The sequence below is a fragment of the Brassica napus genome, chromosome C7 (genome assembly GCF_020379485.1).
Source record: "Brassica napus cultivar Da-Ae chromosome C7, Da-Ae, whole genome shotgun sequence".
NCBI lineage: Eukaryota > Viridiplantae > Streptophyta > Magnoliopsida > Brassicales > Brassicaceae > Brassica > Brassica napus.
Window position 1 is genome coordinate 4421000 of NC_063450.1, and position 144179 is coordinate 4565178.

Consider the following 144179-nt stretch of genomic DNA (forward strand, 5'->3'; position numbering starts at 1 on the left):
CATTAATACTGTCACAGAGATTCCAGGCAAAACAGGAAGCAGTTCCCGAACCACTTGATAATGAACACACACACAGAAGTTCAGAGCTCTGGTAATACAAGAAATTGGAACCTACGACTAAGAACTTGACTAGCGATGCTAAATAGGATGAGAAACCTGAGAAAGCATATACGAGCAGTCTAAATACTTCTTATTACACTTCGACAAAGATTGACAGTTCCAAGCTGAAAAACAGAAATAAGGGACACAGTTTTAAGTAAATGGTTGGATCATATTACAAGTAACACAGTGTTAACAATTTATCATAAATTTCAGGGTTTTTTACATCCTCAGAAATCTTGCAAGTTAAGGAGGATTCAATCCTATCCAGTAGACACATGAACTCAATTTTATCAGACGGTTTCAAGCTCTAATACAAAAAATTTATACGCATTAAACTCATACACATACAGAGTGTTTCATTACCATAGACAGTTTCAAGCTCTAAATTCAAATTGGCAAGCAGGAGGATAACACTGACCTAAAAGCTAGAAACTTTACCAACAGAGAGATCAAGCTTCTATCCCAGGAACTCATTCATAAGCCCTAAATTCAAGATTCAGCTACTCATTGAGGTCTCAAATTAGATCATATTCTAAGCATCGTGGATTGGATTGAAATTGAACCTAAAAGCCACAAACTTTACCCAAAAAAAAACATAGTCCTACTGTTTCCAAGTTGCTAACTTTACAACAATGGGTCTCGATCAAACATAAAATTTTAACCAGATCAGAGAATTTTTAAGCACTTGGAAGGACGATGAGTGCGTCCACGAGTGAGACGACAAAGCATAGATGAGAGAGTCTTCGGCATATTGTCTTTTATTACTAAAACAAACAAGGTCACCTATGCTAAGCAAGCTCTTTTCTCGGAAACATATGTAAGGACTGCACCAGGGCCAGGGGTTTAAGATATCACTAGAAGTGATAGGGCTGTTCAATATGACAAAACCGAACCGTACCGAACCGAACCGAACCGAAATAGATAATATGGTTTGGATTTGGTATATACCATACAAACCGAATGGATATGATTTTAAAAAAACCGTAGGATTTGGATATGGTTCGGTATATAACCGATAAAACCGAATAAACCGAATAAAACCGATCAAAAGATAGAAACATGTAAATATGTATATATTTTATAACAACGTATGAAAATCATAAGTTAATTTTTTTGCTAATAACTATTACCATTTTTTTACAGTAATAAAATAGTCCTGATTTATAAAACACTTGAACTATAATTAAATAACAATTCATCGCAAACATGCTTCTTATGTTCTTAGTCTTCTTTTGATCTTTTTGCTTTAATTTAGCATTGACTAAATTGAAATAAAGATTATAAATTTGATGATAATAATTAGTGAAAATTCTTCACAATTTTTTTATCTATAAACGAATAAAGTTTCGTGTTTAATAGAAGAAACATGATTTTAATGAACGCTAAATATGAAAGAATATAATAACTTATTTTTTGTGCTTCGTTCTTCTGTTTTATTTTTTGTTTTTTATTTTTATTATCAAAATTTTGGGCTTTGATTTTAATTATAGATTTGATTATTTTATTAGATGATAGAAACATTTTTTATTTTTGTTCTTTTATTTAAACTTATAATATTTTTTAATAAATGAATGTGTTGACAACAAGACTCTAAAATTCATATAATATGATCCCAAAATAAAGAATTATGTTTTTTGGTATAAAACCGAATAAACCGAAAACTGACGGTATATAAACCGAACCGAACCGAAGTAAATATGGATTTAGAATGGTAGATATATTTACTAGATTTGGCAATGCAAAGTTGTATATATATAATCCATTTATACACAATAGATGTTAAATTTGTTTACACACTCACTCTCGCCAACCTTTATTTTCCTTTTATCTCTGTTTATTATAATCATCATCTAAGGTACGATTTCTCTGTTTTTTTTTTTTTATAACTCTGGTATCTGGACAGCAACATTCCCAACTATCCCTCCGAAAGGGGTCTAGTGCCCCAACGGAAGGGATGTTAAATCCGTTGTGGCCAAGGTTCGAACCCGGGTGGCGGACAATATAGCTGTACCTCCTTTACCACCAAGCTACGAGCGCTTGGTTTCGATTTCTCTGTTCTTATTTTCAAATCGTTTATTGATGCTTTCAGTTATGTTTCACATCGTTTATATCTCTGTTTATATTTGGAAGAAGAAAAAACATAGAAAAAAATAGAAAAAAACATAGAAAAAACAAAGAAAAAAAATTGGTCAAGTGTAAATGTGTGTGTGTGCGCCTCAAAGCTAATAAGGCAATTATTACATAAACAGCATAGCCTAATGCTTGATATGACTATTTGTTGAATTCTAATTTTTTATGGTTATACATGCTAATTTCTCTTATTTATGAACGGGAAAATTACATATTTACCACTTTCATGCTACCACTTTTCATTTTTACCACCACTAAATGGACATTTTCAAAAATACATTTTTCACTAAGTGGCAAGACTCTTATGCCCATGTTCTTTATATATATAATAAATAAAGATTTAAATAAAAAATAATAAAAAATAATTTTTTTAATTTTTTTCTGAATTATACTATTTCGAAATTGAAATCCTAAACCCTGAACCATCAATCCTAAACCCTATTTTTTTTTTAAATACGAACCCTAAACCCTAAACCATCAATCCTAAACCCTATTTTTTTTTGAAATAAACTCTAAACCCAGAAACATCAACTCTAAACCCTAAACCCCGAAACATCAACTCTAAACCCTAAACCCTAAACCTTCAACTCTAAACCCTGAAACATTAACTCTAAACCCTAAACCCTAAACCCTAAACTTCAACTCTAAACCCTAAACCATCAACACTAAACCCTAAACTATCAACACTAAACTCTAAACCCTAAACCCTAAAAACTAAACTCGAAACCCTAAACCCTAAAAAATTAACCCTAAACCCTAAAACATCAACTCTAAACCCTAAACCCTAAACCTTCAACTCTAAATCCTAAACCCTAAATCCTAAACCCTAAAACCCTAGAGTTGATGTTTTAGGGTTTAGATTTGAAGGTTTAGGGTTTTAGGGTTTAGGGTTCGAATTTCAGAAAAATATAAGGTTTAGGGTTTAGGGTTTACGTTTAGGGTTTAGAGTTGATGTTTTAGGGTTTTGATTTGAAGGTTTAGAGTTTAGGGTTTAGAGTTGATGTTTCGGGGTTTAGGGTTTAGAGTTGATGTTTCATGGTTTAGGGTTTAGAGTTGATGATTGAGGGTTTAAAGTTGATGTTTTAAGTTTAGATTTAGGGTTTAGAGTTTACGTTTAGGGTTTAAAGTTGATGTTTTAGGGTTTAGGGTTTAAAGTTGATGTTTCGGAGTTTAGGGTTTAGAGTTGATGTTTCATGGTTTAGGGTTTAGAGTTGATGATTTAGGGTTTAGAGTTGATGTTTTTACCATATGATTTTTTTTTGTCAAATGTAATCAAAAGGTTATAAATGTCTTTTAGCCTTCATTAAAAGTGAGGGTAAAAATGATTAGTGTAAACATGAAAAATGGTAATTTAAAAATAGTATTTTTGGCAATTTCCCTATTTATGTAGCTTCTTGAATAAGTTTTTGATCCTTGAGGATGAGAAACCGGCTAGTAAGTATTCACTTTTTGTACATGATTATTTACTAGATATATTTACTATATTTGGCAGCACAAAGCTGTATATATATAATAATCTATTTATGCACAATAGATGTGTATTACACATAGAGTTCGGAATTTGGGTCATTACTCGCGGGTCCCGCCCCGTTTGATCCGCCGCGGGGCGGGTGCGGGTCGATCGATTTACAAATTTCAGCATGTGTGTGCGGGTGCGGGTTGAGTCGATTTTTAGCGGGGCGGGTGCGGGTCAACCAAATTTGAGTCGCGGGTATCCGCCGACCCGCAAAATAAAAAAAATATTATTTTTTTCTAATTTTTTTTAAAATAAATAAAAATAAAAATAAAAATATGTAAAAAATATATAAATTAATGAAAATTATATAATTTATAATATAAATGTATAATTTTTATTATAAAAAGTAATTAATTGATAAAAAAATAATTATTTATTAAATTTAATATTATCTGCGGGCCCCGCGGGTTACCCGCAATCTTAGCGGGGCGGGTGCGGGTTTACGATTTTTCTTTCGCGGGTTATGCGGGTCGGAATTTTGAGTTTAAAAAATAGAGTCGATCCACGGGTTGGCGGGTCATGCGGGGCGGGTTGACCCGCGAACCCAGCCCTAATTACACACTCTCTCGCCAACCTTTATTTCCTTTTATCTGTGTTTTTATAATCACCCTTCAAAGGTTACGATTTCTCTGTTCCTATTTTCGAATCGTTTATTGATGCTTTCAATTCTGTTTCACATCGTTTATATCTCTGTTTCTTTGTTTATACTTGTCTGCTTCTTTTTATTGTAATCATACTTTAATGTTACGTTTCATATATTCATGGTTTCAATTCGTTTATTTGATGCTTTAGACTTTGTTTCAAATCGGTTATAATTCTGTTTTTGTTTATTATAATTGTTTATTATCTAAAGTTTGGTACTTAACTTTAGCTATGAAAGTCTTAAATTTTTATTTTGGTTTCATTTAAAATCAGATAAATATAAATATATTAATTCGTTTGGTTAGTTCGGTTTATTGGTTTGATAGGTATTATCTGGGCGATCTATTGCTTCTATCTAATCACCTAGATCTACTCGATTCTTGTTCGATTGACTTGAGTAACTAAACAAGAAAGTACACAAGAGCTTGTTACCCAGGTTCACCGTACCTTCTCAATGTGAGAAGGCCGCTATATCTCCTGGGGCTGATCTATGATCAGCAATCCACTACTCTACTCGATCTTGAGCTAGGATTACAATCGTAACCGCCAGTCTCTCTACTCTTTCGCTTTCTTCTCACTTATCACTCTGTATCAGCTCGAGCTAGAGTTGAGATAGAACGACTTATATATCATCGATGTACAACTCTCAACTCACGTGATAATACACGTGACCCTTAGCTAACCAAAACCGGTTAAGCTAACCTATTGAGAGACTGACGGTTTAGATACTCATATACATACTGATACATGGACACATATCTTCAAATCTCCTCCTTGTCCAAGTATCACGTATGTACTGACTTCACTCGTTGATTCTTGAAATCAACTCCTCCTGAAACCAAGAAACTTCAAATCTTCTCTTCTTCTCCTGTTAACTCTTCTTGTCAACTCCTCCTGAGCAAGCTCGCTCAACTTCTTATCTCCCTGATAAACCCACCAGGCTTTATAACTTAAACCAATGCAGCTCAGTTTTCTGTAATTCTGAGAAACTTCAAAGCTTCTCGCATTTTCCCAACTGGTAGCACTTTTGTGAAAATTATCTGCAGGGTTATACTGTGTTGCAATCTTCACAACGTCGATGATCTTCTCACTGACAAGCTCACAAACAAAGTTGTACTTCACATCTACATGTTTTGTTTTCTCGTGATGAACCGGATTCCTAGAAAGTGCTATTGCACTTTGAGAATCACAAAATACTTCCACCAAGTCTTGTTCAAACCCCAACTCGTTGATGAATCCTCTTAACCACATGGCTTCTCTTGACGCTTCTTCTAATGCGATCCACTCTGCTTCTGTAGTTGATAGCGCAATCGACTTTTGAAGACTCGATCTCCAACTCACAACATTTCCACCAACTGTAAATACCATCCCAGTAACAGATCTCCGTTTATCCAGGTCTGCTCCATAGTCAGCATCACAGTAGCCCTTGACCACGAACTTTCCTTCATTCGTATATACTAGCTTCACCTTTGTAGAACCTCTCAAATACCTAAGAATCTATTTAACTGCCTGCCAATGGATCTTTATGGGACTGCTCATGAATCTACACACCACCCCAATAGCAAAAGCCAAGTCGGGTCTTGTTCCCACAATCAAGTACATCAATGAACCCACATCACTCTGATAAGGAACGTCTCTCATGTAAGACTCCTGCTCCTTCAATTCCTTCTCAGTAGCTAAGCTTAAACGAAAATGCGCTCCTAGTGGTGTTGACACACTTTTCGATTTCTCCATGCTGAAATTTCCCAACACCTTCCAAGCATAATCTTCCCGAGACGCTGTTAAAGTGCCTCTCTCTCTATCACGCGTAATCTCCATGCCCAATATCTTCTTAGCATCCCCAAGATCCTTCATCTCAAACTCTGAACTGAGTATCTTCTTCAGCTCAGTGACTTGAACCTTACTTTTAGACGTAAGAAGAAAGTCATCTACATATAACAGTAGATAAACATAGCTATCCTCCTCATACTCCTTGTAGTACACGCAGATGTCATACTCGCTCCTCACAAAACCTTGTCCCACAATGAACTCGTCAAACCTTGTATTCCACTGGCGAGGAGATTGTCTCAACCCATAAAGAGACCTCTTTAGAAGACACACCTTCTCCGGATGATCCTTATCCTCTGGCTGTTCCATATAGATGTCTTCATCAAGATATCCGTGTAAAAACGCAGTCTTCACGTCCATTTGTTGAAGCTCCATATTAAAATGAACCACCATAGACAACAAGAACCTGATTGACACATGTTTGGCCATGGGTGAGAATATTTCTTGAAAGTCTACTCCTACTATCTATGCATATCCCTTGGCCACCAAACGAGCCTTGAACCTAGGATCCTCAACGCCTGCAATGCCTGCCTTTCGTTTGTAGACCCACTTGCATCCTATCGGCTTCTGACCTTTAACTCTGTCAACTAGAATCCATGTTGCATTCTTCTTCAAAGAAGTCATCTCTTCTTGTTCTGCTCCGGTCCACAACTCACTGTCAGGATCCTCTAAAGCTTCCTGATGACTACTAGGTTCAGGTCTCCCAGCATCCTCCATTATTAAATATGCGAACCCGGCAATCACCTCATCCCCTTCATACATCTGATAGTCTTTAAACTTTGAAGGTTGTCTTATCTGCCTCTTCTCCCTCTCTGACCAACTGGTAACTGCTCACATCTTGTTGACTTTCAGACGTCTCAGTTGCTTCAGTCTGAACCGTAGCTGTACCTTCACTAGTTGAACTTGAAACTTCTTCTTGAGTGATGACATGTTCTTCTTGATTACCTGCAAGATCAAGACTCGAACTTTTATTAGTTAAATCATATGGAACAAGGATAGAGTTACCTGAGGATTCTGTCTTGTTGATGTCTTTGTACATCAAGTCTTCTCGAAATATGACGTTTCTACTGATGACACACCGTTCATCATCCAACAACCAAACTCTGAATCCCTTTACCCCCTCTGGATAACCAGTGAACACTCCTCTTTTTGATCTTGGATTCAATTTCCCTTCGTCTGTGTGAACATACACCACGCACCCAAATCTCCTTAGGCCTGACAAGTATGGTAATGCAGTAGTCCACCTCTGTGCAGGGATCTCAAAGTCTATAGCTGACGAGGGAAGCCGGTTGATGACATAGACTGAAGTAGAAGCCGCTTCTGCCCATAACTTCAACTCCAAGCCACTCTCACTTAGAACACTTCGGACCTTGTTCATTATACTTCGGTTCAGTCTCTCAGCAACTCCGTTTTGCTAGGGAGTATAGGTACACGTCCTTTGCCTCACTACTCCCTCCTCTTTACAAAACTTGTCGAACCTCAGGTTGCAGTACTCGAAACCATTATCAGCTCTCAGCTTCTTCACTTTCCTCTCAGACTGTATTTCAACCATTTTCTTCCACTCCACAAACTTCTCAAATGCTTCGTCCTTTGTCCTGAGAAAGTATATCCAAACTTTTCTCGACCAATCATCAATGAAGGATATAAACAAATGACAACTGCTGAGACTATCTGGTACATTTGGTGATCCCCACAAATCTGAGTGAACATAGTCAAGTTTCTCCTTAGTAACATGCTTCGGTTTACCAAAGCTTACTTTGTGAGCCTTCCCAATTACACAGTCTTCGCAGAAGTCGAGACTTGTGCTACTTGATTTGTCAATGCAACCTTCCTTGGCCAGCACTGCTAACCCTTTCTGGCCTACATGGCCTAGTCTGCTATGCCAAAGTCTTGTTGCAACCATCTTAGCTTCTTCAGAAGACGTTTGACTAGATGCTGTAGCAGAACAAGCCTCTGCCTTTAGTGCATTGCCTTGTAGAATGTGCAATGCATCATTCCCTTTGCGCTCTCCTTTCATTATCACAACACACCTTAACAATCTTCACAACTCCTCCAGATCCCCTGAATTTGCAGCCTTTCCGTTCAAGAGTGCCTAGAGAAATGAGATTCCTTGCAATTCCCGGCATGTACCTCACCTCGTGAAGTAAGAAAGTAGTACCGTCCTGATTCCTGAACCGAACCGAGCCAATGCCCTTGACTTCGGTGTGACTGTTGTTAGCCATTCTGACCTTACCTGATGCTTTCTCCTGCAGATTGATAAACAACTCCTTCCTTGCCGTCATGTGAAACGAACATCCTGTATCTAGCACCCATTCTTCTAGGTCATTCTGACTCTGAGACGGGTTCACCTCGCATGCTGTTAAACCCACCAAATCTTGAGCATCATCTCTAGCCAACGATGACTCAGGCTGGTTCTTTGATTGAGACTTCCCTTTGTTTCTCTCAAGCCACTTGTAGCACTGCTTCTTGAAATGGCCTTCCTTGCCACAGATCCAGCAAATCTTCTTTCCTTCAGCAGACTTTGATCTTGATCCCCCATACTTCTTTCCTTTGCTAGAAGACCAGTTACGATTCTCTGATCTCCCCCTTACATAGTGACCTTCTGAACTAGTCCGAGACCCTGAAGTATTCTTCATTTCTTTCTCCTTCGACTTAGCAGAGCTTGTAACATCTTCCACTTTGATCACATTCCTGCTATACTTCAAAGTCTCCTTCAGCTGATCATACTTTGACGGCAAAGCGTTAAGCAACAGTACTGCTTGCACTTCCTCTGGAACCTCAATACTCAGATGACTCAATTCTCCAACTATCTTGAGGAAATCATCTATGTTCTCATCGATTGATCTTCCGTCTTGCATCTTGAATCCATAGAGTTCGAGCTGCGCATGAACTCTGTTAGGGAGAGATTTTGGCTGATAAAGTGTCTCCAGTAACGACCATGTCTCCGCCGCCGTTGTACACCTTTCGATCTTCCTCAGAACGTGATCTCCTACATTCAAGAAGAACATATTCATCGCTTTCTCGCAACGCTCCGATCTAGCGTCAAGCGCCGCTTGCTTCTCTTTCTTCGTATCGAGATCCCCCTCATCCGATACTTCGTCTTTAACCTCTGAGCTTGAGTCCTTCACTACTAGAGCGTCTTTCAATCCAGATACGCTTAGATAAGCGTACATCCTTCTCTTCCACAGAGAGAAGTCTCCGTCTCCATCGAACCTTTCGATCTCGATCTTGGATCCAGAATCTTGGATCCAGTCATCGGTAACTACATGGATCTTCTTCAAGAACGCCTCGAATCTTCAATCGCGATCTCCTCGAAGCTTAACACAGGCTCTGATACCAATTTGTGCGATCTGTTGCTTCTAATCACCTAGATCTACTCGATTCTTGTTCGATTGACTTGAGTAACTAAACAAGAAAGTACACAAGAGCTTGTTACCCAGGTTCACCGCACCTTCTCAATGTGAGAAGGCCGCTATATCTCCTGGGGCTGATCTATGATCAGCAATCCACTACTCAGCTCGATCTTGAGCAAGGATTACAATCGTAACCGCCAGTCTCCCTACTCTCTCGCTTTCTTCTCACTTATCACTCTGTATCAGCTCGAGCTAGAGTTGAGATAGAACGACTTATATATCATCGCTGTACAACTCTCAACTCACGTGATAATACACGTGACCCTTAGCTAACCAAAACCGGTTAAGCTAACCTATTGAGAGACTGACGGTTTAGATATTCATATACATACTTATATATGGAAACATATCTTCATTATCGTTGAAGAAAGTAATCATCTGATCATTCTTTCCCAAAAGAAACGAGAGAATCTTGAATCATTCGTGTCCACGTTGAATCTATGGCCAATTTCAATCTGCAAATTGCCATTGTGGGAGACGAGATGGCTGTGATTTTCAATGATCCACTGAAGGATGGTTGATTTATGATGATGTCGCTGCCATATACCAAAGACATTTTCTACGCGCTTATAGAACTCGAACTTATGAATGTGAAACTCGAACTTTGTGAATTGAACTAGACCAAGTATAAAGAATAACTCTCTTTATTAATGCTCAAGAAAATAACTCAAAAGTTAAGTTCTCTTAATCTCTCAACCAGTGCCGTGCCTAGGTGTTGAGGGGCCTAAGGCAAAAATAATTTTCCCCATAATTTAGTAATAAACATTTATCACATAAAACTCTACAAAACCATATATTTAATATTTATAAATATATATATGAAGAACCCAACATAAAATTTCTTAAAAATTATATAAGCTATTCAGTTTTCTAAACAAAAAGTAAAAACATATATATAAATATTCAAAATTATCTAACACGATTAGTAATATTTAATTAAATATATGTTGATTTAGATAGGCTAAAAGGCAACTTAAAAATGTATTATTGAAAATAAAACTACCTGATCAAAAAAAAATTCTGTTACAAAAAATATTTTAGGAATACATATGAAATTTTAAAATATTAAATTCTATAATAGCATAATAAGAAATATGTTGGGGTCGAAAACGGTAACGACGAAGTTAATGTCCAAATCTCTGTAAAAATCAGCGTAAACATTTTTTACAGTAAAATCTTGTTCTAATCTCAATCAAACCACTAAATACCGATTGTCCGGAGGCAACATACATGTATCCAAATCGGCTACGGACAAGCTCAAGTATGACCATCGGACCAAGCACAAGCCAAGCTCGGTCGTTACGTAGCGACAGAGTACATACACGGCTCGGTCTCTACGTAGCGACCGAGCACGCACACGGCTTGGTCGCTACGTAGCGACTGAGCTCAAGCCAAGCTCGGTCGCTACGTAGCGACTGAACTTTCCCAAAACGTCGATACGACACGAATCCATGCATTATCGTCTACTCTTTAATGCTATCTCCCGTAGGCCATGGCTAAACCATTCTTTGTTTCTCATCACTCGAAGTCATCAGTCAAACTTTATGATAAAAACAGCGGGAAGTTTGTTTTTATCGAAGAAACCGTAATAAACGTTTCGAGTCAAAGACGGTCCAAAGAGACCTAAAACGCAAGTCGAAGCCCACTTACGATTTCTTAACCGAAAACCCATAAGCCTTATGACGGTTTATGCTTGGTTCGTAAGGCAAGATAAATGTCAAATTTCCGCGGATAAATGTGAAGTTTCCGAAGATAATCACGAAGATCGGGAAAATTGGAATATCTCTATTTTTGAGCTATGACGGCTTAAGGACAGAAGGGGAAAGGCGCAAATCGACCTAGGAGCAAGTATATAAGGAGTCCTAGGTGAGAGGCAAAGGAGGAATCGAGACACAGCAAATTTAGCACTTAGAACAATTTAGGCAATTTTCCGTTTTTGTTATTCGAGCTGCGACTCAATTAGGTTTAGCAGCTTTAGGGTTTTAGAACTAGGAATCTCGCCGACAGCCCTCGTAGCCCAGGCTCTGACCTTGTTGTAACACTCAAACGCGAATTCAGAATAAGATCTACTTTACTCTCTTTTCGATTTCTTATCTTTTTTCGTCTTTATTTCGTGTTCTGATTACTTGGCGTGTGGTATTAGCAGATATCCGGGACCTCTGGGAAATTAGGGTTCTCCTACTTTCCTTATTTAAACGGAAATCGACAGTGCGAATTTCGGTTCCCACAGTTTGGCGCTAAAAGGATAGGGAGTACGGATCAATCTAACTCTCAGCCACAACACGCTCGATCAGACATGACGATTGACGATGGAAAGAACATACGAGACTCGATGGATACAGACATCATCTCTTTTAAGTGCAGAGCAACGGTCAACCAGAACAAACCTCGCAACGACCTCCTTGTCATCGAGTTGACGATTCAGAACATCGACATCGCAAGAATCCTAATCGATACTGGAAGCTCGGCTAATATTATTTTCAAAAACACCCTAGAAAGGATGAAGATTGACCCATCCGAAATCGCGGAAAACCCTAGCCCGCTAGTAGGACTCTCAGGGGAGACCACTTTGTCTCTCGGGTCAATTAACCTCATAGTCAAAGCTGGAACTACGAAAAAATCACAGAGTTACTTGTTGTCGACAGACCTGCGTCATATAACGTAATCATGGGCACACCGTGGTTGAATCTTATGCAGGCAATTCTATCGACGTACCATCTTTGCCTCAAGTTCTCAACCGCTCGCGGAATCGAGACGATTTGGGGAAACTCGAGGGTATCACAAGTCTGCTTCGCCGCAGAACTAAAACGAAAAAAATCAGATTCCGAGACCACTCCTAGGAAAAAGTTGGCCTCCGACAAAAGAGCCCAAGAACAAGATTCGGCAGAACTCTTCTGGCAATTGCGGAAAGTCGAGATTCTAGAAGAAAAGCGCGATCCAACCTGCGAACCCGTAGTATCAGTATGTCTTGACGAAGCATTCCTCGAACGATGCATTGAGATCGGAGCCAACCTCCATGAACCTTTAAGGACTAAGCTCATAGCTTGTCTAAAAAAGAATCTCCACGCGTTCGCCTGGGCTGCGGAAGACATGCCAAGGATTGACATCAACATAACCTGCCACGAGCTGAATATCGATCCAACCTTCAAACCAGTTAAACAGAAAAGACGAAAGTAGGGACCAGAGCGCGCTACTGCGGTCAACGACGAAGTCAAAAAACTGCTTAAAGTCGGATCGATAACAGAAGTGAGGTACGCAAACTGGCTCGCCAACCCTGTAGTGGTCAAGAAGAAAAACAGAAAGTGGCGAGTCTGTGTTAACTTCACTGACCTTAACAAAGCCTGTCCAAAATACAGCTTCCCCTTGCCACACATCGATCGATTGGTCGAAGCAACAGCGGGAAATGAACTTTTATCCATCATGGATGCTTTCTTGGGTTACAATCAAACTATGATGAACCCTGACGATCGTGAAAAAACTGCATTTACAGATCGCGGAACTTACTGCTACAAGGTGATGCCCTTTGGCCTCATAAACGCCGGCGCAACTTATCAATGACTCGTGAACCGGATGTTCTCCGAACAACTCGGTAAAACTATGGAGGTCTATATCAACGACATGCTCGTCAAATCCCTCCATGCGGAAGATCAAGTTGATGAATGTTTTGCGCGACTGAACTTGCACAACATGAAGCTTAACCCGGCAAAATGTAGATTCGCCGTAGCATCAGGTGAATTCCTCGGTTATCTAGTCACGTACCGCGGTATCGAAGCTAATCCAAAACAGATTGATGCACTGATCGAGATGGCTTCGCCCAAAAACAAGCGGGAAGTACAGAGATTAACCGGGAGAGTCGCAGCACTTAACCGATTCATCTCACGATCAACAGACAAATGCTTACCTTTCTACGATATCCTACGGGGGAACAAACAATTCGAATGGTCAGAAGAGTGTGAAAACACTTTCCAACAGCTAAAACGCTACTTGGCCACTCCTGCGGTTCTAGCAAAACCCGTCGAAGGAGAACCCTTGTTCTTATATATCACAGTATCGGCAACGGCTGTAAGCGGCGTCCTGATCAGAGATGAGCGCGGTGAACAGAAACCCATCTTTTACGTAAGCAAAACTTTGCTAGATGCTGAGTCAGGGTATCCGCTAATGGAAAAATTAGCATACGCAGTTGTAACATCGGCACGAAAGCTCAGACCGTATTTCCAATCCCACATGATCGTCATCCTCACGACATTCCCTCTGCGGACGATTTTGCATAGTACGAGCCAGTCGGGCAGACTAGCCAAATGAGCAGTCGAATTAAGTGAGTACGATATAGAATACCGACCAAGAACGAGTGAAAAATCCCAAGTACTTGTAGATTTTCTGGTAGAGCTACCGACGGGAACCATGACTAACAGGGAACCAAATTCAACGTGGGTCCTTCGCATCAACGGATCTTCGCCTAAGCAAGGATCGGGCAACGGAATTAGCCTCACGTCACCGACCAATGAAATCCTAGAACAATCGCTTAGGCTAGAATTCCACGCGTCCAACAACGAGGCCGAATACGAAGCGCTCATTGCAGGGCTACGATTGGCTCACGGATTGAAGATACGCAACATCCACACCTACTGTTATTCACAACTAGTCGCAAGTCAATATAGCGGAGAATACAAAGCAAGGGATGAAAGAATGGATGCATATCTCAAACTGGTCTGAAACCTAGCTCAAGATTTTGACTGTTTCGCTCTCACACGAATCCCCTGCTCCGAAAATGTCCAAGCCGACGCTTCGCGGCCCTGGCGTCAAGTTTAGACCCAGGGCTTAAAAGAGTAATTCCGGTTGAATTCATCGAACACCCGAGTATCGGACCACCAGTCATTATCAACCTCATCGGGTATCAAGACGACGATGTAGAGGAGATCGCGGTACAGCCATAAGAGAGATCAGAACAATCCAACTACGGCTGTGATACGCCATGGCTAGAAACGATTTGAGCCTACATCATCAACGGAAAATTACCCCTCGGAAAATGGGAAGCCCGCAAAATCCGAACCCAAGCCGCGCGTTACGTGACGGTCGACCGGGAAGTTTACAAGTGGAAATTTTTTGGACCGCTCATGACGTGTTTGGAAGGAGAAAAGGCGAGAAAAGTCATGGAAGAAGTCCATTCTGGATCATGCGGAAACCATTCCGGTGGAAGGTCACTTGCAGTGAAAATCAAACGCCACGGATACTACTGGCCGACGATGATCGGATATTGTGACAAATTCGCACGAAAATGCGAAAAATGCCAAAGGCATGCTCCGACCATCCGACAACCAGCAGAAGTTCTTTCTTCCATCACATCGCCATTTCCCTTCATGCGCTGGGCTATGGACATCGTCGGACCCCTTCACAATTCAAAGTAAAAGCGTTTTCTCTTAGTCCCCACTGATTTCTTCTCAAAGTGCGTGGAGGCAGAATCATACGCAAGCATAAAAGATGTCCAGGTCAAAAATTTCGTATAGAAAAACATTATCTGTAGACATGGAGTTCCTTACGAGATCGTGACTGACAACGGATCACAGTTCATCTCCACCCGAATCGAAGCATTCTACGAAAAATGGAAGATACAATTAAACAAATCAAATCCCAGATATCCACAATGCAACGGTCAAGCCGAGACAATCAATACGACCGTTCTAGACGGAATTAAGAAACGCCTAGACGCTAAAAAAGGCAGGTGGGTGGAGGAACTTGAGGGAGTTCTCTGGCCCTTCTATACGGGACAGAATGCATGATTCCCGCGGAAGTTGAATTTCCCGGGGTTCGAAGAAGATTACTGCCTGAACGAGAAGAGCTCAACAACGCCATGCTCCTAGACAATCTCGACCTCATCAACGAAAATCGGGATCGAGTGCTCGTCCGAATTCAAAATTATCAACACGCATGTGCAAAATACTATAACTCCAACGTTCGAAATCGCCGATTCAACGAAGGAGACTTAGTTCTGCGCAAAGTCTTCCAAAACACCGCAGAACGAAACGTGGTAAAACTAGGAGCAAACTGGGAAGGACCCTACAAGATCATAAAAGTAGTTCGACCAGGTTCCTACGAGATAGCCAACATGCAAGGCGTAAAAATTCCAAGAACTTGGAATGCAATGCATCTCAAAAAATACTATCGCTAAACAAATCACTTCGCAAACCACTGAACTACGAGATGGGTTGATCTCCGAAAGGGGTACGTAGGCAGTTTGTCGAAAGACAAATTCAGCTGTCTCTCTCTCTAAAAAAGAGGGCGGGGGCGGGTAAGTATACTCGTATACTCCCAAGTTCAAAACATCTGACACAACACTCGATATTTTCGAAACTTTTCCAACGCAACAATACCACAAAACCGTACGATCATCTTTGATCCAAAAATTATATTTGAGTCCTAAAAAAACTCGCAAACCTACCAGTCACTAGGGAAAAATAAACCTTTGGCATTGTGAGACGTCGCAAAAAATGCCTAAGAAACTATTTCCCGCCAGACATCGCATATACGAAATCCTGGTCTCAAAAAGGGAACTATCATACGCATTAACATCTTCTCAAACAAATATTCTTCGCGAAGATCCAACCACCAAGTTCGGTGCTGATCACATCGAACTCCCAACGTCCTAAACAGACTAAGCCATCTCACAAAGATGACTCTTATACATCCGACACAAGGATAATAGCGCTATAAAAGAAATCCGAAATTTTGGTCAGCACTTCCAGGAGACTTAAAAATTGTCCTTGGAGAGATGCTCGATCCCAACCAGGCAAGTCATATAAGCCGAAAACCTATCGCGAACTTTAAATCGGTATGGAATAAAGTCAAAACTGTAACAAGATACGTAAGTCGAATTAGTCATCGCCCCCCTTAAAGCCAGAAGTAAACCTAGGTCTTGCCCTAAACCCAGCACATTGGTCTTTAACATCTCAAGGTATGATATCAAAAGATACGAGATCCTAAAGCATGCATCTATGCTTATATTCAACATCCTCAGAAATCCCACGAAGTTAGGACTTTGCGGCAAATTCTCGAAGCGGACCACGAATATAGCATTCCACTTGGGTGAAAGACATGAGATGACAACTCGTCAGCTTCCTTCTGCACCATCCACTTACTCACATAAACGGAAACTGAATTTCCATTCATAAAAAGCCGCAACGCGGGGGGGGGGGGGATTCAAAGCCACAAGCGGCCAGTCCCAAAACATAAACACGGCCATTCAAGGCCGGAGCAAGTACTAATTCATAACATAAAGAAAATCTCTCAACCGATATCGTAACTTTGATCGACATCTAGAATCTAAACCTCCCCTTCACCCATCTCTTCGTCCAAGCTCGGGACCGCACCGCCTCCGTTCTCCCCGACCACAGGATCTTGCCCCTCTGGGTCTTCTGAACAAGTCAGAAGGAAACACACGGACTTTAGGTCAGCCAAGATAAGGTCGAAACTCTCGTCCACGGTTGCCAGAACTCCCTTGCAAGCGGACAATCTGGCCTCCTCGGCCTGTAAGGACGAAGGGGTTTCACCCTGAAGGGCCTGAACCACAGCCATCCCACCATCGACGGTCGCCAGGGACATATCCCTTCTGCGAATGCACTCGAGGGAGCCTAGGAAATCGGAGATCTTCGACAAACGGGTCTGGAACTCTACGCGGAGCGCATCCATGGCCTCCTCGACTCCACGGTTCGTCGAACCTTCACCACTTTCGATCCGATGCTGAAGTCGACGTACCTCTGAAGACTTGGTTTTTCTGTCCTTTTTCTCCTTAAGGAAAGAACTCGCCGTGTTCCCAAGGTCCCTCTCAAGCTCCCCAATCTGAACCTCGAGCTTAGACACCTTCGCGGAATGAAAATCCTTGATAGCATTCAGCATGGCTTCAGATTCAGACAATTTGCCATCATCTCTGTCAAATCTTTCGCAAGACGACTGACCTCGAAACCGCATTCGCTGATCATCCGATCGATCAGCGACACAAACTGCGAGATGAGATAAAAAATTAGAGATGAGGAGCAAAATAGGGATAAACAAACCTCAGGCTCTAAGTGAAGAACGAACCTTTCCGCGGAATCCTGACGACAGATTCGAGCCTTCCTGCTGTGAAGATTCCCCGTCGTTGCCCCTGACGCACTTTCTCTTCCGGCCCTTTGGTTGAACAACCGGAGTAGCGCTTGGAGCACGCAATGCCAGGACGATTTCCTCCTTAGCTGGAGGAGGAGGCATCGACTCAGTGGCCTTTTCGTTGCTCTCAATGAGGATCGGAGTCGTAAACGATCCAGAAGGTTGAGCCAAAGCGTCTAGCACGAACGGAACGTCCGTTTCGACTTGCGCTCCCGTACCTTACGGGACCTGAACCTCGGGTTCGTGAGTCGGAGCGACGACCAGAACGGAAGAGGACGGAAGCTCGGCGTCGGCAGGGGCCGTTTCTATCTCAGCCTTACGACGAGCCATCTTCTCTCGGAAAGAGAGGAAGCCGGCGACACAGGTCGGAGCGTTGTCAGAAGGGGTTGACTCCGGCGCCTGGGAGGAGGCCTCTGCCATCTCAGCATCAGAACTCTTCTTGTCGTTTTGGAAGGAAGACATCTTGAGAGCTAAAAGTGAGGCAAGAAGCTAGAGAGAGTTTGGAAAGAAAGAAATGTGAGAAGGGAATGAAGATGGGGCTCACTACTTATAGAGGTATGAGTTTAGGATTTCGATTTATTATATATATATTTCTTCATCAATATTCTTCCGCGAAACTCTGGATATAAACTTCGTCCAACACGCCTATCTTGCCTAAATCGCCAAACCGCACGCTACAATCTCATCGTAATCTACGATTCTAACGGGCTGGGAGGCTAACTGTTGGGGTTGAAAATGGTTACGACGAAGTTAATTTCCAAATCTCCGTAAAAATCAGCGTAAACATTTTTCACAAAAGTTATTCTTCGTAAAAAGAATCTTCACAAAGAGCCTTGCGGTAAAATCTTGTTCTAATCTCAATCGAACCACTAAATACCGATTGTCCGGAGGCGACGGACATGTATCCAAATCTGCCACAAGCGGCCAGTCCCAAAACATAAACACAGCCATTCAAGGCCGGAGCAAGTACTAATTCATAACATAAAGAAAATCTCTCAACCGATATCGTAACTTTGATCGACATCTAGAATCTAAACCTCCCCTTCACCCATCTCTTCGTCCAAGCTCGGGACCGCACCGCCTCCGTTCTCCCCGACCACAGGATCTTGCCCCTCTGGGTCTTCTGAACAAGTCAGAAGGAAACACGCGGACTTTAGGTCAGCCAAGATAAGGTCGAAACTCTCGTCCACGGTTGCCAGAACTCCCTTGCAAGCGGACAATCTGGCCTCCTCGGCCTGTAAGGACGAAGGGGTTTCACCTTGAAGGGCCTGAACCACAGCCATCCCACCATCGACGGTCGCCAGGGACATATCCCTTCTGCGAATGCACTCGAGGGAGCCTAGGAAATCGGAGATCTTCGACAAACGGGTCTGGAACTCTACGCGGAGCGCATCCATGGCCTCCTCGACTCCATGGTTCGTCGAACCTTCACCACTTTCGATCCGATGCTGAAGTCGACGTACCTCTGAAGACTTGGTTTTTCTGTCCTTTTTCTCCTTAAGGAAAGAACTCGCCGTGTTCCCAAGGTCCCTCTCAAGCTCCCCAATCTGAACCTCGAGCTTAGACACCTTCGCGGAATGAAAATCCTTGATAGCATTCAGCATGGCTTCAGATTCAGACAATTTGCCATCATCTCTGTCAAATCTTTCGCAAGACGACTGACCTCGAAACCGCATTCGCTGATCATCCGATCGATCAGCGACACAAACTGCGAGATGAGATAAAAAATTAGAGATGAGGAGCAAAATAGGGATAAACAAACCTCAGGCTCTAAGTGAAGAACGAACCTTTCCGCGGAATCCTGACGACAGATTCGAGCCTTCCTGCTGTGAAGATTCCCCGTCGTTGCCCCTGACGCACTTTCTCTTCCGGCCCTTTGGTTGAACAACCGGAGTAGCGCTTGGAGCACGCAATGCCAGGACGATTTCCTCCTTAGCTGGAGGAGGAGGCATCGACTCAGTGGCCTTTTCGTTGCTCTCAATGAGGATCGGAGTCGTAAACGATCCAGAAGGTTGAGCCAAAGCGTCTAGCACGAACGGAACGTCCGTTTCGACTTGCGCTCCCGTACCTTACGGGACCTGAACCTCGGGTTCGTGAGTCGGAGCGACGACCAGAACGGAAGAGGACGGAAGCTCGGCGTCGGCAGGGGCCGTTTCTATCTCAGCCTTACGACGAGCCATCTTCTCTCGGAAAGAGAGGAAGCCGGCGACACAGGCCGGAGCGTTGTCAGAAGGGGTTGACTCCGGCGCCTGGGAGGAGGCCTCTGCCATCTCAGCATCAGAACTCTTCTTGTCGTTTTGGAAGGAAGACATCTTGAGAGCTAAAAGTGAGGCAAGAAGCTAGAGAGAGTTTGGAAAGAAAGAAATGTGAGAAGGGAATGAAGATGGGGCTCACTACTTATAGAGGTATGAGTTTAGGATTTCGATTTATTATATATATATTTCTTCATCAATATTCTTCCGCGAAACTCTGGATATAAACTTCGTCCAACACGCCTATCTTTCCTAAATCGCCAAACCGCACGCTACAATCTCATCGTAATCTACGATTCTAACGGGCTGGGAGGCTAACTGTTGGGGTTGAAAATGGTTACGACGAAGTTAATTTCCAAATCTCCGTAAAAATCAGCGTAAACATTTTTCACAAAAGTTATTCTTCGTAAAAAGAATCTTCACAAAGAGCCTTGCGGTAAAATCTTGTTCTAATCTCAATCGAACCACTAAATACCGATTTTCCGGAGGCGACGGACATGTATCCAAATCTGCCACAAGCGGCCAGTCCCAAAACATAAACACAGCCATTCAAGGCCGGAGCAAGTACTAATTCATAACATAAAGAAAATCTCTCAACCGATATCGTAACTTTGATCGACATCTAGAATCTAAACCTCCCCTTCACCCATCTCTTCGTCCAAGCTCGGGACCGCACCGCCTCCGTTCTCCCCGACCACAGGATCTTGCCCCTCTGGGTCTTCTGAACAAGTCAGAAGGAAACACGCGGACTTTAGGTCAGCCAAGATAAGGTCGAAACTCTCGTCCACGGTTGCCAGAACTCCCTTGCAAGCGGACAATCTGGCCTCCTCGGCCTGTAAGGACGAAGGGGTTTCACCCTGAAGGGCCTGAACCACAGCCATCCCACCATCGACGGTCGCCAGGGACATATCCCTTCTGCGAATGCACTCGAGGGAGCCTAGGAAATCGGAGATCTTCGACAAACGGGTCTGGAACTCTACGCGGAGCGCATCCATGGCCTCCTCGACTCCATGGTTCGTCGAACCTTCACCACTTTCGATCCGATGCTAAAGTCGACGTACCTCTGAAGACTTGGTTTTTCTGTCCTTTTTCTCCTTAAGCAAAGAACTCGCCGTGTTCCCAAGGTCCCTCTCAAGCTCCCCAATCTGAACCTCGAGCTTAGACACCTTCACGGAATGAAAATCCTTGATAGCATTCAGCATGGCTTCAGATTCAGACAATTTGCCATCATCTATGTCAAATCTTTCGCAAGACGACTGACCTCGAAACCGCATTCGCTGATCATCCGATTGATCAGCGACACAAACTGTGAGATGAGATAAAAAAATTAGAGATGAGGAGCAAAATAGGGATAAACAAACCTCAGGCTCTAAGTGAAGAACGAACCTTTCCGCGGAATCCTGACGACAGATTCGAGCCTTCCTGCTGCGAAGATTCCCCGTCGTTGCCCCTGACGCACTTTCTCTTCCGGCCCTTTGGCTGAACAACCGGAGTAGCGCTTGGAGCACGCAATGCCAGGACGATTTCCTCCTTAGCTGGAGGATGAGGCATCGACTCAGTGGCCTTTTCGTTGCTCTCAATGAGGATCGGAGTCGTAGACGATCCAGAAGGTTGAGCCAAAGCGTCTGGCACGAACGGAACGTCCGTTTCGACTTGCGCTCCCGTACCTTACGGGACCTGAACCTCGGGTTCGTGAGACTGAGCGACGACCAGAACGGAAGAGGATGGAAGCTCGGCGTCGGCAGGGGCCGTTTCTATCTCAGCCTTACGACGAGCCATCTTCTCTCGGAAAGAGAGGAAGCCGGCGACACAGGCCGGAGCGTTGTCAGAAGGGGTTGACTCCGGCGCCTGGGAGGAGGCCTCTGCCATCTCAGCATCAGAACTCTTCTTGTCATTTTGGAAGGAAGACATCTTGAGAGCTAAAAGTGAGGCAAGAAGCTAGAGAGAGTTTGGAAAGAAAGAAATGTGAGAAGGGAATGAAGATGGGGGCTCACTACTTATAGAGGTATGAGTTTAGGATTTCGATTTATTATATATATATTTCTTCATCAATATTCTTCCGCGAAACTCTGGATATAAACTTCGTCCAACACGCCTATCTTGCCTAAATCGCCAAACCGCACGCTACAATCTCATCGTAATCTACGATTCTAACGGGCTGGGAGGCTAACTGTTGGGGTCGAAAATGGTTACGACGAAGTTAATTTCCAAATCTCCGTAAAAATCAGCGTAAACATTTTTCACAAAAGTTATTCTTCGTAAAAAGAATCTTCACAAAGAGCCTTGCGGTAAAATCTTGTTCTAATCTCAATCGAACCACTAAATACCGATTGTCCGGAGGCGACGGACATGTATCCAAATCTGCCACGGACAAGCTCAAGTATGGCCATCGGACCACGCACAAGCCAAGCTCGGTCGCTACGTAGCGATCGAGTACGTACACGGCTCGGTCGCTACGTAGCGACCGAGCACACACACGGCTCAGTCGCTACGTAGAGACCGAGCATGCACACGACCAAGCTCAAGCCAAGCTTTGTCGCTACGTAGCGACCGAACTTTCCCAAAACGTCGATACGACACGAATCCATGCATTCTCGTCCGCTCTTCAATGCTATCTCCCGTAGGCCATGGCTAAACCATTCTTTGTTTCTCATCACTCGAAGTCATCAGTCAAACTTTATGATAAAAACCGCGGGAAGTTTGTTTTTATCGAAGAAACCGTAATAAACGTTTCGAGTCAAAGACGGTCCAAAGAGACCTAAAACGCAACTCGAAGCCCACTTACGATTTCTTAACCGAACCCATAAGCCTTATGACGGTTATGCTTGGTTCGTAAGGCAAGATAAATGTCAAGTTTCTGCGTATAAATGTGAATTTTCCGAAGATAATCACGAAGATCAGGAAAATTGGAATATCTCCATTTTTGAGCTATGACGGCTTAAGGGCAGAAGGGGAAAGGCGCAAACCGACCTAGGAGCAAGTATATAAGGAGTTCTAGGTGAGAGGCAAAGGAGGATTCGAGACACAGCAAATTTAGCACTTAGAGCAATTTAAGCAATTTTCCGTTTTTGTTATTCCAGCTGCGACTCAATTAGGTTTAGCAGCTTTATGGTTTTAGAACTAGGAATCTCGCCGATAGCTCTCGTAGCCCAGGCTCTGACCTTGTTGTAACGCTCAAACGCGAATTCGGAATAAGATCTACTTTACTCTCTTTTCGATTTCTTATCTTTTTTCGTCTTTATTTCGTGTTCTGATTGCTTGGCGTGTGGTATTAGCAGATATCCGGGACCTCTAGGAAATTAGGGTTCTCCTACTTTCCTTATTTAAACGGAAATCAACAGTACGAATTTTGGTTCCCACAAAATATATAGATAGTGCCCGTAAATAAATTTATAGCAACAAAAATATTGCATATATCAAAGCGAATTAGAAATTTTTATCTATAAAATTATAAAAATTTGATTGAAATATTAAAATAGGGGCCCCAAAATATAGGATGAAAGTTGGGGGCCTAAAGAAATTGCCTTTCTTGTAACATATTGAGCACGACTCTGCTCTCAACTCAAAAGCTATGCAACACACTTGCATCTTCGTATATAGAGATTATTAGCTCCTAATCCTAATAGGTAATACAGTAGAACCTCTATAAATTAATAATGTTGGGACTTTAAAATTTTATTAATTTATAGAGATATTAATTTACAAAAGTTTCCTTATTTAGATTTCTTATTTTAAAATATATTTATTCTAAGATAAAAAAAAATATTTGATTTTAGTGTATAGACATTAGTTGTTATTTTTTGAAATTTGACATTTATATTATTTTTGTTATATTATTTGATGTATACAATATATATTTTACATATAATATTACTAAATCTCATCAAAAATATATTAAGTGTTAAGGAAATATAAAGATAATTTCATTGTGAATATAAAAAAACAATATAATAATAGGTTCTTACTTATATAAAATATGTATACATATAAATTATTAATTTATAATTTTAATGGGACCATATATTTACATAGAATTTCCTAAAAAAAATATTATCTTATTATTTTATCGATTTGTATCAAATTTTGAACCGGCCCAAATTGGGACTGACAAAATGTATTAATTTAAAGAGATTATTAATTTATCGAGTATTAATTTATAGAGGTTCTACTGTATATCTAGATAACGCCTAAATATATTCCTAATTTCATAACTCGGTAGGATTAGGATAATGACTTATAACTCAAGTAATCTTCAAGCTTAATCCAACATTCTCCCCTTTAAGCTTGAAGTCATTCTTCTCTACATCTTGAACTCCTATGAGTTCTCTCATCTCCTTGAACTTGATTCTTGCAAGTGCCTTTGTTAGGATGTCAGCCTTTTGTTCTTGCCTGGGTATGTGCTCCACTTCAATTTGCTCTTTCTCTACACATTCCCTTATGAAATGAAACTGAGTACGAATATGTTTACTTCGACCATGAAACACTGGATTCTTAGTCAAAGCAATCGCTGATTGATTATCAATTCTGATTACCACTCGTTCACACTTATTTCCCATGATTTCAGCGAGCAAGTCTTGTAGCCAGATGGCTTGACGAGCTGCTTCAGTCCCTGCCATGAACTCTGCTTCACAAGAAGATAAGGCGACTGTCTCTTGTTTCTGCGAACACCAAGTAATAGGACTTTCACCAATGAAAAATATGTGCCCTGTAGTACTTCTTCAATCATCTTCATCAACATTATGACTGCTATCACTGTATCATATTAGCTTCATCGGTTTTGGACGTCCACGAGTGAATGTGATCCCATATGACGTAGTTCCCTGCAGGTACCTTAGGCATTGCTTCATAGCTACCACGTGTGATGCCCTCGGTGCTTGCATATATCTACTCAAGACCCCAACACAGTAAGATAGATCAGGTCGAGTATGAAGTAAATAACATAAACATCGGACATTCCTTTTGTAGCCAGTAGCATCGATCTCTTCTTCTTTCAACACTTTTGAAAGTTTCAGTCCTGCCTCCATTGGTATGTGACACGAGTTACAGTTCTTCATACCTGCTTCCTCTAGAATCCTGGATGCATAACGTCTTTGATCAAGAGTTATACCTTCTTCATGCTGATGAATTTCTATTCCGAGATAATAAGATAGCTTCCCGATATCACTCATCTCAAATTTACTTGATATCTCCTTTTTGAACTCCTTGATCATATCAGCACTTGTACCCGTGACAAATAAGTCATCTACGTAGACTGCAAGAAGTAGAAGGCCTCCGTTTACTTCCTTTCGATATACTGATGGTTCCTTCGAACACTTAGTGAACTGCAATTCTTTTAGAATCTGATTAAGCTTATTGTTCCAAACTCTAAGCGCTTGCCTAAGTCCATACAGAGCTTTCTTTAACTTATAGACTTTCTCTTCAGATCTTTTGATTATGAAACCTTCAGGCTGCGTGATGTACACGGTTTCTTTCAACTCTCCATGGAGAAACACCGTCTTGACGTCAAGATGGTGAATCTCCCATCCCCTTGAAGCCGCTAAACTGATGAGGAGAGGAATTGTTTCTATATGGGCCACAGGTGCAAAGACTTCATCGAAGTCTACACCGTATTCTTGTACATACCCCTTCGCCACGAGTCGAGCCTTATACTTATTGATGCTGCCATCTGCGTTTCTCTTAAGTTTAAATACCCACTTCAGGCCGATAGCTTTAGTACCTCTTGGGAGATCCACAAGTTCCCAAGTTCCATTCTTCACTATGGATTGTATCTCCTCTCCACAAGCTTTAATCCATTCCTCTACTTCTTGTGCCTCTTGAGAGTTTCTAGGCTCATGATTGATCAGGTTGAGAAGTAGCTCTTCTTCTTCGATAAGTAGGATGTAATCGTCAAGGTATTTTGGTGTAAATACCTGTCTCTGAGATCGTCTTAGCACTGGAGCGATCTCTTCTTCTTCTTCCTCAACGTCCTCATCGATCGTCAACTCTTTTTTGTTATCTTCACTGGTCTTCTCGCCATTTTCTTCCTTCTTAGTTCTCTCAGAGTCATCCTCTTCTATCCCATGATTACCAAACTCTCCAAATGTAATCTTAAAATCTCCTACTCTGGTTTCTTCATTGTAGTTTTGACTCCAGTTCCATCCTTTTGTCTCGTCAAAGACCACATCACGACTCACCACAATCTTTCGTGTCATAGGATCAAGCATTCGATATGCTTTTGAACCTGGTTCCGTACCGAAATGGACCAGTAACCTTGACCTGTCGTCAAGCTTCTCCAAGTGTGGTGTCACTACCTTTGTGTACCCGATGCAACCGAAAACACGCAGGTGACTTATGTTAGGCTTATTCCCTTTCAATGATTCATATGGAGTCAGTCTTTTAGTGATCTCGTACCAATTCTGTTTAAGAGATAGGTAGAATGTCGTGTCGCCTCTCCCCATAGGAAGTTCAGAATCCTCATGTTTTTCAAGATACTCCTAGTCATCTCCATTAACGTTATGTTGCGTCTCTCAACCACTCCGTTTTGTTGCGGAGTGTAAGGAGCCGTAAGGTGTCTCTTGATTCATGAATCTTCACAATAGGAGTTGAATTCTCGTGATAAACTTTCCGCCTCTATCGGTTCTGAAGGTTTGGATCTTTGCTTTTGAATCTCGTTCTACTATCTCTTTGAACCTTTTAAACTTTATAAAAGCATCACTCTTCTCTTTGAGCAATATTTACCACATGTACCTCGAATGATCATCCACGAGAACAAAGATATACAAGTTTCCAGCCGCTGTTTTTGGTGACATAGGACTGCACAAATCTCCATGTATAAGATCAAATATCTTTGTTTCTCGATATGATGTTGATTTAGGAAACGCCTGTCTTGCTTGTTTCCCAAGCATACATGATCCGCAGATTTCTTTTTCGAACTTCACTTGCGGTATGTCTTTTACAAGGTCACATTGAATCATATGCTTTTTTGTCTCCAGATTAACATGTCCGAGTCTCGAATGCCACATGTTACAGTCTCCCATTGACGATGAATATAAGCACAAGTCCTCCTTTAGACCCATACGAACCTTGTAGAGTCTATTTCTCGCTCTAAGTGCTTTAACAAGTAACTTTCCATCGCGATCGTGCATGGTTAAGTACTCACCATGTAATCTGACATCGCAACCTGACTCTGTGGCTTGACCAAGAGAGATGATATTACTATTCAAGTCGGGAATATAGTAAACTTCTGTCATCGTTCTTGATTCACCGTTTCGATCAATAAACTCTATGGACCCCTTTCCTTTGATATCTATCCGTGAGTCGTCTCCGAACTTGACCTTTCCGGTGATAGTATCATCTAATATCCTAAAGTACCTCTTATCACCTGTCATGTGATTACTAGCGCCGTTATCAAGATAGCAGACGTTGTCTCCAGTTAGGTTAGCATCGTATTTACTTGGCACAATCCCATCTTCATTGAGATAAACAATCTCATGCATCATTAGCTCATCTCCATCATGAGTTTCGCTTTTGTTTTCTTCGGTCTCTTGCCGCTTGAGCAATCGATCTGGACAATCTGATGCATAATTACCAAGTTTGTCACACCTATAACACATGACTCTCGATGTGTCTCTTTCTCCTCTACCGTGACCTCGTCCTCTATACCACGAACCACGTCCACCTCGACTTTTGTTTTGAAAATCATTGTACCCTCCGTTTGATTGGTTTGCTTGAGGCTCCATGTTTGTGTACATTAGTTGTTTTTGATCTTCTTGAGGATCCTCTTCGTCTTCGGCTATGCGTTCCTCGTAATCTTTAAGACGTCCCATGATGTCTTCAAAGCTTGTGGTATTTAGGTTTAGGACCTGCTCAAGAGATGCCACGATATGTATGTACTTCTTCCGAGGGAGACTTGATAAGAACTTCTTTACCAATTTAGGTTCTTCAATGGTTACTCCTAAAGCGGCTGATTTAGACGAGATTTCATATAATATACCACCGAACTCATCGATTGTTTCCTTATGTTTCATCTTTAGCCTATCAAATTTATTCATTAGGGTTTGCAAACGAGCTTCCTTAACCCTCTCTGCTCCTACATACCTAGATTTAATGGCTTCCCAAACTTTCTTTGCCGTATGTAGCTCACCAACCTGCAGGATAAGAGTCTCGGGTATCGATTGGAAAAGAAGCGCAATAGCCATATCATTCTTGTCTCCTTCGGTTAACTCATCCTCTATAGTGTCCCAGACCTTATGCACCTCGAGAGTTATCTTCATACGCATTGCCCAGACTGTATAATTCGTCGTCGTGAGCATATGGCACTTGATCGTAGAAGAACCCCCTCCTTTAGGTCTATCCGTAGCTGTCACGATATCTCCCATCTCTCTGTTTGGCTCTGATACCAAATATAGAACGTGAACTTATGAATGTGAAAATCGAACTTTGTGAATTGAACAAACCAAGTATAAAGAATAACTCTCTTTATTAATGCTCAAGAAAATAACTCAAAACTTAAGCTCTCTTAATCTCTTAACTCATAAGCTATGCAACACACTTTCATCTTCTTATATAGAGATTATTAGTTCCTAATCCTAATAGGTAATATATCTAGATAACTCCTAAATATATTCTTAATTCCATAACTCAGGGATTAGAATAATGACTTATAACTCAAGTAATCTTCAAGCTTAATCCAACAGCGCTATCTTCAATTTCACCGAGGTTTGATTCGGCCTTAGGCCACTTTTGTGCATCTTGAGAACTTTGATTTTATGTTGAATTTTTATTGTAAGCAAAGATGTCCATTTTTCTGCCCCCTTCTCACTTTCGAAACGGTTTCTTAATTACTGGTGGGTTTCTCTATTTTTACATTAAAATTTATTTTATCTAATTTTGTTTTGATCATGATGAGAAGTTTCATTCACAAAATCGCATATATGAGAAGAATAATCATATCATTTCTTCTTATCCCTTGTTTCCGCATTTCAATTGCCTTTTCTCAATGTTTTGAAAACCGAACACACCCATTCGGTATAGCTATTGGTTGACTGGTTGTATCGGTTCAACCGGTCGAAACGGGTTTTTTATTTTTTAAAAATTAAATATATATAATCATATATTTACATTATATAGACTTAAAAGTAATTCTACATATAATATATTTTCTTTCTCTTTTATTAACTAGAAAAATAGACAATAAACAGAAATCTAACTATATATACAAGCCTGGGCAAAAAAACCGGAACCGAACCAGAATACCCAAAACCAGAACTGGACTGAAACTCTCAAATATCCAAACAGTTCCTATATTTCTATATCCGGAATAACCGAAGTGAACCGGAACCGAACCGAAAACCGAACAGGTACCCAAATATATAAAAATATTAACTATATATACATATAAATTAAAATAGACATGAGAAAAGCATACGACAGGGTTGAATGGGCTTTTATCCAGACCCTACTACAAAGGATGGGATTTGATTCTCACTGGGTCAAATTGATGGTGGAAGCATTTCATCAGTCCATTATCGGGTATTGTTAAATGGGCAACCAAGAGGTCTCATAATACCACAAAGGGGTATATGCCACGGAGATCCTTTATCTCCTTACTTATTTATCATGTGTACTGAGGCCTTGATTGCAAATATTAAGAAGGCGGAGCGAGAAAAACAATTGACGGGAATGAATGTAGCTAGAGCTTGTCCCCCAATTTCTCATTTTCTCTTTGCAGATGATAGTCTCTTTTTTGTAAGGTTCAAAAAGACGAGTGTCAAACTATTCTCAGGATATTAAAGGAATACGAGGTGGTATCGGGTCAACTAATAAATTTCCAAAAATCCTCCATACAATTTGGACACAAGATTGAGGAGGATAGTAGACAAGAGTTGAGAGATATTTTGGGAATACAAAATTTAGGAGGAATGGGTTCGTATTTAGGCTTGCCTGAAAGTTTGGGTGGATCCAAAATACAAGTTTTTGGGTTTGTTCAGGAGCGTTTGAACAATAGGGTAAATGGCTGGACTTTTAAGTTCTTTACCAAAGAAGGAAAAGAGGTGATTATAAATTCAGTAGTTACAGCTTTGCTGAATCATGTAATGTATGTTTATCGGTTACCAAAAGCTACCGCGAAAAAATTGACGTGTACGGTAGAACAATTTTGGTGGAGTCCAGGAGGAAGTACAAAAGACATGCATTGGAAATCTTGGGACAAATTATGCATAAATAAAGAAGAGGGAGGGTTGGGTTTCAAGGATCTTACTGATTTTAATACGGCTATGCTTCCAAAACAATTATGGCGATTGATAGAAAAGCCAAATACTTTATTCTCTGGAGTTTTCAAAGGACGGTATTACAGGAATGCTTCACCCCTGGAACCGATCCGCTCATACTCTTCGTCATATGGCTGGAGGAGTATTGTATCTGCTAGATCTCTGGTTAGCAAATGACTAATTAAAAGGGTGGTAACAGGGTCATCCATATCCGTATGGAATGACTCATGGCTCCCAACCACTCCTCCGAGACCAGCAAAAAAAATTCAACAAAACAGTTACTCTGACCTTACAGTGGACGCCCTCATCAACTCAGATTCACGAACGTGGAATTCTCAGGTAATTAGAAGTTTGGTGGATCCACAAGATGCGAACATTATCGAAAGAATACCATTGAGTAGGACTCAAGTGGTGGATAGGAATGGATGGCATTTTACTAATAATGGAAAATACACGGTAAAGTCGGGATATCAAGTAGTAAGAGTTTATCCAGATAGGGAAAAACCATTAGTACTTTTTGGACCCAACGTGGATATATTGAAAGCGTTTTGTTGGAAGGTGCGATGTCCACCAAAAATGAAACATTTCTTACGGCAATTGCTCTCAGGATGTATAGCGGTAAAGAAAAATCTGAAGGCGAGAGGGATGCAAGGGGACATATCTTGCGATAGATGTGGAGCTCCAGAAGAATCAACAAATCATGTGTTTTTCTAATGTCCACCAGCGAGACAGGTTTGGGCACTCTCACAGATACCATCAAACCATGCGACCTTCCCCACTGGTTCTCTCTTTACAAATATGTATCATCTTTTTTGGAGAGTACTGCCACGAATGGATGATCATCATTTTGCATGGATTTTATGGTATATTTAGAAAGGGATTGTAATACCCCGTCTTTTAAAAAAAAAACAAAAACCCTAATTTCGGTATTATGGAATTTCCCGGGGAAGCCGAAGGCTCGGGAAATATTTATCCTCAAGGATAAAGTTAGTCTGGAGTTTATTAAAAATATTTAGCTCATCAGATTGGGAACGGAAAAATATTCGGGATTGATCACGGGCCAAAAATATGTCGAAAGGGTTGAAATCGCGCAAATCGAACGAGAAGCTCGAGGTGTCTCAACGCAAGGGATCAGAACGTGGTGTCAATCACTTAGCAAGCTATCTGTCTACAAAGCACAACGTGTCTCCACAGGAAGGAGTGTTTCATGCAGCTTGACAAGTAGAAGCACGAGGTGTCGCAGTATCTGCTAACAGCGCATGCGAGCTGACATCCAGTGGCCCGTGTGTCGCGACGCATGAACCCCAGACATGCTGAGAGCCATGTGGACGTGGTAGTGTCTCCTGGCATGTAAAGGAGGCATGCAACAGGGCATGTGGACTCCCGTGTGTCACCACGCATGCGGCCGGAAGCATGCAGGACGACACATAAGCAACTTCTATATATACCCAGCTACCCTGGTTCATTTTCACTCATTCAGACACACCAAGGACACTCCAAAACGTGGGTTAGAGAGAGAGAGAGAGAGAGAGAGAGAGAGAGAGAGAGAGAGAGAGAGAGAGAGAGAGAGAGAAAGGAGTGAGGTGCTTTAGAAGTATACACATTTTCGAAGATCGATAAACTGCTGGGAAGTACCGAAAGACTGTCCAGAAGTGAAAGAAGGTTCTTTCCAAGTTCTGATCAGTCCAAACCAGTCCATTCAAGACATTGACGTTGGGTTTTGGGATTTAACATCACGGTACCAAGACAAAGATTTGGAGGGGATAAAAGGGGTTTGGTCAACATCCGGAATCAAAGAGTCGAGCCACATCGCTTAATCACTGTGAGTCAGGGTTAATTTTTTGTTAACAATTTTTAATGCAGGTTCCTGACATCAGAGACGACTTCCGAGCTAGGAAAGCCGGACCGGTCTAGGTGTCAGTTTGTGGATCCGAGGCTTGAGACAATGTCTGGGCTAAGTGGATAGCAAGACTAGTCTAAGCACCCAGGTTATTGTGATTGTGTGATTATTATATATTGTTATGGTGTGTACCTCGTGTCGGTACTGTTGTGTCAGAACCTCGTGGTGGTTCTAGTAGTAGTTTGCAGGTCAATGCTTCCTCAAATGGTACCACTAAGCCGGTCGTGGTCCGGAAAGTGGTGGGCTCGGTTTAACTTGGCTTGATCACCAAGGCCGAGTGTCACACATGGATGTGACAGCCCCCGGCGAGTCCGATAGAGGACCGGTGCACGGCGATTCCGATTGAGGACCATGACCTGGCGATTCCCGAGCGCCTACGCCTGTGTGGTGTAATAGTGAAGGGATTGTTTGTGTCCCTTATATGGAGGAAGAATGATTCTGTTGGGCCCTGGGAGTATATATATATGGTTGATTGATGCGACACTCATAAAGAGTGTTTTGATTTATTATGGTTTAATGGTTTATTGCTTAAATCGGTCATGCTTTATGATCTTGAATATTGATTGTTGAACTACCCGTCTTGCTTGTGTTTGGGGTTGGGTTTAGAATGATGGGTAGTTGTATATGCTAGATAGGGAACCCTGGCTCACTGAGTGAAACTAGTTCACTCACTCCTCACTTCCTTTTGCAGGTGACAAGTAGAAAGGACCATAGCGCTCGTGGAACTGTAGGAGCTGGTGTAGATTGGACATCTTTTGCTGAAGACTCGTTTTCAAGATATATGAATGTATGTTTTACTTTCGGCTGCGTCCATGGACCATATGTATAATATTTTTGGGCTTGGGAACTTTATGTTTTACATATATGAAATAAAATATGTTTTATATTCTTGACGTGTTGAATCTGATATTAGGTTAGTCCAACCTAACACAACTCTATGACTCGGTACGGGTTGCAAAGCCTCAGGCCGAAGATTAGAGGAAACGAGTTTTGAATGGATATTTTGGGTTACAGAATTATGTTTGTGACTTGGAAAGTCTATTCTCAACCCGTCGTAACACTTCCGGACTTGGCAGAGGAAGGTCGTTCAGGCATGTTCTTGTTTGATTGTTGCTTGGCTAACTGACCGATGTCCAAAAACGGTTTGGGGGTGTTACAGAGATGGTATCAGAGCATGGTTTAGAACATGCGGTCAATCACGTACTTTTCATGGTTTATCGAGTCAAATGTGTCGCAAAAGATGTGTTAGGAAACCAGGAGAGTTCCATTTTAATTAGTATTCTTAATAGGAAATTCCATGTTCATGGATTGCAGATGGCAAGAAGGGGAAGGAGTGAAGGAGGACATGATTGGATGCTGGGTACAGAAAAAGTTTCCAGAAGAAGAGGACTGGGACATGAATCTGAGGGAAGGGTGCAAACACTAGCGCACACCAACCAAGGATCCAGTGAAGAAAATGTAGGAAGAAACAAAAATTTGTTTGGACATGATCAAGAGATACCACCAGAAGAAAACTTTCCATTAAACCGTACTGTAAGGAAAAGACCAGAAACAGATGATAGCAAGTCAAGTGTCCAAGGACCAAGACCAATAAGGCGGAACAACCCGATTGAACCAGAAGTTCATGATCAACCACAACAAGGAGTAGGAATGGAGCACACTTTGAAGATGCTTCATGACGTGATAGCGAGGTCACTACAACAACCTCAAGTGCAACCGCTACCAGTCATGCCACCACAACCTACAGTGGCTACACCAATGTTACCGTTGATAACTGCGATGAAGAATATGAAGACACCACATTTTGAAGGAGGGACAGATCCATTTGAAGCCGACCAGTGGCTTCGAACTATGGAGAAAAACTTTGAGACCCTGACGTGTTCTGAGGAGTCTAAAAAGAAGATGGCGGTGTATTACTTAGACAAAGACGCGGTAGAATGGTGGGAAAGTGGGGATCGCCAAGTAGGACATCTGGTCACCACTTGGGCGGCATTCAAAAAAGAATATGAACGCAAGTATTTCACCCCGGAGTCCAAGCGAAGGCTTCAACGTCAGTTTGCTAACCTAGTACAAGGAGACAAGACAGTTAGAGAATATGAATCTGAGTTCATGCGACTGCGACGACACGTGCTGCGAGGACAAGATGATGAAGAAACCATGATATATAACTTTATGTTTGGTCTAAAACCAGAGTTAGAAAATAGACTGGCAGTCGGGAACTACGAGAGTCTCACCGAGCTAGTGGAAAAGGTTGTGAATGTGGAGATCGGATTGGAAGCTGAGAAGGCGGAAAGTAAGAAATCCAAGCAGCATCAAGAAGGAAAGTATGGTGGAAACCAAAGATCATTTAAGGGTAAAGATAAGGAAAAGGAATCGGGAGGGACAAGTCGACGATCTCTGTTCACATGAAAATGTTTTAACTGTGGCAAGATAGGCCATAAGTCAAGTGAATGCTTCGGGAAGAAACATGGATCCTTTCAGTCAAACTCATACAATCCTACATGCTACACGTGTGGAAAGAAAGGACACATCTCTACCCAGTGCAGCGTCAATCGTCCTATCTTAGCTACGCCAATCACTATTCATCCTCTTCCAGCTCCACCTGCAATCGCACCAGCGCCAAAAAGGCAAGCTATAGGAGGTAGATTTTACGCTTTAGAACTAGAGGATACTAAGCCTCCAGGCCCATCTAAGGGCCCCATCACAGGTATTTGGATTCTTTAACATTACTAGATTGATTTTGTGTTGTGTGATTGCTTGTGATGGATTGGTTAATTTCTATTGGATAATTTTTATGTTGTTGATATATATTGATGTTGTGGCAGGAACTTTACATGTTGCGGGGCGTCCCACACATGTATTGTTCGACTCGGGGGCAACACATAGCTTTGTGGCCCCAGAGGTATCTGCCGAGTTTGTGGGTTCATTTGTGATTGACAGGATGGATGTGGCTGTGATGACTCCTGAAGACCAAACCCTCCAAGCAAAAGAATGCCTCAGAAGAGTTCCGTTAGTCATTTACGAGAAGATGTTCTTGGCAGATTTGTTGGTGGTGCCCTTAAAAGGATATGAAGTTATCTTGGGCATGGATTGGTTATCAGGCTATCGGGCACAATTAGATTGTGGAAAAGGTCTTATTTTGTTCAAGGAGAACGGGCAACGACAAATAGTGTTTTACGGGATCAGTCCAAGCAAGTTTGTGTCTTTAGTAGCTGCCTTGGGAGTGGAAGATTTGCTTAAGGATGGAGAAGTGTATCTGGTAACAGTAACTGCTAGTGAAGAACCCACTAGCAATGGAGTTGAAATTACGGATATTGCGGTAGTACAAGAGTTCTAGGATGTGTTTGCAGCGTTGAAAGAGTTACCTCCACCTCGGAGTAACCCTTTCACAATTAACTTGGAACCTGAAGCGAAGCCGATAGCAAAGTCTCCTTACCGCATGGCACCTGCAGTGTTAGCAGATTTGAAGAAACAACTTGAAGATTTAATGGAGAAAGGTTTCATCAAACCTAGTTCATCCCCGTGGGGAGATCCGGTCTTATTTGCAGTGGTAGCATGCGGCTTTGCATTGATTATCGAGGAATCAACAATATCACCATCATAGATAAGTATCCTCTTCCGAGGATAGATGAGTTGTTGGATCAGCTAAGGGGAGCAAGTTGGTTTTCAACGATCGACTTGGCGTCGGGCTATCATCAGATTCCAATTTCAGAAGGTGATGTCATGAAGACTGCGTTTAGAACTCGTTATGGACAATACAAGTTCGTCATAATGCTTTGTGGCCTTTCTAACGCACCGGCGGCCTTCATGAGATTGATGAATGAAGTCTTCCACGATTATCTCGACAAGTTCGTGATAATCTTCATCGATGACATTTTAATATATTCCAAGACAGAGGTTGAGCACAACTCACTCTTGAAGCTAGTGTTGGAACGGTTACGGAACCAAAAGTTGTATGCCAAGTTCAGCAAGTGTTCTTTCTGGAAAAGAGAGATCGGGTTCTTGGGCCACCGAGTGTCTGGAGAAGGAGTTTCTGTAGATTCGGAAAAGGTGAAAGCCATTGAGGAATGGCAAAGACCATCATCGGTAACCGAGGTAAGAAGTTTCCTCTAGTTAGCCGGGTATTATCGAAAGTTCGTCCAGAACTTTTCTTCGATCGCTAAGCCCCTGATGAAGTTGACTGGAAAAGGAGTTTCGTTCATCTGAGGAAAAGAAACGGAGGAAGCATTTCAGAGACTGAAGAAAGCTTTCACCACAACACCGGTATTGGCATTACCTGAACAAGGTAAACCTTGCACTGTGTACATAGATGCTTCTAGGGTTGGTGATACCACTCAAATTACCCTAAAGAGTGATTTATACTCTCTCAAATAAGAGGTCGAGTTGTAGTACTTAGAGATCGAATTCACAGGGAGCTAGGGAACCTAGAGATTCTAATATGATTTGTTAAGCAAGATGTTTTAAGAGTTTTAAAAGTAAATTGCAGTTTTATATTGAACAAGTATTTGTTCAATAGCAAGTTTTGGAGTTTTGGTGCTTAAAAAAGAAATAGCTAGACTTAGAGTTTTTATTCAGGAAAGTTGGAATTATAATCCTATAGATGCCTAATGAGTTGAATGCATGATAATGTAAAGCTCAACTATTTGATCAACAAGTCTTTAGGCCTTTGCGAGCATTGACTTGTTAACTATTAACTAGATCTATGATCTCAACTCTCGTTATATTGATCTATAGAAAGTGTCGATCGATATTCCAATGGGCGTATGGATCGATACACCTTTTGCACCGTCGATCGATTATTCAAATGTGATATCGATCGACGCACTCTAGTTAAGCTTTATGCACAGGTTGAATGAATGCTTACTAAGCTTACTAGATAAGCTCTCGCCTTGTTCATAGCAAGAAACAAAGTTCAATTAGAATGTTTTCAGGATGAGAATTAGCTATGGATTTTATCAATCAATCCTAAGGCAAGTTCTAGGTAGCTAATCTAGACACAGGCATTAATGAACAATTCTAAAGATGATTATCAAAACTCAGCAATCTATAGTTGGGGCTAATCCCTTCTAACCTATTTAAACCCTAAAATCTAACAAGAGAACTACTCAAACATGGCTAAGCAATTCATAACAATGGTTAGGTATAAAAACATCATAGAATAAATAAGATAAATATCAATGGAGTTGCAATCACAAATTATAACTTTGGATCTTCTCTCCTATCTATCAATAAAACAATGACACACAGAAAGCACACTTTGCCTTTAACATGGCGGCAAAGCTTATATAATTAGGGTAAAACCCGTCAGGGGCAATCTTGTAAAATAGTGAAATCTTGGGCTTCAAGTCGGCTGTGACCAAACGGGATTCTGCGCGCTTCGCTATCGATCGACACCATGACTTGTGTATCGATCGATTCTAGCTCTCCAATATCGACCGATTTTCGATCTCGATGGTCATCTCGGGTGCTTGCTCCAAATATCTCCAAAATGCTCCAAAATCATCACTTATCTCCAAAACATTCCTGATCTTATAAATATAATAAATAGACTCTATAATAATATAAATATTAGTAAAAAAACATATAAACTATGGATGAAAACGGGTCAAATTCATAGTCTATCAACTCCCCCAGACTTATCTTTTTGCTTGTCCTCAAGCAAAACAAACAGGCAGTCTTTCTGAAAGATATTTTAAAAACAGCAGGGACTCACATGATTTAAAATTTAAAATCATTACCTCTACAATTTTGCAATCCACATCTAAGAAATCCTAATCACAAAAGCACATCATACCTAGCTTAGCAACCAAATTCATCTAGCCAACAACTTAGCATAATCTTGTCTTTCATTCCCCTCTACCAACCTCATTTCTTAGCATAAAATAAAAGTGAAGGATTTACCTTGGGAGCATCGATCACAGGATTCAAGGATTCTCAAACAGGTATCTAGACCTGCAGGTAAACATTAGTTTCTATCCTCTCTCTCTACTAATTTTCTCTCTTGGTTAAAAATCTACTTATATGCAAGATCATTAACCAAGATTGGACAGGCTTCCATGAATCAAGCCTTAATGGTGTTTGCCACCAAGTCATGTTCACTTCTTTTTAACATATATCCTAGAATTATTTGTGAAGCAAGTCTTAATGGTTGTAGCCACCAAGTCATGTTCTAATCCTTTACCTATGAAATTCTTATGAAGCAAACCTTACTGGTTGTAGCCACCAAGTCATGTTCTAATCCTTTACCTATGAAATTCTTATGAAGCAAACCTTACTGGTTGTAGCCACCAAGTCATGTTCGAATTCCTTCCTAATAAATCTCTAATATAATAATACATACATATATATATATATATATATATATATATATATATATATATATATATTTTTAATCTAAATTTCAAAAATAGAGAGAGAAAGGGTGATAAATCTATATACACAAGGCTTTACCTTCCAGACTTGTTTGAGGAATCCGATCCCATGTATACCAAGCCCCAAGACAAGCAGTTGTGTCAGGTTTAGTGTTGGAGGTCAGCTTTGGTTCCTTCAAAACAATCTTAGCAAGAATGGATAGTTGACAGGTTGATCCACTTTAGTATCTTTAGTACTATCTGCAATCAGCAAGTCTAGAATAGTGCTAAAGAGTGGTTAGATATCTAGAAAAATCTATAAGTTCATAATCCCTTTCTTGACTCAATAATAACTTAATTTGAAAACATTTTTAATAAGACTAATAAGTAAATAAATATCAGTAAACCTCCCCCCAGACTTAAACTACACTCTCCCCAGTGTAAATTCAGTCGGAGTTATGGTGAAGAATAAATCATAAGGACTCAATGTAACAAGTAGAAACAAAATACCAGACCGGAATATATGTCGACCGATTCAAGGATGTTGTTGTCGGTCGACGCAGGTGAGGCAATGTCGATCGATGTCGACTTGTTCGCGTCGGTCGATACAGATGGCAATCGTCTACTCTGGTCTTTTTTTTTATGACCTGCAATAATTAAAAACTAACATAAATAGTAAATCAATGAAAACTTAATAAATATTACTTAATAGTGGGTTGCCTCCCACTCAACGCGTTGTTATAGTCATTTAGCTTGACTTTGGAGGTGTTTTGGCTAGTAGTGTTGAGAACTGGGACTTGTTGGAAAGCAAGTATCCATCTCTCCTTTGCGCTTGTTGAACCATGTACCAGTGAAGTCTCTCATTGCTTCATCCCCTCTCCGCCATTTATCCTTCATTGTTGCAGTTGTGTTTTCAATCCTCTACAATCTTACACCAAGACTCTCACGGTTGAATTGATTTCTGGTAAGTGTGACATAGGTTTCAACTGAGATCTACTTTCCATGGTAAGGTGTGTTGGACATGTCGGATGTCGTCTTTGGTACTAGCCGTCGATCGATGCTGAATGGTTGGTGTCGATCGATGCTGAATGGTTGGTGTCGATCGATTTGTTGATGCGTCCGTCGATCGATATCGATGCTTCTGGTCGACGTGCAATGTAACTCTGAATCTCAACCAACTCCCCTTGTATAGCTTCAACCTTGGAGGTTAAAGCACTGATGGTAAGGTCCATTGGAAAGTAGATGTCATCACATCTCCCATCAAGCCTCTCTTCTGAAGTTTCCAGCGCTTTATAGATCCCTTCTACCAAGTGATCTATCTCTTCTTTGGTGGAGAAATTTGGTTGAGACTTCATCGTGTGTGGGCGTGGCGGATTGATATCGATCTATGCGGCGAAGCGGTTGTCGATCGATGTGTGATGGTGTCTGTCGATCGATGGTGATTATCTGCTGTCGATCGATTGGGAGTGTCGGCTGTCGATCGATGGAGGTCGAGCAACGTCGGTTGCGTTCTGAATTCTGGATATGTCTAGCTTCATCTCCTCCATGCAATTAGTTAGCCAACTTATACTATCATTCAGTGGATAGTAGACACCATCAAGCTTCATCTGGAAGGCTTCTTTGTTCCTATCATGTTCACCACAGATGCCATAGAACATCTCATTGATCTCGTCCTTGGTGTAGATCTCTGGTACCAACTTTGTCAGAGTGAATTGGCTAGCATGTTCAGAAAGACATATGTAGGCTGGCTCATCTTTTGAAGCTCTTTCCAGAAGTCTTTTGATATCCTTGTTGTGAACAGGGATGGTGTGTCCATCTAGATCTCTGGCAAATTCTTGATCATCTCTGTAGACTCCATACTCATCTTTCTCTTCCCAGTAAAATTTCATGTTACCATAAGGGTCAAAAGCTCTTCTGCTGAATTCTGGCTGTCTGGTGACCGTTGGAACTTCTATGTTGATCGATGGATGGGTTGTATTGCGAGATCGTTGTTTGAAGCTGTTTTCTATGCCACCAGCTGCGTCATAGAACTCCTTTGTAATCTTCTGTTCGCGGTTGCTGCGTTGATGCATGAACAGATTGTCTGCTCCATTGGCTGTCTGAAGGATATCTGCGATATCTTCTCGAGATACGTGTAGTGTGTGGCCGTCTATTGCTTTTGTGAAACCATTGGAGTTCCTGAAATACCAAATTTGTTTGGGGTTAGATACTGGTTATCTAATTTATCTTTTTCGCTTACAGTGATGTTCGGTATTGGATGGTTGTCGATCGATGTGGTATTGTTGATGTCGATCGATTGTTGAGGAAGCTTATCGATCGATTGCTGGTGACGAGTGTCGATCGATCGGGTTCTTTCCCAAGCGGCTTCAGCTTGAATCTGATCTGTATCGTCGCGCTTTTGCATGTTGAGTAGCTCCTCGTCTCTGAAGCTATCTTGTAGTTTATCTGCTCCAGGTGTGTAGGTTACTGTTTCTACTGCAAAGCTCTCATGGTGGGGTTCATCTGCCCAACTACCAATCGAGTAGTCTCTGTCTCGCACACGGTTGACATTAGTGTCGATCGATTTGTAGTAGGCAGTCTCGGTCAATGCTCCCTTTCGGCATCGTTGTTGAGGCTGAGTGTCGATCGATGGCAAGCTCGTCCTGTCGATCGATGGTGCAGTCCTTTTCCAAGAGAAATGGTGTAAGAGTTTATCTTCCTCATCAAGGATGGCTCTGTACTCAATGGCTCGTTCCTCCTCGAAGTCTTCCTCATACTCGTGTAAGCGTCAATAGTGGGGTTGTAGTAATCATTCTCCAACTCATCTAGATTACTATAGACTGATTCGTCATGTGGTATGTAGGTCGATTTCTGGTTATCGCTGTCGATCGATGTTGCTGTGTGAGTCTCGATCGATTCTGAATATTCAGTTCCGTACTCATCTCCACAGTGGCAAGCTGCAATGATTCCTGGATCGTTGATTCTTCTGGAGATCGTATGTGGCTTCTTGACTGGGATAGGGTCGTAGTGGGCATTAGGATCGATGAGTGTTAGACACAACTGGTTGGTTTGCAAGTTGCACACTGCTCCCATTGTTGACAAGAAAGCTCTCCCCAAGTAGTAGAGAAGAGTTCCAGTTTAACTTGATGTCCAAGACATGGAAATCAACTGGAACTAGGGCATTACCAATCTGCACCTCTAGGTCTCTCACAATTCCTCCTGAGCTCTTATGGGAACAATCCGCAAAAGTGAACAATTCCTGCGAAGGCTCCACCTGCAGATCCAGATGGTATGCTATAACCCTAGGTAGGATGCTGACTGATGCTCCTGTGTCGCACAAAGCATGTGGGAATTCAATACCCTGCACTGTGCATGGTATTGCAAATTGCCCAGGATCACTCTTCTTCTTCAATGTAATCCTTCTCTTCATCTTTTCTCTGGCTTCACAGAACATTCTCCTTATGTCTTCTTCTTTCTCTCTGGTTTCTCTGAAGAACATCCACAATCTGTGGCTGTAATAAGCTTCTTCGAATGGCTTATGTAGAGGAATCCTGAAGAATCTCTTTTGGAAATTTTCCTTTTCCTTTTCATTAGCCCCCCTCTTCAGATGTTTCGCCACTTTTTCCTTTCTTCTCCTTAGGGTTCTTCTAGTAGAAACCCTATCTTCTTCCATGGGATCATCTCCAGCATCTGAAGGTGTCCTGACAGGCTCTGGTGGTTGTTCTGAAGGTTTAGGTTTGGGCCTGAGTGCGTTAAGTCGTGCCACATCTATCTTCGGCATCTGCACTCGGTAGGTGATAGGGGTTCGTCGATCGATAGGAGGTGATGATTGTCGATCGATATTAGCTTATGAGTATCGATCGACGTTGCTGTTGGCATGTCGATCGATTCGGACATTGTTAGGGCTGGGCGGATGTGGGTGTTTTGCTGCGAACTCCTCGTGAGTTAGAGTCTTCACGGCATTGCAAGATGCGGTTGACTCCGTAGGTGTTGTCGATCGATACTCTGGTACTCCTGTCGATCGAGCTTGGTTGGTGTATGTCGATCGATGCTCGGTGGTTGGTGTCGATCGACACCAATGTGACCCGCCGAAGCTCATCAAACTTTCTACCTCGAAATCGTCTTCTTGCAGCTTTTCTTCCTTCACCACTTGCCAAAAGTCATCCTCAATAAAGGCATTCACGTGGTGTTTCATCACATCATCCCCTACTCCTCTTGTTGAAGCTTCCTGCCTCCTAATAGCATCTCATGTCTGCACAACCTGTGTCTCCATCTTCTTCACATGAGAGCTCAAAGTCTCAAATTTTGTGTTCAGATTGGTGTAGACAGAATCTATCTTCCCATTGAAGTCCACTGTCATTCGCTGCTGTGCCTCAAGAACCCTATCGAGCATCTCTTCAATCTTGCTCTCTTGAGTACATGGCGGTGGCTTCTGGTAGTAGGAACTTCCAAAATTCATGTTGTTGGTGTAGCTGTTGTTGTAGGGTTTCTGGTACTGCGAGTTTTGGTTGAAGTTACTCCTATTTCCATAGGAGTTTCTGTTTCCACCCTGGTTTCCTTGGAATCCAGCTCCACCAATGTAGTTTACTTCTTCTTCCTCTATTCTACCCTCTACAGCTTCTGCATCTTCAACAAAGCTAACCTGCTTCTTGAGAAGCTTGTGAACACTGTCCATTTTTGTCTTCACCTCATCCATCTGATCATTTCCATGGATGATGGCAGATCTCTTTCTCTCAAAATCAGTGTTCTTGGTGCTGTTGCTGGATGCTAAGTTTTCAATCACTTTGACTGCCTCCTCTGGATTCCTGGTGTTGAAGTATCCATTGTTGGAAGCATCAAGAGCCATCTGGTACTGCACCGCGATGCCTCTGTAGCAAGTACTGAGTAGTTGTACTTCATTGAATCCGTGGTGTAGCAATCTCTCTGGTAAGACTTGAATCTTATCCAAGAGCCTCTGAATGATTCTACAGGCTCCTGAGTGAATATAGCAATCTTGTTCCTCAAGTCTTCAGCACGCGCCTCATCAAAGAAATTGCATAAGAATGCATTCTTGATTTCGCTCCAGGATTTAAGAGATCCTGGTAGTAACTGCTTGAGCCAATGCAGAGCTTCTCCAGCAAGTGAATATCTGAAAAGCTTGCATAATAGGTAGTCTTCAGAGACTCTCTTGACTCTAATAGCAGAAATTAGATCCTCGAACCTCTCCAGATGGTCCATAGGATGCTCGTGGGATAGTCCATGGTAGGTCAACTGTCCCACAAGTGTGTAGTACTGCGCTTGCAGCTCAAATCCCTCTCAATGGTAAGAGGAAGGATGGCTGATCTGTTGGTGTAGTAGCGATCTGGATGGTTGTAGTCAGCCAACGTTTTGGGTTGCGCAGCCTCATCTACAGGTAAGGTAGTACATGTAGTAGTAGCATCAGGCTCAGGGATTGCAGCCCCATGAGCATCTATTCTATGACATGCTGCATTACCTGCATTAAGCAGATGGCCCTCCTGGTCATGCAGGTCTCCATTGTTGTCCCGAACAAGTATCAAAGGCGCAACCATTGCTCGCGGTTCAGTATCGATCGAAGTCCGAGATGGAATGTCGATCGATGTCGGGTGAAGGTTATCGGTCGACGGAAGGTCTGTGTTGTCGATCGATAGGGGTGAGCGAGAATCTGTCGACGGTACTGGTGTATGGGTCGACAGTGGTTTAGCAGTATCGAGCGACACGGAGTTGTTGTTGTCGGTCGATAGGGAGCGCGCTTCCTTACGGATCGTGTGTTCCAGACTTGCAGGATCTGGTGAGAATATCAGTTGTGATTCCTTGTTGCTTCTGGTACTGCTGGGCATGTACCTGAAAATCCAAGAAAAATTTTTCTGTCAGAATACTTAACAAAAATTAGAAAACAGGCGATCAAAGCTCCCCGGCAACGGCGCCAAATTTGATGCCACTCAAACTATCCTAAGGAGTGATTTATACTCTCTCAAATAAGAGGTCGAGTTGTAGTACTTAGGGATCGAATTCACAGGGAGCTAGGGAACCTAGAGATTCTAATATGATTTGTTAAGCAAGATGTTTTAAGAGTTTTAAAAGTAAATTGCAGTTTTATATTGAACAAGTATTTGTTCAATAGCAAGTTTTAGGGTTTTGGTGCTTAAAAAGGAAATAGCTAGACTTAGGGTTTTTATTCAGGGAAGTTGGAATTATAATCCTATAGATGCCTAATGAGTTGCATGCATGATAATGTAAAGCTCAATTATTTGATCAACAAGTCTTTCGGCCTTTGCGAGCATTGACTTGTTGACTATTAACTAGATCTATGATCTCAACTCTCGTTATATTGATCTATAGAAAGTGTCGATCGATATTCCAATGGGCGTATCGATCGATACACCTTTTGCACCGTCGATCGATTATTCAAATGTGATATCAATCGACGCGCTCTAGTTAAGCTTTATGCACAGGTTGAATGAATGCTTACTAAGCTTACTAGATCAGCTCTCGCCTTGCTCATAGCAAGAAACAAAGTTCAATTATAATGTTTTCAGGATGAGAATTAGCTATGGCTTTTATCAATCAATACTAGGGCAAGTTCTAGTTAGCTAATCTAGACACAGGCATTAATGAACAATTCGAAAGATGATTATCACAACTCAGCAATCTATAGTTGGGCCTAATCTCTTCTAACCCTATTTAAACCCTAAAATCTAACAAGAGAACTACTCAGACATGGCTAAGCAATTCATAACAATGGTTAGGTATAAAAACTTCATAGAATAAATAAGATAAATATCTATGGAGTTCCAATCACAAATTATAACTTTGGATCTTCTCTCTTATCTATCAATAAAACAATGGAACACACATAAAGCACACTTTGCCTCTAACATGGCGGCAAAGCTTATATAATTAGGGTAAAACACGTCAGGGGCAATCTTGTAAAATAGTGAAATCTTGGGCTTCAAGTCTGTTGTGACCAAACGGGCTTCTGCGCGCTTCACTATCGATCGACACCATGACTTGTGTATCGATTCTAGCTCTCCAATATCGACCGATTGTCGATCTCGATGGTCATCTCGGGTGCTTTCTCCAAATATCTCCAAAATGCTCCAAAATCATCACTTATCTCCAAAACATTCATGATCTTATAAATATAATAAATAGACTCTATAATAATATAAATATTAGTAAAAACACCTATAAACTGTGGATGAAAACGGGTCAAATTCATAGTCTATCAGTTGGGTTGGGTTGTGTGTTGATGCAGGAAGGCAAAGTAATTGCTTATGCATCAAGGCAGCTCAGGAAGCATGAAGAGAACTACCCAACACACGATTTAAAAATGGCGGCGGTGGTGTTTGCGTTAAGGATTTGGAGATCTTACTTATATGGAGAAGTCGTGGAAGTATTCACAGATCATAAGAGTCTCAAGTACTTGTTCACACAGCCTGATTTGAACCTCCGACAAAGGCGATGGATGGAGTTTGTGGCAGATTACGACCTGAAGATTCAATATCATCCAGGCAAACCTAATGAGGTCACAGATGCACTAAGTTGTAGAAAGTTGGCATCTGATGTTGGAAAGGAAGTGGAAGCGTTATCAAGTGAACTCAAGTTGATGACTTTATGGGCAATTGAAGGGGAGTCAAGTGAGCCTTTAGGAAAACGTACCGTAAACCAGGCAGGTTTACTCGCACGGATCAGAGAGGAGCAACAGCGTGATGAAAAGTTAAAAGGGATCATCACAGAAGTTAAAAATCAAGAAGCTCCAAACGCAAGTGGCTATCATGTGGCGGCAGATGATACACTATTACTTAATGGGAGGATATCAGTACCACAGGGAGAAGGGCTACGAGATGAGATTTTGAAGTCGGTGCATCACTTGTTGCTCAGTATCCATCCCGGGAGTACGAAAATGTACCGAGATATCCGAAGGTATTATCATTGGCCAGGAATGAAGAAATCAGTGGCGCGATGGGTGGCTCAATGTCAAACTTGTCAACAAGTCAAAGTCGAGCATCAGATTCCAGGAGGGTTGTTACAAAGCTTACCAGTACCTCAGTGGAAATGGGATTCCATATCCATGGATTTCATCACTTGGTTGCCCCCAGCTCGAGGTAGATCAAATAACACAATATAGGTGATTGTTGACAAGACTGACGAAGGTGGCGCACTTGTTACCTATGAAGGAAACCGATAAGTTAGAAGTACTGGCAGAGATGTATGTGGACCAAATTGTAAGGTTGCATGGTATGCCAACAGATAGAGTCTCCGATCGAGATCCTAGATTCACCTCAAATTTTTGGAAGGCGTTACAAGAAACAATGGGAACAAAGTTATTCATAAGCACTGCGTATCATCCCGAGACGGACGGCCAAACCGAAAGAACCATTCGCACCATAGAGGATATGATGCAGATGTGTATATTGGATTGGGCGGGAAACTAGGAAAAGCATTTACCATTAATCGAATTCTCCAACAACAACAACTTTCATTCTAGCATAGGTATGGCACCATATGAGGCGCTTTATGGGAGGCCATGCAAAACACCTTTATGTTGGACCGAAGTTGGAGAAAGAAGAGAGTTTGGACCCGAAATTGTAGAAGCGACGATCAAAAAGTTGGAGATCATTCAAACCAATATGAAGAAAGCGCAGGATAGACAAAAGAAGTACGGTGATCAATCAAGGAGAGAAATGGTGTTCAGTATTGGTGATTGGGTTTATCTGAACGTGTCAGCTCAAAAAGGAAAGGACCGATTCGGGAAGGTCGGGAAACTAGCGGTAAGATTCATTGGGCCTTACCAGATTATACAACGAATCGGAGAGGTAGCTTATCATCTAGACCTACCTTGAGAGATGCAAAGACATCCGGTATTTCACGTATCAATGATGCGGAAACATGTTCATGATCCCAACACACAACTTTGTGGCCCTAGAGGTATCTGCCGAGTTTGTGGGTTCATTTGTGATTCACAGGATGGATGTGGCTGTGATGACTCCCAGAGACCAAACCCTCCAAGCAAAAGAATACCTCAGAAGAGTTTCGTTAGTCATTTGCGAGAAGATGTTCTTGGCAGATTTGTTTGTGGTGCCCTTAAAAGGATATGAAGTTATCTTGGGCATGGATTGGTTATCAGGCTATCGGACACAATTAGATTGTGGAAAAGGTCGTATTTTGTTCAAGGAGAACGGGCAACGACAAATAGTGTTTTACGGGATCAGTCCAACCAAGTTTGTGTCTTTAGTAGCTGCCTTGAGAGTGGAAGTTTTGCTTAAGGATGGAGAAGCGTATCTGGTAACAGTAACTGCTAGTGAAGGACCCGCTAGCAATGGAGTTGAAATTATGGATATTGCGGTAGTACAAGAGTTCGAGGATGTGTTTGCAGCGTTGAAAGAGTTACCTCCACCTCGGAGTAACCCTTTCACAATTAACTTGGAACCTGAAGCGAAGCCGATAGAAAAGTCTCCTTACCGCATGGCACCTGCAGTGTTAGCAGAGTTGAAGAAACAACTTGAAGATTTAATGAAGAAAGGTTTCATCTGACCTAGTTCATCCCCGTGGGGAGCTCCGGTCTTATTTGTCAAGAAGAAGGATGGTAGCATGCGGCTTTGCATTGATTATCGAGGAATCAACAATATCACCATCAAAGATAAGTATCCTCTTCCGAGGATAGACGAGTTATTGGATCAGCTAAGGGGAGCAAGTTGGTTTTCAAAGATCGACTTGGCGTCGGGCTATCATCAGATTCCAATTTCAGAAGGTGATGTCATGAAGACTGCGTTTAGAACTCGTTATGGACAATACGAGTTCGTCGTAATGCTTTGTGGCCTTACTAACGCACTGGCGGCCTTCATGAGATTGATGAATGAATTCTTCCACGATTATCTCGACAAGGTCATGATAATCTTCATCGATGACATTTTAATATATTTCAAGACAGAGGTAGAGCACAACGCACACTTGAAGCTAGTGTTGGAACGGTTAAGGAACCAAAAGTTGTATGCCAAGTTCAGCAAGTGTTCTTTCTGGAAAAGAGAAATCGGGTTCTTGGGCCACCGAGTGTCTGGAGAAGGAGTTTCCGTAGATTCGAAAAAGGTGAAAGCCATTGAGGAATTGCAAAGACCATCAACGGTAACCGAGGTAAGAAGTTTCCTCGGGTTAGCCGGGTATTATCGAAAGTTCGTCAAGAACTTTCTTCGATCGCTAAGCCCCTGATGAAGTTGACTAGAAAAGGAGTTTCGTTCATCTGAGGAAAAGAAACGGAGGAAGCATTTCAGAGACCGTAGAAAGCTTTGACCACAACACCGGTATTGGCATTACCTGAACAAGGTAAACCTTACACTGTGTACGCAGATGCTCTAGGGTTGGGTTGGGTTGTGTGTTGATGTAGGAAGGCAAAGTAATTGCTTATGCATCAAGGCAACTCAGGAAGCATGAAGAGAACTACCCAACACACGATTTAGAAATGGCGGCGGTGGTGTTTGCGTTAAGGATTTGAAGATCTTACTTATATGGAGAAGTCGTGGAAGTATTCACAGATCATAAGAGTCTCAAGTACTTGTTCACACAGCCTGATTTGAACCTCCGACAAAGGCGATGGATGGAGTTTGTGGCAGATTACGACCTGAAGATTCAATATCATCCAGGCAAACCTAATGTGGTCGCAGATGCACTAAGTCGTAGAAAGTTGGCATCTGATGTTGGAAAGGAAGTGGAAGCGTTATCAAGTGAACTCAAGTTGATGACTTTATGGGCAATTGAAGGGGAGCCAAGTGAGCCTTTAGGCATACGTACCGTAAACCAGGCAGGTTTACTCGCACGGATCAGAGAGGAGCAACAGCATGATGAAAAGTTAAAAGAGATCATCACATAAGTTAAAAATCAAGAAGCTCCAAACGCAAGTGGCTATCATGTGGCGGCAGATGATACACTATTACTTAATGGGAGGATATCAGTACCACAGGGAGAAGGGCTACAAGATGAGATTTTGAAGTTGGTGCATCACTCGTTACTCAGTATCCATCCCGGGAGTACGAAAATGTACCGAGATATCCGAAGGTATTATCATTGGCCAGGAATGAAGAAATCAGTGGCGCGATGGGTGGCTCAATGTCAAACTTGTCAATAAGTCAAAGTCGAGCATCAGATTCCAGGAGGGTTGTTACAAAGCTTACCAGTACCTCAGTGGAAATGGGATTCCATATCCATGGATTTCATCACTGGGTTGCCCCCGGCTCGAGGTAGATCAAATAACACAATATAGGTGATTGTTGACAGACTGACGAAGGTGGCGCACTTGTTACCTATGAAGGAAACCGATAAGTTAGAAGTATTGGCAGAGATGTATGTGGACCAAATTGTGAGGTTGCATGGTGTTCCAACAGATATAGTCTCCGATCGATATCCTAGATTCACCTCAAATTTTTGGAAGGCGTTACAAGAAGCAGTGGGAACAAAGTTATTCATAAGCACTGCATATCATCCCGAGACGGACGGCCAAACCGAAAGAACCATTCGCACGATAGAGGATATGATGCGGATGTGTATAATTGATTGGGCGGGAAACTGGGAAAAGCATTTACCATTAATCGAATTCTCCTACAACAACAGCTTTCATTCTAGCATAGGTATGGCACCATATGAGGCGCTTTATGGGAGGCCATGCAAAACACCTTTATGCTGGACCGAAGTTGGAGAAAGAAGAGAGTTTGGACCCAAAATTGTAGAAGCGACGATGAAATAGTTGGAGATCATTCAAACCAATATGAAGAAAGTGCAGGATAGACAAAAGAAGTACGCTGACCAATCAAGGAGAGAAATGATGTTCAATATTGGTGATTGGGTTTATCTGAAAGTGTCAGCTCAAAAAGGAAAGGACCAATTCGGGAAGGTCGGGAAACTAGCGGTAAGATTCATTGGGCCTTACCAGATTATACAACAAATCGGAGAGGTAGCTTATCGTCTAAACCTACCTGGAGAGATGCAAATACATATGGTATTTCACGTATCAATGATGCAGAAACATGTTATTGAGACAGAGCAAATCGAAAACCTGCAAACAAACCTCACTTATCCATAGGGACCAATCCGAATAGGTGAACGTCGGATACGAAGATTGAAGAATCAAGAAATTCCTCAAGTCCAAGTTTTCTGGGGTAAGCGGAACCGTGTAGTTGTGACCTGGGAGGATGAATCAAGATTCAAAGCATTGCATCCAGAGTTCTTCCACGAAGATGTAGTGATGGAAGAAGGGGGATCACCGGATCCTTAGAGAATTCGGGGACGGATTCAAATAAGGGGAGGAGGATGTAATACCCCGTCTTTAAAAAAAATAACTCTAATTTCGGTATAATGGAAATTGCCGGGGAAGCCGAAGGCTCGGGAAATATTTATCCTCAAGGATAAAGTTATTCTGGAGTTTATTAAAAATATTTAGCTCATCAGATTGGGAGCGAAAAAATATTCGGGATTGATCACGGGCCAAAAATATGTCGGAAGGGTTGAAATCGCGCAAATCTACCGAGAAGCTCGAGGTGTCTCAACGCAAGGGATCAGAATGTGGTGTCAATCACTTAGAAAGCTATCTGTCTACAAAGCACGATGTGTCTCCGCAGGAAGGAGTGTTTCCTGCAGCTTGACAAGTAGAAGCACGAGGTGTCGCAGTATCTGCGAACAGCACATGCGAGCTGACATCCGGTGGCCCATGTGTCACGACGCATGAACCCCAGACATGCTGAGAGCCATGTGGATGTGGTGGTGTCTCCTGGCATGTAAAGGAGGCATGCAACAGGGCATGTGCACGCCTGTGTATCCCCACGCATGCGACCGGAAGCATGCAGGACGACACACAGGCGATCGGGTGGCTCATTCTTATTGGCCGGCAACTTATATATATATCTAGCTACCCTGGTTCATTTTCGCTCATTCAGACACAACAAGGACACTCCAAAACGTGGGTTAGAGAGAGAGAGAGAGAGAGAGAGAGAGAGAGAAGTGAGGTGCTTTAGAAGTATAGACAATTTCGAAGACCGAGAAACTGCCGGGAAGTTCCAAACGACTGTCCAGAAGTGAAAGAAGGTTCTTTCCAAGTTCTGATCAGTCCAGACCAGTCCATTCAAGATATTGACGCTGGGTTTTGGGATTTAATATCACGGTACCAAGACAAAGATTTGGAGGGGATAAAAGGGGTTTGGTCAACATCTTGAATCAAAGAGTCGAGCCATATCGCTTAATCACTGTGAGTCACGGTTAATTGTTTGTTAACAATTTTTAATGCAGGTTCCTGACATCGGAGACGGCTTCCGAGCTAGGAAAGCCGGACCGGTCTAGGTGTCAGTTTGTGGATCCGAGGCTTGAGACGATGTCTGGGCTAAGTGGATAGCAAGACTAGTCTAAGCATCCGGGTTATTGTGATTGTGTGATTATTATATGTTGTTATGGTGTGTACCTTGTGTTGGTGCTGTTGTGTGAGAACCTCGTGGTGGTTCTAGTAGTATTTTGCAGGTCATTGCTTCCTCAAATGGTACCACTAAGCTGGTCGTGGTCCGGAAAGTGGTGGGCTCGGTTTAACTTGGCTTGATCACCAAGGCCGAGTGTCACACATGGATGTGACAGCCCCCGGCGAGTCCGATAGAGGACCGGGGCACAGCAATTCCGATTGAGGACCGTGACCGGGCGATTCCCGAGCGCCTACGCTTGTGTGGTGTAATAGTGAAGGGATTGCCGGTGTCCCTTATGTGAAGGAAGAATGATTTTGTTGGGCCCTAGGAGTATATATATATGGTTGATTGATGTAACACTCATAAAGAGTGTTTTGATTTATTATGGTTTAATGGTTTATTGCTTATATCGGTCATGCTTTATGATCTTGAATATTGATTGTTGAACTACCCGTCTTGCTTATGTTTGGAGTTGGGTTTAGAATGACGGGTAGTTGTATATGCTAGATAGGGAACCCTGGTTCACTGAGTGAAACTAGTTCACTCACTCCTCACATCCTTTTGCAGGTGGCCAGTAGAAAGGACCATAGCGCTCGCGGAACTGTAGGAGCTGGTGTAGATTAGACATCTTTTGCTAAAGACTCGTTTTCAAGATATATAAATGTATGTTTTACTTTCGGTTTCGTCCATGGACCCTATGTATAATATTTTGGGCTTGTGAACTTTATGTTTTACATATATGAAATAAAATATGTTTTATATTCGTGACGTGTTGAATCTGATATTAGGCTAGTCCAACCTAACACAACTCAATGACTCGGTACGGGTTGCAAAGCCTCATGCCGAAGATTAGAGGAAACGAGTTTTGAATGTATATTTTGGGTTACAGAATTATGTTTGTGACTTGGAAAGTCTATTCTCAACCCGTCGTAACACTTCCGGACTTGGCAGAGGAAGGTTGTTCGGGCATGTTCTTGTTTGATTGTTGCCTAGCCAACTGACCGATGTCTAAAACGGTTTGGGGGTGTTACAGGGAGGAACAACAAAGTGTTTAGTAATATTGACATTGATCCCAGTGAAACGCTAAGAATAGCAGAAACAGAGTTCACACTATAGACTGAAGCACAACTACTAAACACACAACGGGCAGCACAGCCAGTCGATGTGAGGAATTTACAAGCCATTCAGGGGTGATGGTGTTTCACAGATGGCTCATGCAAAGATAAGGATATTTATTCAGGACATGGTTAGTATAGTACCCTTGAGGGTTTCGATGGTCTGATGGGAGCAATAAATGTTAGGGCATCTTTATCACCTCTTGCGGAGATAGATGCATTAATATGGGCGATGGAGTGTATGAGGAATCTGCATCAATTTCAGGTCATGTTTGCTACGGATTGTTCTCAACTGGTGAAGATGGTTTCGGAACCAGAAGAATGGTCAGCATTTGAAGTGCATCTGGAAGATATAAAATTTTTGAAGGAAAGTTTTCGCAACTCAGAAATCATTCATGTACCTCGAACGGAGAATTCAAGGGCGGATAGTCTAGCACGCAGTGTCAGGAAACAAACGTCTTTTGTCGTTCACATGGATGCAGAGTTACCAGTTTGGTTAACAGAGTCAATATGAGTATGTATTTGATGACAAAAAAAGTATATATATATATATATACATATAACATAACTAAATATATATACATATAGATTTAATTTAAAAATCTATTAAAAGTATCCAAAAATAGTTGAGGATAACTAAATTATTATAAAGTATCCTAACTACCCGAAAGTATCTGAAACTATTCAGATAGTTTTATTTGAAATATCCAAAGTAATCCGAAATATCCAAACTTCTTATTTAAATCATCCTAATTATTTGATATTTTACCCTAAATAATTTATCCGAATTACCCGAACTAACCGAATCCGAACCGGAACCAAATGAGAACCGAATTTTTTCCGGATATTGTTCGGTTCCTAGTTTTACTATCTGAACCGAACCAAACCTGAAACTATCTGAACCGAACCGAACCGAAAATAGGTAAAGTAGCAAAATGGATCTTCTAGCCCCCTACCCGAACTATCTGAAACCCGAAGTACCCGAACCGAACCGAACTGATACCCGAAATGTCCATGCCTATATACAACAAACAAGTGAATATTATATAAAATTTAAATTGATAAAAAAACAAACGATTGATTGTTCAAATCACCATATTTATTTATGCTTACAACTTTTTTTTTGTCATCAACTATAACAGACTCAAACTGACTCTGTAAACCAAACTGGTAACTCCGCATCTATGTGAACGACGAAAGACGATTGCTTCCTACCATTGCGTGCTAGACTATCTGCCTTTGAATTCTGCGTTCTTGGTACATGAATGATCTCCGAGCTAAGAAAACTTTTCCTCAAGGTCTTTATGTCTTCCAAATAATTTGCAAAAGCTGGTCATTCATCTGGTTCCAAAACCATCTTCACCACTTGAGAGCAATCTGTTGCAAACGTAACCCGTACCTGTCGCAAGTTCCTCAAACACTCCATACACTTTATGCTTACAACTAAAGCCTCAGATTTTATGAATATGTCAAAATAAAATTAATATATAAAAGCCAATAATATATTTATTTACATTCTTTCTTAAGAAAATAGAATTAAATAAAAAATCAAATAAATAGTAATTGTCAAACATCGATTATGAAATATTAAATTTTAATAACAACTGAAAACACATTAACTATAGATTCTTTTTTTAGAACCGGGTTTTAAAGTTGACTCGGGTCATCGGTTTTACCGGTTTTTTACCGGTTTTACCAAGTTTTCTCAAATCTGGGTTTTAAGCTGAACCGGACTTGGCTTCTTCAGCGAGTTACGGTCTGACCGGTTCGACCGGCCGGTCCGGTTTTCAAAATCATGTTTTTTCTTCATTCCATAATCTGAAATTGAAATTTATTTTAATTTATTAGTTATCTTGAAATGTTTTTTGTAACTGAAGATTTTTGGAGGCAAAAACCAACTAATTCCCTAAAAGGATAGTATGAACGATTAATCTAATCTCGACTTATAACAAAGTTTAAGATATATTTATGTTTTCATCTGGCCAAAAAGAGCAGCCTAATTCTTGATAAGAATAAAATTTATGACAGGAGGATTGACGTTTTATCCCAAAACAACTTCTACCACCAAGATACCACAAGCATTGTTATTTTGAATTGTTGTCATGGTGAAGTATTTTGGTTGCCAAAAGTTTTGCTTATCTAATCTTCAATTAAATCTATTAAGGAAGTGGGTAAACCTGAAGGATGTAACAATTTCCCTCAATTCAATTGCCAAATGATACTCAAACCGCATATAACATGCCCAAAAACATAAATATTGACACTTTTAACAAGAATCTGAAAAGAAAAAAAAAAAACAAAACCAAGTTAAACACTGCAGTTGCCTAATGGATGGTTCTCAAAGATTTTTAAGGCAACATCTATCAAAGTTATGTTTTACTCTTTTAATCATGATCAAAACATTGGACAAAGAGAGGCACTCACACAAATACGGCAAAACAAAAAGAAGGATGAAGACCAAAGACCAAACAGCCAAATAGGTGTGGACTAGTTGAGTTGCAGTAAGCTTGGAACATAACAGCAACCATTTGATCTACAAAGTTTGTATGAAGATTCTCTGACAACTTCTTGTTTCAAGGATCCATTCACTCCAAAGATGTAAGCTACTTCATGAGTGGGCTAACCCATATGGTTGTTTTTATCAAAAACCACAGCGACTTTCTTCTCCTCGTCAATGAAGAAGCACGCAAATGGCCAAAACTGCCACAGAGGGTGAACGAGTTGTTTGATATTCGCGGATAAGAAAACCTTGGGGTTCCAGGACACGGCATTGGGCTGCTCAATGGTAGTGGAAATCCAGATCTCCATCGTCAATGTATCGCAGCGCTGGAATAAGACCACAAGCTTCTGCTTATTAACACTAGTAGTTGATAGACTCAAAGTATCTTGACCAGGAAAAGCCTCAAAGGGCAGAGGCAAAGGCGACCAGAATGTTTCTCTTGTGAAATCAAAACAGACTAAGAAACTATTGCTAGTTTCTGATGATGCAAACCAGTAGGTATTTCCCTTGACAGATACCCCACGTTCATCAAATCTTATTCTCCAGTCTCGCGGAGGAAGGAGGTCAAGAATAATCCTCCATGAATCAGAGTTGAAGTCGTAGATTTTGAACTCAACAAATTTTTGGGGATAATCAATAAACCTCAAGACTTTGTATCAGAGACCATACATATACTTGTCCAAATGACCATAGAGATGCTTGTCAACTTCGTGGTGATTATGTGTGTGGTCGATCCACCTGGGTTGTTGCCGGCCCCAGTACGTGTTCCAGACCAAGAGCCTAGAGTGGTATTTGGGGATGCATAACAATAAACCATCTGAATGAAAGATTTCACACACATCGATTTGATCTAGGCCAGTAAGTTTAGCTTCAGGCTTTACAATGTCGTTGGTGGTGGAAAGATTCAATCTCATCAAACCAACCCTATAATCCATCATCATGACCACAAGAGGGTCCTCTTTTACTTGATGACCAAGGTGCTTTTTTGCAAATAACTCACATCTCGACAAAGTGTTCCACCTCTTGCAAGTAGATCGGACAGGTCTCAGAGATGTCATCGGAATTCGACAGAGCACCTCCTCTTCCATATCCCTTGGAAGATCCAACATCTTCTGTTAGTGCAGTGACGACTGAATTTTAGAAGCTAAAGAAAAACAACTTCTCAAGGTGTCCATGTACCAGTCGTGAAGTACTACATGAAGTCGTGAAGTACTACATGAAATCGTACAAGAAGTGCTACGTGAAGTGAAGCTGTGTAGCTGACTTGAAGACTGGTATTGGAGCCGACTTAGAGCTGAAGTAAAGACTACTTGGAGGATAAGCAAACTATGATTTACCTTGGAGAAAAGGTAAATCATCAAGGGAAGATTTCCAAAAGACTTTGAAAAGGTTTGGAAATATTCCATAAAGGAAGATATGGTAATATCTCTTCATTGGGAAGTTGGCTAGGGCAAGCCACGAAGTCTACAAGTATAAGTAGACAGAGACGTGCCTTGGGATAGGTACCACCTCAAGAGAAGGCCGTAAGCAGAAGGGCTTTGGTGTTGAATTAGAGTAGACAGAAAGCATAAGGGATACGGGTTATGAGGGGGTCAGAGGGGTTCTTGGGTTAGTTTGATCTAGGAACGTGTTAGGCTGGTGTCTCTATCTGAGTGTGACATGTTAGTCAACTTGGAAGGGAGCTAGTAAGGCACTAGATTTATCTATGTAAAGATAAACCTTCATTGTAATCAAGCTGTAGTACTTTGTGAAATAAATAAAAGCATTGTACTTGTATGTATTACTCTCTGTAACATATTCTTCTTGCACTTTCATCTTCTTCATCGCCCAAACTTGTCACTGTATTCCTTCTTGCAGGAAAAGTTAGGTCAACTATCAATTTAAAAAACAGAAAAACAAAAGCAACTTGCTTGTCCTCGTTACAGATTTCTTCTTTGCCTCTCGATATATATTACAATTGAAGACCAAAAAACCCTCAAGGAAAAGGATTCTATTACTGACACAAATTAATTAGGAGAAGAAAGTCGCTGTTTGTTTTTTATTCTCGTATGCAGCTAGATAAATAGACCTTTATACATAAAATCTGTTGATAAATATACAGGAAACACCTCATCTATAATGTATCGAGTTAGATTAAGTTGAATAGACTTCCAACCTAAAACTAATTAGTCATAAATAGATTGGTTCATCTTATCTTATATCCCTTCTAACTTCCTATGTGGGCACCTTTGTCCATAAATAGTTACCCCTGCCTTTTGGTTTAGTTTGTGTGTCCACAGATTGTGACATATTATTCAGCCTAAACAACTCACTATTAGTTTGGATACTTAACCAAACAAGGGTTTCTTGCTGCACAAGGAAAAAATCCCCTTTTTAAATTGCCCAAACGAATGCTCGGCAATGCTTTGCAGTTTATTAATGTTTAAGGATAAAAGAGCTAATCTCTACCTAGTTTCATACTCTTTGTCTGAATAAAAACAGAAGCACAGTAATGACTTTATCTTCTTCTTCTTCTTCTTCTGATGTCACTTCAGAAAAGGCAACAGCAAGTACTCTGCATAAAACAGCTGATGACAACAGAGATGAAGAAATTATTAGTAATGGTGTCTGATAATATATGATGAACTTGAAAGTACTCTGTTTTATAGCCAAAATCTAACCTTCCAAATGAACATATAACATGAAGTTATTTCGGTTTTACTACTCAGATCAACAGACTTAGCTCGAGTCCACAAGGTTGTCGCCAGAATCACATGACCCACAACCTAACAAAAATCAAACATAAAATGAAGCCTTAATCACTCAAAACGAGGAACTAGTAAAGCAGTTTGATGTGTAGAGAAAGAGTGTTACCGAGATGAATTTGCTCCATATGAACGGAGACGTGGCTCCAACTAGAATAGCAACAGCGTAAGCCATTTGAAGTAGTGAAACACATGTCCAAAACACCTGTGTTTTTCGCAAGAAGTATCTCATTTTAGTTTTAGTTCTGAGTCTAACAAGTTCTTTAGTTTTGGAATCTTACCCGTTTCTGACCGAGAGTAACAGAGAATGATCTGATTCCAAAGATCTTATCCCCTTCAATATCAGGTATATCCTGCATCAAATCAACACAAAGAAGCTTCATCATCTCTATACTAGTAGAATGCTTTACTTTGAGTTAACAACATAATCATCTCCATCTTTGTGTTACCTTAAACAATGCAATGACCACAGAGAAGAAGCTCATAAACGCAGTGGCGAAAATAAGAGGTCTAGTGAACATAACCGGTCTTCCAAACACATGGGTCTGCCAACAAAAGGTGATGTTGATGGATAACTTCAAAGCATAAGGAAACTAATTTTAAGTACCTGAATATGCAGATAAAAGGCTATTTGAACAATAATAGCCCGGACTGCGAGGATACACATGGCTGCAACCAATGCAAATCTTTTCCACCGTAAAAGTGGCAACTGTTTTGTAGTAGATAAAAAGTTAATAAAAGCTTTGATATCAGTTAAATCCTCAAGGTGAGAAACTTAACTTACATTGATAGAGTATGCAGTACCGAGGATGAAACTCACAAAAAGCGCCCAGAACAATGGCCATGAACCAACAATCCACCCCAGCCAGAAACTCTATAAGTTTTGTTTTTAAACAAATTAGACTTCTAAAAGTGTTACAGTTTTTTGTGAAAATGGGATTCATACCATGATGAAGAAGGAAGCTACAATCGCAATGCCGGTTTTAACAGAATACTCCCCTGATGCCAACGGAAGATATGGTTTGTTAACCTGCAAAAGGACCACATAGAGTATGATCTAAGCACTAGTGAAGATGATTTGATCACATAACACACATATGTTACCTTGTCTATTTCAACATCAGACAACTGATTGAGCCCAACTATGTATATGTTCATCATAAGAGCTGCAACAACAGCCTGACAACAAAACTCAAAATTGTTAAAACAGAGAAATGAAATAGTTAATGCTAACACACCATTCAATTTACCTCCAAGATGCCAGTGAAAAGTAATGGAGATATGTCAGAAACCTTCTCTACTGCTAAGAAAGATACAGATAAAATGCTAAGCACCTGAAAAAACCAAAAACCAAACACAGAACTAATGTTATCTTCTTGTTACAGCCGTAAAGATTTTGGTTTTCAAAAGAGGAACGTTGCTTAACTGTGCCGATAACTGTGTGAGGCCTTGAGAATCTGTAAAAGGCATCTAAAGAGTCTCTAAAAGAGTTTGGTTTGCTCTTAGGGTCGAAAGCCTCGGGCTGACCCGTTGTGGCATTTGCTTGAAACCTAGACTTATGTCTCGAACACAACAAGAACAATGAAGAAGATTCTTGACCATCAAGCCTAGAAACAAGATTGTTCCTACTCTTTGGTTTTGCAACAACATTACAACGCAGGACTCGGTTTCTTGCAAAAAAATTGAACAAAGAGCAAAACCTTAACTAGTTTCCAAAATACATTGTCTTGTCTTGTCTCCTAGACACCAAATGTAATCGAATATAAGCAATTAAGAAGCTAATTCACCCTAAACGCACCTGATAAAGAGAGGAGCTTTAGATTCTGCTTCCTCAAGCAAAGCCCACCACCAGCTGATAAATTGCATTGCATATTTGCATGCATGAGAAACAACAAAATTCAAATTAAACCCCAGAAAAAAATCAAGCTTTCTCCATACTGTTACATCTAATAAACAATTTCATTAAAAAAAAATTGAAACTTTTTTATTATAGTCAAACCTTTATGTATGGAAGTGAATCACAAGACAGAGCTTTAAGAAGGAAAAAAATAAAACAAGAAAAGGAAATAGATCTGGAAGAGATTCTAGATTACCGGCGGAGAGAAGAGAAGAACTAGAGAGGAGAGACTCCATGAAAGCTGCGTTGCTCTCTTTTTCTTTCCTTGCTTCAGTTCAAAGATCAAAGACCAAGGAGATGATCTTTGGGGACGAACAACATGAGACACGATGGGATAGTTGCAAAAGTCGGTCGAGAATTGAATAAATAATTAGTGTCACTGTTGCGTGTGTTTATGAAAGATTGACACTAAAAACTTATTTTTACCTTTTTAGGAAAAATGCAAGTAACAGATGCAAATGCAACTAGAAGAAGTAATCAAAAGTGGTTAAAAAAAGGTAGAGGTAATCAAAAGAGTTATAGAAGTAATTAGAAGAAGAAAGTCTCTAATGATAAGTGAGATGTGGTGTAGGTTTGCCACTTGGTTCCACACAAAAAAAAATCTGTCGGGAGGGACAAAGCATATCACGTGTTGTCCTTGCTAGTTATGTTGTGTCAGTTCGGCCCTCAAGTTCTCGCGGGCCGGACATTTAATCACCTCCATAGGTATAAAATACAATAAAAGTATTTAAAGTTTTAAAATATAAGTCAGATAAATTTTTGAGAATTTTTTGGGATTATTCGTAAAATAACCAAAGAAAAAAGAAAAATTGTTTTTTTAGAAAAATGATAGAAAAGATAAGAAGAGAAAAGATGAAAAAGGTGTTATTTTAGTTAGTTAGTGAATTATAGTCTTTTTGAGATTAATTTGTCTTTGACAATTAACTGTATCTTATCTTTATATATGTTATAAAATATTTACATATTTATTATATAATTAGGTGTTTTGTCCGCAATGCGACCACAAAAATGTTACTAATTTTTATTAATAAATATATTATTAATTCAAAATCAGTAAAATATGCCTATATTTATAATTTAATATAAATATATTAGGGTGCTTAATCTGAAGATAAATTACATATTATAAAATAATAGCATATGTAACTTGATTTATAGATTATATTATTAATAATTATGTATAATAGCAAAAGAATAATATGATTGAGTATATCAAACGATGGGAATTTTATCTATCATTATTATATAATAATATTGATGGTAAACATAGTTTTAGTCAAAGATTATCCATTAGCCCTTTTAAATTATATATTATAAAATTTATATAATACAATATAAACTATTTTTATATAATGATAATCATCAAATTAACAAAATCCATTTTTATTTTGTGGTTAATTATATATTAAATAATATAATTATTCATTAAGGTTAATAATGACTATATAAGACAATATAAAATACTTTTAGATAATGATAATTATCAAATCAATGAATTTCGTTTTTAACTGATGGTTAGTTATATATTAAATCAAGGAATTTTGTTTTTAATTTATGTTAATTATATATTAATAGATTTAACAATTTATTAACAGTATTAACGACTTTAACCGCTCTAATCCGAAAAATCACTTCACAAATAATAGTGTTGAAAATTTAGGAAAACATGTGAATCATCTTCTCATAACCGGGATGATTTTTTTATGCGAGATGAATTTGCATTACTTCGACTGCAAGTAATATTAGTTATAAAAAAAGAAAACGAAGATTCAAATTGTTACCTTCTCGATGACTTGCTTAGAGGCCGGAGCATTACAAGATCCAAGGGTGAAATTTCAACAAGTCTCATTTGGGTTTCTGAAGCTAGCAAATTCCACCGCGGCTGTCTTTTTAGTACCGGAACACTTGAGATCAGCCGTGAGAAAAACATTTTTTTTTTTTTGAGAAAAGCTGTGAGAAAACATCATCAGTGAATGCTTGGATTTTGTCATTTTTCTTGGTCCAGTGTCGGACACTAGGAGGGTAGTTTTCTCCAATGTAAGAAAACACAGTGTCTCTGTTGATGATGACAAAGTCGATAAGCTTTGGCTTCACATTTAGCTCTTCCTCAAATATAACCAGAAGATTATTCTTGGGCTTCAAGAAAGACCTAGGTTTATGATACTCTACTTGCGTAGGCTTTTTAAAGGCAATAAAAACAACATCCAATATCGACCAACACCTTCTTATTCACCCAAATCAAACCTTTCCCCATTCCATTCAGCCTAATTGCTACTGAGTTTTTGCTCTCTGGCGCATCAAAGTGTGTTTGTATTCACCTCACGCGTTGTTCATTAGATATATATGTGCTACCCAAATTCTCCAATATATGCTGAACTATGATCATAAACCCTTTTATTTTATTTTGGAATGTTTACTATTTCTACCTAGTACCATGTAAGTCCTGATGCTTTTCTTGAGAATTTCTGCCATTTAACCTTCTTTAAATGAAACATTGGTTTCTACCCCAATTTTTTTTTTTGAAAAAGATTATATAGATATAGACCACCAAATTTATAAAAAACAGTTTTTTTTATTTAAATCTTTGCTAAATTGTCTACAGACACCCAAATCTCAGGGCCGGCCTTGCATATGATTGTCCAATATACATAGGTTTGATAGCGTAGATTTATCATCTTAGCATTGGGTTTGAGAGTGTTACATAGGTAATTTGTTCTCTTCTCCATTTCCTTTAGACTGTCATTAGTCATTACCGATGACAAAATACTGGAAAATACATAGGTCAGTCCTCTCTGCGATGCGGTGTTAAGCTATATCTTTCTTCTTTAAAAAAAAAAGAGTGACAAAAAAATTTTAGACACCATCATGTTTCCGAGCCTTTAGTATATGGTAACATACTACTTCGATTCTGAGGTTGCCTTGAAACTGTGATTACTTCTGATTTAGGTAACTCTCATAACAAAATAAAAAACTCTTCAAGAAAACACACACCAAGATGGGGACGTGAGGATATACTTGTGGAACCCAAGGCCTTAATACATGTGAATGGGGGCCAAGATGGGGTTTATAGATGATAAACTAAGATTTACAAACTCTTGTCCCATTTAAAAAACCTAATGTCTGTTTATATATTGCTCTTGTCAAATTTTAGAACGCTATTAACCCTTTGACAACATCTATCTCGAGTGCTAAACGGAGTGGATAATGCTGATGCACTATCATATACTACAGTAGAATCAGAGTTATTGCACAAACAGAAGGCTTTGCCAATGTTAACTGAGTAAAGAAGTCCGGTCGTTGCTTAAAGATATTTCTGAAGCTATGAATAATGGAACAAGTACGTGTGCTTGTGATTTATACATGAACAAGGAACGAAGAGGAACAATGAATTTTTTAATATTCTTAAAAAAATTTAACATTTATAAAGAATAATTTTTCTTTTCTATTTTTTCTTATTTTTTTTATTCCAGACAAATATAAAATAAATTTGTTCATCTCTAAATATGATAAGATTCTTTTCCAATCCATTCTCTATCTTTCTGTGATGCTTATGAAATCATTATCCCTCTTTTCAAAAGCTTCCTCTACGTAATTAAAACAGTTGATCTGATGATGAAGCAGATGATCTGGTGTTATCTATCGCATGGAATCCTACTATATAAAAGGAGCTAAATCCTTGCTTCCTAAGCCTATCCACATGTGCACAAATATTCAGGACCAACCAATATGCCAGGTCATCACGAAGTGGGCTTGCAATTAAAAAAAACGAAATCTTCGCGGCCCAGTCCATAGCCTCATCTCGCAGCCTCTCTTGATACGGATTTTGTCACAGCCCATTAAGCCCAACTCCCAGACCAATCCAGAGACGCTCTTACGGTTCGGGTTATATCGCCCCTTTCTCTGAAATCATCGTCCCTAATCCTAAGCGCCGTCTCGATCTCTTTCTCGATTCTCTTCCTCTCCCCCAACTCATCCCCCATAACGCCTCCGATGAGAGTTCTGGTACTTCAATGTGCTCTCATAAATCCTCCATTCAAGATCTCTACAGACCTTCCACATCCGCTCTCCGTCTTGATGATATCTAGATCCCTATTTATACCCTTACCTCAGATCGTAAAATCCATACCCGTACCTCAGATCGTAAAATACATACCCTCATCATGGCGAAAACGGCGAAAACGACTGCGATCCGCACCGGCAAAGCTTCTCCTCCTCTCCTCTTCCGACATGTTTCACCAGGGCCAGACGATTCCACCTTGAAGTTTAGGCTTCTTCATTTCTGGGAAGCTCGCAAGAATGTCAAAGGAGGACCAGGGATCCTTCTTGGGATCGAGATGCTTATGATCAATGCAGAGGTATGTCTTCATTTTTCATTATATTATCGAACATTAGGTTGAGATGTTAGCGTATGTTGGAAAACAAAAATTTGATTGATTAAAATAAAAACTTGATTGATTCATAAAAAACTTGATTGATTAAAATAAAAACTTGATTGATTCGTTTGAATTATATTACCGTCTCTTTCATTGGTTTTCCTTGGCCTCTTTTCGAGAAAAAAAATTGATTGATTCGTTTGAATTATATTAGCGTATCTTTGATTGATTAGAGAGATTTGTTTCTGTTGCTTTAAACGCTTAATAATTTTAATCACTCTGAAAAAACACTTGGTTTAGCTTATCTTTTATTATATATTAGCTTATCTTTGATTGGTTTTTCTCTTTCATTATTCACTTGAGAGTGCTTTGATAGAGATCGGATAAATATTTGAACCCTTATAATTTTAGTTGAACGCTTTCAACTGACTCGATATTGTATCTCTGTTCTGTAGGGTACTTTGGCTCAGGGGTTCATCGGCCAGAATTGTCGCAACCAGTATGAGAAAGAGCTCCAGCGTGGGAGCATCTACACACTGACAAACTTCTATGCATCCAACAGCAAGGTGATGTACCATGTTGCTGATCAGAGGCTGATAATTTGCATCTCACACGCTTCTGCCCTGTCAAAGGATGAAGAAGACATTGAAGGCATTTTGACAGAGCGCTTCAGGGTCCGTTCCTTTTCGGAATTTGAAGCCAACTGCGATCTCAGAGGGGATCTTCACGGTACGGTTTAAATATTTTCTTATCATGTTTAACCATTCCAATCGGTTAACTTTGTATTGCGTGTAACTGTTTGTTGTAGATGTTGTTGGCCACCTTAAGCTGGTTGATGGCCAGGCTCTCCATCAGCGTCAGGTTTTGTGCACCAATGATGACTCAGCTTCTCGGAAAGTGATGGTCCATTTGCAGCTTAAAGAGTAAGCTGTTGTAGTTCAACCAATACAGAAATATCATTTTCTAATTTATGATTCTTACTTAAATTAAACATCTACTCTTTGTTAACTGCAGCGGTCCAGTGATGAACGTCTATCTATGGGACGAGGCCGCTGAAAGTTTCCGCCTCAAGTTTGACGCAAGTGCAGCCACTCCAACTGTTCTATTGGTCACAACGGTCAATCCTAAGAGGCTCGGTGGTAATCTCTCACACTCAATATAAGAATTCCTCATCACTCACACTCAGTTAGATAAACCTACCACTAACTGTTTCTATATTGACAGGGAAATTGTGCCTAAGTTCAATGTCCTCTTCAAGAGTGTTTTTGGATGAAGAGGTTGACCCCACCAATGAATACTTGGCATGGTTAGTATTTTATTTTTTTAGAAACAATCTATAGTTTAGACTATTATGTGTTTAACACCTTTGATGATCGCCTGATTTAAAATTCTTTGCAAGGTTGACCACGAACCCTTCTGTAACTTCTTTGGTGAACCCCGTTGAGGTGGTCAAAGCTGAGACTCTCACAATAGGTGAGATTGCCGCCTTCCTCAAGCGTCAGCCTGCTCAGGTAATCCCATTCCGTTATTACAATCAAACACTTTTCTCAATGTAGTTGCTGACAACGCTTAGGATGTGATTTCAGGTTGCCTACTTTGACTGCATTGCCACAATTGATGATGTCAAGCTTGGCACTGAGTGGTATTACATTGCTTGCAAGGATTGCAAGGATTGCCAGACCAAGTTAAACCGTGGGCCGACAACATTGCTTTGTCCAAAATGCGGGAATGAAAATGCTACTGCAGTAGCCAAGTAAGTTTCTCCTCTCAAATATGTTTTCAAGCGACAATGTATATACTAATCATTTGGTTTTTAACCAGCTATCGGGTGGAGCTGTCTGTCTATGATAATGATGAGCAGTGCACGTTCATCATTCTCGGAGATGCTGGGAAAGATCTCACAGGCAGGAAAGCAACAGAGTTGATCGATGCTTATGTTCATGTAATTGTTGTTCTGATGATAAATGATAATTTCCATAATCTTGACACTTATTTTAATCAGAGAGTCTACCAAGTTGATAAATGTATTCTGTTATATTAGGAAAATGGTGGAGATGCGGCTGAGCTTGAAGTTCCACTGCCACAGTGTTTCATTGATACAATAGGCCAGACAAAGAAATTCAGGATCAAGGTGGCTCACTACAACTTCACTTCTACCCGACTGTCCTTGACCGCTACCAAGATAGTCTCACCAGCAGAGTTACCAACAAAGAATCCCCCACTCAAGACGCCACCAGGAACTGAAGTGGAGAACACAGAGTTGGCTGAGAGTAGTGGTGGTGGTGCTTCAGCTATTGACGACCAGAAGAAAGCAAAGCGTACCAAGTGTAGTGGCTAGATCACATGCAGAATGGTCACTCTATTAGTGGCTGGTACAGACTGTCCAGTCAGGATGATTCTCTAATAATAGTCTACTTATCTCTCTTTAATCATTTTGTTTTTGCTTCTTGCTAAGACAGTTTAGGATTGGAAACACGTTATGGTTTGGTTTTCTTATTTGAGTTATTTGGTTTTTATTCATAGCTTTGTTATGAAGTTTAAGAATGATCAGCATTATCATATTAAAGTTGTTTGGTTTTCATTCCTAACTTATTAAAATTGTTTGATCAGCATGCATTTTACATACGTATACGTACTTAAGAACCTAATGCATGCATGGATTGGTTTATGTCCATGCTGATATTAATTTAATTAAAGCAACTGTAATATTAGCTGCATACTGATTCGTATACGTTGTTGGAGGTTTTTTGAATTTATAAATTCATTTTTGAATTAAAATATTATTAGTATTGATATATTAATTTAATACTTTAATTCAAACTTACTGTTGTTTTTTTAAAAAAAATTGATCACCGCTTCCAACATCTTCCCATTATAAAATAAACAAAACTTAGCTTTCCCTTTCAAAAACTTAAAAACTCCAAATTTTAATTGAGCTGACTTTTATTAAACATGTAATCCGCGCGAAGCGCGGACACCGACCCTAGTGTATTGTAAAGGGCTAAAGGCTAACGCATATTTTGGTCTACGTTACTTTTTTTTATAAAGAAAAAAAAACGAACTGTTTCGATAAAAAAAACAAAATGAAACGTGGGGCAATTCTCTCAAATACACATTTTTAAGTTTTTGTCACAAAAATAGATTTCAAACACTAAAATTGCCAAAATAACATTTTTTATTTTTTATTTTGAAAATTTTAAATTTTTTTTTTTTAATTTGAAATCTTATCTCCAAAATCTCACTCCTTAACTCTAAACTCTAAACCCTAAACCCTAAACCCTAAATCATAAACCTCACCCTTAACTTCACCCCCTTAACTTTAAATTTTAATGTCTAGATTAATTAACCCCAGGGATGTATATTGATTTCTTTTCTTTTAATAAAATATTTAAGTTTATTTTGGTCATTTTTATTTTTAAAATTTATATTTGTGACAAAAAAAAATTTTAAGTCTATCCTAGAGAATTTGTCGACGAAATGTTGTAAAGGTTTGCATTAAACCAAAGAGCTTGCTTCTTCCTTGTCTTCTAAGAAAAGTTTTCCACTCCTAATCGCTGAAGATAGCAAAAGGTCTCTTCATCAGATGCAAACACCTCAACATTTGCCACAGAAACCATCACCGCCACAACGACCACCAGCAAAAGGACCACCTGCATAAAGACCACGACGACCACGACCACGACCGCGGCCACCACGAGCACTAAAGAAACGGCTATCATTCTTATTTTCATCAGATTCCTCACTAGAATCATCACTAGTGCTCTCCTTCGTTTGAGTCTTGGCATCTATTTTAGCTTTTTTCTTACAAGGCTCCTCATAGCTCTCTCTCTCAGCTTTTACAGAGCGAGTTTTAACAGATACAGAAGCTTCATTGTTTGAATTGATCAATGAGATCAACAAATCCATCTTTTCTTCCATCTTCTGAAGACGATCAGCCAATACTTTTATGATCTCCTTCGTATCAGATCGTTCCTTCTCAATCGAGTTGTTCTTTTGCTTATTCACAGCAGGAGCTGCTGCTTCAGTTTTGATGGCGGATATCTTGTCCATGGCAATGATGAGAAAGAGCGGCTCTAGATTAGACAGAGATCACAAGTTTAATATCTAAACACAGCTCGTTTAATATTGCTCTTGCTCTTTCTCTCTCGCTCTCTTATCGTCTTCGTTATTGGATGATAATAAAGCTTGAACACCTCCTCTATTTATAGTTCCAACCACCGACCTTAGAACATGATTAACCCGGGGTTTTTAGAGTGGGATTCTTAACGGAAGCTAAGAAACTGTTTCTTAACTTTTAACTAAAAAACCTAAGAACCGGTTCTTAAAGTCCTTATTTAAGAACCGGTTCTTAACTTTTTTAGTTAAAAGTTAAGAAACAGTTTCTTAACTTCCGATAAGAACCTCATCCTAAGAACCCCGGGTTAATCATGCTTTTAGCTTTCCTTTTCCTAATTGTATTAATAATTTAATTAACCGACACATGAAAAATAAGGAAACCATTTAACGTTTTCCTTTTTGTACAGAATTTGGTTATTGGGCTGAAGATGAGTTGGGCCATATGCATACAATCTCAACCTTATGGGTAATTCAACGCCGGGGCATTTTACCCGGACCGAAGACCCGACCCGAAACCGACCTGAACCCGAGACCCGAGTGGGGTACCCAAAAACCCAAAACTTCTAGTATATATTAGGTATATGTGGATTTTTCAGTTTACTTTTGGTATTATGGGTATTTTTTAAGTTTCAAATTTTAGTTTTTGAGTATGGCTTTGGGTTTCGGATAAAAATTTAGATTTTCAAATATATAATTGGGATAATCAGATAAAATTTTGGATATTTTTCATGTCTTTGGATCAGATTTTAGATAAAATTTCTCATATTTTTGAGTATTTAAATATTTTCAGATATTTTCTGTGTGTTTTAAGTATTTTTTTGGGTTGGACCCGACTTGACCCGAACCGAACCCGATCAGTAACCGAACCAAATCAACAAACTCTAATTACCCTATTGAGTCCAACTATCTAAGAGCATCTCCAATCCCACTGCAAAAAAAAACTGCAAAATGGAGTGAAAAATGCAGTCATGAACAAACAAAAAAGACATTACTCTATATATGCAGTAATGCCTTTTTTGTTTGTTCATGACTGCATTTTCCACTCCATTTTGCAGTTTTTTTTTGCAGTGGGGTTGGAGATGCTCTAAGACCTGACCCGGACCCGAGAAGACCCGAACCGACCCCGAACCGAGAATTTCGAATTATCCTATCGGGTCCTAAACTCTTAGACCCGAAAAACCCGGACCCGCAACCACCCGAACCCGACCCGAGGATCCGAATGCCCAGGCCTAGCTAATTCATTGGGCTCAACTCATACTGAGCTTAGATTTTTCCTGAGTTAACTAAGCTAATTTATTATATAAGCTTCAATATGTAAACTCAAACTTAGATCATTTAGATCATGAGTTAAATGAATTAACTCGCGATATAATATAAAAACAATAATAATAAAATATTTATAAAATAAAATATTAAAATAAGTTTTATAATATCAAAATTTTAAATATTAAAAAAAAATTCAAAACATTAACATTAGATACTAAATTAAAAAATTAATGTAAAATTACGAGTATATATATATATATAGAAAGATGATGAGTGAAATAAATATTATTTTTACATTCTATATATATCTATTAACATTTTAGTTTTACATTTTAATCCTAGAAGATAAATATGATAAATATATTTTTTTTACATAAGATGTCGTTTGTGAAAAATTCCCAATATAAGTTTGAATATGAGTACAACTTATCATACACAGTCTGATGGACAAACAGAGGTCGTTAATCGCTCTCTCGGTAATATGCTTCGATCATTAGTTGGTGATAATATACGATCATGGAAATCTTACTAGTATCAAGCTGAGTTTGCTTACAACCACACCACGAACAGAAACACATGTTTTAGTCCATTTCATGTTGTCTATGGACATGTTCATTCTGGTCCTCGGGATCTTGCTCCATTACCAGATATGACTCGACCTCATGGAGGTGCTACTGACTTTGTTTCGTCGTTGCAGGATGTTCACATAGAAGTTGCCAAGAATTTGGGTACTGCAGTCGTCAAATACATGCGGATCTTCGCCGTCGTGATTTTCTTTTAAATATGTGACTTAGTTTGGGTGGTCCGGTCCTCACCAAGGATCGGTTACTATTGCATGAATACAACAAGCTGAAGTCTCACAAGGTCATTTAAAGGTCTGGGAGCGCATCACCGTTGATTACATTGATACATATCTATAATTCCTTTTAAAAAATACATATCCATAATTTCAAAAATGAAAACTCCAAATATATAATTTTTTTTGGTTGCGGTAGGTATCAACAATATTTTCAAATTCTGATTATCGACATTATAAATACATTTTACGTAAACCAGTATGTTTTTTTTATATAGCGTAAACCAGTATGTTGTATGTATATTTTTATAATGACATATTTTCAATATAGGATTTGCCATATTTTCATTTGATTAACAAAACCAATTGGTTTAACATATTACTTGATTTTAAAATATATCATTATAAAAATGTTATATCAAATAACACCACATTGTACCATTTTTAAATAAAAAAAATTGAATAACCAAAATATCTGAATTGATATGAATTTATCTAAATTTTAGTTAAATTTGAGTCAGGAAACCAAAAAAAAGGTTGATTTCGACATGAACCATCCATTAATTATTTCGATAAAAATATTTCGAAACTGAATTAACCGAATTGAAACCAAACTCAGAGTCACAACAGACTCGCAATGCTTGCTCTTTTCTTAGGTTTCTCTATCGTCCTTCGTCATGGTTTAATTGCAGGCGTGATTTCTCTTGTAAATCGACAACACCAATCGGTCAGCCGGTTGCTAAGTTGGCTGGTTATGTAGCAAAACCGGTACAATAAGCCGGTTCAATACCATACGGGTGGTTTAGGTGATCCAACCAATTATTGCAAGACAATAATAGTGTCAATTTCCGAATTTGATTGATGGTCGAAAGAAGTGGTTCAAAAGAAACAAAAAGATTGATGGTCGGAAGATATTTAAATTCGGTCGGTTCATTTTACTCAAAATATTAATCGGGAAGATAATTTCTACAAACCAGGAAGGTAGTCAACTGAGGAACCGGTTAAGATGAAGGAAAAAAGAAGAGGCAGTGTGAGTCATCATCATCAACCGACCGAATATATAGAAATATCTTAAGATATTATTATCCTCTACAAATATCTCATCCCTCTCTTTCTCTCTATTGGTTCGTTCGCTCGCTTGCTTGCCTCTTAAATTAAAAATCGAAAATATCAAAATTCAAAAAAATCGAAAATATCTTCTTCTACTCTTCTTCTGTGTTTCAAAGGCCATGTCCTGTATGAAAAATCAGATGGAGTGGGATAGCGATTTCGATCTCAGCGGCGGAGATAACGGACCGATTCCGTTTCCGTTGAGTAGTCAACCTAAAACGGCGACGTTTGGGTTCGTGGTCAGCGACGCTCTTGACCCTAACCACCCTATCATTTACGTCAACACCGTCTTCGAGATTATCACTGGCTATCGCGCTGACGAAGTTATTGGTAAAAACTGGTGAGCTTTCCTTCTCTTTTGCCCTTGTGTGTTACCAGACAGAGCTTTGTTCTGTCTGATTTTTTTTTTTTTTTGAAAAGTTTGTCTGAACTCCAACTACATAGGTTGTGTGTTCTGTCTTTTAGGGAAGACTTTGTCTTTTTGATGTTTTAATTTTTTATGCGTTACTGAACTATTAATATTTTCCTTTAACCATGTCATAATAATGTGTTATACTATACAATCAATGCGTTGTGGTCTTAGTATGTTTGAATTCAATGTTTGTTTTGTCTGAATTTTTTTAGAGTTTTGTCTGAATTAATGTTTAGGAACGCCAGCTATATAGTTTGTGTCTCTTTGTGCTGTTTTCTTTTTTATGCGTTACTGAACTTCTAATATCATTTTGACATGATAATGTGTTATATAATCAAATGCGTATTGGTCTTAGTATGTTGTAATTCATGTCTATATATGCGTAATCTTTGTTCGTTGCATCTGAGTTTTGTTTCTTGTTTTGTGGCAGCCGGTTCTTGCAGTGTAGAGGTCCATATGCTAAAAGGCGACACCCCTCAGTAGATTCCACAGTTGTCTCCAAGATGCGAAGATGTCTAGAAAAAGGCATTGAGTTTCAAGGGGAGTTACTCAACTTTCGCAAAGATGGCTCTCCTTTGATGAACAAGCTGCGCCTAGTCCCTATCCGTGAAGACGACGAGATCACTCACATCATAGGTGTTCTCTTCTTCACAGACGCAAAACTCGCACCGTCTCCTGCAAAAGAGATCACAAGAAAGCGAGATCCCTCCTTCACCTCTGCTTCACCGGTTGGAGAGCGTAACGTCTCTCGTGGGCTGTGTGGGATATTCGAGCTGAGCGATGAGGTCATGGCTTACAGGATCTTGTCTCGGTTGACTCCGCGTGATATCGCGTCTGTTGGTTGCGTGTGTCGGCGGTTTAATGAGTTGACGAAGAACGATGATGTGTGGAGAATGGTCTGCCAAAACACGTGGGGGAGTGAAGCTACACGTGTTCTTGAGACTGCTCCCGGTGCGAAGAGGATCGGTTGGGTGAGACTAGCTCGAGAGTTTACCACACACGAAGCAACTGCTTGGAGGAAGTTCTCCGTTGGAGGTATTGTTCAGCCTTCTCGGTGTAACTTCAGCACTTGTGCTGTTGGGAACAAGATCGTTATCTTCGGCGGCGAAGGTGTGAACATGCAACCGATGAATGATACGTTCGTGTTGGACCTTGGCTCCACTAGTCCTGAGTGGAAATCTGTTCTGGTTAGCTCTCCTCCTCCTGGTCGCTGGGGTCATACGCTCTCTTGTGTCAACGGCTCTCGTTTAGTAGTCTTTGGAGGTTACGGGAGCCATGGGTTACTCAACGATGTCTTCTTGCTAGACCTTGATGCAGACCCTCCTACATGGAGAGAAGTATCCGGTTTAGCTCCTCCAATACCAAGATCATGGCATAGCTCGTGTACGCTCGATGGAACTAAGCTTATTGTTTCTGGTGGCTGTGCTGATTCAGGAGCTTTGCTCAACGATACGTTCTTGCTTGACTTGTCTATGGATATACCGACGTGGAGGGAGATAAGAGTTCCATGGTCTCCTCCATCTCGCCTCGGACATACCTTAACAGTCTACGGTGACAGGAAGATCCTTATGTTTGGTGGTCTTGCGGAGTATGGTTCGAGGAGGTTCCGGTCTAATGATGCGTACACGATGAATCTTAGTGAGAATGAGCCGTGCTGGAGACCCTTGGTTGGGTATGGAACTAGCCTTCCTGGAGGCGTGGCAGCTCCGAGGCTGGATCATGTGGCGATTAGTCTTCCGGGTGGTCAAATCTTGATCTTTGGTGGTTCGGTTGCAGGGCTTGACTCGGCTTCTCAGCTTTATCTTCTTGATCCAACGGAGGAGAAACCGGCTTGGAGAGTGTTGAATGTTAAGGGAAGCTCACCACAGTTTGCGTGGGGACATACAACATGTGTGGTGGGAGGAACTAGGTTGGTTGTCTTTGGTGGGCAGACAGGTGAAGAGTGGATGCTAAATGAAGCTCATGAGCTGTTGTTAGCCAACTCTAGTACTAAAATCACCTCCTCAAGACATGGAGAGAAGAGGCTCTTCTAGAAATGGAAACTCGGATGGTTCTTAGTTGCTCTGTACATGGTGGTGAGTTTGTGACGTCCATGTTTTGTTAGTATTTTGATTTAATGGTATTTGTATATTCAACATTACGAATTTTATTTGTATATTCCTTCTTGTGTAGTACAATTTTGTAGGTGACCGGATGATCCAAAAACCAAACTTAATGTTTAATCTGTTTTATTTATCTACTGTTTGCTTTAAATCTGTTCAAATTATATGAAAATTTTACACTGGCAATGTTAAAATTTAAATTTAGTACTTTGCCAAAAACTTCTACCTTTATTAAATAAAAATATAAACGGTGAAATTTCTGTGTTTGACTAGAAAATTGGATTCCATTATGCAAATGATGTTAACATTACAGAGGTGTTAGACTATCTCTTTTAGGTTTTTGTTCCTGAGGAAATCTTGTATTCCACCAGCTCGTATTATGACTTTGTATTCCACCTTTGATCAAAAATATTTCAAATGAACAAAAAAAACAAGTGAAGTTTCAGTTTTGGTCTGGAGATTTGGTTTCTATGATGCAAATGGTGTAATACTATAGGCTATGGACCTGGTGACGGTGAAAATAGAGGTACATGGTGACATAGGGTGGCATAGGTCTTTTTGTTGATAGTGTTGCAGTTATTCTTTCAGCACTAGTTCAATTTCTATTTTAATTTTTTTTTTTTTTGCCGCTTTAGTTTATGGGATGGGATGCTTGGTTTTGTCACTCATGGTGTGATCATTTCTCTTTGTAGGTTGTGATATATGATCATGGTTAGAGTTGGTTATGATGTTTTATGTCCCATGATTTCCTTTTGCATTAGGTTATCATTAAGCGCAACAAGACAATGTTATGAGGCTTGAAGTTGTTGACATGTCAACAGTGGTTAATCAATACGCGGATATCAAAACCAGACAAAAGGTCTTAAAGTATGGTTGTGCATTTAACATTAAGAGAGTGATTGAACGTTATATCAACAACCATGTCAGACGAAACAAGAAACAACATTACATGTGTTGTTGGTTTTGTGGGAAATTTGAACATAAGAAAATGGATTGTATCAAAAGTCTTGAAAGTGATGAAGGGATCATTCATACAGTATAGATTATAGCAATGAATACATCTTGCTCTCGTTGAGGAAGACATCAATCTCCATATGCATTAGCTACTTTGTTCCGACGTAATTTATTATATCATGATGTGGTCAGAAACTCAACAGAAGTTTTGGCCAAGGAATTTGATAACAATTGCGTTTATGATACGGTTCTCAAAAGTAAACCATTCCGTTTCTGATGGAGTTGTACAATGATTACTAAAGGTTCTTGCTGCAACCAGGTCTGGACGTTATCAATGTGTTTATGATATGGATATATACTAACCATGTCATTTTTTTTTGTTACCAATTGCATGTTGAGCTAATTTTAATATATTGAAGGGAACTAGAATTAAAAAAAAATTAAATTAAAAGGAATTCATTTATTATATTAGTTTTCAAGTTTGGTTTTGGCTCATCAGGTCACCTACAAAATTTTACTACAAAAGGAATATACAAATCAAATTCGTAAATTTTGCATATACAAATACCATTAAATCAAAATATTAACAAACACATGGGACGTCTCAAACTCACAAGCTCACCATGTACAGAGCAACTAAGAAACATTTGAGTTTTCATTCTGAAAAAAAAAAACACCTAGAAGACCCTCTTCTCTTCATGTCTTGACGATGTAGTACTAGAGGTAGCTAACAACAATTCATGAGCTTCATTTAGCATCCACTCTTCTCCTGTTTGACCACCTAAGATGACCAACCTAGTCCCTCCCACCACACAAGTGGTGTGCCCCCACGCAATCTGCGGTGGACATCCCTTAACACTCAGTATCCTCCACGCCGGAGTCTCCTCCGTAGGATCAAGAATATAAAGCTGAGAAGCAGAGTCAAGCCCTGCAACCGAACCGCCAAATATCAAGACTCTACCACCTGGAAGGCTAACCGCCACATGATCTAGCCTCGGTGGTGGAGCTGCCATGCCTCCAGGAAGGCTAGATCCATACCCAATCACAGGTCTCCAGCACGGTTCATCCTCGCTAAGATCCATCGTGTAGACATCGTTAGACCGGAATCTCAAAGTTCCGGATTTTGCAAGACCACCGAACATAAGGATCTTCCGGTCACCGTACACGGTTAAGGTATGTCCAAGGCGAGATGGAGGAGACCATGGAACAGGTATCTCCCTCCAAGTTGGTGTATCCATTGACAAATCAAGCAAGAACGTATCGTTCAGCAAAGCTCCTGAATCAGCACAACCACCAGATACAATCAGCTTGGTTCCATCAAGTGTGCACGAGCTATGCCATGATCTTGGTATTGGAGGGGCTAAACCGGATACTTCTCTCCATGTAGGAGGGTCTGCATCAAGGTCTAACATGAAGACATCGTTGAGTAATCCATGGCTCCCGTAACCTCCAAAGACTACTAGACGAGAGCCGTTGACACAAGAGAGCGTATGACCCCAGCGACCAGGAGGAGGAGAGCTAACCAAAACAGATTTCCACTCAGGAGTAGTTGACCCAAGATCCAACACAAACGTATCATTCATCGGTTGCATGTTCACACCTTCCCCGCCGAAGATAACAATCCTATTCCCAACCGCACAAGCGCTGAAGTTACACCGGGAAGGCTCGACGGTACCTCCAAACGAAAACTTCCTCCACGCAGTTACTTCATGCGTTGTGAACTCTCGAGCCAGTCTCCCCCAACCGATCCTCTTTGCACCGGGAACACTCTCGAGAACACGTGTGGCTTCGGTGCCCCACGTGTTTTGACAAACCATTCTCCACACGTCATCGTTCTTTGTCAACTCATTTAGCCGCCGACACACGCAACCGACCGATGCAATGTCAGGGGGAGTCAGCTTTGACAATATCTTGAGAGCTATTACCTCATCGCTCAGATCAAATATACCACCTAGTCCACGAGAGACGTTGCGATCTCCGATTGGTGAAGCAGAGGCAAATGAGCGAGATCTTCTTGGAATTGGTTTTGTAGACAAGTCTGGAAAGGGGCCGAGATCAATTTCTGCGTCTGTGAAGGAGAGAACGCCTATGAAATGAGTGATCTCGTCTTCTTCACGGATGGGGACTAGACGCAGCTTGTTCATCAAAGGAGACCCGTTTTTCCTGAAGTTGAGTAACTCTCCCTGAAACTCGATGCCTTTTTCTAGACACTGTCGCATTTTTGACACAACTGTGGAATCTACAGAGGGATGCCTTCTTTTAGCATATGGACCTCTACACTGCAAGAACCGGCTGCCAAAAGAAGAAGAAACATATCAGAAGGGAACTAACAACGTAACAGATACAGTACTTGAGCTAACGATCGCTCACAAGCAATATAACAAAGATCAAAATAACAACAGTCAATAATTCAAAAGAAAGAAAACATATCACAAAGACATGAGACATAAACTATGTAGTTGGCGTTGATCAGACAATACTGAAAACATTAATATCCTCCTCAGTCCTCAATTGATAGATTTGTTCCTATATAGCCAACTTCCAGTTACATGATTTCGACTTGTTCCCGATATGTTCAAGCTCCCAACAAGCTATCTCGTAACATCGTTATTCATACCAAAAGATTCTCTAATTCATGGTAAAGAAGAAGGCAAGCTCTCCAGTAACATCTCAACAAGCTCTCTAGTAACATCTCAACAAGCCTAATCATATAAAATTCAAGCTCCTCCACAAGAACCATAATGATGAGTAGAAATTTATATTTTTTCCATAGTAACATCGTATACATACTAACAACTTAACAGATACAGTACTTGACTGAATGATCCCACACAAGCTATAGAACAATGATCAAATTATATACATATAATACATGTAACTTAAGTTAAATAATGCAAAAGAAATAAACACATCACAAAGACAAAGCTCAATGCATCATCAGGACACACAAACTATATAGTTGGCGTTAATCAGACGATACTGAAAACATTATAAGTTACATGTATCCTCCTCACTTTATAGCTTTTTTTCCTCTATAATTAACCAACTTCTGAGTCCAAAAGAAATTATTCAAGATCCTCAACAAGAACCATACGAACCATAGTAATGAAAGCTCTCTCTAGTAATTGGCGTTCCTAAACAAAAATTCAGACAAGAACAAAGTTCTGTCTAGTAAAAAGTAGACAAAGCTCAGAGTCTTCTCTAAAGCAGCTAAAAGACATTGACAGACACACAACAAAGCTCTGTCTAGTAGCAAAACTGAAGGAAAGTAAGCTCACCAGTTTCTACCAATAACTTCCTCAGCCCTATACCCAGTAACAATCTCGAAGACGGTGTTGACGTAGATGATAGGTTGGTCCGGCTCTAGAGCGTCGCTGACCACGAACCCACACGGCGTCGTTCCAGGAAGACTAATCTCCGGAAACGGAACCGGTCCGCTGTCTCCGCCGAACCATCCATCATCAGCCACCTCATCTCCGCCGCTAAGATCGGAATCGCTGTCCCACTCCATTTTGATTTTGCAACCAATTAAAAGGGGGGAAAGGCTCGAAATTGAGACAAACCCAGAAATCGCAATTGAAAACCCAGCAGAAGAAGATGAAAAAGATTTGATTTTTGATTAAGAGCCAAGCAAAGCAATCGAGAGAGGAAGATGATCTTTGAAGAAGAAGAACGAAAGAGGGGATTGATTCGGGTCGGGCTATATGGGATCTCAGTGCCTCTCCTTTATTTATCTTAACCGGTTTCTCAGTTTCTTTTACCTTCCCGGTTTACAGATATTATCTACATTTTCCCGTTTTAATTTGATTACCTCCCTCCTTGCATTCCAATGGTTTAGGGATTTGGATTTTTCTTTTGGTTTGTTTGGTTTGATTTGTTTTTTTTAATACATATTACATACATCTCAAGTGAGTCTCTTTTTTTTTATTCTTCGTCAACAAATCCCCTGAACTATATTTTAGAAGTAATTTGTATATGTATCATCAATACATTAACTTTCACAAAAAAATAATGACATGACTTAAAAACAATATGACATGACATAAATCTAATTGTGACATGTAAATTTACTATATTTAGATTTATGTTTTTGGTAAGATTTCTTAAATATAATAATAATGATTTTCTATACACGGATTTATATTTTTGGAAAAGTTTCATAATATAGTAATAACTAATAAATTTTATATCAAAAATATTTTTTCTCAGTAAATATTCATTTTGGTAAGATTTTATGATACCTAATAACTTTTCTATATCAATTAAAATAATATGTTTTTATATATAAATAATAATTACGAATATTAAAATTTTACATCAATATATGAATCATATTTTTACTATTAAAATAAGTGTAGTTTAAAATATATTTTATCAACGTATATAAGTTATTTTTATTTAATGTATATATTATTAGAAATAATTTATATATTTACAAATAGACATATTTAAAAATGGTAATTAAATAAATAATAATATAATAAAGTAACTTTATAAATTTCAATTATTTTTATCAAAAGTTAAATAATGCAAAATTAAAAGGTCAAAGTAAACTTGAATAAATAAAACTAAAAAAAATTACATTATGGTTTTATTTTTTAAACTAATAAAACTAAAATATAAAAATAGAAAATTTTATTTATATATAACATTTTTAAATATTTTATATATGCGCATGGCGCAGGAAAACTCCTAGTTTTATTGAAAACAAAGATCAGTTCCATACAACACCAACATATACAAGATCTTTCCATGGTCAGCTAAACCGGAAGAAAACAAAAATATCTTCGGACACTATAATCCACAACGAGACAACATAAAAAAACAACTAATACTACAAACATTAAAACAAGTAACTAACCTTCCAATCCACTAGCAAGAGATTAATAAGTACAAGAGATTATCTGGTAGAGCATCTTTGACAGTTGCTTGGTGGGAATATCCTCGGCCAGATCGCCGCTAAACCACTTCCTCCTAGAACTCTGAGGAACCATTTCAAGGACCCAACAACCAAAACTTCATAAACACTCCCGAAATATACGACGACCATAGAAAATGAAGAACCCTAGGATAGGGAAGAATCACTCAATCGGACTAAGGAGATATGAACTCGCCAAAAGGGAGAACTGGTGGATTGGGACTCAAAGACTGGAAGATGTGGTATGGGTTGGCACTTTCGAGACTACACAGACGCACCAGCAGGAAACTTCTCTTCATACCACCGATCTGTCCCCTCAGCCCTCGTAGCTGAGGCCCTGGCGTTAAAGGCTGCAGTTCAATCTGCAGTTACACGTGGTGTTGACTCCCTTAGAGTGTTCTCAGACTCCAAAAGTCTCATCACCCTTCTGTCTACCAAGAAGAACCATGTGTGGATTCAAGGAATTCTTTTTGATATTCACTCTCTATTAGTCTCCTTTAGTAGTATCTCTTTTCATTTTATCCCTCGATTGGGTAATACTTTGGCTGATTCAATTGCTAAGTCAGCGCTATTCTCATTATCTAACTCTCCAGCTTGTGGATGAGTATTGAACGCTATGTTGTTTCCTAGTTTCAAGTATGATTTGCCCAAAAAAAAAGAGGTAAAAATGTAAGACATCAAAATGCAAAAATTTCTAAATATTATCAATTATAAAAATAAAAACTAGAAAATCATTAAAAATATAAAATTACAATGAAAACTTCAAAATGTGAAAATATATATTTTATTCAAAATTTCCATTGGCATCATCAATATCTTTAAGTATATATGCGAAAATAATTTTATCACTTATTTTTAAATTTAAATTTTTGAGAAAATCTTCTTAATTTTCATATTGAAATGTTTACATTTGTAATTTCTAAATTTTGATAGTTTCTTTTAATTAATTACAACTTTATAGGTTTCTTATAGTTTATAAAATTTTAAACAAATATTTTAGTTTATATGGAGTTTTCAGTTTTTAAAATAATATTTTCTGAATTTTAGATCTTTTTAAAACAATTTCTCTTGTTTGCTTTTTGAGCGAAATAAACCGTTATAAAAGCGGTTACGTCTTCTTCTTCTTTAACCAATCTAACAGAGAGAGAGAGAGAGAGAGAATCATCATCATCTAACTCCTCAATCATTATGCAATCATCACTCCCGTAAACTATCGAATCGTATCCTTTCCCTCCTCCTCTCAATGCAAGAAGCAGAGCGTCTTCTCTGTCTCGCTTCCACGTGATGTTCTGATCGGAAAGAAGAAGAAAAGCTTGCTCGTAAGTGCTACTAGCGAAGATCATGGTCCTATAGTCAGCAAGTTAGGTCAGTTCACGAGACGCGTGCGCAAGGCAGCCACAGATTTGGAAGAAGTTCGTAAGTTGAGATCAGAGATGGAGAAGAACACGGTCGAAGTTTTCGAGGATGATGATCTTACAAATCACTACGGAAGAATCTTGATGAAGGAGCAAGAATGTATCATCGAACTACACATGGCAACCTTGGCCTTAAACCAGCTGGAAAAGATTCTTTTTGGTGATGAATGACTCAAACGATTTCACTTTTCTATGGTTTTACTTTTTAGGGTTACAGTGTTGTATATAATTTGCCTGGATTTTATGATTTCATTGTACATTTGATCTTCATGGTAAAGTGAATGCACTCGTGGAGTTCTATGATAAATAAGATGGCTTGTTTTGGTATGATTTTATGTTTGATCTTCATGGTAACGTTACAAGTCACTAGATTATGCAGAAGAGCAAAAGATTAATACGTGACATTGTTTTCTTCTAATTCTTTTCAGATCATAAGGTTTATACACAATTAGCTTAAGCATTTGGAACATTATAAATGTAAAAAACTCATATTGCTGTTTGTCTCGGTATCTAGCGTCTCTGCCTCTAATGTCTCTTGCTCTCAAGTCACAAGAAGATGAAGCTGGACGAGTCCAAGACCTTAGATTTCCCGTGTGATTAGAAAGCTGCCCAACCTGATGCAGCACCTGTTGACTTGGTTGGTCCTGATCCCTGTGCTGAAGGAAGATTCTTCTGCATAGCGAGTACACCAAAATGGAGAATTCAGTGGTTTAAATGTGTTTTGTTGGTTGATTCAGATGCTAGTAAGACGAAAAGGTTTGCTTACCTTGAGCTGAGATAGATCAGACAGAGGATCGTTCCATATGATTCTCATCATCATCATCCTTCGCTGGCCTCTCTTGTCTCTCAAATGCTCACTTGTCCTCATCGCTAACTCCTTGTGAAACAACTCACTAAGTGGCACCTCAACTGAAACTGATGCACCACAATCACCAGTCTTGTATTTCTTTATCTCAGATCCCTTACATCTCGCTATTCTAAGTTTACATCTCGCTACATCAACTTCATCATCACATGTTTGTCCTGCCTTTACTGGTGTCACAACAGTGTCACCAACACATGGGATCTGCCTTCACAACCTCGTTTGCTTTAGATATAGCTTCTTGTGCAGCAACATGGTACTTGAAAGATCAGAAGAGGTCACCACAGCGACATTTGAATCGAGTCAAACCAACCCGTTTGTTGCAAGTAGTACATCGGCTTGGTCCTTCCTTTGGTTTCGCTGCTGGTGCTACTACCTCTGCAACAGCTTGTACAGAGGATGGCTGAACAGAAACAGCCATGGGCTCGACGCATATGGTTGGTTTCAGTGAAGGTTTCCTTTAGGGTGTTGCTTGCGACACAAGATAATATAATATAGCTAATTATTCAGAACCTACCTTGCCTCGCAAACAAAGACAGAAAGCCAACCTACCTTGCCTGTAAGCCATTCTATAAATTGCAGTGTTTGGCGGCGTTGGGGAAAATAGTGTAATTGAGATTTGACTGATTTTGCCCAAGTAAGATAACATGTTTAATTAAGATGATATGGCAATTTGATTGGTTGTGATATATTTTAGTTGATGTGGCAGCTTTTTTAGAAGCTAAGAAATTGGTGCCTTTTATAAATTGGAGATAATATATGGAAAAGTTCTATTTTATTGTTTTTGTTAAACCCTAAAGCTGATGGAAGCCAATATCATGAGATCGTTGATGGGTTGTACCTCCTTCACGCCGTCGGTTCTCATCCAAAAAGGAGCCATCATCCCCCGCCGATGCATCCGCCATCTCTGCTTAAGGACAGCTGTGTCCGCCCATGGCTCCTCTTGTAAGAACTTTTAACACTTTTCTTTTTAATTAGCACGAATTTCAATTATCCTAATAAGATTTTCCTTTTATGTTCAGCTGATGCAGCTATGGTAATTGATAAACAGAAGGTTGCAGTAGACATCTTACATGAGATCAGAACGGAAGTCTCAAGAATGAAGGAATCAATTGGCATGGTTCCTGGATTAGCAGTACTCCATGTTGGGGACACAAAACTCTCCACACCTTACTGGGCAGCTTGTGGATTTGTTGGCATCAGATCATTTGAAGTTCATCTAGCCGAAGATACGACAGAAGAGAAGACGTTGGAATGTGTCTCAAGCTTCAACGATGATCCTTGTGTCCATGGCATCCTTGTTGAGTTGCCTCTACCAACGGTATATATTGCTCTCTCGACCATTCACATTAGTAGAGAAGTATAGTGATATGGGTTTTAATTATATGTATACCGCAGCATATGGATGAGCACAAGATATTAAATGCGGTTAGTATAGAGAAAGACATCAAGGGATTTCATCCATTAAATATTGGACTGCTTGCTATGCGCGGAAGAGAACCCTTTTTCCTTCCACAGACTCCAAAAGCATGCATCGAGCTGTTACACCGGAACAACATTGAGATCAAAGGAAAGAGAGCTGTTGTTATCGGCAGGAGTAACACTTTTGGTATGCCAGCTGCTCTATTACTGCAGGTAATATTATTGTCCTTTTGAAATGATAGTTTTGGATGGTCTTTTTGATTATTTTGTGTATGGCTATAGAGAGAAGATGCAACTGTTACCATTATCCATTCAAAAACCAAGAACCCTCAAGACATTACAAGACAAGCTGACATCATAATCTCTGCCGTTGGTAAACCAAACATGGTCAGAGGAAGCTGGATAAAACCGGGAGCAGTCATCGTCGATGTTGGGATTAGTTTTGTTCGAGTAAGCTTTTTTCGTCGAAAATGCACTCATATTGATTTAAGTCACAATTATGAGACATTCATATATACTATGAACTGCAGGACCGAAATGCTCCTGGTGGCTTTCGATGGGTCGGAGACATTTGCTATGAGGAGGCTTGCGAAGTTGCATCAGCTTTCATAACTGATGTTGGTGGCGACGGACTACTGGAATCAGACATGCTTCTATCGAACACTTTGACATCAGCCAAGAGAATTCACAACTTCCTGTGACCTTAAAATTCATGCATAATTTCTTTTCAGTTTTGTTAAATCTAGGGTTTTCTTCTGGTCGTCCGACATTGCAGATTATCTTATGTTCTAGTGTGTTTTTGTTGAAGTTATCTCATAACTTACTGTGGCCTTAAATTCATGCATTATTGCTTTTCAGTTTTGTGGTTTCCAGATTATATTTTATCTAAAACTCAACTTCCCCTATCAAAAACAAAAAAAAGGAAAACTCCATTTAGTGGGGAAGGTGAGAGGTTCTCTTTTTGCAGAACATCTACACTCTCATACCTTCAAATACAGCTTCATATATCTCCTATATTTTAATTGAGGAGCTTTCTTTAAGTTGTAACATTGCTTACTATGCTTAGGTGTCATCACCACATCTTCTTTCACAACCCCTATTAAATGCTCTAAACTTACTAGAGAAATTAATTGACCCGTTGCTAATTTTAGTTCGACCAAACCTTTATATAATATGGTTTCCATTATAGATTGGTGAAAACCGGCTTTTAATTTCATAGACCAATCTATAATGGAAACCATATTATATAAAGGAAGGGGACCGGCGCATGCAAAGAGGTTTGCCTTTGGGGTAATTAGAGTGAATACAAGCGATAGAGGATGGACTGATGAATGTGTGGGAGAGCCGATGCCGAGTGTTAAGAAGGCTACAGATTCTGCGGCTTCTCTTCTTCTTCAGCTTCTCAATAGAAACTTATTCCTGACTTTGGTGGCATTTGGTCACTTGGTTGTATGGTGTGTCGTTTATTTTATTAAGTTAAAAACCAAATGAGATTTTCTGTATACACACAGGCATGTTCATTTTGTAGTATATTCAAATCTTTTATAGTAAATTAAATTAATTGATTTGAATCAGCTTCACAGATGGGTCTTATTCCCCTGAACTGAGAGAGCTTGTAATATAAAAATGTTGTGCATGGACCCAGTACTGAAGACACCAAAGACCAAAGACAAAACGCAAAAGTCATTTATCATTCTAAACTGTGTTTATGATTTCAAAAATAACCAGAATTCAAAAAAAAAAAAAAAAAAAGACATACCATTGGTTAATGGTTAATTAACAATAACACCAGAGACCAGAAGTGGCAGACACAGACAGAGACAAGGGACAAGAGGTGGAGATGGAGTAATATGGTACAGGAATTGACATGACCTAAGAAATGTTCAGAGAGATTGAAGAAGCAAATTAATTACCTCAAAAAAGTCTGTTGGTTATGTTGAAGCTTCTCCTTCAAGGCGAAGCCTCTTGCAGCAGACCTTTTCATCACTTTGATGATTGTTTGCGTTTCCAACTTGGCTCTCTTTGGCTGCTTCCATTGAACATCTCTTGTATGGCTTAAACCCTGTTTCTCTCAGCTTAAGACTCTTGCTGCCCGGTGGTTCATCCACTGCACTCTCTTGGTCTGCATTACAAGAATCTTGAATCTTGTTCAAGTTAGGAGGAGGAGGAGGAGGAGCCAATGGCATTATTATTGACGTCGTATCGCTTTGTTTTCTTTTTTTTGCTAAATTGTAAATATCATTCCAAAGAAATGAAGGTATGGTTACAATATGAATTGAACCAGATTCTCCTTAAAAAGCCAATCTGCTCCTAGAGACTGCAAAAAAGTTAAAAAAAAGTCCCTAGGAAACACTAGAAACACTCAGGGAGATTCATTGGAGCTAAAAGCGAGGGGACTGAAGCATAGAAAGAGAGTGAATCTCTTTAAAAACAGGTGAGACAGCAGTAGATCGACAACTCCATCTTCTTGCAATATGCATCAGACCGCAAAGGGTTGTCCTCAAGACCCAAGAGCCAATGACAGGAGAGAAGCTGTGAGAAGACGCCGTTTAAAACACCATGGATGTCGTCGATTGAACTAATAACAGAGGTCCTCCGAGTGGTTAGCCTTGACACCGCTGGTTTCTCCGAAACGGAGAGGAGAAGCTCAAAGATACATTGAGACGAGCCCGTCAAAGCCGCACGGGTACAAGCCACGACCGAGAAGGGTAGAGGAGGCAGCGACGCTCGTCCAACTTCTTCGGTATATGCAAGATCAGATCTGACCCAGATCTGCTCCGATTGGTAAATCAGGGCTGAAACGAAGGCTCCTTAGACACTCCGACAGAGCCACTCCTCGTTGGTGCTCCAGGGGAGCCACATACTAATGAAGCTCCGGTTAGTTTGCTCTCGGCGAAACTCCAGAACACCAAACAAGAAGGAGTGCTAGCAAGAAGGAGAAGCTAAGGGAAAAAGGCTTGGTGGCTCTAGTAACAGGGGGTGGCGACCAGAGCTAGAGGAGCTTCTGGTCACCGGAGATGGAGGAGCACGGCGGCAGATCTAGGTTTTTAGGGTTATGTGGGGAGAGACAAAAGGGAGAATCGCTTCTCTCTCTATCGCTTTGTTTTCCATTCACATTCTCTGCCACTTGAGGAGGTGAAAAGCTTTGTGGCAGTCTCTCTCTTGCAAAGAGAGCCTGAAACGCTATACGACCCTGAGACCAAAAAGAATTTCAATAATATGCTACCTATTAGTTTCCAGAGAAAAACTTTGCAAATGCATATGAAATAACATTGTTTGTGTTTATTACCCCTTGAGAGACTTCCTTCCATGAATCAGTAGTTTGGTTGTTGTTGTTGATTTTACTCCGACGGTTGCTTAACTCACTAGTAACACCTGCCTCTTTTTCTTTCTCCATTTTATCCAATGCGTCTATTTCCGCGTCACTCCCTGAAGGTGTGTTTAATCCACACGATGAGCGGTCCACTGGATTTTTCTTCTGAGAATCTTGCACAACAGCAGCAGCAGCCACAACAACTTCCTCCTTCTCAGCCTTTAGCTTGGTAATTCCAGTCTCCTCTGAATCGTCGGATGATGAAGCCATGTTTTGATCTTGAAAGGTTGTGCTTTGTTTCTCAATTAGTTGATCATTTGGAGTTGGAACTGGTAAGTGGAGTGGAGTAGGAGGAAGAAGTCCATGAGAAGCCCACCAAGCAGTTGCAGCAGCTACGGTAGCAGCAACAATGGCTGCTATACTTGGAGGAGAAGAGCTCATTTGCGTTGATGAATCTCCAACATTATTAGTATAGGGCCAGACCGAAGCAGCGAGTGTGGCTGCAGCATGAGCTGCAGGGTTCTGTAGGAGAGTTGACATGATAAGATTGGAGAAAGTAGAAGACATGTGGAGAAACGAACGGTAATCATCTTGGGAAGGGCATGCTGGAAAGGCTTGTTGAGAAGTTGTACTAGTAGTAGCATATGATGATGATGCTCTTGTAGCTGGATGATTCACATGAACTAGGTCTCCCATAGGACAAAACATTAAGTCTGGAGATACCATACCTGGGGGATGGAACTGAGGGTATTTTGCCACATTTCCGTTTACAAAGTCCACCGGAAAATGCTCCCTTGCGCTGTGCATACCATCATCATCATCATCTCTGTCCTTGTTCTTCTCTTGAACCATGTTGTTGTCCACATTTGAGGCCTTGCTTGTTTCATTATCGGCACTTGCCTGCTCAAAAATAAGAATGAAGCGAGTTGCTTTTTTTGTTTTGTTTCTTTTCAAGTTTTCATGCTACTGAACTTCAAAATACTGCAGTCTTATACCTTTTTAACGTTGGAGTTACATTATTTGGTAAGGGATACTTGGTCACCCCTGAGCAGTTCTCATCTTGATTTTCTTTCCCAGTTGATGTTTTCTAACCATAAAATAAAAGCATAACAAATCTACTACCACAAGGAATGAAAAAAAAAAATTGATAGAATGAAGAGCAAAAAAATTAGGAATAAACCTGAGAACTCGGCACATCCAAGAACCCCTGGTTACAATGTGAAGAAGATACAAGTTTTGCTGATGGGCCAGGTTTCCGAGGATAAGGAGCATTGGGTTTTCTTTTAGGACAAGGAGGTGGAATTTCTATGTCCACAGCTTGAATGCCTTTAGCTTTTGCCTCTTTCTCCAACTGAAGAGCTTGAACCACAACTGTTAGTTTTTTTTATTTATTTTTTATAATTTTTTGGTATGCTAGAAATTTTGAGATTGCATTAAAACCTATGAAGATCTTTGACTTGGCTGGAACATGCATTCGGGAATATGTTCTGCATACATCATTTTAGCAAAAAAAAAAAAAAAAAATTCTTCTGCATGGAAAACGTAATATCAAATTGTCTTAAAGAACTAGCTAAATGGAAACGAGGTTCCAAATTAAAGGTGATAATTCTAATCTTTACAACTTCTCTTAAGTGCTGCAGTATATTGAGATTCAATTTCTCGCGAGATTTTTCATTAGGCAAAATCTCTCGGTTTTGTAGTATAGACTTCAAGAAAAGTTGTTTTTGAATTGTATGTTGTAATTTCGATTTGTCTTGTGTTCTTAAATTTAGCGTGTCCCTTTCTTCAAGGCATTTTTCTATGAGATATTTACGTTTTTGTATCTGTGACTTTTATTAGCATTTTATTTAGGTTCTTTTTTTTTTTGTCAATTCATTTTTTTTTTTAATTTATTTAGGTTCTTGTGTATTGTTATCACGAAATTCTCAATAATCTTACTTAGGATGCCAAAAAGGAATCCAAAATCTGTCCTTAAAAGGAACTTTCGAATATAAATATAAAACCAAAAATATTAAATGAAAATCAAAAACATTTACGAATTCTAAATAATATTGTTATAAAATATTTATGTCATTTCAAATTATTAGTGGATTACTTAAAAATAAAGCGTCTTTTTGAGTATTTTAAATGAGAAATTCTCATATATGGTGAAAAGCTCTTATAATATGTGTATATTTAAGTTTGTTGAGTTTTGTCTAAAAAAATATAATCAAATAAGTGAAGTTTATCATATTAATATCTTTTTAAATACACGAAATAACACGTACAGACACGTCATACCTAAACTCTAGCACAAACGAAAATATAAAACATCGGCTCGTCGAGAGAAAAAAGACAAACTTTATTCTCTTCTCTAACCTCTCAGCTTCTGCTGGATCTCTCCAGCAGACGATCTTCTTCGGAGAGATTCGTACTGGTAAAGTGGTGTCTCTTCATTTCTGTTTCGGGTCTCTGATTTCGATTTCACCCTTTGTGTTTTGAGGTTTTTCGAGCAAACAGGTTTTTGTATTTGATTTTCTAATTTTTTTATATTTATGGTTCTATGGTAAGAACAGAGCTCAAGTATCTGTTTGATTCTCGACCGCTTAATGATTTGATTGGCATGGTAATATTTGCATGTGAGTTTTAATTACCTAGTGTTGAATGGAAGTGAGCTTATCTATGTGGATGGTTGTGTAAATATTATATGAAAGTTGTCAGCTTTTATGCTGATATGAAAGCCTTATTTCTAATACTTCATTTCTAGAAAGGATGGTAATGTTTTGGATGTTAACTATGTTTTAGAAACTTTGAAGTGATTTTTGATGAAAGTTTTTTGCTTTATGTTGATATGAAAGGCTTATTTCTAATAAAGATGGTAGTGTTGGATGGAACTGATATTAACTATGTTTTAGAAACTTCTTAGCTTTATGCTGATATGAACTCATTTTTAACATTTCATTTGTGTAAAGAAAGTTTGTGCTGGATACAACTGACTTTAGCTTCTCTGCTGTATAGTAATAAGTCAGTTACATTTCTATTTGCTTTATATCAGATCTGGAAATAGCTGCAAGTTAGCTTGGGTATTGCAGTCTGGGTGGATAGCTTGTGGTTTTTTTAAAATCAAGTGTTAGTAGGAACTGTTTGTGTGCTTTAGGTTTTGGTGTGATTATAAAAATCAGTTCTGGACTTGCTTCTACTTTGTTCCTTCTCAGAGTTTGATATCTTGAATCATTGGAAAGGCTCCATAAAAAAATTGGTCATAGGTGGTTATAAGATCATGTACAAAATTTGGTCATAGGTGGTTATAATATCTTGAATCATTGGAAAGGCTCCATAAGTTTTCTTGCTGTTTGGTTGAATAACATTGACCTTCAAGGAATGTTTTTTCCCTTTGTAATCGAATTATTGGCCCATTTTAATCTCATTGTATCAATATTCTAGTTTCACACCCTTATTTCTTCATCAAGCCGATGTTAGGAGGCTTAAACACATTCTTGTCTCTCACTATCGTCTCCACTCTAATTCACAATCTGTCCTGTAAACCAGAATGCTTCGTTTTTGCATTCCCATCTCTACATCTGCTGGGTCGTTCTCTTCATCTTCCATGCTTGTTTTGTCTTCAGAATCGAAGGAACCATGAGCTGGACAATGTCTACAGATCCATTTTGCATTTAGAAAACGGGGGAAAAAAGTATTTGCACTAGGAAATGTTTTCGGATTGGTGGTAACTGCCAACAGTGGCTGTAGTTTAGTGGTAAGAATTCCACGTTGTGGCCGTGGAGACCTGGGCTCGAATCCCAGCAGCCACACTTTAATTTTATTTTTACTGGAAAGTATTTATGTTTTTCATAATCTTTAAATCCCCATCTCCGACACCAATTCCTCGTAAGCTCCCAAAAATATTGTCCACTTATAATTATCATCATCTATAATATTCTAAAGTTATCTATTTCAGAGTTGGTTAAGTTTGGCTTAATATTTAACCAAGACATGAATAAATTAGTAAATAATGGTAACTCTACTCTACTTGTAACAACAAGTAGTTGGACTTCTGTGTCTCTATGTTAACTTTTTGTTGTTGGGATTTTATTAGCAATCTGAAGAAGATGCGTTGTCCTCTGACGAAGAAGATGATTGTATGGAGGAGGAAGAGCAACAGCAACATTTGGCTTAATATTTTTCCTCTGCAAACCTTGTCTTTTTTATGAAAACAAACATATTTCAAAATAGGAATCTTTGACCACTAGCAAATGTAAATTATGTTAAGAATCATAAGATAGCTTTAATCAAAAACCCACTATATATAATTAGAAGATAAAACATTTTTCTTCCCTTCATCCCACGTCTACAAGGAGCTGGGATCCATTATGACATCTGAATTAATGATTTTTCTACTGCAAAAATAGAGACGACAGGTGGAGAGATGGACGGTAATGATCTGATGGGGATTTAAAGATTATGAAAAACATAAATACTTTCCAGTAAAAATAAAAAAAAAGTGTGGAGCTGGGATTCGAGCCCAGGTCTCCAAGGCCACAACGTGGAATTCTTACCACTAAACTACAGCCACTTTGTTGGCAGTTACCACCAATCCGAAAACATTTCCTAGTGCAAATACTTTTTTTCCCCCGTTTTCTAAATGCAAAATGGATCTGTAGACATTGTCCAGCTCATGGTTCCTTCGATTCTGAAGACAAAACAAGCATGGAAGATGAAGAGAACGACCCAGCAGATGTAGAGATGGGAATGCAAAAACGGAGCATTCTGGTTTACAGGACAGATTGTGATTTAGAGTGGAGACGATAGTGAGAGACAAGAATGTGTTTAAGCCTCCTAACATCGGCTTGATGAAGAAATAAGGGTGTGAAACTAGAATATTGATACAATGAGATTAAAATGGGCCAATAATTCGATTACAAAGGGAAAAAACATTCCTTGAAGGTCAATGTTATTCAACCAAACAGCAAGAAAACTATGGAGCCTTTCCAATGATTCAAGATATTATAACCACCTATGACCAAATTTTGTACATGATCTTATAACCACCTATGACCAATTTTTTTATGGAGCCTTTCCAATGATTCAAGATATCAAACTCGGAGAAGGAACAAAGTAGAAGCAAGTCCAGAACTGATTTTTATAATCACACCAAAACCTAAAGCACACAAACAGTTCCTACTAACACTTGATTTTAAAAAAAACCACAAGCTATCCACCCAGACTGCAATACCCAAGCTAACTTGCAGCTATTTCCAGATCTGATATAAAGCTAATAGAAATGTAACTGAATTATTACTATACAACAGAGAAGCTAAAGTCAGTTGTATCCAGCACAAACTTTCTTTACACAAATGAAATGTTAAAAATGAGTTCATATCAGCATAAAGCTAAGAAGTTTCTAAAACATAGTTAATACCAGTTCCATCCAACACTACCATCTTTATTAGAAATGAGCCTTTCATATCAACATAAAGCAAAAAACTTTCATCAAAAATCACTTAAAAGTTTCTAAAACATAGTTAACATCCAAAACATTACCATCCTTTCTAGAAATGAAGTATTAGAAATAAGGCTTTCATATCAGCATAAAAGCTGACAACTTTCATATAATATTTACACAACCATCCACATAGATAAGCTCACTTCCATTCAACACTAGGTAATTAAAACTCACATGCAAATATTACCACGCCAATCAAATCATTAAGCGGTCGAGAATCAAACAGATACTTGAGCTCTGTTCTTACCATAGAACCATAAATATAAAAAAACTAGAAAATCAAATAAAAAAACCTGTTTGCTCGAAAAACCTCAAAACACAAAGGGTGAAATCGAAATCAGAGACCCGAAACAGAAATGAAGAGACACCACTTTACCAGTACGAATCTCTCAGAAGAAGATCGTCTGCTGGAGAGATCCAGCAGAAGCTGAGAGGTTAGAGAAGAGAATAAAGTTTGTCTTTTTTCTCTCGACGAGGCGATGTTTTATATTTTCGTTTGGGCTAGAGTTTAGGTATGACGTGTCTGTACGTGTTATTTCGTGTATTTAAAAAAATATTAACATGATAAACTTCACTTATTTGATTATATTTTTTTAGACAAAAATCAACAAACTTAAATATACACATATTATAAGAGCTTTTTACCATATATGAGAATTTCTCATTTAAAATACTCAAAAAGACACTTTATTTTTAAGTAATCCACTAATAATTTGAAATGACAAAAATATTTTATAACAATATTATTTAGAATTCGTAAATGTTTTTGATTTTCATTTAATATTTTTGGTTTTATATTTATATTCGAAAGTTCCTTTTAAGGACAGATTTTGGATTCCTTTTTGGCATCCTAAGTAAGATTACTGAGAATTTCGTGATAACAATACACAAGAACCTAAATAAAATGCTAATAAAAGTCACAGATACAAAAACGTAAATATCTCATAGCAAAATGCCTTGAAGAAAGGGACACGCTAAATTTAAGAACACAAGACAAATCGAAATTACAACATACAATTCAAAACAACTTTTCTTGAAGTCTATACTACAAAACCGAGAGGTTTTGCCTAATGAAAAATCTCGCGAGAAATTGAATCTCAATATACTGCAGCACTTAAGAGAAGTTGTAAAGATTAGAATTATCACCTTTAATTTGGAACCTCGTTTCCATTTAGCTAGTTCTTTAAGACAATTTGATATTACGTTTTCCATGCAGAAGAATTTTTTTTTTTTTTTTGCTAAAATGATGTATGCAGAACATATTCCCGAATGCATGTTCCAACCAAGTCTATTAGAGGATATATACGAATATGTTAATATGTATTCAGATATATTCAAATATGTATATATTCCTGTAATCTAGATGTGCATATCTTCTGCTATTAGGAAACTTCATATGTATATATACTTTGGTCTTTTGACCTTGATCAATACAAGAAATCCTTTATACGATACTAGGTTTCTTGACATGGTATCAGAGCTATAAACACACAATTTTTTTTAAAGCTCGACTTTGATCTTTGATCCCTATCGGTTCCTACATCTCTTTTACTTCTCGTCTGAGATATGGGCAGTGACGACGGTCATGTTGATACTCAGGGTTCCTCCGGGAAGTCTCCATCTTCGCAGACGCAAGTGGAGGTTCGACGTCGTACGATCTCTCCATACGATCTTTCATCAAGCGACAATCCCGGCTCTGTTATCTCTCAACCATTGCTTAAAGGACCAAACTACCACTACAAGAAAACATCACCTTAACGAGGGCGGTTTTCCTCGTTATTTCGTCGTAAAAGAGGCTTTACGACGAAATAGCGAGGAAGCGCGTTTGCTCGTTACTCGTCCGTCGTAACACATATTTCCTCGCTAATTCGTCGTAACTTAGCGAGGAATATATTTCGTCGTAAAGACGAAGTAGGGCGATTCGTCGTAAAGACCACGTCAATATTCCACGCAAAGACGTCGCTACAATTCCTCGTAAATACCTCGAAATGAGTTCCTCGTAACCTACACGTAAACACCTTGAAAGAGTTTCCTCGCAAAATACACGTAACAACCACGAAACGATTTCCTCGTAAAATACTCGTAAACTTTTCCTCGTTATTTCCTCGCAAATGTTTCCTCGTAAAATAGTCGTTAATTGTTTCTCGTCATTTCCTCGTAAGGTTTCCACGTAAAGAGGTCGTACATTAGCTACGAATTTACTTCGTTTTTATTATTTTTACAGAATTTAAAAATATAATTAAAAAATAATTAAAATTATTTAATTTAATAATAAATTAAAATTTAAAATAAAAATAAATCAAAATGAAAATATTTTATATATAAATAAGTTTTGAATTTATATAATACAACAACCAAAAAAAAAACTAAGGGTCGTTCATCGCCCGGTAGAATTCATCACTCCTCCTCGTAACATCCGCCTCGTTATGTACGTCGGATGACTCGCCTTGAATGGGATGTTGTTGTCGCATGTTCCTCAACATGGACTCCCATTCCGGATTTGTGGCCGCAATAACGTCCAAGAAACCCTCGACTCCACCCATACGAGATTTTGTCGCGGTCAACTCGTTACGCAGCTGAGCGGACTCTCTACGCAGCTCAGTGACTTCATCATCCCGTCGCTGACCATAAGACGATGTCGCTCTCGGAACATCGTTGACGGAACCAATACCCAACGTCCGTCCCTTTTTTTTAGGGACAACCTTAAAAACAAAAAATAAATATTGTAAGTAAAAATTTAAAGTTAAATTAAATGAATAATAAAAAATTAATTTTTTTGAAAATTTACCTCCTCGTAAATCTTATCCACGTCAAGTGTGGATAAGGTGACGGGTAATCCGTCGGTAGACTGCTGGGTCAGCTGAGTCTGGCGGTCTTCAACCCGAGCAACTACGTCGTTGTAGATTTGCTCGGACTTGCCATCTACAAATACGCCCGCCTTGTTCTTGTGGGTCCTCTCGTAAAGTTCCATAAGAGAAGGGAGATGTCCCGTCTCTTTGGCCTAAAAAACAGTTAAGAAAGTTAGAATAAATTAATATATATTAAAAAAATTATTTAATAAAATATTTAATTACCATTTCCAAACGGACACCGGCGTGGGGTTTTTGGCCCGTAGTGTGAAGCATCGGCCCGTTCCCGTGCTCATCGACCGTGTTACGGGAGTTAGAGCAAGCCTGGGCGATTCTAATGGAATCAGGAAGGCGCCAATAACGGATGAGGCCATCCCACACATCCGTGGTGAGCTCAGCGGGTTTGCCACGCTCATACCCCTTCACGATCCAGTCACCCTTCCAGTTGGAGACCGTGTCCAACAAGCGAACTTTCGCCTTCGCGTTAAACTTCTTCCTCACCCTCTCAGTGATCCCCAAGGCCCAAGTATATTTTTGCTGTTGGAAAAATAAATTAACAATTAGTTTTTTAGAAAGTATATATATAAATCATGAAAAAATTAAAGTATATATAATTAATTAATAGAAACTTACAGCGTAAATTTTGAACCACGTCTTTCTGACGTAGTGAGGCGTCTTACTCCAGTTTGGATGTGGCATGGAGAAGTAACCCTTGATCGTGTCGGTTACGTCCGATGCAAGACATCCGTCAACCCCCCACCTGGAAAATACAAATTTAAAATATAAATTATTTTTTAATGTTATAAAAGAAATTTAAACGAATTAAAAAAAAATTAATGCAACATACCACAAAGTTCCGTCCGGTCGGTCTGGGTCGATGACTGGTAAACCTTCTCTGCCTGGCAGACTGAGAATGTCCTCTACAGTGTACTGCGAGTAAGGAGCACTCGGAGGCACCATCAAATCAGGATGAATATCGGCGGCCATCGGAGGTGCCATCGGAGGAGGCACAGGAGGAGGCATCGGAGGAGGCACATGAGGAGCCGATGGTGCAGTAGAAGAAGTAGACCCAGAGACTCTCTGAGTGTACTGAGTCTCGGGGACAGTCTCCTGGCCCGAAGAACTGGGAGCGGAAGAAGAGGCCGGGTCTAAACGACTACCCGGCTCACCGAAGATCTCTCTGTAATGGGCAGTAAGTCTTCCTTTTCGAACCTGGAAAAAAAATGAAATTTTTAAAATTAACATCAACAATATATTTCCCAACATTATCCACATAATCAACACTAAACAACATAAAATCCGCAAACCTATCTAAATTCCCTATACTAACCACCTAATCTATCATAAACTAACCAAATTAGAGAGGAATCAGAGAGGCTAACCATTGCTACGAAATGGAGAGGAAGTAGAGAGGAAGTAGAGAGGAAAGAAAGAGTGAGCGCTCGGGTGTATATATAAGATTACATATCGTCGCAAATTCCTCGTAAGTTTACGACGAAATAGCGAGCAGTTACAAAGGCCCGTCTTTTTTTTTACGAGGAAATTGCGAGGAATCACAAAGGCCCGTGTTTTTTTATACGAGGTATTAACGACGATTTACCTTACGAGGAATTAACGAGGCTTGCTTTCCTATAAATATACCCACAACTCTCACTCTCAAACCACACACAAACTCCCAAATCACACCTTATCTCAAATCACAATCCTCAAAAAAATCCTATTCAAATTATAAATATTTGAAAAAAATAGGAAAAGGAGAAGATATTAGAATTCATGTGGGCGAGACTTACGTATTATAATTGCTGGAAGTCTTGCCACATGTTAATCTGGTATTTCTCTCCTTTTCCTTTTTTTTTCAAGTTTGTACACTACGAGATATTTACGACGATTTGTACTTACGTGGAATTAACGGGTTTATGTATAAATCCGTTTACGTGGTCTTTACGACGATTTCTGCTTACGTGGAATTAACGAGTGTTTTGTTTAAATCATTTTACGTGGTAGTTACGACGATTTCATCCTACGAGGACTTTACGACGATTTGTGCTTACGTGGAATTAACGAGTGTTATGTTTAAATCCCTAGAATCCGAAACCCGAAACCCGAAACCCAAACCCGAAACCCGAAACCCCATACCCGAAACCCCAAACCCCAACCCCCAAACCCGAAACCCGAAACCCAAACCCCCATCTTTAATTTTCTACTTCATATATTCCAAACCCCATATTTAATTTTAAGTTTCGTCGTTATTTTTAACGAGTGTTATGGTTAAATCCCTAGAACCCGAAACCCGAAACCCGAAACCCGAAACCCGAAACCCGAAACCCGAAACCCGAAACCCGAAACCCGAAATCCAAAACCCGAAACCCCAAACCCCGAACACCTAAACCCGAAACCCCAAACCCGAAACCAAAAACCCGAAACCCGAAACCCGAAACCAAAACCCAAACCCCAAAACCCGAAACCCCAAACCCCAAACCCCAAACCCCATATTCCTTATTTTCTACTTCATATATTCCAAACCCCATATTTATTTTTAGGTTTCGTCGTTATTTCCTCGTTGTATTACGTTATATTTACGACGATTTCATCCTACGTGGTTTTTACGACGAATTCATCCTACGTGGTATTTACGACGATTTAGTCCTACGTGGAATTAACGAGTCCTTCGTCGTTATTTACTCGTTGGAATACGAGGACTTTACGACGATTTAAGCTTACGTGGAATTAACGAGTGTTATGTTTAAATCCCTAGAATCCAAAACCCGAAACCCGAAACCCCAAACCCCATATTCCTTATTTTCTACTTCATATATTTCAAACCCCATCTTTATTTCCATTCCAAACCACAATTCCCACATTTGCTTATTCATAAAACAAACTCCCACATTACCTTATTCATAAAACAAACCCCACATTATCTTATTCATAAAACAAACTCCCTCATCTTATTCATAAAACAAATACATCAATCGGATACATCGACATTCTCGTCATCACTAGAAACATCATCATTTTCATTAAACTCGTCTTCAACAGCTTCGTCTGTGGCATCATCGGTAAGATCTTCGTACTCGTGATTATGCGGATCAATGAGAAGGATATCATCAATTTCTTGTTCAGGTTCCTCAACTTCATTTATCTGTTCTTCTTGCAATGGTGGTTCTTCTCCACTGATGATTCGTCCTCGAGGTGTAACTTTGATTACTGCTAACCAATTTATACCTGAATCTCTCATCCGAGGGTATGGAAGGAAGCTAACTTGGTCTGCTTGTGAAGCTAAGATGAAAGGCTCGAATTTGTTGTACCTTCGTCCACCGTTGACATCAACTACACCGAATTTGTTAGACCGAACACCTCTGTTGACGACGGGGTCGAACCATTCACATTTGAAGAGGACGCATTTCAGCTTCAGTATCCCTGGAAATTCGACTTCAATAATCTCCGTCAAGATCCCGTAGAAATCTGTTTCCCCTTTCACACATATTCCATAGTTACTGGTCGCCCGTTGTCTACCATAGTCATATGTATGAAAAGTATAGCCTCGTGTGAAATACATCTGTGATGTGGTGACCTTTACAAGTGGAGATTGAATTACTTCGTGTAACCACTTAGGATAATCTGCATCGTCGTCGTCATAATCAACCTGCAAAAATAAAGAGAATGTTAATGAAATACAGATAATGTATGAAAATTTTTTTAGTTAATACCTGATTCCGCAACCACTTAATGAAGTGTTGATCTTTCCTTTTGTCTACGTCACTTGTGGATATACCAGGAAATGTTTCTTCGACTTGAGAAACAAATAGGCTGTAAAATCACATTTTATAGGAATGAATCTCTCGCAATTATACAATTAATTATACTTATATGTGTTTCGAAGTGTCAATATATGTTACCTTTCAAAATAACGAATCAATGGATCTTCGCAATTGAGTAGAATATAGGTGTGTGCACTATGAGCGTCTTGTTCACTCGACCACCAAACCTCTTTAGACTTCCCACCGAGTCGCCCAATCTGGCTAAAGATGTCTGGAACACCAGCAACTGCATATGTTGGCGCAACACCACCATCATCATATCTTCTTGGAGCTCTTCTCCGTGTACGTACTTTTGACGCAAAGTAGTACGATGTGAAGTGAGAAACTTCTTCCGTCAAACTTCCAGCAATTATAGAACCTTCAACTTTGGCGAGGTTCTTTGCTTTTCCCTTCAAATATTTCATGGCTCGCTCATACTGATACATCCATCCGTAATGTACAGGTCCACGAAGCAATGCCTCATATGGGAGGTGGACAGCTAGATGCTCCATGACGTCAAAAAATCCGGGAGGAAATATCTTCTCCAAGTTGCACAATAAGATGGGAATGTTCTCCTGAAGCTGTTCCACAACTTCTTCTTTAAGAGTGCGTGTGCTCAGATCCCTGAAAAATGCTCCAATGCCTTTTATATTCAAAAAAAATTAAACACATTGTTAGTCATATATTATTTTGTAAATTATTGTGATATAATACACTACGTACCTGCAAGTGCTTCATGTACGTTTGTTGGAAGTAGCTCCGCAAATGCAAAGGGCAGTAGTCGTTGCATAAATACATGACAATCATGACTCTTCATCCCGGAGAACTTTTGACCCTTTTCAACACATCTAGAGAGATTCGAAACATACCCATCGGGGAACTTCACTTCTGATGCCACCCAGTTGAACAACACCGACTTTTTTTCTGAAGATAATCTGAATATCGGAACGGGAACTTGTCCATTGCTTTTAATATGTAACTCGCTTCTTGAGCAAATATCCGGCAAGTCCAACCTCGATTTTATGTTGTCTTTTGTCTTCCCTGGGACATTCAATATTGTATTCATGATGTTCTCAAAGAAATTCTTCTCTATATGCATCACATCGAGGTTGTGGCGCAGAAGAAGATCCTTCCAATATGGCAACTCCCAAAATATACTCTTCTTGTGCCAGTTGTGATGAACACCGTAAGAATCTGGCATATTACGAGGGACATGCCAATTACCACCCCAACGAACTGTTTCGTTAGCTCCGTAGTAGTCGATTTGCGCTTCAATTTGTTCTCCAGTTAGATATGGAGGAGGAGTGTCTCTCACAACCCTTTTGTGCCTAAACAAATTCTTGTTTCTTCGGTAAGGATGGCCAATGGGAAGAAATCGACGGTGACAATCAAACCAACTTGTCTTCCTACCATTCTTCAGTTGAAACGCATCTGTCGTTCCATTACAATATGGACAAGCTAATCTCCCATGTGTAGTCCATCCAGACAACATCCCATAGGCAGGAAAATCACTTATGGTCCACAAAAGCATCGCTCGCATCGTAAAATTCGTCTTCGTTGAACAGTCATACGTCCTCACCCCTGTTGACCACAAATCCTTCAACTCTTTTATCAGTGGTTGTAGGAAAACATCCAGGGACCTTTTTGGATGGTTCGGACCAGGTATTAATATGGTCAAGAATAGTAACTCCCGTTGCATGCACATCTCCGGTGGCAGGTTGTATGGAGTAAGAAAGACTGGCCACAATGAATATTGTCTCCCTGACATTCCGAACGGACTAAATCCATCTGTGCATAATCCGAGATACACATTCCGGATATTGCTAGCGAAATCTGGATGTACTTTGTTGAAATGTTTCCAGGCTCTTGCATCTGATGGATGAGTCATCTCACCATCCGTCTGAGTATGCTCGGCATGCCATCTCATCTTTCCAGCAGTCTGCTCTGATTGATACAATCTTTTCAATCTATCTGTAATTGGTAGGTACCACATCCTTTGGTACGGTACCCTATTACGTCCCCGTCCTTGCGGCTTGAATCGTGGCTTCTTGCAGAATCGACATTCTTCTAGCTTCTCATCATCTCCCCAATAGATCATGCAGTTGTCGATGCAAACATCTATCATCTCCGAAGGCAACCCAAGACTATAAACCAGTTTCTGAATCTCATAATAAGAATCAGCAGACACATTGTCTTCCGGCAAGTACTCTTTAAACAAGTCCGCCCATTCGTTCATGCAACTTTCAGGTAGATTGTGATCAGTTTTAATATTCATCATTCTAGCAGCTAACGACAATTTAGAGAGACCTTCTCTACAACCACTGTAAAGTGGTTGATTCGCCGCGTTTAACATTTCGTAAAACTTTTTTGCATCTATATTAGGTTCTTCATCTTCATCATGAGCTACGAATGCATCAGCTACCATATCATGAACCCTATCATAATCTACCATCTCCTCCTGATGGTAACTATGTTCATTATGCAAATGATGATCAACCGGTTCTTTTTCCTGAAAATTGCTATTACTACTACTTGCTTCATTCTGATCATAATTAAAACCTTCTCCATGTTGAAACCAGATATAGTAATTTGCCGTGAAACCTCTATTTATTAAATGCTTCCAAACATTTTCACGATTTGCCAGTTTCGAATTGTTGCATTTCCGACAAGGACAGAACATCTTACCACTTTCTTGGGCGAGCGGTGTTGAATCTGCTTGATGCATAAATGTCTCCAGACCCGCAAGGTATTCTTTCGTCACTCTCCCGTTAGCATCTCTATGCATATACATCCACTTCCGCAACTCGTAAATAGTCCCGGAGCCAGCCATTTTTTTTCTTTCACGTTTTTTGTTGTTGGTGTGTTTAAAATGATGTTCAAACATCCATATTTATAGGAAAATTCGAATCTGGTAGTTGTAATTTTGCTATGAATTTACGACGAAAATTAATTAGGTGGGCAAAAAAAACGTGTAACACCTATAAAGTTGGTGGATTCAAAAATTTCCTCGCTAAATACACGTAAACTATTACCTCGTAAATACCACGCAAAGTTTACGTCGTATTTACGAGGAAATAGTTTTTCCTCGTAAAATACTCGTAAAATTACATCCACTTTACGACGAAACAGTTTTGTCGTTACGTTACGAGGAAATAACGATGACTTTAGTTTTTCACGTAAATTTGTCGTAAACTCGACGCAAATTTACGAGGATTGTTTTTCCTAGTTAATTTTCGTAGTTAAGCATGTGTTTTCTTGTAGTGTACAACGAATGGTCTACTAACTTACGGATGGCTCTTAAGGCCAGGAAGAAGTTCAGTTTTGTCGATGGTTCAATACCTCAACCGAGCATTGATTCTGCTGACTTGGACGATTGGTGGACTAATAACGCATTGGTTCTATCTTGGATTAAGCTGACAATTACGGAATCTGTCAGATCCAATCCCTCTCACTTGGAAATTGCCAGCAACTACTGGGAACACATTCGATGGAGATACTATGTTAATAATGGACAGAGAGTTCAACGCATCAAGGCTGAGCTTGCAACGTGTAGACAACATGGACTCTCGATTGAAGCTTATTATGGAAAATTGATGCAGCTCTGGACTGCCTTATCAGAACATTGAATCATATAGAATTGTGGATGTGCTATTGGTATTAACTTGGAGAAAGAGAGAGAGGAGGATAGACTGCACGAGTTTCTCAAAGGACTTGACGAATCACTCTATGGCTCAGTCAAATCTAACCTGCTCTCACGAGATCCTCTTCCTTCACTTGATGTTGCGTATAGTGCTCTTCTTCAGGATGAAGACTCACGCGGTTCGTACTTCACAGAACCATGGGGCTTCTTCATCCAACATCACGTTTGTTTCTAAAGAAGAGAGAATGAAACTTACATGTACGAGTTGTGGATGCAAAGGTCACTTAGCATCAAATTGTTTTTGCACTCTAGGCTATCCAGAATGGTGGGGAGACAGGCCTAGAGGACGCTTACCTTCCGCTGCTGGACGCGGTTCTACTCCAACAAATCGTTCCTCATCTGATCTTGCACGAGCAAATGCAGTGTCTCATTCTTCTCCTCTGCAGCACTCGGCTAACACGATCACTGCTTCAGATCGAGTTGGTCTTACCGGTCTCACAGACGACCAGTGGAAAACGTTGGTGACAATGTTGAATGAGCGTAAGCCTTCAAACACCTTAAGCGGTACGTCTCCTACTTTCTCTTGGATACTTGATTCAGGAGCTACAAACCATATGACTGGTTCTTTAGACTCCATTATTGAGATAAGAGATACAGTTCCTTTGCCAGTTAAACTTCCTGATGGCAGGATTTCTCTTGCGACACAGCAAGGAACGGCAGTTCTGAGTTCTATACTTACAGTTCAGAACGTTTTATTTGTGGATGGTCTACAATGCCACTTGATATCTGTGTCTCAGTTAGCACGCCAGAAAACGTGTTTATTTCAGATTACTGACAAACTTGGACTGATTCAGGACCGCATTACGAGGACGCTGATTGGAGTGGCTGAGCAGTCTCATGGGCTTTACTTTCTGCGAGGGATGGAGTTTGCAGGAGCAATTCATCCAGAAAAATCGGTGACACCTGATGTTTGGCACCATCGCTTAGGACATCCCTCGTCTAGAGTTTTGGATTTTTTACCTATTTCTATTGATAGTGTTTTTCGAAATAAGGTGTGTGAGATTTGTATCCGCGCCAAACAGACTCGATGTTCTTTCTCTACAAGTTCTAATAAAACTAAGGCTTTATTTGAAATGGTGCATTGTGATTTATGGGGACCTTATAGAACTCCAGCTAGATGTGGTGCTCGATATTTTCTCACTCTGGTCGATGATTACTCTCGTAGCGTCTGGCTCTATCTCTTGTCCACCAAAAACGATGTTGCCAAGACTATTCGTAACTTCATCTCCATGGTTAAGTGTCAGTTTCATACCGATATACAGAAGTTCCGCAGTGACAATGGAACTGAATTTACGTGTATGGCATCATTCTTTCAAGAAAAAGGCATTCTTCATGAAACTTCATGCGTAGGGACTCCACAACAAAATGGTCGAGCTGAGAGAAAGCATCGCCATATTCTGAATGTTGCACGAGCTTTGCGCTTTCAAGCATCTCTTCCAATACGTTTATGGGGAGAATGTATCTTAACTGCTGCTTATCTTATTAATCGTACTCCCACTCCTTTGCTTAAGGGTAAGACACCTTTTGAACTACTCTACAACAGACCCCCGCCTCTGACTCATCTTCGTGTTTTTGGTTCACTATGTTATGCGCACAACCAACATCACAGAGGTGATAAATTTGACGAATGAAGCATCAGAGGTGTTTTTATTGGCTACCCTAATGGACAGAAGGGTTGGCGCATTCTGAATCCAGACACTGGAAAATTTTCACGAGCAAAGATGTCGTTTTTTGTGAATCAGAGTTTCCATATGCTTCGCCTACTTTGACCCCTGCATCTTCTGATATCTCTCCGACTCTTACTGATGCTCCGAGCATCTCAGAGATGACTCCTCTCGCTTCTGAGGAACTACCACCACAAAACATTTCTCCTCCGCCTTTACCTTACTCTGATCTTAATACTTCGGTTATTCCGACTTCTGAAACATTGCCGTTGGCGGACTCTTCTTCTGATACTTCGTCTGAAAAAGACTCAGCCTCTGACATTGCACCTGCCTCACCCTCTGAGTCTTCTTCTCATTCACCTGCTTTGATTGACACTGAGATGCCCTCTACGGAAACAGAGCCTACTCCTACAGCATCTGTTTCATTACCTTCGTCTGCAACACAGCCGTCTACGGCTGACTTAACTCCTACCACCTCTCCGATACAGGAGCTTGGGCGAGGTCTACGCACAAAGAACATACCAGCTAAGCTGCAAGATTATGTTCTACAAACTATTTTACCTGTCGTGTCTCGACCTTCAGAAGCTCCTTTTTCACTTGAATTCTACGTTGATTGTTCACGGTTTTCTGAGAATCATTGCCAGTTTCTTGCTGCTATTTCGTCTTTAAAAGAACCTACTTCGTATCGTCAAGCTATATTGGATGAAATTTGGCGCAACTCCATTCAAGATGAGTATACGGCTCTAGTGGATAATGGTACTTGGATTGTTGTTGACTTACCTCCTGACAAACATGCTCTCAGCTGCAAATGGGTTTTCAAATACAAATTTCAGGCAGATGGAACTTTGGAACGTCCTAAATCAAGGTTGGTTGTCTGTGGGAACAGTCAGATTGAGGGTGACGATTATGAAGAAACTTTTGCACCTGTTGCAAAGATGACCACTGTACGTACATTCTTGCAAATTGCCTCTTCTCGTAACTGGGAGGTTCATCAAATGGATGTTCATAATGCTTTCCTACACGGCGATCTGAAAGAAGAAGTTTATATGCGTCCACCCCCAGGGTTCAAAGGTTCCGACAGAAACAAGGTATGTCTTTTGAAAAAATCACTATATGGCTTAAAACAAGCCCCTAGATGCTGGTACGAAAAGCTTTCATCTTCATTACTGAAATATGGTTTTATACAGTCTCCATCTGACTACTCCCTCTTCCTCATGAATCGCGGTACGGATTATATTCAGGTCCTTGTGTATGTGGACGACCTTGTAGTTTCGGCAAGCAACTCGTCTCTATTGGCATCTTTTAAAACTTATATGAACCGATGCTTTCGTATGAAAGACCTTGGCGTTTCCAAATATTTTCTTGGCTTGGAACTTGCTCGAAGTCCTCTTGGGATTTATCTTTGCCAGAGAAATTATGCTCTTAGTATTATCGAGGAAACCGGTCTCCTGTTTGCTAAACCCGTAGGCTTTCCGGTTGAACATAATCAGACCTTGGCTCTTGATAAAGGACCAGATCTTGCAGATATTGCCGCTTATCGTCGACTTGTTGGACGTCTTATCTATCTCGCCGTTACTCGTCCTGACCTCGCTTACTCTGTTCATCTCCTTACTCAATTCATGCAGAAGCCCAAACTTGCCCATTGGAATGCTGCTTTACGAGTTGTGCGTTATTTAAAAGGAAATCCGGGTCAGGGTATCCTTCTTCGAGCTCATACTGAGCTCACCTTATCTGTTTGGTGTGACTCCGATTGGTCAGGTTGTCGCACTACACGTCGATCTCTTACCGGATGGTTTCACTCTTGGTGGTTCTCCCATCTCTTGGAAAACACAGAAGCAAGATTGTGTCTCACGATCGAGTTGTGAGGCAGAATATCGGGCAATGTCGTCAACTGTTCAGGAGGTACTTTGGATACGAAACTTGCTTCGAACATTTGGTATTATCTTTACCTCTCCGATTCCTTTGCATTGTGACAGCAAGTCTGCGATCTATTTGGCCGCTAACCCAGTCTTCCATGAGCGTACAAAGCATGTCGAGAATGATTGTCACTTTATACGAGATGAGATAGTCAAAGGTGTTATTGCTACCAAACATGTTTCTACCCATTCTCAACATGCGGACATTTTCGCTAAGCCTCTTGGACGTAAAGGATTCGATGATTTTCTTCCCAAGTTGGGAGTTCTTGATCTTCACTCTCCAACTTGAGGGGGGGGGGGGGTATTAGAGGATATATACAAATATGTTAATATGTATTCGGATATATTCAAATATGTATATATTCCTGTAATCTAGATGTGCATATCTTCTGCTATTAGGAAACTTCGTACGTATATATACTTTGGTCTTTTGACCTTGATCAATACAAGAAATCCTTTATACGATACTAGGTTTCTTGACAAAGTCAAAGATCTTCATAGGTTTTAATGCAATCTCAAAATTTCTAGCATACCAAAAAAATATAAAAAATAAATAAAAAAAAAACTAACAGTTTTTGGTTCAAGCTCTTCAGTTGGAGAAAGAGGCAGAAGCTAAAGGCATTCAAGCTGTGGACATAGAAATTCCACCTCCTTGTCCTAAAAGAAAACCCAATGCTCCTTATCCTCGGAAACCTGGCCCATCAGCAAAACTTGTATCTTCTTCACATTGTAACCAGGGGTTCTTGGATGTGCCGAGTTCTCAGGTTTATTCCTAATTTTTTTGCTCTTCATTCTATCATTTTTTTTTTCATTCCTTGTGATAGTAGATTTGTTATACTTTTATTTTATGGTTAGAAAACATCAACTGGGAAAGAAAATCAAGATGAGAACTGCTCAGGGGTGACCAAGTATCCCTTACCAAATAATGTAACTCCAACGTTAAAAAGGTATAAGACTGCAGTATTTTGAAGTTCAGTAGCATGAAAACTTGAAAAGAAACAAAACAAAAAAAGCAACTCGTTTCATTCTTATTTTTGAGCAGGCAAGTGCCGATAATGAAACAAGCAAGGCCTCAAATGTGGACAACAACATGGTTCAAGAGAAGAACAAGGACAGAGATGATGATGATGATGGTATGCACAGCGCAAGGGAGCATTTTCCGGTGGACTTTGTAAACGGAAATGTGGCAAAATACCCTCAGTTCCATCCCCCAGGTATGGTATCTCCAGACTTAATGTTTTGTCCTATGGGAGACCTAGTTCATGTGAATCATCCAGCTACAAGAGCATCATCATCATATGCTACTACTAGTACAACTTCTCAACAAGCCTTTCCAGCATGCCCTTCCCAAGATGATTACCGTTCGTTTCTCCACATGTCTTCTACTTTCTCCAATCTTATCATGTCAACTCTCCTACAGAACCCTGCAGCTCATGCTGCAGCCACACTCGCTGCTTCGGTCTGGCCCTATACTAATAATGTTGGAGATTCATCAACGCAAATGAGCTCTTCTCCTCCAAGTATAGCAGCCATTGTTGCTGCTACCGTAGCTGCTGCAACTGCTTGGTGGGCTTCTCATGGACTTCTTCCTCCTACTCCACTCCACTTACCAGTTCCAACTCCAAATGATCAACTAATTGAGAAACAAAGCACAGCCTTTCAAGATCAAAACATGGCTTCATCATCCGACGATTCAGAGGAGACTGGAATTACCAAGCTAAAGGCTGAGAAGGAGGAAGTTGTTGTGGCTGCTGCTGCTGTTGTGCAAGATTCTCAGAAGAAAAATCCAGTGGACCGCTCATCGTGTGGATTAAACACACCTTCAGGGAGTGACGCGGAAATAGACGCATTGGATAAAATGGAGAAAGAAAAAGAGGCAGGTGTTACTAGTGAGTTAAGCAACCGTCGGAGTAAAATCAACAACAACAACCAAACTACTGATTCATGAAAGGAAGTCTCTCAAGGGGTAATAAACACAAACAATGTTATTTCATATGCATTTGCAAAGTTTTTCTCTGGAAACTAATAGGTAGCATATTATTGAAATTCTTTTTGGTCTCAGGGTCGTATAGCGTTTCAGGCTCTCTTTGCAAGAGAGAGACTGCCACAAAGCTTTTCACCTCCTCAAGTGGCAGAGAATGTGAATGGAAAACAAAGCGATAGAGAGAGAAGCGATTCTCCCTTTTGTCTCTCCCCACATAACCCTAAAAACCTAGATCTGCCGCCGTGCTCCTCCATCTCCGGTGACCAGAAGCTCCTCTAGCTCTGGTCGCCACCCCCTGTTACTAGAGCCACCAAGCCTTTTTCCCTTAGCTTCTCCTTCTTGCTAGCACTCCTTCTTGTTTGGTGTTCTGGAGTTTCGCCGAGAGCAAACTAACCGGAGCTTCATTAGTATGTGGCTCCCCTGGAGCACCAACGAGGAGTGGCTCTGTCGGAGTGTCTAAGGAGCCTTCGTTTCAGCCCTGATTTACCAATCGGAGCAGATCTGGGTCAGATCTGATCTTGCATATACCGAAGAAGTTGGACGAGCGTCGCTGCCTCCTCTACCCTTCTCGGTCGTGGCTTGTACCCGTGCGGCTTTGACGGGCTCGTCTCAATGTATCTTTGAGCTTCTCCTCTCCGTTTCGGAGAAACCAGCGGTGTCAAGGCTAACCACTCGGAGGACCTCTGTTATTAGTTCAATCGACGACATCCATGGTGTTTTAACGGCGTCTTCTCACAGCTTCTCTCCTGTCATTGGCTCTTGGGTCTTGAGGACAACCCTTTGCGGTCTGATGCATATTGCAAGAAGATGGAGTTGTCGATCTACTGCTGTCTCACCTGTTTTTAAAGAGATTCACTCTCTTTCTATGCTTCAGTCCCCTCGCTTTTAGCTCCAATGAATCTCCCTGAGTGTTTCTAGTGTTTCCTAGGGACTTTTTTTTAACTTTTTTGCAGTCTCTAGGAGCAGATTGGCTTTTTAAGGAGAATCTGGTTCAATTCATATTGTAACCATACCTTCATTTCTTTGGAATGATATTTACAATTTAGCAAAAAAAAAGAAAACAAAGCGATACGACGTCAATAATAATGCCATTGGCTCCTCCTCCTCCTCCTCCTAACTTGAACAAGATTCAAGATTCTTGTAATGCAGACCAAGAGAGTGCAGTGGATGAACCACCGGGCAGCAAGAGTCTTAAGCTGAGAGAAACAGGGTTTAAGCCATACAAGAGATGTTCAATGGAAGCAGCCAAAGAGAGCCAAGTTGGAAACGCAAACAATCATCAAAGTGATGAAAAGGTCTGCTGCAAGAGGCTTCGCCTTGAAGGAGAAGCTTCAACATAACCAACAGACTTTTTTGAGGTAATTAATTTGCTTCTTCAATCTCTCTGAACATTTCTTAGGTCATGTCAATTCCTGTACCATATTACTCCATCTCCACCTCTTGTCCCTTGTCTCTGTCTGTGTCTGCCACTTCTGGTCTCTGGTGTTATTGTTAATTAACCATTAACCAATGGTATGTCTTTTTTTTTTTTTTTTTGAATTCTGGTTATTTTTGAAATCATAAACACAGTTTAGAATGATAAATGACTTTTGCGTTTTGTCTTTGGTCTTTGGTGTCTTCAGTACTGGGTCCATGCACAACATTTTTATATTACAAGCTCTCTCAGTTCAGGGGAATAAGACCCATCTGTGAAGCTGATTCAAATCAATTAATTTAATTTACTATAAAAGATTTGAATATACTACAAAATGAACATGCCTGTGTGTATACAGAAAATCTCATTTGGTTTTTAACTTAATAAAATAAACGACACACCATACAACCAAGTGACCAAATGCCACCAAAGTCAGGAATAAGTTTCTATTGAGAAGCTGAAGAAGAAGAGAAGCCGCAGAATCTGTAGCCTTCTTAACACTCGGCATCGGCTCTCCCACACATTCATCAGTCCATCCTCTATCGCTTGTATTCACTCTAATTACCCCAAAGGCAAACCTCTTCGCATGCGCCGGTCCCCTTCCTTTATATAATATGGTTTCCATTATAGATTGGTCTATGAAATTAAAAGCCGGTTTTCACCAATCTATAATGGAAACCATATTATATAAAGGTTTGGTCGAACTAAAATTAGCAACGGGTCAATTAATTTCTCTAGTAAGTTTAGAGCATTTAATAGGGGTTGTGAAAGAAGATGTGGTGATGACACCTAAGCATAGTAAGCAATGTTACAACTTAAAGAAAGCTCCTCAATTAAAATATAGGAGATATATGAAGCTGTATTTGAAGGTATGAGAGTGTAGATGTTCTGCAAAAAGAGAACCTCTCACCTTCCCCACTAAATGGAGTTTTCCTTTTTTTTGTTTTTGATAGGGGAAGTTGAGTTTTAGATAAAATATAATCTGGAAACCACAAAACTGAAAAGCAATAATGCATGAATTTAAGGCCACAGTAAGTTATGAGATAACTTCAACAAAAACACACTAGAACATAAGATAATCTGCAATGTCGGACGACCAGAAGAAAACCCTAGATTTAACAAAACTGAAAAGAAATTATGCATGAATTTTAAGGTCACAGGAAGTTGTGAATTCTCTTGGCTGATGTCAAAGTGTTCGATAGAAGCATGTCTGATTCCAGTAGTCCGTCGCCACCAACATCAGTTATGAAAGCTGATGCAACTTCGCAAGCCTCCTCATAGCAAATGTCTCCGACCCATCGAAAGCCACCAGGAGCATTTCGGTCCTGCAGTTCATAGTATATATGAATGTCTCATAATTGTGACTTAAATCAATATGAGTGCATTTTCGACGAAAAAAGCTTACTCGAACAAAACTAATCCCAACATCGACGATGACTGCTCCCGGTTTTATCCAGCTTCCTCTGACCATGTTTGGTTTACCAACGGCAGAGATTATGATGTCAGCTTGTCTTGTAATGTCTTGAGGGTTCTTGGTTTTTGAATGGATAATGGTAACAGTTGCATCTTCTCTCTATAGCCATACACAAAATAATCAAAAAGACCATCCAAAACTATCATTTCAAAAGGACAATAATATTACCTGCAGTAATAGAGCAGCTGGCATACCAAAAGTGTTACTCCTGCCGATAACAACAGCTCTCTTTCCTTTGATCTCAATGTTGTTCCGGTGTAACAGCTCGATGCATGCTTTTGGAGTCTGTGGAAGGAAAAAGGGTTCTCTTCCGCGCATAGCAAGCAGTCCAATATTTAATGGATGAAATCCCTTGATGTCTTTCTCTATACTAACCGCATTTAATATCTTGTGCTCATCCATATGCTGCGGTATACATATAATTAAAACCCATATCACTATACTTCTCTACTAATGTGAATGGTCGAGAGAGCAATATATACCGTTGGTAGAGGCAACTCAACAAGGATGCCATGGACACAAGGATCATCGTTGAAGCTTGAGACACATTCCAACGTCTTCTCTTCTGTCGTATCTTCGGCTAGATGAACTTCAAATGATCTGATGCCAACAAATCCACAAGCTGCCCAGTAAGGTGTGGAGAGTTTTGTGTCCCCAACATGGAGTACTGCTAATCCAGGAACCATGCCAATTGATTCCTTCATTCTTGAGACTTCCGTTCTGATCTCATGTAAGATGTCTACTGCAACCTTCTGTTTATCAATTACCATAGCTGCATCAGCTGAACATAAAAGGAAAATCTTATTAGGATAATTGAAATTCGTGCTAATTAAAAAGAAAAGTGTTAAAAGTTCTTACAAGAGGAGCCATGGGCGGACACAGCTGTCCTTAAGCAGAGATGGCGGATGCATCGGCGGGGGATGATGGCTCCTTTTTGGATGAGAACCGACGGCGTGAAGGAGGTACAACCCATCAACGATCTCATGATATTGGCTTCCATCAGCTTTAGGGTTTAACAAAAACAATAAAATAGAACTTTTCCATATATTATCTCCAATTTATAAAAGGCACCAATTTCTTAGCTTCTAAAAAAGCTGCCACATCAACTAAAATATATCACAACCAATCAAATTGCCATATCATCTTAATTAAACATGTTATCTTACTTGGGCAAAATCAGTCAAATCTCAATTACACTATTTTCCCCAACGCCGCCAAACACTGCAATTTATAGAATGGCTTACAGGCAAGGTAGGTTGGCTTTCTGTCTTTGTTTGCGAGGCAAGGTAGGTTCTGAATAATTAGCTATATTATATTATCTTGTGTCGCAAGTAACACCCTAAAGGAAACCTTCACTGAAACCAACCATATGCGTCGAGCCCATGGCTGTTTCTGTTCAGCCATCCTCTGTACAAGCTGTTGCAGAGGTAGTAGCACCAGCAGCGAAACCAAAGGAAGGACCAAGCCGATGTACTACTTGCAACAAACGGGTTGGTTTGACTCGATTCAAATGTCGCTGTGGTGACCTCTTCTGATCTTTCAAGTACCATGTTGCTGCACAAGAAGCTATATCTAAAGCAAACGAGGTTGTGAAGGCAGATCCCATGTGTTGGTGACACTGTTGTGACACCAGTAAAGGCAGGACAAACATGTGATGATGAAGTTGATGTAGCGAGATGTAAACTTAGAATAGCGAGATGTAAGGGATCTGAGATAAAGAAATACAAGACTGGTGATTGTGGTGCATCAGTTTCAGTTGAGGTGCCACTTAGTGAGTTGTTTCACAAGGAGTTAGCGATGAGGACAAGTGAGCATTTGAGAGACAAGAGAGGCCAGCGAAGGATGATGATGATGAGAATCATATGGAACGATCCTCTGTCTGATCTATCTCAGCTCAAGGTAAGCAAACCTTTTCGTCTTACTAGCATCTGAATCAACCAACAAAACACATTTAAACCACTGAATTCTCCATTTTGGTGTACTCGCTATGCAGAAGAATCTTCCTTCAACACAGGGATCAGGACCAACCAAGTCAACAGGTGCTGCATCAGGTTGGGCAGCTTTCTAATCACACGGGAAATCTAAGGTCTTGGACTCGTCCAGCTTCATCTTCTTGTGACTTGAGAGCAAGAGACATTAGAGGCAGAGACGCTAGATACCGAGACAAACAGCAATATGAGTTTTTTACATTTATAATGTTCCAAATGCTTAAGCTAATTGTGTATAAACCTTATGATCTGAAAAGAATTAGAAGAAAACAATGTCACGTATTAATCTTTTGCTCTTCTGCATAATCTAGTGACTTGTAACGTTACCATGAAGATCAAACATAAAATCATACCAAAACAAGCCATCTTATTTATCATAGAACTCCACGAGTGCATTCACTTTACCATGAAGATCAAATGTACAATGAAATCATAAAATCCAGGCAAATTATATACAACACTGTAACCCTAAAAAGTAAAACCATAGAAAAGTGAAATCGTTTGAGTCATTCATCACCAAAAAGAATCTTTTCCAGCTGGTTTAAGGCCAAGGTTGCCATGTGTAGTTCGATGATACATTCTTGCTCCTTCATCAAGATTCTTCCGTAGTGATTTGTAAGATCATCATCCTCGAAAACTTCGACCGTGTTCTTCTCCATCTCTGATCTCAACTTACGAACTTCTTCCAAATCTGTGGCTGCCTTGCGCACGCGTCTCGTGAACTGACCTAACTTGCTGACTATAGGACCATGATCTTCGCTAGTAGCACTTACGAGCAAGCTTTTCTTCTTCTTTCCGATCAGAACATCACGTGGAAGCGAGACAGAGAAGACGCTCTGCTTCTTGCATTGAGAGGAGGAGGGAAAGGATACGATTCGATAGTTTACGGGAGTGATGATTGCATAATGATTGAGGAGTTAGATGATGATGATTCTCTCTCTCTCTCTCTCTGTTAGATTGGTTAAAGAAGAAGAAGACGTAACCGCTTTTATAACGGTTTATTTCGCTCAAAAAGCAAACAAGAGAAATTGTTTTAAAAAGATCTAAAATTCAGAAAATATTATTTTAAAAACTGAAAACTCCATATAAACTAAAATATTTGTTTAAAATTTTATAAACTATAAGAAACCTATAAAGTTGTAATTAATTAAAAGAAACTATCAAAATTTAGAAATTACAAATGTAAACATTTCAATATGAAAATTAAGAAGATTTTCTCAAAAATTTAAATTTAAAAATAAGTGATAAAATTATTTTCGCATATATACTTAAAGATATTGATGATGCCAATGGAAATTTTGAATAAAATATATATTTTCACATTTTGAAGTTTTCATTGTAATTTTATATTTTTAATGATTTTCTAGTTTTTATTTTTATAATTGATAATATTTAGAAATTTTTGCATTTTGATGTCTTACATTTTTACCTCTTTTTTTTTGGGCAAATCATACTTGAAACTAGGAAACAACATAGCGTTCAATACTCATCCACAAGCTGGAGAGTTAGATAATGAGAATAGCGCTGACTTAGCAATTGAATCAGCCAAAGTATTACCCAATCGAGGGATAAAATGAAAAGAGATACTACTAAAGGAGACTGATAGAGAGTGAATATCAAAGAGAATTCCTTGAATCCACACATGGTTCTTCTTGGTAGACAGAAGGGTGATGAGACTTTTGGAGTCTGAGAACACTCTAAGGGAGTCAACACCACGTGTAACTGCAGATTGAACTGCAGCCTTTAACGCCAGGGCCTCAGCTACGAGGGCTGAGGGGACATCGGCGGTATGAAGAGAAGTTGCCTGCTGGTGCGTCTGTGTAGTCTCGAAAGTGCCAACCCATACCACAGCTTCTAGTCTTTGAGTCCCAAGCTGCATCAGAGTAAAGACTCCATGTGTTGGTACCTGAAAAAGAAGAAGGCGGAGGCAAATGGTTGTTAGGCGCTAGCAGGGAAGGATCCACACACTGTGGCACTGTGGAATTATGCTGTGATTCTTGAGCTCCCTTCCAAGCTCTTGAATCATATAGTATTTTCAGAACAGTTTCTTCAACAGAAAAATCTTTACTTTCAAACAGTAGTTTATTCCTGTTAGTCCATAGGGTCCAAAACACCCATGGGAACAAGGGAATGTCGCCTAGACCCGTTGGGGGCAGATTAACAATTTTACTGCAGCTTTCGATGAGGTTCATGACTGAGTTTGGTAGCTGTGAAGGTGAGGATGGTGGGTGCATACATGGAAGTTGACTCCAAACTCTCTTAGCAAAAGGGCATTCGAACAGGACATGGAGTTCTGTTTCTAGTACCCCACATCTCTTACAGTTTGCATCAATGGCAATTCCTCTGTTTTGGATCGCTGAGCCAATGGGTAAGGCTCCTGCAGTAGCTTTCCAGAGTAGATGTCTTAGCTTTGGGGAGGTATTAACCTGCCATATGTGTTTCTTCCAATCAAACTGGTCAAATGGCTCAGCTTCAGTGTTGAGTTTGGCAACTGCGTAACCCGATTTTGTAGTATAATTCCCAGACTTATCCTTTAGCCACACCAATTCATCACTCATATTACAGTCACTGGGGATGATCGCCTTAATGTTCTCCTCATACTGAGGCAGGTGCTCTCTGATGGCTTGTAAGTTCCACTCTGAGGAGTTAGGCCGAAGGAGGTCAGCCACACATAGGTTAGCATTTTCTAGTGTTGGTGGCCCTATGGGAGTTTAAGGTGTCTCGAGTTGTAGCCATGGTTGAGACCAGATCGGAGTCGATTTCCCATTTCCCACAACCCAGCCAAGGCCCTTCTTTAGAACCTCTCGACCCGCTAGTATGCCTCGCCAGCCATGAGATGCTGAGGCCGGAGCAACACAATCCAAAAAAGATGAATTGTTGCAGTATTTTCCCATGAGGATTTGGGTAAGAAGAGACTGAGGTTCCTTTAGCATTCTCCAAGCAAGTTTCGCAAGCAAAGCATCATTAAACTGTTCTATCTCCCTGAATCCCAAGCCCCCAACACTTTTTGGCCGAGTTAGCCTTGTCCAAGAGACCCAACAAAGTTTTCGAATCTCGGGTTTTGCATCACACCAGAATCGAGTTAAGACACTTTGTATCTGTTTACATACTGAGAGTGGAAGCTTGAAACACATCATTGTGTATGTTGGGAGAGTGGCTAGTACTGCTTGTAATAGGACCTGCTTTCTAGCACTCGAAAGGTATCCCGTGGACCAGCTTATTGATTTTTGACGGATCCTATCAATAAGGTTTGCGAAAATATCCCTCTTCTTTCTCCCAAAGTGCTCGGGGAGTCCTAAATATTTCCCCGCCCCTCCCTCACTGTGAATATTGAGAAAGTCCTTAACTCGGGTCTTCACCTCACTTGGTGTTTTTGCAGAGAAGGTAATGGTCGATTTACCCAGATTGATACACTGTCCTGAAGCACCTTCTTATAAGGATAAAACTCTCTTCAAAGCTTCACAGCATGCTACACTTGTTTTAGTAAAAAACATAGTGTCGTTTGCTACACTTGTTTTAGTAAAAAAATATAGTGTCGTTTGCTACACTTGTTTTAGTAAAAAACATAGTGTCGTCTGCGAACAACAAGTGGATTACGGGGGGGGGGGGGGGGGGGGGGGGGGGGGGGGCGGGGGCATCTTCTTGCCACTTTTATCCCGGCCAAGCTCCCATTCTTCATTGCTCTAGAGCACAGTCTAGAGAGGACTTCGGTGCACAAAATGAACAAGTAGGGCGAGAGTGGGTCTCCTTGCCTAATCCCCCGAGACGGAACCACTTTTCCTTGTGCTGATCCGTTCACCAAGAAGGAGTATGAGACTGAGCGAATACACTTCATAATCCATGAGATCTAAATGGGGTGAAATCCAAGTCTAACGAGTACTCTTTCAAGGAAGCTCCACTCGATTCTATCATACGCCTTGCTCATATCCGTTTTCACAGCCATGGAGCATCGTACTTTTGCCCCGGAGGTTCGGAGACAGTGGAGGACTTCATGCATGATGAGCACATTATCAGATATTGCTCGTCCCTTTATGAAGGCGGATTAGTTCCTCGAGATGATGGTTTGGAGCACTGGTTGGAGCCGACTGGTGAGTACTTTTGCGATGATCTTGTAGTGGGTACTGCACAAAGCAATCGGCCTGTAATCCGCAACCGCCTTAGCGCCTCTGGTTTTTGGTATTAACCTCACGTGGGTTTCATTGTAACGGCCATCAAGCGTGTTTGAAGTGAAAAAATTCCCAACTTCTGTCGTTACATCATCTCTTATTATGTCCCAAAAGCTTTGGTAGAAGCTTGCCGAGAACCCATCCGGCCCGGGAGCTTTATCCGGGTTGATGGAAAAGATCGCTCTCTTGATCTCGTGTTTATCTGGAATCCTAATTAAGGCATCGTTCATATCAGTGGTGATGAGCGGGAAGAGGACCTCATCGATGACTTGCAACGATGTCGTTTGTCTCGAGGAGAAGAGATCTCTATAATAGTCTGAGATAGTATTGACTATGTGATCTTCCTCGTACACCGCTCGGCCGTTGGCATCTTCTATCACCGAGAACTTGTTAATAGTTTGTCTTTCCCTGGTTATGGCATGGAAGAACCCGGAGTTCCGGTCTCCACTATGCAACCAAAGGATCCGACACCTCTGTCTCCAGTAGAATTCCTCCTCGATGTAAGCTTTTTCCACCAATAACGGTGACACAAGAGGTGCGGAAAGTCTCTTGATACCACCAGACTTCAGTTGTTGCTTAATATGACGCACAAGTCCAACAAAAGAAGAGTTTATATACGTTGCTTGATATGACGTACAAGTCCAACGAAATAGAGATTTGTTTACTCGGAGATAACCTCACCAAGAAACGAAAAGTGTTCTACAAAGAACAAAGAGATAAACTCAAATAAAAGGGAAAATGAATGCTTTATTTCGTGGCTCATAGGCCCTATTTATAGGATTACAAGTTGCAGAAATCCAAAGAAAAATGTGCTAAAAACAAGGCATTGAAAATAGAAACAAAGACTTGACTAAATAGAGTCTTTGGCTGAAACTTGGACTACCTCTTGATATAGCCACGACCAGGACTTTGAAAAGTGAAGAATATGCTCCTGATATGGGTCAAGACATATCTCTTTAAGGTCTGGTCGAAATCCATCTTTTTTCCTTAGCCAATTTATATCGGTTTCTCCATTTGGTCCAAACAAGTCTGTTTTTGATTCTTTTTGTAAACCATGAAGCCCAAGGCTTTTTTGGACATTTAGAACATGAATAATCACCTTTTCCATGATTGAATTGGTTGTTGGTTCATCAGAAACAAGGATGTCCAAGTGAATGTCAGTCTTGCTCGGCTCGTCCAAGTGAGTGTCAGTCCTGCTCAGCTCGTCCAAGATAGTGTCAGTCCAACTCACTTGAGTATTCAGCTCATCCACGATAGTGTCACTTTGATTTAACTCGACCAGCTCGATTCGGAGCACATCAGAAAACCTAGGTATGAAGTGACATCAACAACGGATCTCCGCGAGATCTGAACAAACAACTAGGTGTGAGGTCCATCTAATCCAAAAGACAAGAACATGCCATGAACAGTAGAAAATTAGACTAGATGAAAGCCAAAGAAAACACAATGAAGACAGTCAACATCTGCAAACAGAGCCCAAACCAGAGACAAGAAGACCTGCAACAACAACAAGACGAACAGATCTAAAAAGATATTCAAGTAAAAAAGTTTTGTATCTGAGCCATACCGTTAATCCACATATCCAGAACTTTTGAACTAGAAATCTATCCTAAAATTGAAAGCCAAAAGCAAATTGGCAAGGACGAATCTCCTCCCAAAACGAAGGTAAATCACACACCGACAAACAACAAAACAAGGAGAAGACGATGAACGAGGTTTCGACCGTCACCGGCTAAAGGAGCCCTCTACGCATTGGAAAATATATCTTTTATGTTTTTACGAATGAACTAGGTTAAGACCCGCGCCTTGCGCGGGATAAACATTATATATATAAATTATTTTATATATTATATGTTTATAACATATTATGAAATAATAAATATATACTGAATAATTAAAAAGTCATTATCTACTACTTATATAATTAAATTGGTGCAAACATATAAATAAATTTTATAAATCGAAAAATATTTTTTATTTGATATGATATATAATTAAATTTAAATGATAGTAACATATATATGTTATATTTTAATATTAATATTTATTAGATGATGATTTTTACTCATACTTTTTTATCATTTGTATCTGTTATAGCAAAAAGTCTAAATTAGTGATAATAAAATTTTCACTGTGGGATTAGTGGTTTAAGTAATTTATAATATTTTAAAAAATTAAGTTGTCAATATTTTTTCAAATTTTTTATCAAAAAAATGTTCAAAGTAAATTTCAAAATTAAGATATTTATATGTTTTTATATGGCATATAGTTTAATTTAAAATGATACATATATTTATATATCTTTTATTTTTGATACTTATTAAATGAGACTTTCAACTTATATTATTTTTTAATTATTTGTATCATGTCATAACAAAAGTTTTAAATCATAGATCACAAAATTTGAATTTGAAACTTTTAGTTTTAGTAATTTATACTCATTTTTAAAAATTCAAAATATAATATATAAATAATTTTTTAAATTTTTATTATATAGTTACTATGATTGTTTAATTTATTTTAATAGCTTAAAATTAAACAAATATAATTATAATATACACTTATTTTTATCAAATCTTTATTATTCAAAACCATTAAGTGTCATATATACTTTAGCCACATTAGGAAATTCTGTAATCTTATTTAAAGAAATAATGAAGCACATTTAATAATGTATTTATTGTGGTTTAATAAAAAGCTTATTATATATTTAGATGAACCAACCTATTTCTCTAAGGATTCTAAGAATCATTATAGTGTTGACATGTGGCTACAAACAAAAGTTACAATGCTTCTCAAATAACATAATGGGGATTTTAAATGTATTCATTAAAAACCCATTTCTTGTTCAAATATTCTAATACACATAGCATCACCTTTCTTAAAAAAAAAAAAAAATTGAATCCATGAAACCAAAACAAAAATCAAACCCAAACCATTAAACCAGTGGTATGCACTGACCGAAGTGATCAAATTAACTCGGGGGAAATGGACGTAAACCGGGAAGGTAAAGGAAGCGGGTAAGGTGAATAAAGGAGAGGTAGTGAGTTCACCGAGTCATCACAAACGGACCGAATCAATCAAATTGCTTTACGTGGCTCTTGATCAAAAGTAAATTCTTCTTCTTCTGGGTTTCCAAGGCGATATCTAGGTTTGGGTTTGTATTCAAATTTTGAGCGTTTTCCCCGCTGCAAAATCGAATGGAGTGGGACAGCGATTCCGATCTCAGCGACGGAGATGAGGTGGGTGAAGATGGATGGTTCGGCGGAGATAACGGGCCGATTCCGTTTCCGGAGATTAGTCTTCCTGGAACGACGCCGTGTGGGTTTGTGGTCAGCGACGCTCTAGAGCCAGACCAACCTATCATTTACGTCAACACCGTCTTCGAGATTGTTACTGGGTATAGGGCTGAGGAAGTTATTGGTCGAAACTGGTGAGCCTGCCTGCCTTCCTCTTTACTCTTTTAAGTTTTAACTGTCTGAATTACTGTTTAGGGTATATAGTCTTTTAGCTGCTTTAGAGAAGACTGTGAGCTCTGTTTTGCTCGGGGGGAAAAAAAAAGAAGAATTTTGTTACGGTTCTTGTTGAGAAGCTTGAATACATTCTTTTGGTACTCGTAGCTTGAATAGGGTTTAGGAACTTTGTCTTTGTGTTATGTATTCCTTCTTTTGCATTATTGAACTGTTGTTTTACTTGATCTTTGTTCTATTGCTTGTGAGGGATCATTAGCTCAACTACTCTTTATCTGTTAAGATTTCTTCTTCTTTTTTGCAGCCGGTTCTTGCAGTGTAGAGGGCCATATGCTAAAAGAAGGCATCCCTCTGTAGATTCCACAGTTGTCTCCAAGATGCGACAGTGTCTAGAAAAAGGCATCGAGTTTCAGGGCGAGTTGTTAAACTTCCGTAAAGATGGGTCTCCTCTGATGAACAAGCTGCGTCTTGTCCCTATCCGTGAAGACGACGAGATCACTCATTTCATAGGCGTTCTCTCCTTCACAGATGCTGATATCGATCTCACCCCATTTCCTGACTTGTCTGCAAAAGAAATTCCAAGAAGATCTCGTTCATTTTCCTCTGCTTTACCAACCGGAGAGCGTAATGTTTCTCGTGGACTATGTGGGATATTCGAGCTGAGTGACGAGGTTATAGCTCTCAAGATACTGTCTCAGTTGGCTCCGTCCGATATTGCATCAGTGGGTTGTGTGTGCCGGCGGCTTAGTGAGGTTACAAAGAACGATGATGTGTGGAGAATGGTTTGTCAAAACACGTGGGGCACCGAAGCTACACGTGTTCTCGAGAGTATTCCCGGTGAAAAGAGGATTGGATGGGTGCGATTGGCCCGAGAGTTTACCACACATGAAGCAAATGCGTGGAGGAAGTTTACTTTTGGAGGTACTGTTGAGCCTTCCCGGTGTAACTTCAGCGCATGTGCGGTTGGGAATAAGATTGTTATCTTTGGTGGGGAAGGTGTGAACATGCAACCGATGAATGATACGTTTGTGTTGGACCTTGGCTCTAGTAGTCCCCAGTGGAAATCCGTTCTGGTTAACTCTCCTCCTCCTGGTCGCTGGGGTCACACCCTTTCTTGTGTCGACGGATCCCATTTAGTAGTCTTTGGAGGTTACGGGAGCCATGGGTTACTCAACGATGTCTTCTTGTTAGACCTTGATGCAAACCCTCCTACATGGAGAGAAGTATCCGGTTTAGCCCCTCCAATACCAAGATCATGGCATAGCTCGTGCACACTCGATGGAACCAAGCTGATTGTATCTGGTGGTTGTGCTGATTCAGGAGCTCTACTCAACGACACATTCTTGCTTGACCTTTCGATGGATACACCAACTTGGAGGGAGATACCGGTTCCTTGGTCTCCTCCATCTCGCCTTGGACATACCTTAACCGTCTATGGTGACCGCAAGATCCTCATGTTTGGTGGTCTTGCGAAATTGGGAACTTTGAGATTCCGCTCTAACGATGTATTCACGATGGATCTTAGCAACGATGAACCATGCTGGAGACCTGTGATTGGGTATGGATCTAGCCTTCCGGGAGGCATGGCAGCTCCACCACCGAGGCTAGATCATGTGGCGGTTAGCCTTCCAGGTGGTAGAGTCTTGATATTTGGTGGTTCGGTTGCAGGGCTTGCCTCGGCTTCTCAGCTTTATCTTCTTGATCCTGCAGAGGATAATCCGGCATGGAGGATATTGAGTGTTAAGGGAAGTCCTCCACGGTTTGCGTGGGGACACACCACTTGTGTGATCGGAGGAACTAGGTTGGTCATCTTAGGTGGTCAAACAGGAGAAGAGTGGATGCTAAATGAAGCTCATGAATTGTTGTTAGCTACCTCTGCTACTACAACATCATCAAGACATGAAGAAAAGAGGGTCTTCTAGTTGTTTTATTAAAATGGAAAACTCAAATGTTTGTAGTTGCTCTGTGCATGGTGAGTTTGTTGATATTAGATGGTTATGGTGCAGGTTTTATGCTGTATAAAGCTATAAATTTATTTTCATTGTGAACAACATAAAAGGTAAACTATATAAGTTTAGTGGGAGTTATTGGATTTTATATGAGAAATCTCCAAAATAGCATATTTTTAAGTTTATATCACAAAAATAGCACTCAAAAACTAAAATGACCAAAATAGTATTTTATCTTTTGAAAATTTTAATTCTTTTATTTTTCAAAATTTAAAATCTTATCCCCAAAACTTCATTTCTCAACTCTAAACCCTAAACTCTAAACCCTAAACCCTAAACCTTAAACTCTAAACCCTAAAACCTAAACTCTAAACCCTAAATCCTAAACCCTAAATCCTAAACCTCACCCTTTAACTCTAAACCCTAAGTTTGTGATTTTTGATAAAACATTAAGAGCTATTTTTGTGACTTTTGACCTTAAGTGCTAGTTTGGAAACAAAAACTTGATTTAGTGCTATTTTTGTCTTTTTCTCTTTTTATATTTTATTGGATTTGTAAGGTCTTACTAAATTCATTGGCTTATAGTAGACATGTGGATGCATATTAAAATAAAAATAAATAGATTATTATAAATCAAATAACTAAATTTACAACAAGTTCTGTGTTACAGTAAAATAATAATATATAAATACTAAAACATGTGCTTCTTGTTTTTTCTTCCACATATCTTATTCTGATAACATATAATTCCACACATTTGTTGCGCTTGTCCCGCTCTATTGATTGATACATATATTTTTTTTGTTAATCTTGTGTTACAAAAATTTTTCATAATAATTATTAAGTTTCCCAAAAACTACTTCCTTTTTTCAGAATATTTTCATTGAAGTTATCTCTTTAACTGAACTTACAAAGAAAATTGTATTAATCACCACACACAAGTACACTATTAGTTTCTATCTTGTAAACCTTTTCTTGATATATAGAAATTTCAACTTCATATGATGAAGACAGAAAAGTAACTAAAAATTGTAAAGTTAGAAACTCAGTAAAGTTTTTTTTTTTTGTGAAGTGGAAATATATATATGATATAAAGAAACTGATTATAGAAATAAAAAACACCAAAGTTAGTATGGATAAATACGATGTGGTGATCAAAAACTGAAAACCCCAATAATACAAATTTAGCCAAAATAACAAGTGTATAATTGATAAAACACTTATAAATCCATTCAAATCTAATCCAATAATAAAACAAATATTTTATTGAATAACATATGATTCTAGAATCTGAATTAAATCTGGTTAATGTCTGTCTATCTATTTGTTGATATTAATATCATGAATTTTTTTACAAAAAATAAAAAAAATCAAAATTTTCGGTTTTACTTGTAAAACTTGATTTTAGATGCTAGATAAATTAGAAATGATATTCTACTCCTTCCATTACTTCAAATTTTTACAAAACAATATTATGAACTTTAAGAAGTTTGACAAAACTATAAAGAAAATTATATAAAAAATATAACAATTTAGTTGAAACCAATCTCGTTTGCACGAGTTTATATTTCAATTACAATAAAAAAAATTTAGGATATCGATCATTTGCACAGTTAAAAACTTTGTTCACACAATTCAGTTTTCATATGTCTATTCTTATTTTCACTGAAATTTTGGTTTAAATATTAATAAAATGATAAAATTTAATTCGAATTGTTTAGTTCAAAAAGAGTGTAATTATTCAATTAAAATTTTTTCAAAAAAAAATTATTCATTTAAAAAATAGTTTTTGAGGTTATTTTTCCAAAATTGTAAGGAAAATTTTGAGAGACTAAAATTGAAAATATCAGAAATTAAAAAAAAAGTTCGGTGGAAAAAAAAAGAATGAAAATGTGAACTGTGACTTTGACTCTAGTGACTGTGAAAAGTAAAGTGCATTTTACACTTGAAACACGGAGAGAGGAATCTCTATCTCTCTAGAGAAACCGTCTTCACTTTCACTGTCTGCAACTTGCATAAAAAGAACATCTTCTTCTCCCATTTTAGATTCTTGTCTGAGAAACTTTCCCACCTCAAGATGCCGATCAACAAAGACCCATCAACACCTCCGCCTGTCATCGGCAAAATCGGTCCTTACACTGTCTTCATGACTCCTCCGGCCACTCCAAAACCACCTGAATCTCCTTCCACTGTCCCTCAGAAACCCAACCTTCAACCACCGGTTCTTCCACCGCCGCAGCAGTTTAAATCGGTGGCTTCCTCTGCACAGGACGGCTCGGTTTTGGGGTTCTTCAAAAACGCCGCCACAAAGGTTCAAAATGGTAAGAAATCTGAGGAAAAAGTTACGGATCTTGCGTTTTGAGATTGCCTTTACTTTCCTTGATGATTGATGAAGAAATCGATCTAAAGATTATATATTTGTGAGGTAGATTAAGGTGGAGAGTATTGCTAATGTACCATGGACTGTGGATTTTCATGCTGTTTCTGTGTTTTGGTAAAAGATTGCAACTTTGACATTCTTGTTTGTATGGTGCTAAAACCATTTTACTACAGCACATTCAAGCGTGGATGATCATTTGGTGAGATGGTTTGGGTTAAACCAATCTAAGTACCAATGGGCTTTAGACGAGTACTACGAAGGCAAAGGATCTGTAAGATTTCCTTTCATGAATCTTTCTGTGTACTAGTTTCTATATTGACTTCTTTGTTCGCTTTGATTCATCAGTTTCTGTAGTTAACTAGTTAGTTGGATAACTTTATGTTTAATACTATACATTTTGAGTAAGCTTTGTAGCGAAGCTATTTAATTGTTTTTTTGTTTTTGCTCTTTAGTTCTAGTCTTGCTTCTAAGCTAATGAACACAACTGTGGAAGGAACAAAACATATCTTCACCCAATGGTGAATATAAAACTGGCGATTGGTAGTCAAAAGCGTCATTTAATTGGTTTTGGACTTACTCTAAATCTAATGAACACATAAATGGTGAATATTAACTCTTATTCAAAAGTGTCACTGATTGGTTTTGGAGTTACTCTTTTTTAGACATTGATTGGTTGCATGTGTTCCTAAAAAGCATATTGTGTTGTGTGGTTAACATTCTTCTTTTTATCTTCTTTTGCACTTAAACTTCAGGAAATGAAGAGCGTGAAATCAAATGAGATGCCTGGGAAAGTACAAAGCGTATAAGCAACCATATAAATCCACTTCCTCTCCCTTTGGCCAATCTCCAAAGAAGAAAGATCTGTTTTCTTCAGATGATCAGTCGTTGATTCCATTTAACCTTAGAGATCTGTTTTGGTATGTAGCTCTTTGTAGTGTTTATTTAACAATGGTTAAAATCTCCAAAGGAAAATGGAGATGCATTGATCATTCGGTTTGCTGTAAGTTTTAATCACATAATTTATTTCAAATCTTATCATATGTATGTTATTATGTCTCAATTCAAACAATTATTATTATTTTCTATCAAAGTAGAGCTAGTGATCAGTAGGTTCAAATTATCACGTTAGAGCGTCTTAGACATTCTATAACTTCAAATATGAAGTTTTTTGCTCTCCAAAAAAAACTTCAAAATTTCAAATTTAAAGTTCTGAGTGAAACTCTATATTTGAAGTTGCACTGTTCAAAACTTCAAATATGAAGTTTTATATTTTTAATTGCATTTTGATCCTTACAATCACACATTACTTTTATGATTCATAAATATTTTCTCGTTTATTGTTTTAATCCTTAAAAAATATATTTCATAAATATTTTATATTTTGTTTACAGATTTAAAATTTTACACATAAAATTAAATAAAACTTTAAAATAAGATTTAAAATATTTTAAGCTAGATTTAAACAACAACAATATACAAAAAAACTTAACTAATTTTTTTAAAAAAATTACATGAAGATATAACTATTACACAAATTTAAATATTACAACAGCACTAATAGTCATGTAAGTTTGATCTGGAACCTTCAAAATTTTGAAATATTGTCCAGATGTTTTGTGTAACTGAAGATGGTTGTTGTTGTTGTTTTTGATGTATTTTCGTACAATTCTTTCTTGTTCATATCGAATATATTCATGAGTATCAATATCTTCGAAAATAAATTAGTCTTTTAGCAATATTTTATGTTTTTACTTTCTTGTTCTGATCTAATGTATTTACAAGTATTAATATTACCCGATTTCAACAACTTTTAACTCGTAATCTACAAAGTAAAAAATGATGAAAGCCATTTTTACTTCAAAATGCACTAATAGATCATATATGCATTATGAAAATCATTTTATGAAATAATATGGTATTTTGTTTGAAGTTTAATATTAATTAAGTTATTTTTATTTAATTTTTATATTAAATAGGATATTTTATTAATTAATATTGTTGTAATATGTTTATTTATGTGCTAATTATTTACAAAAGTTATATGAATTCAAATTAGTTATGACAAATACAAGGACTATATTATAAAAAATAAATAGTTTTGAAGTTAAGTTTGAAGTTTTGTTTTTGGAAAAAAAACACCTTTAAACTTCAAATATAGAGTTTTGGAAACTTCAAAATATAGTTAATTTTTGAAGATGCTTTTAGTTGATTTTTGTGCATATCTGTATTGTATTTCATGAAATCCTTACTAATAAAAGGGACTTTTTGAGACTCCATAGAGCGTCCACATCAGCAAAAAAAATTTCTCCCGAAAGATGACACTAGGCATAAAATATAGTTTTACAATTTAATATTACTAATTTTCGAAAAATATAAATAATATGTAAACATACAACATAAAAAATGAAAAAAATACATTAAACATATGTAAAATAACCATTTTTCACTTAAAAAAAGAGGGCTTATCTCCATAATGTAACATTACCGCTTTATAAAAAAAAAACAAAATATTATATGTAATTTCGAAAATAATAAATATCGTAAACATACAACATAAAAAATGGAAATACTACATTAAACATATGTAAGATTACCATTTTACATTTTTATTTTTAAAAAATAATATGTAAACATACAACAACAAAAAATAGAAAAACAACATTAAACATATGTAAGATTACCATTTTTCACTAAAAAAAGAGAGCTTATCTCCATAATGTAACATTACTATTTTGTAAAAAAAAAATATTTTATATAATTTTAAAAATAATAAATAATATGTAAACATACAACATAAAAAATAAAAATACTACATTAAACATATGTAAGATTACCATTTTACATTTAAAAATAACAATAATATGTAAACATACAACATAAAAAAATGAAAAAACTACATTAAACATATGTAAGATTACCATTTTTCACTAAAAAACGGCTTATCTCCATAATGTAAAAAAGAAAAAAACATAAATATAACTATTTGACTATTTGTCCAAGTTTCGTCTATTAAACATTGCCGTTTTACATTAAAAATGGAAAAAAACATTAAGATTTAAACATCTATTTTAAAATATAAAATATAGATATTAACTAAATATAAAGTATAAGAAAAAGAAATACTCAATTTATAGAAGAATAAATAATAAGTAAATATTATAAATATATAAATATATGAATAATAAGTAAATGCACAATTTTTAAAATATGGAAAGAGTACATTAAATATTAAACATCTATCTTAAAATGTAAAATATAGATATTAAGTAAATAGAAAGTATAAGAAAAAGAAATACACAACTTAAAAACAATGGAAAAAGTATATTAATATTTAAACATCTATCTTAAAATGTAAAATATAGATATTACGCAAATAGAAAGTATAAGAAAAGGAAATGCACAATTTAAAAAAATGGAAAAAGTACATTAGTATTTAAACATCTATCTTAAAATGTAAATATATCTTAAAATATAAAATTATTAGTAAATAGAAAATATAAGAAATAGAAATACACAATATAAAGAAAAATAAATAATAAGTAAATATATAATATAAGTAAATACACAATTAAAAATGAAAAATTACATTAAGATTTAAAAATATATCTTAAAATTTAAAATATAGATATTACGTAAATAGAAAGTATAGCAAATGAAAATATACAATTTAAAGAAAATGGAAAATGTACATTAAGATTTAAACATCTATCTTAAAATGTAAAATAGAGATATTAAGTAAATAAAAAGTACAAGAAATGGAAATACATATACATGAAAATAAATAATAAGTAAATAATGCAAAAATATATAATATATGAATTATATATATAATAATAAGTAAATACACAATTTTTTTTTAAAATGGAAAAAGTTCATTAAGCATTAAACATCTATCTTAAAATGTAAAATATATAATATAAGTAAATACACAATTTAAAAAAATGGAAAAAGTACATTAAGATTTAAATATCTATTTTAAAATATAAAATATAGATATAGATATTACGTAAATAACAAATATAAGAAATGGAAATAAACATAAAATAGCATATACATAAAAATAAAATATATAATTAATATTAAAATAATTAACCTAAACAAATAAGTAAAAAATAAAATTTTAGTATTTTTATATTGGTGCCGGCTACAAAATCATCTAATTTTATAATAGATTATAAAAGGTTCTTAAAAACATTGGTCAATTTTCGTTTCTTTCTTACCGGACCAATTCAATTTTGGCTTATAATAAGCTTACAAAGCTCTATTAAAAATAAAATGTGGTAAGAATAATCCACAATTAATACACATATTGTTGATCAAACAGTTTGTTTATATGCTTTTGAATTGCCTTTTATCAATTAAATAAATTAACATAGTTATTTACTCATCAACAATTAGATTTTAATAAATTTTGAGACTGTTGTTTTTAAAAAGTCATAATCCAAATATTCATTTAACTAACCAAACATGTTTTTATGAAACATACCTAAATTTTTTTATTATCTAAAATATTTTTTTTTAAAATTAGGTCACTAATAATAATAAATCGAAGTACATGGTAACCTTTTTCTGAGAAAAGTAACTTCTCAATCGGGGAAAACATTTTGTGAACCACTAAAACATCATAATCCCACCACTAATTTATATTGTAACTATATCAAGTAGGAGATATATTTAATTTTTCAGATTTTTATTTTTTATTTTAATAAATAAAATATTACTTAATATTAGCATAAATTTTTTATATATATATATTTATATTTTTAACTTTTCTTATATCTAACAAACAGATAGTTACTATTATTTAAATTTCATCAAAATATTTATTATGATTTAGACCTAAATATACATATAAAACTATTAGATATGCATTTAAGAGAATTAAATAAGAGTATTTTAAATACAAATATGCATAAAATAAGTATATAATAATACATTCATTCTAAAAATTTGGTAAATACAAAAAAGTTAGATATATTGCATAAGGATTAATCTTTTATGTCATTCAAATAGAAATACATATAAAATTATAATAAAATATTTATAACAGTGTTGTATTAGTTAATAACCATGGAACAATCTATATGACGCTTTTAATTTTTTTATTAAGAAATAATATACACATGTTTATAAATACATTTATACATTTACGTATACAAACAAACTGATATCTAAATATTAGTTATTTAAATGGCAAAAAATTGTATAAAAACTTAACTATGAAAAATAATAAAGCACACTTTAAATAAATTTCATAGAAAAATGTATATAAAACAATTTCTATTATATTATCTTAATATCATTAAAAAATAAAGCTAATTATTAATAAAGTATTCATAGTAGTGTATAGCATAATATAGTAGTGTATATGTACTGAGAAATCTATGTGATATTAAAATTATGTACTTATAAGAAACTATAAATACTTTAGTAACAGTAATTTTACTTTTATAATACAAACAAATAAATAGCTAAGTTCAAAAATAACAAATTTATAAAAACAATGTAAATAGGAAAAGATCAAATAATATTTTAATAATATTAATAAAAATATTTTTTACGAAATTCATATTTTTCTTAAAAAATATTCCAAAATTAAATTAAATTATTAAAGAAGACTCGCGCGTAGCGCGAGTAAAAAATCTAGTCTATACTAATAAAGGGGACCTTTTGAAGCTTCTTAGAGCGTCCACATCAGCAAAAACAAATTCTCCCGAAAGATGACACGTGGCATAAAATATAGTTTTACATTTTAATATTACTAATTTTCGAAAATTATAAATAATATGTAAACATACAGCATAAAAATGGAAAAACTACATTAAATATATGTAAGATTACCTTTTTTCACTTAAAAAAAAAAGACGGCTTATCTCCATAACGTAACATTACCGTTTCATAAAAAAAAAACATTATATATAATTTCGAAAATAATAAATATATGTAAACATACAACAAAAAAAATAGAAATACTACATTAAACATATGTAAGATAACCATTTTACATTTTTATTTTTACAAAAATAATATGTAAACATACAATATAAAAAATAGAAAAACTACGTTAAACATATGTAAGATTACAATTTTTCACTAAAAAAACGGTTTATCTCCATAATATAACATTACCATTTTATAAAAAAAGAAAAAAAAACATAAATATAACTATTTGACTATTTGTCCAAGTACTTCTATTAAACATTGTCGTTTTACATTAAAAATGGAAAAATACATTAAGATTTAAACATCTATCTTAAAATATAAAATATAGATATTAACTAAATATAAAGTATGAGAAAGATAAATACTCAATATATAGAAAAATAAATAATAAGTTAATATTATAAATATATAAATATATGAATTATATATACAATAATAAGTAAATGCACAAATTTTAAAAAAGGGAAAGAATACATTAAATGTTAAACATCTATATTAAAATGTAAAATATAGATATTAAGTAAATAGAAAGTATAAGAAAAAGAAATACACAACTTAAAAACAATGTAAAAAGTATATTAAAATTTAAACATCTATCTTAAAATGTAAAATATAGATATTACGCAAATAGAAAGTATATGAAAAGGAAATACACAATTTAAAAAAATGGAAAAAGTACATTAGTATTTAAACATCTATCTTAAAATGTAAATCTATCTTAAAATATAAAATTATTAGTAAATAGAAAGTATAAGAAATAGAAATACACAATATAAAGAAAAGTAAATAATAAGTAAATATATAATAAAAGTAAATACCAAATTTAAAAAATGGAAAATTACATTAAGATTTAAAAAATATTTTAAAATTTAAAATATAGATATTACGTAAATAGAAAGTATAACAAATGAAAATATACAATTTAAAAAAATGGAAAACGTACATTAAGATTTAAACATCTATCTTAAAATATAAAATAGAGATATTAAGTAAATAAAAAGTACAAGAAATGGAAATACATATACATGAAAATAAATAATAAGTAAATAATGTAAATATATAATATATGAATTATATATATAATAATAAGTAAATACACAATTTTTTTAAAAAAATGAAAAAGTTCATTAAGCATTAAACATCTATCTTAATATGTAAAATATATAATATAAGTAAATACACAATTAAATAAAATGGAAAAAGTACATTAAGATTTAAATATCTATTTTAAAATATAAAATATAGATATTACGTAAATAAAAAATATAAGAAATGGAAATAAAGATTTAAAAAAAATGGAAAAAGTATATTAAGATTTAAACATCTATCTTAAAATGTACATATATCTTAAAATTTCAAGTATAGATATTAAGTAAATAGAAAGTATAAGAAATGGAAATACACAATATAAGGAAAATAAATAATAAGTAATTAATGTAAATATATAATATATGAATTATATATATATAATAATAAGTAAATACACAATTTAAAAAATGGGAAAAGTACATTAAGCATTAAACATTTATATTAAAATTTAAAATATAGATATTAAGTAGCTTTGTAATATAAGTAAATAAACAATTTAATAAAAAGGAAAAAGTACATTAAGATTTAAACTACTATCTTAAATTGTAAAATATAGATATTAAGTAAATAGAAAGTACAAGAAATGGAAATACATATACATGAAAATAAATAATAAGTAAATAATGTAAATATATAATATATGAATTATATATATAATAATAAGTAAATACACAATTTTTAAAAAAAATGAAAAAGTTCATTAAGCATTAAACATCTATCTTAATATGTAAAATATATAATATAAGTAAATACACAATTAAATAAAATGGAAAAAGTACATTAAGATTTAAATATCTATTTTAAAATATAAAATATAGATATTACGTAAATAAAAAATATAAGAAATGGAAATAAAGATTTTAAAAAAATGGAAAAAGTATATTAAGATTTAAACATCTATCTTAAAATGTACATATATCTTAAAATTTCAAGTATAGATATTAAGTAAATAGAAAGTATAAGAAATGGAAATACACAATATAAGGAAAATAAATAATAAGTAATTAATGTAAATATATAATATATGAATTATATATATATAATAATAAGTAAATACACAATTTAAAAAATGGGAAAAGTACATTAAGCATTAAACATTTATATTAAAATTTAAAATATAGATATTAAGTAGCTTTGTAATATAAGTAAATAAACAATTTAATAAAAAGGAAAAAGTACATTAAGATTTAAACTACTATCTTAAAATGTAAAATATAGATATTAAGTAAATAGAAAGTATAAGAAAGGAAAATACACAATAAAAAAATGAAAAAGTGCATTAAGATTTAAACATCTATCTTAAGATATAAAATATGTGTATTACGTAAATATAAAGTATAATAAATGGAAATACATAATATAAAGAAAATAAATAATAATTAAATAAAAAAATAAAAATATTATATTAAACTTAATTTAAATCTTAAAATGTAAAATATATATATTAATTGATATATAATATATGCAAATAATAATAATAATTAAATACATATATTAAGATTTAAACATCAATCTTAAAATGTAAAATATAGATATTAAGTAAATAGAAAGTATAAGAAATAGAAATACACCATTTTATATAAGAAAGTCTAAAATGGAAATACACAATATAAAGAAAATTTTAAAATTGGAAATAATACTTTAAATATTTATATTAAAATGTTAAAATAAATAAATAAATACGTAGTAAATTATATAAAAAAGGAAATACCACATTAAACAAAAAAATAAAAATGTATAGTTTTACATCAAGAAAGTCCCTATAAAACTCATTATTCTATCAACATCAACCTCACACTATCAAGGAAAACTTCAAAGCACTCGAGCAAAAAAATGGTTCCACCATCAGCTCTTACCGTCCCAAAAACCTTTAATGAGCTTAAAGGAGATTTTTTATAACAACGAACTTTTTGTTAGGTGGATTCATTGTTGGGAAACCCGCAACTTCCAAAAACCAAGGGAACTGAATTGCTTTTAATAGACTCAAAGGTATTCTTACAAATTTAAATTAATCTAATCCATAATTTTATTGTTAATAATCATACTAACTCTTTCATGATCAAACCATTACAGTTAATAACCATTTAAGCGTTTATCCCGAAACACTTCATTCCTCGCCGAATCAGGTATTGGTTCATGTTGGTTTAGTATTGTTTTTGGTTTATTAACCGGTTTAGGATGGTCCTATTGTAAATATAATATAAGTTGGTTTAGCATATATTATGCTTAAAATAACTTAAATTAAATAATAGTAATATTATGCTTAAAATATAATTTTAGAGAGTTTTCAAATATAGTTTACAGAACATTATAGGTGATGAATTTAATTTATTAAATTCGTTTATTACTTAAAACTAAGTTTTTTTAAAAAAACATACTGAGTTATAAATATCAATGATGTATTGGTGAGTATAACATGAAGACAAAAATATAAATATTTGATTTTCAAGATAAAAAATTCGGCTTTTATTTAGTTACTCAATATATAATATCTTAAATTATTTTTTAAAAAATATACATAATTTATATATATAGATTAATCTTCCAAACTCAAACTATTATATTATATATGAATAATGTTTTTAAATAAAAATAATTTCTGATTTAAAAAAAACAAATGGTTATTTTCAAATAATGGATGTAATTTACATTATACTATCATTTAACAAGTATTAGATACGTTTGGATATATTATTATTTTCTATTTCCAGAAAACAATAAATTGTTAAACATCAATATCATCTACGTTAAGTATACCAACAACACAAATTCAAACATCACAAAAAATATTTACATAAACATTATCATACAATAATTTAATCAAAAAATGCAATTCAAAAACAAAATATTCAAAAGAATAGTTATATACTTAATATTTGAAAATAAAAGATATTTTTGCTAAAATTGTACTTACCTGGCCAAAGGAGATCGACCATCTTTTTACGGATCGACAGATTGTTGAGCATGTGGTCGATTCGAAAATACTCTGCAGTTTAATTAAATATCTAAAACATTTATTCCAACACTCAAAAGATAGTTTTGCTAAATATGATAACTAGATAGCCAACAAAATTACAAAAAAAATATTTAAATTGTAAAAAATATGTTAATTTAACGTGTTAAAATTTAAAAATAAATTTTAATTATGACATGCATCTTAACATTTTATAAATATATATCAAAATATAAACAATATAACAACTTAAATTAGAAAAAAAATAAAAATCTACGCCCGGATTAATCTCTAGTCCATACTAATAAAAGGGACTATCCGAAGCTTCAGGATGTGTTCACATCATCGTATAATCCTTCTTCTGAAAGAAGCCACGTTGCATAAATAAATCATATTACCAAAAATATTAAACTAATGTATAGTTTTACATTTTCTAAATATTGATATAATGTATAGTTTTACATTTAAATATTACTGATAAATATAATTTCGAAAATAATAATAATATGTAAATATATAACATAAGAAATAGAAATACTACATTAAAATGTAAGATTACCATTTTACTTTTAAAAAATTACTATTTTACTTAAAAAATCATATCATTAAAGTTTTACATTTTCGAAATATTGATATATTGTATAGTTTTACAATTTAATATTACTGATAAATATAATTTCGAAAATAATAAATAATATGTAAATATATAACATAAGAAATGGAAATATTACATTAAACATGTAAGATTACCATTTTACATTAAAAATTACTACTTTTACTTAATAAATCATATCACGAAAATATCTGCTGAAAGTGAGCTTCTTCTCGAGATCCTTGGCCCTAGAATCGTCGGTGGTTTGTTTCTTTCCATGCTTGGAGTACTCCCTGACGCTATCTTATATATTAAAACAGAAGTCATGACTTTGTGATATTTTACTTTGGACCATCTTATAGGAAATCATCACATTTAATTATCCTATCATTTAAAATATAATCTTTTATTTGGACTATTCTTTAAAAATTTCATTCAGTGTATTTACATTAATAGATACCTAAACACACAAATTCTAATTGCAATCACGAACCCCAAGGTAAATATGAACCTTAGCCCAAATACGTCTGATTCTTTCTTTGATTATTTGTAATTTGATTTTGGCAAACCCTAATTTCAATTTCTGGGTTGTTTACATAAACTGAAGAAAATGATATCTCAGTTCTCAGAAAAATAAACACAAGAAGTCATCAAGTAATCAACAACAAAAAGGTACACTCTCATATTTTCAAGTCTGTTTCTTTTTCCCCGATCAAAACCTGTTATCTCATATACATCAGATATCCACAGCTCTTACATAGAGAATTAGATTTGTATCAGGTTTGCTTAAGATGAGAACAAATCCTAGAGAGATGCAGCCACAAGAGTAGTCAAAAACGATATGGATGTATTCTCCAAAGCCTCTTACTTTTTGATTAAACGGCTTGAAATAGCTGAAGATGCAGCCAGAGGTCTGGTGAACCTATATATAACCCTAATATAAAATAATTCTTGATGACTTAGTATGCATAATTCCATCTACATACATCTAAATGATGGAATAAAATGAATCGTTGGAGCTTGTGTTGGGTCTCGGCACATTCCTCATAGTCTCTTCTTCATACGCCAATGATCTCAACTTCAGATTTTTTATCATAAGAAATGGACTCATGCTGGTTAAGTAACAGAAGAATAATGTGAATATATATGTGCAGCTTCTTATCTGTGGTAGTGTATATGGGACTCATTATATTTAAAGCGGTGGAGGAATAGACAAACTTCAGCCCCTTACGAATTCAAAATAAAAGGTTGTAACCAAAGAAGAACCTGTTTAAAGCAGTCCTCAAAATCCTGCACCACCTTCATCTTCCCATGGAACACCTTCTCCAAAACCATCCAAGGGAAAGAGAAAACTAAATGATCGCAATTCTAAAAAACCTAGCAGCTCTGTTCAAAAGAAAGTGAAGGCTGAAAAATACAAACATGTGCTTCTGTTTTTTAGGTTCTAGAGTAATTACTTATGTTGTTAATGTATTTGATTTCGAGCATAGTTTTATTTGTCTCTAAAACTCTATTCTAATTTTTTTATTAAAAACCTAATGATTATGATATCGGAACCCAACTTTGGATAATCAATTTTTTTTACGGATCTTGAAGAACAAAAATGTTTTTTGTCACAGAATGTTGGTTTCCAAAACTGGACTTTACTGAACTAATTCTATTTTCTTAGAGAAAATATTACATCTTTTGTTTTAAGTCTTGCCTTAAACCAAGAGACAAAGTCCTCTGTAATGACTTGCTTTTTATCTATCAGAACAACGTGTATTTGTCTTCAATCACAGGTCCAGCAGCAACCATGAGGTTGCACAACATAAATAAACATTCTAAAACCTAAAAAATAGAAGCAAGTGTTTACAAATACATGTTTGGTTGCTAATGACTTTTATAGCAGATGGTGGGTTGTTTTATTTATGTCACCTTTATTTTATTTTCTTTCTGTATGAAAGTTGCGTTACCTTTAACTCATTCTTTATTTATAGTATGAAGAACAAAGAAACAAATAAATACATAACTATAAAAGTTTAACTTAAAGAAATTAATATCTAAGTTAAATTGAATAGAATTTATCGTAAATATCTCATAATATAAGGTTTTTAGTAATTGTTCATGCTTTATTAAAAAAAATATCACTAATGATTTGAAACAATAAATTAAATTACTGCATTCAAACTACAAAATTGTTGTATTTGAAAATATTAAATTAAACTATTAAACGATCAGTAATATGGTAAATGTTAAAACTATATACCACTAATCATGTAAATCAAATATTTATAAACAGAAAATAAAAATAACTATCCGCACGGTTGTGCGGGTCAAGATCTAGTTCTTATTATGTTAGGTGAAAGGTAGATTTTTTATTGAATTTTGAGATATAAAAAAGTGAATCTTTGTTTGGTTCGAATCAAATAGTGAGTGACGATGATACTTTGATGTATAACTTTTGTATCTTATCGTTCGAGACATTAAAAGTGAATCTTTATTTAGTCAATTAAGCAATCTTTTTTTTTCTTGTGTCAATATAAGTTTTATTTCCTGTAAAGTTTTGATATTAGTTATTTTTCTCTCGATGGGTCTTGACTCTTATATGTTTGTTGGTGTTTGTTTCGGTCTCTGGACTTTCTGGAAATGTAGCAACTGCGCGAAGCCAAGTCTCTGTGGGAATGGATTTGCTCGCTGGCTCTACCGTTATGCTTCCTACTGTTCTTTGTGAAACTTGCACGGTTGTTGGCAAATGTGACATTTGTGATACAATGGCAAGTGTGACATTCGTGATACTTTTGATGCGCTCATGCCGTGTACTAAGACGTCGTTGGTAACATGTTTTTAATATTTGTTCTTTTTCTCTCGATGGATCTCGAATCTTATATATTTGTTTCAGTCTCACGGTAGCAGGAGATATTAACACTTCCTCCAACATGACACCCTGAGATTCTATAAAGGCCAAAGGTAAATTATGTTCCTTATTGTTTATCTATACTTTATTTTCTAGATTGAGTCATTGTAATTGGAGTTTCGCATAGGCCAAACAAGCGATCATCTTACAATAAACCTAAGGGATAAAAGGTTTGACGTTACAAGACAGAGTTCTCGTCGCAGGTAAGATATTTTAGTCTCATATGAGCTTATCACAACAGAGTTTGTATCACAAAAGAGTTGTGTTTCTTTCACTAGGCTGTTGATGAAACACTTTGGGTCAAACATTCTCACTTTTCACTTTTCCGGAAGCAAATACTGAAGTCAAAATGAAGGTGAGTACATAAAATGGTTTAAACCTATGATATAATCCAAATACAAGAGTTATATAAAACACAATAAATTCACCTTTTGCGTTATTCGAAGGTTGAAAAGTTTTGACATGATTTAGGAATTTCCACGTGGACCCTGAAGTCTACTCGGATCCTAGAAAATTTGAACCTTCTGGATGGAATGTAAGTTAGATTTCTCATCTTGCGTTGTTTGTGCCAAAGAATGTTAGTTTCATTTGAATATTGTAGCAAGTAAAAACATAGTACGGTTGTGATTTTTCAGAAGTGCTTCGCCCCAAAAGCTGGTGCTTTCTTTTCTTTTGGTGCAAGGATATGATCTTCCTAAGCTCAATATTGTAATCTCTCATCACTGATTCATTTCCTTCTTAAATATCAGTAATTCTTGCAAATTTTGAATCTTTGAAATGTCATTCCTTCTGTAATATGCTGAAAACATCCATGGAGATATTCATGTTGGCATGGTGAAACTGAGAAACATTGAATGTCCAGTGGTATACTTGCCACATACCACACCAGCTGATAAATGCTTGGTAAGTTTCAGATATCAGTAAAACATGAATCTCATCTTCCTCATTAAGCTCAAAGGAGATGATGTTCCATTGAGTTAAACCTTTCTTCGGTTCTAAACCTCATCAGGCTACTTAACTATGTTCCATGAAACAAGGCTTTTTTCTTTTCATTAGGTATTTTATTTTGTAAAACTTTTTTTATCTTAATGTGCTTTGATAAATGGAAATACTAAAAGCAGTTCTTGATTACAATGTTACCCCCAGACATTCTCAAAATCTTAGTCTGGAAATTAAACATGTTATTGGCACATCATACACATTCTGTTGGAGTTAAAAACCTCTTGGACAAGAAGAACGATAATGAATGTCCAAAGAGCTCTCTCTGTAATTTTGGTTAATCTAGATCCTCGAAATAATGTTGCGTTTTTGGACAAAAAAAATGTTCCATGCGTTTAAATTACAAGAATGATAAGCAAAACGGTTGTCCAGACACATACCCTTTGAAAATTAATATAGTATAAAAATACACAATTTTCAAATATAGTTAAAAAACATTCAGAAAAAAAAATTGACACCTCATCGTCATTTTCTTAAATTAATAAATTACCCTCAAAAATTTTGTTCTCTTCTTATTTATATCAAATTTATTAAAAAAACCAGCAATCCATTTTTCTAATCAATATTTCATTTTCCTTCCAAAAATTGAAATGATTTTATTTCAACCAATGATAATTTAGTAACTTACATAATATAGTCCAAAATATTTGAAAATAATAAATATTTCCTTTACTATATTAATTTTTTACGTTTCATTAAACCAACTTTAAACAAAAAAGTATTTTAACAAAAAAAATTTAGTTACCAAAATCAATTTTAGAAGAAATAATAATAAAACTATTTTTTAAAAAAGTTTAAAAACTAAAAAGTAACAAGATATAACCAATAATTTTTAATGAAAATTAATATAATATAAAAATACAGAAAGATAGTTAAAGAACATTTAGAAAAACAAAAACTATATTTTATTAAACTCATGCTAACAAAAATGAGAAATAAGTATCACATATAATTTTTCTATTTTAGTAACAAATCTGAAGCTCTGAGAAATTAATAAGAACCAAAATAATGGAACTACAATCAATGATTATTACATAATCAAAACAAATATTTAGACAATCATTTATAAAATAAAATAATAAAAATTAGTAAAAGTGCATAATATAATTAAAAAACATAAATTTTAAGGCAAAACAAAATAATAAAGAAAAAAAGTAGAGGAATCCATTTATTAAGTAATGTATCGCATGAATTTTGTTTTCCTTCTAATAGTCATAAAACTCAAGTTAAGAAAAATCAATAAGAAATTTCTTGAAAATCACAAAAAAAAATTAATACATAATTAAAACTAAAATTGCAAAACTAGTTGTAAAAAAATTAAAAAATCATTGTGCAAAGCGTATAAGTTTTTCAAATAATCACAAAAAGTTCTGATATAAAGCGCAACTATTTATTGAATCCAAACATATATTTAAAATCTATCCACTTTGAGTTTTCAATGAACTAAGATAACCTCTACATCAAAATTCATATATTACTAATATCTTTAAATATAAAACACAATAGAAAATTACATAAAGAGAGTATAAATCAAATGTTAAATACCACATAATTCTCATTTCAACTTCCCTGTTGCAAAAATGGTCAATCAAATAAAACGATGAGGTTGTGCTTCCATTAATCAAATAAACACAAAGCTAACAAATTACAAAAACTAAAATAAAACAATGTGAGAACAAATGTTTGACAAAAAAATCACTTTGATATATAAAATATAAAAGAAATTGACACTTTTTCTGAGCACTTGTTACAAGGTTAAGTGGGCCTAAAAGCAATATGAAGAATATGTAAAAACAAATTTTGTATATTCAATCCCCTGTATATTAAAAGAGAAGCATTACAACATATTTTTGTAGCCACATGTCATCACCACAATCATTCTTCTTGAGTTATTCTTGGGTTCACCCCCTAAAGTGAACCTCTAGGTTCACTAGCCAATAGGATTTCTTTATTTCAAATTCGATATCTTTTAAAACGGGAAACAAAATATTATCAAGTTATATTATATTTTTAAAATAAAAAAGTAAAAAAAAAATAGCAGTTACAGAAAAAAGAATTAAATTTTTTTTTAACGTCGTTAGCAAGACACTAAACCCTAAATCTTAATCCCTAAACCCTAAATCCTAAACCCTAAACCCTTGGGTAAACCTAAACCCTTGGGTAAACCCTAAACCCTTGGGTAAACCCTAAACCCTTGGGTAAACTCTAAACCCTTGGGTAAAACCTAAATCCTTGGATAAATCCTAAACTCTAAATAAAAACACTAAATCCTAAAACTCTAAAGCCTAAATCCTAAACCCTAAACCCTTGAGTGTTTTAGTGTTTAGTGATTTTGATTTAGAGTTTAAGATTTATCCTAGAGTTTAAGATTTATCCTAGGGTTTATGGTTTACCCAAGGGTTTAGGGTTTAGGATTTAGGGTTTAGGGATTAGGATTTAGGGTTTAATGTTTTGCTGACGACGTTAAAAATATTTTTTTTTGTAATTACTACTATTTTTTTTTTTACTTTTTAATTTTAAAAAGATAATATAATTTGACAATATTTTGTTTCCTTTTTTAAAAGATACCAAATATGAAATAACACAATTCTATTGGTTGGTGAACCTTGAGGTTCACCCTAGGGGGTGAACCCAAGAATAAGTCTTCTTAGAATCCTTAGAAAAATATGTTGGTCCATATAAATATATAATAAGTTTTTTATTAAACTAACCATAAATTAATCATAAATGTTCTTCATTGTTTCCTTAAATAAAAATCACGGAATTACCTAATGTGAGTAAAGTATATATGACAATTAATGATTTTGAATCATAAAGATTTGATAAAAATTATTCTATTCTCTATCATTTTTTATTATTTTAACTTATTAAAATAAATTAAACAACCACATTAACTATATAATAAAAATTTAGTTTTTTTCGTATAAGTTATATTTTGAATTTTTAAAAACGAATATAAATGACTAAAGTTTTTAAAAATCTCACATTGAAATTTTTGTGATCTATGGTTTAAAATTTATGTTATAACAAGATACAAATGATTACGAAATTACATAAGTAGCAAGTCTCATTTAATAAATATTATATATATGTATATTAATATTTTTTTAAAAAATAAATTATATACCATATAAAATACATAAGTATTTTAATTTCGAATTTGCTTTGAATTTTTTGATAAACATTTTGAACAATTATTGACAACTTAATATTTAGATTTTAAACTTTGCATTGAATGTTTTTAAAATTATAAATTACTAAAACTATTAAACATCCCACAAATTTTTTATTGTTATCATTGATTCAAAAATTTTGTTATAAGGAAATATAAACGATCAAAAATAATATGAGTATAAAATATTTTTTAATAGATGTCAATATTAAAAATGTACTATTTTTCTATGTTAATATCATTTAAACTTAATTTTATACCATATAAAATACAAAAAGTGTTTGTCTGGATTAATAAAATTTATTTAAGTATTTGTACCAATTTAATTATATACGTAATAGTTATTAAATTTTTAATTATTCAATATATATTTATTAATTCATAATATATAAAAATTATATAATACTTAAAAATAATTTATATATAATATTCATCCCGCAAAGAACTAAGACGTTTGACATACAAAAAACTATACGAACGGCAAAGATTCGCTTATAAAAATATGTTTCAGTTGAACTTGAAACTTAAGATTGAAAAATCTATATTATATAGACATAACTATTTTTTATTCTTAAGCATGTCAAGATTATATAAAGGGAATATAGCGAACAAACTTATTATGTCAAACTCATTTCTAAAATTTGTTTCACTATTATAAGCAAACTATTGCTCTCCACAACCCTACAAACGTGTTTCTGCTTTGACAGCACCATTGATATTATAAAAAGTTTCATAAAGACGAACAAGCTAAACTCCCATACATAAAGTCATTATTTAACTTCATATCCAAAAACAAATAAAAATTTCAACAAAACTGATCAAAATCTAAACAATAAAATAGTTCATGTGCCCATGTTGTACTATGACAAACTCTAAAACAGTTTGTACGACCTAAGACTAATGCTTACTTTTTGGTATTCAAACAACAAATTTCATTCTAAGCTTTAACATGCTTATACTTTTAGATCTTTCTCATATCATGTTCATATCTCTGATTTCTTTTGTTTCTAAATATTTTATGTATGGCCTTTGTGACTGAAAGTGAATTGATTGAATGGAA

At 37.6% G+C, this 144179-nt stretch overlaps 10 protein-coding genes, 2 long non-coding RNA genes, 1 other non-coding gene and 1 pseudogene across 13 annotated transcripts; 9 read left to right on the forward strand and 5 right to left on the reverse strand.

The window, feature by feature from the left end:
- Positions 1-47383: 47383 nt before the first annotated feature.
- LOC111203802 lies at positions 47384-48028 on the forward strand. The gene has a single exon (XM_022697865.1). The coding sequence runs from the start codon at positions 47384-47386 to the stop codon at positions 48026-48028; it is 645 nt and encodes a 214-aa protein (XP_022553586.1).
- A 5680-nt stretch (positions 48029-53708) lies between these two features.
- Positions 53709-57668, reverse strand: LOC125589948 (annotated as a pseudogene).
- A 217-nt stretch (positions 57669-57885) lies between these two features.
- On the reverse strand, positions 57886-60582 carry LOC106435342 (homogentisate phytyltransferase 1, chloroplastic). The gene is made up of 13 exons (XM_013876216.3): positions 60377-60582; positions 60082-60135; positions 59710-59954; positions 59534-59617; positions 59388-59462; positions 59230-59313; positions 59068-59157; positions 58891-58992; positions 58733-58828; positions 58565-58636; positions 58393-58488; positions 58200-58304; positions 57886-58106 (listed from the first exon to the last, which is right to left on the reverse strand). Exons 1-13 carry the CDS (start codon positions 60414-60416, stop codon positions 58065-58067), a joined length of 1185 nt encoding a protein of 394 aa, XP_013731670.1. The 5' UTR covers positions 60417-60582; the 3' UTR covers positions 57886-58064.
- A 24-nt stretch (positions 60583-60606) lies between these two features.
- Positions 60607-67650, forward strand: LOC125589949. Its single transcript, XR_007326121.1, has 4 exons — positions 60607-65476; positions 65568-65692; positions 65778-66064; positions 66140-67650. It is a non-coding gene; the product is annotated as an uncharacterized LOC125589949 (long non-coding RNA).
- A 4173-nt stretch (positions 67651-71823) lies between these two features.
- Positions 71824-74488, forward strand: LOC106435340 (adagio protein 2-like). The gene is made up of 2 exons (XM_048761864.1): positions 71824-72181; positions 72684-74488. Exons 1-2 carry the CDS (start codon positions 71961-71963, stop codon positions 74284-74286), a joined length of 1824 nt encoding a protein of 607 aa, XP_048617821.1. The 5' UTR covers positions 71824-71960; the 3' UTR covers positions 74287-74488.
- Positions 74489-75809: 1321 nt separating this feature from the next.
- On the reverse strand, positions 75810-79030 carry LOC106435341 (adagio protein 2). The gene is made up of 2 exons (XM_013876215.3): positions 78588-79030; positions 75810-77601 (listed from the first exon to the last, which is right to left on the reverse strand). The coding sequence occupies exons 1-2, from the start codon at positions 78818-78820 to the stop codon at positions 75987-75989; spliced, it is 1848 nt and encodes a 615-aa protein (XP_013731669.1). The 5' UTR covers positions 78821-79030; the 3' UTR covers positions 75810-75986.
- A 3299-nt stretch (positions 79031-82329) lies between these two features.
- Positions 82330-86131, forward strand: LOC106435337 (bifunctional protein FolD 4, chloroplastic-like). Its single transcript, XM_013876213.3, has 5 exons — positions 82330-83449; positions 83527-83825; positions 83903-84139; positions 84209-84376; positions 84457-86131. Exons 1-5 carry the CDS (start codon positions 83308-83310, stop codon positions 84625-84627), a joined length of 1017 nt encoding a protein of 338 aa, XP_013731667.3. The 5' UTR covers positions 82330-83307; the 3' UTR covers positions 84628-86131.
- A 359-nt stretch (positions 86132-86490) lies between these two features.
- Positions 86491-94525, reverse strand: LOC125589586 (protein LHY-like). The gene is made up of 3 exons (XM_048761865.1): positions 88235-94525; positions 87216-88139; positions 86491-87119 (listed from the first exon to the last, which is right to left on the reverse strand). Exons 2-3 carry the CDS (start codon positions 88089-88091, stop codon positions 86919-86921), a joined length of 1077 nt encoding a protein of 358 aa, XP_048617822.1. The 5' UTR covers positions 88092-88139; positions 88235-94525; the 3' UTR covers positions 86491-86918.
- On the forward strand, positions 90959-91030 carry TRNAH-GUG. The gene has a single exon. It is a non-coding gene; the product is annotated as a tRNA-His (tRNA).
- Positions 94526-106644: 12119 nt separating the features above from the next.
- On the forward strand, positions 106645-108733 carry LOC106432982 (protein LHY-like). Its single transcript, XM_048761866.1, has one exon. It carries the CDS (start codon positions 107741-107743, stop codon positions 108596-108598), a length of 858 nt encoding a protein of 285 aa, XP_048617823.1. The 5' UTR covers positions 106645-107740; the 3' UTR covers positions 108599-108733.
- A 234-nt stretch (positions 108734-108967) lies between these two features.
- On the reverse strand, positions 108968-114686 carry LOC106432999 (bifunctional protein FolD 4, chloroplastic-like). The gene is made up of 5 exons (XM_013873841.3): positions 112381-114686; positions 112005-112303; positions 111691-111927; positions 111454-111621; positions 108968-111373 (listed from the first exon to the last, which is right to left on the reverse strand). Exons 1-5 carry the CDS (start codon positions 112520-112522, stop codon positions 111203-111205), a joined length of 1017 nt encoding a protein of 338 aa, XP_013729295.3. The 5' UTR covers positions 112523-114686; the 3' UTR covers positions 108968-111202.
- A 6031-nt stretch (positions 114687-120717) lies between these two features.
- On the forward strand, positions 120718-123243 carry LOC106433001 (adagio protein 2-like). The gene is made up of 2 exons (XM_022712063.2): positions 120718-121109; positions 121451-123243. Exons 1-2 carry the CDS (start codon positions 120877-120879, stop codon positions 123066-123068), a joined length of 1851 nt encoding a protein of 616 aa, XP_022567784.1. The 5' UTR covers positions 120718-120876; the 3' UTR covers positions 123069-123243.
- Positions 123244-125016: 1773 nt separating this feature from the next.
- Positions 125017-126565, forward strand: LOC106432977 (actin cytoskeleton-regulatory complex protein pan1). The gene is made up of 3 exons (XM_013873824.3): positions 125017-125416; positions 125649-125746; positions 126228-126565. The coding sequence occupies exons 1-3, from the start codon at positions 125173-125175 to the stop codon at positions 126279-126281; spliced, it is 396 nt and encodes a 131-aa protein (XP_013729278.1). The 5' UTR covers positions 125017-125172; the 3' UTR covers positions 126282-126565.
- Positions 126566-138319: 11754 nt separating this feature from the next.
- LOC106442992 lies at positions 138320-140808 on the forward strand. Its single transcript, XR_007326575.1, has 3 exons — positions 138320-139001; positions 139076-139151; positions 139227-140808. It is a non-coding gene; the product is annotated as an uncharacterized LOC106442992 (long non-coding RNA).
- Positions 140809-144179: the final 3371 nt, after the last annotated feature.

Excerpts from the sequence above, each read along its gene's own strand:
- LOC111203802 (XM_022697865.1), top strand. The coding sequence starts at position 47,384 with ATGTTCATGATCCCAACACACAACTTTGTGGCCCTAGAGGTATCTGCC.
- LOC106435342 (XM_013876216.3), bottom strand. The coding sequence starts at position 60,416 with ATGGAGTCTCTCCTCTCTAGTTCTTCTCTTCTCTCCGCCG. Across the intron at positions 59,618-59,709 it reads CTCACACAGTTATCGGCACA|GTGCTTAGCATTTTATCTGT; the intron begins GTTAAGCAACGT and ends TGGTTTTTTCAG. Across the intron at positions 58,829-58,890 it reads CCTTTTATCTGCATATTCAG|ACCCATGTGTTTGGAAGACC; the intron begins GTACTTAAAATT and ends TTTTGTTGGCAG.
- LOC106435340 (XM_048761864.1), top strand. The coding sequence starts at position 71,961 with ATGTCCTGTATGAAAAATCAGATGGAGTGGGATAGCGATTTCGATCTC. Across the intron at positions 72,182-72,683 it reads GAAGTTATTGGTAAAAACTG|CCGGTTCTTGCAGTGTAGAG; the intron begins GTGAGCTTTCCT and ends GTTTTGTGGCAG.
- LOC106435341 (XM_013876215.3), bottom strand. The coding sequence starts at position 78,820 with ATGGAGTGGGACAGCGATTCCGATCTTAGCGGCGGAGATGAGGTGGCT. Across the intron at positions 77,602-78,587 it reads GAAGTTATTGGTAGAAACTG|CCGGTTCTTGCAGTGTAGAG; the intron begins GTGAGCTTACTT and ends TTCTTTTGGCAG.
- LOC106435337 (XM_013876213.3), top strand. The coding sequence starts at position 83,308 with ATGGAAGCCAATATCATGAGATCGTTGATGGGTTGTACCTCCTTCACG. Across the intron at positions 83,450-83,526 it reads GTCCGCCCATGGCTCCTCTT|CTGATGCAGCTATGGTAATT; the intron begins GTAAGAACTTTT and ends TTTTATGTTCAG. Across the intron at positions 84,377-84,456 it reads TTGGGATTAGTTTTGTTCGA|GACCGAAATGCTCCTGGTGG; the intron begins GTAAGCTTTTTT and ends TATGAACTGCAG.
- LOC125589586 (XM_048761865.1), bottom strand. The coding sequence starts at position 88,091 with ATGGTTCAAGAGAAGAACAAGGACAGAGATGATGATGATGATGGTATG. Across the intron at positions 87,120-87,215 it reads GGAAGGAAGTCTCTCAAGGG|GGTCGTATAGCGTTTCAGGC; the intron begins GTAATAAACACA and ends TTTTGGTCTCAG.
- LOC106432982 (XM_048761866.1), top strand. The coding sequence starts at position 107,741 with ATGGTTCAAGAGAAGAACAAGGACAGAGATGATGATGATGATGGTATG.
- LOC106432999 (XM_013873841.3), bottom strand. The coding sequence starts at position 112,522 with ATGGAAGCCAATATCATGAGATCGTTGATGGGTTGTACCTCCTTCACG. Across the intron at positions 111,928-112,004 it reads TTGAGTTGCCTCTACCAACG|CATATGGATGAGCACAAGAT; the intron begins GTATATATTGCT and ends TGTATACCGCAG. Across the intron at positions 111,622-111,690 it reads CAGCTGCTCTATTACTGCAG|AGAGAAGATGCAACTGTTAC; the intron begins GTAATATTATTG and ends GTATGGCTATAG.
- LOC106433001 (XM_022712063.2), top strand. The coding sequence starts at position 120,877 with ATGGAGTGGGACAGCGATTCCGATCTCAGCGACGGAGATGAGGTGGGT. Across the intron at positions 121,110-121,450 it reads GAAGTTATTGGTCGAAACTG|CCGGTTCTTGCAGTGTAGAG; the intron begins GTGAGCCTGCCT and ends TCTTTTTTGCAG.
- LOC106432977 (XM_013873824.3), top strand. The coding sequence starts at position 125,173 with ATGCCGATCAACAAAGACCCATCAACACCTCCGCCTGTCATCGGCAAA. Across the intron at positions 125,417-125,648 it reads CGCCACAAAGGTTCAAAATG|CACATTCAAGCGTGGATGAT; the intron begins GTAAGAAATCTG and ends ATTTTACTACAG. Across the intron at positions 125,747-126,227 it reads ACTACGAAGGCAAAGGATCT|GAAATGAAGAGCGTGAAATC; the intron begins GTAAGATTTCCT and ends CTTAAACTTCAG.